At 42.5% G+C, this 127,500-nt stretch overlaps 1 protein-coding gene across 1 annotated transcript; it reads right to left on the bottom strand.

Moving 5' to 3' along the window:
• Positions 1-26,416: 26,416 nt before the first annotated feature.
• Positions 26,417-120,534, bottom strand: LOC117505953 (fibroblast growth factor receptor 1-A-like; the record flags this gene model as incomplete). The annotated part of the gene is made up of 11 exons (XM_034165494.1): positions 26,417-26,837; positions 26,908-27,013; positions 70,777-70,914; positions 71,629-71,699; positions 71,804-71,926; positions 85,198-85,388; positions 92,789-92,899; positions 92,983-93,104; positions 119,790-119,935; positions 120,051-120,241; positions 120,390-120,534. Coding segments are annotated over 11 exons (1,449 nt in total), but the record flags the coding sequence as incomplete, so codon positions are not given.
• Positions 120,535-127,500: the final 6,966 nt, after the last annotated feature.

Genomic DNA, 127,500 nt, shown 5'->3' with positions numbered 1-127,500 from the left:
CTCAGGTGGGGAAGCAACCTGTGATGAACTGCCGCCCTCTCCAGAGGGAGCTGTAGACTCACAGGCACCACCGAGCCTCATGGTCTATACAGGACATGAAGTCATTCACCACAAAAAATAAAACTAATGACCCACAAAGAGGTTTGACAGCTGAGACTTCAATAAAGATAAAATATTTTTGACTTTAAACAGTATTGTTTATACTAGTGAAGCACTGCACAGTGGCATGAAGCTCGCTCATGGTGCACTGAGTCCCAAACAGGAAGTGCCAAATTTTGAGTCCACAGTGAAACAGGAAATGTCAAATGTTGAACACTTCCTGGCATGGGTGGAGCTAGAGTGGAGGCCAGCGTTGCACTGGTCTCCCCTGAAATCTGATTGTACACAGATGATTCACTTGTCACGGCACCACATCTGGTTGAAAAGAGATGCATTTTGAAGTCAGTGACATAAACTGACTGCTAACCCTCTCGTGTACAGTAGTGAACACTGTGTACCACAAAGGTTCTAATCCACCTTAGTAGAAGAAGCAAAATGTTTGACTCACGGACCACAAATTACACCACAGATAGTCATATTGGTGAGTAAATGACTGTATTTTATGCCAGAAATGAGGTCCAGGTTGTTAAAAGCAGCATGTCTCCTTTAATTTGGGTTGCCTTATATATACGTGTTTCTCCAGTGATATTAAACGAGCAGGTAGCTGTTGATTCATGAGATATAACATGAAGACGCTCAGGCTGAAACAAATACAGGCAATTTATTCCTCCTGTGTTCTCTATAAAACCTGTGTAACCTCTTAATTTTGCTCTCTGAAGGACTTATTTTTAAATAACCTCTTAATTTTGCTGTCTGAGTGACACACCAGTGACACAACTCTAGATAAAGAAATCTAAAGTTATCTTCCTTAAACTGAACGTAAATCTCTACAACTTGATATAAAATAATTAAAAATATAAAATACAGCTTCCTGATGAAGTGGTGACAAAGTAGCTGAACTTTCAGGTCTTTTTTGCCAGAAATCAATCAATCAATCAATTTTTTTATATAGCGCCAAATCACAACAAACAGTTGCCCCAAGGCGCTTTATATTGTAAGGCAAGGCCATACAATAATTATGTAAAACCCCAACGGTCAAAACGACCCCCTGTGAGCAAGCACTTGGCTACAGTGGGAAGGAAAAACTCCCTTTTAACAGGAAGAAACCTCCAGCAGAACCAGGCTCAGGGAGGGGCAGTCTTCTGCTGGGACTGGTTGGGGCTGAGGGAGAGAACCAGGAAAAAGACATGCTGTGGAGGGGAGCAGAGATCAATCACTAATGATTAAATGCAGAGTGGTGCATACAGAGCAAAAAGAGAAAGAAACAGTGCATCATGGGAACCCCCCAGCAGTCTAAGTCTATAGCAGCATAACTAAGGGATGGTTCAGGGTCACCTGATCCAGCCCTAACTATAAGCTTTAGCAAAAAGGAAAGTTTTAAGCCTAATCTTAAAAGTAGATGAAAGCCTAGAGTTGATGTTTTGGTGAAAGAAACTTTTGTATTTCTTCATAATTGAAGTACATAAAGTCCAAGACATATTCAGTGACTTGGAAATGTTCAAGTTTCCATCTCCTGACTTGTCTGAAGAAAACTGGCAATAAAACTGATTATTATTTACAGGTTTTATCAAGTTTTAGAGATTTGCTTTCAGTTTGAGTTTGAGGAAGATAATTTTAGAAATTTTTATTCTTCATATTTTTTTGTATTTGAAATGGCATAAACAAATTAAAATGTGTGAAATTCCAAGTGTTCCAATACTTTTGGAGGTCACAGTATCCTAACCTTATGATGAGTGTAAAATGAGTGTGGTATTATTACTGTTTTTTAAAGAATGTTTAATTTTCACTGCACTTTGTGTCAAATCATAGTCATATCGTATATCATATTGATATGACAATATTGAGATATGATAATTTGGCCATACTGTACAGCCCTACTGTCAACTAGCTGAAAACTTCGAATATTAATTTACATCTACATTTAAAAAAATGCTTAAAGTGGCAGGGGGTTAAAAGGGCTGTAACTGGAGGGGGGGGGGGGGGGGGGGGAGTGCCCCAGAAGCTGAAAGACAAAAAACAAAAATGGCGGGGGAGCTAAAAGATTTTAGCCATGCTAATGCTCCCCTGAAGCGTTTACTCAAAATAAATAAATAAATCTGAAGGAATGATATGGTGTGACACTGAAGAGCTTTGGTTGTTCATGTCAGCAACATATTACAAGCAAAGCGCCGCACTGTGGTGTGGAGCTTGCTGATGGTACACCATGTCCCAAACATAAAGTGCCAAATTTTCATATTCATATACAAAGGTCAATTTCAATTTGTATAGGGGTCAAAAGTTAAAGTTGTTCCAATTTTGGTAAAAAGTGGTGCAAATTACTGGTTGAGCTAATAGGACTAATAAATGGAATAGTTTTGACTGTGTTGCGTGCTTGGTTTGCAAAGTAAAGGTTAAACAATATCAGCATCCATTGGATTCTATGACATGTGACATATGCTACCCTGTAACATGATAACTAAGCATGATACATGATGCAAACTATTCCTTTTTAAAACCGTATTCACCCAACTAATAATTTGCATCACTTTTTACCAAAATTGGAGCAACTTTAACTTCTGACCCCTGTACAAATTGAAATTGGCCTTTGTCACTGTTCTTGCTGTTTTTACCCCATAACTCCGGACCATTCATTCACAGATAGTCCAAACTATACCTTTTTGGAATCTTTATGATCAGACAAATAATATGGAATACCTTTCAATATGATTGGAGCATTTTTAAATTTTGACCCCTGTGTAATACTTCAATTGACCCCTTCTTGGCCGCCTATTGAAAGTTCACGTGGGTACCCGGCATTTTTAAAAGAGTAATGTCTAAGGAGTATGTGTGCCAAATTTGGTGCTTGCATCACCATTTGAAGCATTGTTTTCAGTTATCCGCTGCACTATTAAGTCTGAAATTGATCTGGATTGATCAGAAGTTGCTACATTTATTGTTTATTTGAAAACTATTTACAGAACAGCCTCAAAATTGAGATTCAAATCAATGTTTTTGATCACAAAAGTAAGAGAACTATTTACAGAACAAGTATTTTATGAACTTAGAACATGAATGAATGAATAACAGAACAGCCTCAGAATTGAGATTCAATATAGTAGGAAATTATGACCTACTCAGTATGCATGAAAAAGAGTTGTCATATTCAACACAACCTTCTTTTTTATTTTTATGATCAGACTGTGATTTTTTCCCATTATTTATTTTTACTACCGAACGTTCTTGGCATTTTTTTCCACACAAAGTTAAACAATATTGATTAAGGTGTGTGATACAATCGATAGCATACAACAAACTCTTTTCCAGAAATACGATTTTACAGAAGTATGTAGACCTGAGTATTGAAATACAACTGATGGTAACTTATACACACTTCTTCTGCCAGCACTTACGTAACCTATTATTTACATGCCTGGTGAACTTACCTACAGAATCAAACTCAACACCCAGAATCTCCAGATTAATTTGTATCAGTGGTGGGCACAGATAACCAAAAATTAACTTTGATAACAGATAAACAGATAACTGAAAAGTTATCTTTGATAAAGATAAATGATAAACCACCCAAAAATGTATCAGAAGTTACAGATAACCGATAACCGATAAATTCCAGTATTGTCTCTGGTACATTTGCAACTACTAACAAGCTGAATTTGAGTTTTAACGCCACGATCGCTTTTGGAAGCATCAAAAGCAACAACAGACCCAAACAATGAGCCCACACTTATATATTTGAACATCTTGCCCCCTGCTGGAAGCTCTTGTTTACTACACAGCTTCCAGCACAGAAGCACCCTGTGAGCAACCACAAAGCCCAGCTCTCTACCAAACACAACGCTCCGGTCAGGCCGAGGTCTCGGAAAATAAAGTCATGCTGACTTCTGGTTTTGTGTGAATACTGATAGAATAACTCCATTAATGTCAATTCTGTCATTTATACAAAGTTAAAATATAACATATATCTTTTAATGTTGAATAATGCACTAATTCTGAGGTTTTGTAACAAACAGACAGATGGCATTCTGAGTAAAACGCGCCTCTGCTAAACACTGATTGGTTCAGTCATTTATTATGTAAACCAACACGTTAATGTGACACGTGTCATGTGTTGGTGTTTACAGATAAATGTGCTTTTGTAAAATATTCCATTTTTTATTTGTAAAAACAGGCATTCTTATGGAGCCCTGTAAGTGTCATCGCAAAATATTTTGCATGTGGAGAGAATGTGCGCTCATTTAGTTTTATTTTTATTATTAGTTTTATGATGTGCACATTTTATGATGTTGTAAAACGTGCACTCAATATTGTCTTGACACATAAATGTTGGCTTTACACTGTGCGTGTTTTGGCCCTTTTCCAGATGATTTTTCATTTGTGCGAGAAATTTTTAGACCAAGTTTCAGGTTAATTGCGCGTCCTGCATCGTGTAGTGTACATGGAGTAACAAGCTGCGTTTAACATCTTACGACCACCTCCTGATCGCAGATCGTATGGTCGAATGAAAATCAAACCTGTTTCATATTCTGGTCGGTCGTCGTGAGGGTATCCTCCTGCTGAAGAGCTACAAGCATCCAACTGCTCACACTGTGCATGTGCAAACACCGCAGACCTGTCTTGTAATGTTTTTTTGTTGTTTTGTTTTTAAACTTTGATGTCTCCCATCGAGAGTTTTTGTAAATTAAGTTTGAAAAAAGCTTACGTTTTGCTTTTGGAAACACGAGTTCGACATGTGGTTTTTCAATCAATCAATTTTTCAATCAATTTTATTTATATAGTGCAAAATCACAACAAACAGTTGCCCCAAGGCGCTTTATATTGTAAGGCAAGGCCATACAATAATTACGTAATTTTTGAATGTACAATGTGTATGACAACATAAATTGGGCACTCTGAACTTTTACACCGTGCAGTTCTGTGGTACAGTTTGAACTGAAACAGAGTACAGTGATTAAAATATCATACAGTGTCTGCTCAGCTTCAGGACGAATACTGCCATGAACTGCCATGAACACTACTGGCCAGTAAATGGCAGTAGAGGCCTTGAAAACTTGCCAAAACAAAATTCCAGATAATCCGTGTCTGCTACATTTACTGTAGTGTTCAGAATAATAGTAGTGCTATGTGAGTAAAAAGATTAATCCAGGTTTTGAGTATATTTCTTATTGTTACATGGGAAACAAGGTACCAGTAGATTCAGTAGATTCTCACAAATCCAACAAGACCAAGCATTCATGATATGCACACTCTTAAGGCTATGATACTGGGCTATTGGAAAAAAGTAGAAAAGGGGGTGTTCACTATAGCAGTAGCATCTGCTGTTGACGCAACAAACTCAAAACTATTATGTTCAAACTGCTTTTTTAGCTATCCTGTGAATCACTAAACTAATATTTAGTTGTATAACCACAGTTTTCCATGATTTCTTCACATCTGCGAGGCATGGAGTCAACCAACTTGTGGCACCTTTCAGCTGTTATTCCACTCCAAGACTCTTTAACAACATTCCACAATTCATTCACATTTCTTGGTTTTGCTTCAGAAACAGCTTTTTGATGTCACCCCACAAGTTCTCAATTGGATTTAGGTCCGAGGATTGGGCAGGCCACTCCAAAACATTAATTTTGTTGGTTTGGAACCAAGATTTTGCTCGTTTACTAGTGTGCTTGGGGTCATTGTCTTGTTGAAACACCCATTTCAAGGGCATGTCCTCTTCAGCATAAGACAACATGACCTCAAGTATTTTGACAAATCCAAACTGATCCATGATACCTGGTATGCGATATATAGGCCCAACACCATAGTAGGAGAAACATGCCCATATCATGATGCTTGCACCACCATGCTTCACTGTCTTCACTGTGAACTGTGGCTTGAATTCAGCATTTGGGGGTCGTCTGCGGCCCTTGGACCCAAAAAGAACAATTTTACTCTCATCAGTCCACAAAATATTCCTCCATTTCTCTTTATGCCAGTTGATGTGTTCTTTGGCAAATTGGAACCTCTTCTGCACGTCTTTTATTTAACAGAGGGACTTTGCGGGGGATTCTTGCAAATAACTTAGCTTCTCACAGGTGTCTTCTAACTGTCACAGCACTTACAGGTAAATCCAGACTGTCTTTGATCATCCTGGAGCTGATCAATGGGTGAGCCTTTGCCATTCTGGTTATTCTTCTATCCATTTTGATGGTTGTTTTCCGTTTTCTTCCACGCGTCTGTTTTTTTTTTTTTTTTGTCCATTTTAAAGCATTGGAGGTCATTGTAGATGAACAGCCTATAATTTTTTGCACCTGCGTATATGTTTTCCCCTCTCCAATCAACTTTTTAATCAAACTACACTGTTCTTCTGAACAATGTCTTGAATGTCCCATTTTCCTCAGGCTTTCAAAGAGAAAAGCATGTTCAACAGGTGCTGGCTTCTTCCTTAAATAGGGGACACCTGATTCACACCTGTTTGTTCCACAAAATTGATGAAATCACTGAAAAGCCACACTACTATTATTGTGAACACCCCCTTTTGTACTTTTTTTTTACCAATAGCCCAATTTCATAGCCTTAAGAGTGTGCATATCATGAATGCTTGGTCTTGTCAGATTTGTGAGAATCTACTGAATCTACTGGTACCTTGTTTCCCATGTAACACTAAGAAATATACTCAAAACCTGGATTAATCTTTTTAGTCACATAGCACTACTATTATTCTGAACACTACTGTAGGTGTTCAATGATTTTAAATTTTAAAAATGTTTGCTGCTGTACAGCTTTGTTTACTGCGTTATCAGTCTAAAAGTTATCGGACAAAAATTTATCGGAAGGTAATTAGTCCGATAATGGTTTTTAAATTATCTACAAAGATAATCCGATAATGAAAATGTTATCTTCGATAATTATCTGTTATCGAATTATCGGAACTGTGTTACCACTGGTTTGTATGTAGATTTTACTTGACTTTAGATTAAACTTAAGAGGGGTTTTTACTAGACTTTTTCCTACGACACAAACTTGAGTTTTCTTTAAACCAAAATGAAACTGCCAGTTATCAGCATAACTGGTGCAGATATTAATAAGTGACTGGAGACCCGGGGCAGTTGAACTCAGTATTGTTACATCATCAGCATACACACACATAAGACTCTAACACCAGTATTTGTATTTTACAAACTGATTAGCAGATCATTAATAAAGATATTAAAAAGTGAGGGGGATAATGAGCTTCCCTGCTTCATACCCTTAATAACATGGAAGGAAGGGCTGAGATTCCATGCACAGCTATTTTTATACCAATTGTGTAGAAATAACCAATACCTATGTGGGATTTTATCATACAATTTAAACAGGAGCCCATGATGCCAAACTGAGTCAAAACACTTCTCTGCATCTAATGAACATATATAAACAGGTGAACCACAATTATTGAAATATGCTGTGGAATCGTTAATAAGAGATACAGACAGATTTGTACTTAAACCTTCTCTAAAACCAAACTGAAAGTCTGAGGGCACAAAGTCCGGCATGAGTAACATTTTGGCAATTTTTGATAGAACAGAGCTCAAAGTAATAGGTCTATAATGTTCTGACAGACTGGGATTGAGCGTAGGGTTTTTTAAAACAGGAACTCAGGTACTACACCATATGATAACATCACAGAAAATAAATTAGCGAACTGGTTACAAAAAGGTTTGGATAAAGCATTGAATAGATGTCCAGCTGTAATTCCGTGGAGCCCCGGGGCTGCCCCTTTATTTAGCTTCAGGATTAGAGTTTTCATATCATCACCTGTGATGCTACAATGTCTAGACTTATCAGAACTATGAAGTTCAGCTGTTCCTTAACAAAATACTCGGCTGAGTCAGTATGAGGTGTTTTATTAATACTGGGAGACATTATACCTTTATAGTAACAAAATCCTCACATCGAAGTGAGGACTGGTCAAAGCATATGTCTAGGAAATAAATTTATGGCTGGATAGAAAGCTGAAAGGTTGACGTTTTTCATACCAATGTCAATATTGGCCCTGCATTTTTTCAGTCCCCATCTTTTAATTTCATTGTACCTTGTGTATAATGACAATAAAAAGCATTCTATTCTATTCTATAAAGTCGCTGCACCTGTTTCACACTCTTGGTCTGGTGCCAAAACTCAATCATTTTTGTTCACTGTAGTATGGTTAATCTTTGCATTTTCCTGAGTCTTTAAGGATCAAACCGAGTGTTTTAAATGTTGTATATTTTTTTGGGACACCCTATATATATATATATATATATATATATATATATATATATATAGCATATATAGCAAGCACTTGGCGACAGTGGGAAGGAAAAACTCCCTTTTAACAGGAAGAAACCTCCAGCAGAACCAGGCTCAGGGAGGGGCAGTCTTCTGCTGGGACTGGTTGGGGCTGAGGGGAGAGAATCAGGAAAAAGACATGCTGTGGAGGGGAGCAGAGATCAATCACTAATGATTAAATGCAGAGTGGTGCATACAGAGCAAAAAGAGAAAGAAACACTCAGTGCATCATGGGAACCCCCCAGCAGTCTAAGTCTATAGCAGCATAACTAAGGGATGGTTCAGGGTCACCTGATCCAGCCCTAACTATAAGCTTTAGCAAAAAGGAAAGTTTTAAGCCTAATCTTAAAAGTAGAGAGGGTGTCTGTCTCCCTGATCTGAATTGGGAGCTGGTTCCACAGGAGAGGAGCCTGAAAGCTGAAGGTTCTGCCTCCCATTCTACTCTTACAAACCCTAGGAACTACAAGTAAGCCTGCAGTCTGAGAGCGAAATGCTCTATTGGGGTGATATGGTACTAAGAGGTCCCTAAGATAAGATGGGACCTGATTATTCAAAACCTTATAAGTAAGAAGAAGAATTTTACATTCTATTCTAGAATTAACAGGGAGCCAATGAAGAGAGGCCAATATGGGTGAGATATGCTCTCTCCTTCTAGTCCCCGTCAGTACTCTAGCTGCAGCATTTTGAATTAACTGAAGGCTTCTCAGGGAACTTTTAGGACAACCTGATAATAATGAATTACAATAGTCCAGCCTAGAGGAAATAAATGCATGAATTAGTTTTTCAGCATCACTCTGAGACAAGACCTTTCTAATTTTAGAGATATTGCGCAAATGCAAAAAAGCAGTCCTACATATTTGTTTAATATGCGCTTTGAATGACATATCCTGATCAAAAATGACTCCAAGATTTCTCATAGTATTAATAGAGGTCAGGGTAATGCCATCCAGAGTTAGGATCTGGTTAGACACCATGTTTCTAAGATTTGTGGGGCCAAGTACAATAGCTTCAGTTTTATCTGAATTTAAAAGCAGGAAATTAGAGGTCATCCATGTCTTTTTGTCTGTAAGACAATCCTGCAGTTTAACTAATTGGTGTGTGTCCTCTGGCTTCATGGATAGATAAAGCTGGGTATCATCTGCGTAACAATGAAAATTTAAGCAATGCTTTTTAATAATACTGCCTAAGGGAAGCATGTATAAAGTGAATAAAATTGGTCCTAGCACAGAACCTTGTGGAACTCCATAATTAACCTTAGTCTGTGAAGAAGACATTTACATGAACAAATTGTAATCTATTAGATAAATATGATTCAAACCACCGCAGCGCAGTGCCTTTAATACATATGGCATGCTCTAATCTCTGTAATAAAGTTTTATGGTCAACAGTATCAAAAGCAGCACTGAGGTCTAACAGGACAAGCACAGAGATGAGTCCACTGTCTGAGGCCATAAGAAGATCATTTGTAACCTTCATTAATTGTTGGGAAAGTGTAGTGACATGGACCCACAACAGGGGGCGCAAATGAACGGCCAATAGATGAGCCAAAATATAACAATTTAATGTTGTGAATGTGCACAACGAACATACAGACAATCTCAGAATATCACAACAGTCAATACACAAAGGTGACGTGTGGGCAGGCTCGAGGATAGAAGACGTCTGTCCTGAGGAGAGCCGGAACCACACGATTTCCGCCGCCCCAGAACCTGGTGAATACTGGAGCCGGCAAGTCCCAAATTCCCAGGTGATCACCGTCCCCGACTGTCGGATCTGGTACTGCTGGCGAAGAACAAAGACAGTCAAGTGTGGGTGTGTGTACACCCAGTAACAATAACGGTGGGAATGCCACCTCCACCTCACACTCAGCGCGTTGCAGCGGTCTCAGCTGAAAAGGAGCGCCGTCTTGCACAGCCTCCTCAAAAACGACCGGTTCTCCTGCAAACACTCACAATAAACAGATTTACAAAAGGCTGAGGATATTACCTCCAATGAAGTATGATATCTCGGCAACGAGGTGGAGATGACGTCTGGTCTTTATGGAGTGAGATGATGTTGAGTAGATGGGTGACAGCTGTCAAGAGGTAATGAGCGACAGTTGTCACCCCCGGCTGTGTCCATGGTGGCAGCGCCCTCTCGTGCCTGAAGCCCGCACTTCAGGCAGAGCGCCCACTGGTGGTGGGCCAGCAGTACCTCCTCTTCTGGCGGCCCACACACAACATTAATGCTGTTTCTGTACTATGATGAATTCTAAAACCTGACTGAAACTCTTCAAATAGACCATTCCTCTGCAGATGATCAGTTAGCTGTTTTACAACTACCATTTCAAGAATTTTTGAGAGAAAAGGAAGCTTGGAGATTGGCCTATAATTAGCTAAGATAGCTGGGTCAAGTGATGGCTTTTTAAGTAATGGTTTAATTACTGCCACCTTAAACGCCTGTGGTACGTAGCCAACTAATAAAGATAGATTGATCATATTTAAGATCGAAGCATTAATCAATGGTAGGGCTTCCTTGAGCAGCCTGGTAGGAATGGGGTCTAATAGACATGTTGATGGTTTGGAGGAAGTAACTAATGAAAATAACTCAGAACAATCGGAGAGAAAGAGTCTAACCAAAATACCAGCATTACTAAAAGCAGCCAAAGATAACGATATGTCTTTGGGATGGTTATGAGTAATTTGTTCTCTAATAGTTAAAATGTTATTAGCAAAGAAAGTCATTAAGTCATTAGTAGTTAAAGTTAAAGGAATACTCGGCTCAATAGAGCTCTGACTCTTTGTCAGCCTGGCTACAGTGCTGAAAAGAAACCTGGGGTTGTTCTTATTTTCTTCAATTAGTGATGAGTAGTAAGATGTCCTAGCTTTACGGAGGGCTTTTTTTATAGAGCAACAGACTCTTTTTCCAGGCTAAGTGACGATCTTCTAAATTAGTGAGACGCCATTTCCTCTCCAACTTACGGGTTATCTGCTTTAAGCTGCGAGTTTGAGTTATACCATGGAGCGAGGCACTTCTGATTTAAGGCTCTCTTTTTCAGAGGATGTTGTGCTCAATGAGGATGTAAAACTATTGACGAGATACTCTATCTCACAGAGTTTAGGTAGCTACTCTGCACCGTGTTGGTATATGGCATTGGAGATCATAACAAAGAAGGAATCATATCCTTAAACCTAGTTACAGCGCTTTCCAAAAGACTTCTACTGAAATGAAACTTATTCCCCACTGCTGGGTAGTCCATTAAAGTAAATGTAAATGTTATTAAGAAATGATCAGACAGAAGGGGGTTTTCAGGGAATACTGTTAAGTCTTCAATTTCCATACCATAAGTCAGAACAAGATCTAAAGTATGGTTAAAGTGGTGGGTGGACTCATTTACATTTTGAGCGAAGCCAACTGAGTCTAATAATCGATTAAATGCAATGCTGAGGCTGTCATTCTCAGCATTCAAAGGATTCAAAAGAATTTTATTGTCATATGGACAAAGGAACAGGTTCCCTGCACAATGAAATGTGTTTACTGCATTTAACCCATCCCAATTACCAGTTAGGAGCAGAAGTCACCTTTAGGTGCCCGGGGACCAGCTCCAGATGTATGTCCTGCCTTAGGTCAACAGCAGGGCTGAGCAAATCATGACCGGCCTCATGACAACAGACGAGACACACAAACAACACACATAAGCCGGCCCAGTACATGAACACATATAAAAAGCACACACAAGGTAAAACTTGGGAAAGAAAAACATATGTGGATGTTAAAATCGCCCACTATAATTATCTTATCTGAGCTAAGCACTAAGTCAGACAAAAGGTCTGAAAATTCACAGAGAAACTCACAGTAACGACCAGGAGGACGATAGATAACAACAAATAAAACTGGTTTTTGGGACTTCCAATTTGGATGGACAAGACTAAGAGTCAAGCTTTCAAATGAATTAAAGCTCTGTCTGGGTTTTTATTAATTAATAAGCTGGAGTGGAAGATTGCTGCTAATCCTCCGCCTCGGCCCGTGCTACAAGCATTCTGACAGTTAGTGTGACTCGGGGGTGTTGACTCATTTAAACTAATATATTCATGCTGCTGTAACCAGGTTTCTGTAAGGCAGAATAAATCAATATGTTGATCAATTATTATATCATTTACTAACAGGGACTTAGAAGAGAGAGATCTAATGTTTAATAGACCACATTTAACTGTTTTAGTCTGTGGTGCAGTTGAAGGTGCTATATTATTTTTTCTTTGTGAATTTTTATGCTTAAATAGATTTTTGCTGGTTATTGGTCGTCTGGGAGCAGGCACCGTCTCTACGGGGATGGGGTATTGGGGGGATGGCAGTTGATAAAATAAATAAATAAAATAAAGCCCCAGTGGTGTCATGTAACCCCACTACAAGTCTATCAGTGTACATGGGTATTATATGTGTACTAAAATGCTTATTTTTGTTAAAATATGACAGCAACCCTTCCAAAGGGTCTACCAGAGAGACCAGAGACAATAACACACATGCTAGATTTTTCAAAAACAGTGGCAGACTTAATGGAAATCATTGATTTTAAGGAATTACATTCATATGGTCTTAGCCATGTCTCATTAAGGCACAGGATACCAGTTTTTGAGTCTGTAATTAATATAGTCTATGGACTGCTTGAGCCCACGACCAATTAAAAACTTCACAAGAAATATTAATCTCAGTAGTACCCGTCATATTATTCAGAATTATAATTGCGAGGAGCACAAAAATAAGGGAGGCTAGGCCTGTCCCCGGCATAGTGCCTGTCTTGGGCTTGATGATAAACCTGGCTGTAATGGTCAGGATCAGTTACATAGTGGGACTCATGATTGTACTCAAAACTAAAGCCCCCAGTTTGTGACTTGTCACTGGTACCAGCGTGGCAGCGGTAGGCTGTCAGACCCCTGTGTGGGGCTGGCTGGAGACAGCTGTCAGATGGGCCCCTCTGGTTTTTTGTTACTACCCAGATATTTCCCATTGCTGTTACTCCTCTGGGTGTTGTGTGTTGGGGGGTGTGGCTGGATGTTTTGGTGTTCTTTTCTTTTCTTTGCTCTCCAGGTGGCATGAGGGCTGATTTGTCTGTGAAGAAGGTGCTGGCTGAAGAGTCTTCACCCTCATCAACATCATGGAAAGCACCTGTGATCGGTGCTCACGTGCAACCTGGACGACTTGCAGCTGAAGCAGATAATTGGATGGCGTTCTGCATTTAAGTCATGTGTGATTCAAGCAGAACTGCCGGGAAAACGACCTTGTGACGTTCGTTTGTGAGACGCTGAGGATCGCGCCTGGGTTTGACACATCGAGCCCGTGAAGCAGGGAGGGGTGAGGACACATGCTGTCAGCACACACGAAAGGTAATTAAGTGTTTAGGTACTTGTTGATGGTAACTTGGTGTTTTGTTGCACAGTATACTGGAATTGTGGAGAGAGTTGCGCAGTTTGCTTCTCACTGCTGTGGCGTGAAGGATAGGTGGTCCTCCACTTGTTGTGGGGAGCTGCTCATTTGCATAAAGTAAAAAAAAGGACACTGACCTGAGTGTGTTGCTGGCAGCGTGTGTTTATTGGAAGATATAGTTGTATCTGTTGACTTACCTCACCGTCTCTTTGCTTCACAGAGAATCAGTTTGTCGTGTCCACCTGGGGGGTGTTTGGCGGTGGTAGGAAGTCCAGGAGCGCCGGCTTTAATCCTTGCGGGCGCTGGAGAGCGAGCCGCGGATCACTCCACCAGAGGGACGTTGTTTTTTATGTTTTTACACTTTTTAACACAGGTGTATAATAAATAGTTTTTGTTTGGAACCGCTTTCTGGTTATTTTTAGCGCTGGGTCCTGTCTGACGCAGGTTCGCTCCTCAATCCGCGTCGACACATAACACTGGGGCTCTCTTAGAGTAAAATGGACAGACTCTTAGGTCACTAGGCAGCAGCATGCTGCCAACAGCTACCACACTGTCATACTTGTCTTCAGGGACAGTGACACAAAATGACTTTGCCTCACCACCACTGTTCAGCTGCTTCACACTGGCAGGGGGCACTGCCACCCCTTTAGAGCCGAGGAGGTCACTGACATCCTTTGGGCTACACATGGGGTCCACATTGCCAGTGTAGACTTGCTTGGTGGAGCTGGAGGATTGAGCTGCCTCTGCCTGGTCTGCTTCTGCTGACAGTGACACTGTGGTCTCTGCTGCAAAAAAGGGCTCTCAGAGTCACCACCATCAAGGACTACTGCTGCCAGCACATCCACCTGCTGCCCCTGCTGTCCACTAACCTGTGATGGCTCAATGGATCCAATGTCACCAGCAGGGAGCACTGCCTACCTGCCTACTTTTCTACAGTTGGACCATGCCCAGCTGTTAAACAATTTCTCAGATACTCACTTGCTGAAAGCCATCAAAAGCCGCCTGAATTTTACAAATGGTTTTCAACACGGAGGTGTTTTTCATGTTGCGGCACAGACGGATTTGCCACGTCGTCACGGAAACGACTCAGCAAATTCGTCTGCACGTTCTTTCATTACAAAATCTCCTTTAACAGTGGAATGTCCGGGTAAACTCCTGATGCCAACTTCTTCTGAAACTTCTCTGTTCTCTGACGACAACCTGGGTGAACAGAGCCTTAAATTAGGATGTTTTCAGCTCGAAACAGCCAGACGAACGCCACCTCCGACCGTGCCGATCCACTTTGTGGGCTGTCCTTAAAGCGAAAGAAACTCCACAATCTCTCATCAGCCGTTAAACCTTTCACCGAAAACCTGCTGAATTTCTCGAATAGTGTCCACTCGGATATCCCTCACAGGTCCTGAAAAAATTTTGATAAAGCAATGCGCGCCGTCTCCAGCAGGGTCTCAGACAAAGAGATTCCGACGGGCGGGGTGGAGCACTCCTCACTCAAGGCCTGCCCACAGGCGAATGACGTCACTGACACACGTGAAAAAACTCACGCATGCGCACGAGGGTTCAAGCATGTCTGGTGTAATCGCACGTGATTCAAATCCATATAGTTTTTTTTTTTTAAATAAAACTGCCGGTTAGTTTTATCACAGACCTCGTATATACGCGTACATACATACACGTACTTAAAATATTATTTACAGATGTACAAATATGCAGATGAGTTGTCAGGGGGGTTATGCAAAATGCAATGGGGGGGTTAAATATGCAAGAAAAACTGAAAACTGAAATTCCCTATTTTAAATTCAGTAAACGAATGGCCTGGGGGAAGAAGCTTTTCCTCATCCTCTTGGTATTGGTTCTCGGGCAACGGAACTGATGACCAGATGGCAACTGAGAGAGGAGGGAATGTCCAGGGTGATGGGGCAGGCTGAAGATCTTCTCTGCCCTCCATCTGCATCTTTTTCTGCTGCGTGTGTTGTATGGCTGGGGGGCCTGGCTGCCTTTTTGTTTCTGTCATTTGTTTTTCCTTCCAGGTGGCTTGCATTTGGGACTGAGTGGCTGTGTTGCTGAGGTTATCAGGACCTCACCCTGATCACCTGCGGCTCGTCAGGACTCACAGCTGAGGTGCATCTATATGGATTGGAACATGGTGGCATTTAAAACTGGAGTATACAGTGTGTGTTATGCCCTCTCTTCTCCTCTGACTCCAGCCGTGTGAGCCGTAGTGTCGGCGTTGCTGGAGTGGTGCAGTTAGGTTGTGCTGGGCGTTTCCCAGGTAACCTCTGCACCCGGGAGGGGAGGGGGGGTTTGGGGTATTTTCTTTTTGTTCCCTCTCTTCTCCTCTGGCTCCAGCCGTGTGAGCCGTAGTGTCGGCGTTGCTGGAGTGGTGCAGTGTGGTTATGCTGGGCGTTTCCCAGGTAACCTCTGCACCTGGGGGGGTGGGGGGTGTTTTCCCCCCAGTTTCCGCCCTCAGGGTTTGACTGTGGTGTCCTCTGGGGGGGGGAAAGGGCTGTGGGTCCATCTAGCCATAGACGGCCGGGGCTGGGTCCGTTGGTCGTGAGGGGAGGCGTCTCCTGGGGTTGACGAGTGGTCCTCTGGGAGGCGCTGGGAGTCCCCGTGGGTGACGTTGGACCCCAGAGGGACCTCGGCTGTGGTTATTACTCCTGGAGCTGGCGGGAAGTCCTCTGGGGGGTGTTTTAGCGCTTTTATTTGTAAGCTTAAGTTTGGGGTTTTTCTTTTCTCCTCATCCCGGGGTTTGATAGGACGGTCCCCTGGGGAGGGGGGGGGGTGGTTTGGTTGTTTGTGTTTGTCTTTTTTGTTTTATGACTACTAGACCGCACATGGTTGGATAAAGGCTGACCGCACAGGTTTAAGAACTCCTGGCCACACCTGTGCTAAGTGACTGACTAAAACAAAGGCAAGGATGCAGCCAGAGGAGAGGACATCAACCATTCTGTTGGAAGACGAATGCAGATGCGGTTTCCAGCCATGGTCCCTGGAGGGGGGTGTTTCTCCTGGGTCAGGTTTGTGTGGTCGCCGGGAGGCTTCCCGTGAGGGTGGGGTACTGTTGTATGGCTGGGGGGCCTGGCTGCCTTTTTGTTTCTGTCATTTGTTTTTCCTTCCAGGTGGCTTGCATTTGGGACTGAGTGGCTGTGTTGCTGAGGTTATCAGGACCTCACCCTGATCACCTGCGGCTCGTCAGGACTCACAGCTGAGGTGCATCTATATGGATTGGAACATGGTGGCATTTAAGACTGGAGTATACAGTGTGTATTTGCCAGAGACTCGACCTTGTGACCAGACGGGTGAGATCGTCGTCTCGGGAGCCATCTCATCATCAGTGGATGCAGAGAACGTCCAGGGTTTGATGCACGGTCTGTGAAAGAGGAGGGGGTGAGGTCTCACGCTCGTCAGCACACTTCCTGAGGTACGTTAGATTTTGTGACTAACATTTATACAGTCAGTAAATGTGGTGTCCCTCACACCTTTTTATATTGAGCTGTATGTTAGTCATGTATCGGCTTCCACTGCAGTGGAGTTTTGTGAACTGGATGTTCCATGCCTGCAGGTTGGGAAGCTGATTAGTAATCAAGCCAGGAAGTGTTTGCTGTTTGTACACCTTTAAGTGTTCTCTCTGTGTGTAGAGTGTGGACTCACATAATGGTTCCTTCTTTCACAGACTCGGTTTGTTGCGGCCACCTGGGGGGTGTCGGCGGGGTCCTTGGGTCCGAACAGCTTCTGGCTCCGGACCGTTAGCGCTGCTGGGAGCGCACCACGCCAGACCGCACTTTCTTTTGTTGTTTTTTGTATCACTGTTATGTATTAAATTCAGTTAGCCTTTGTACCGTGCTCTGCTTATTTCATACTGGGTCCTTCAAACGCTGGTCGGTTCTCCGAGCTGCGTCCGACACATAACAGTGTGCGCTTATTATTTTGTGTTAAATATAACAATCTGATTGTAGGAATGACAATCCAGTCCTTCTGTACATGTGGCAACGGGTAGATAATTAAAATGATGATATAAAGAACTGTTCTGGAAGGAAGAATTCACGTTGTGGATCAGTGATCAGGTGGTGAAATAACTGCACATTTGAGTCAATGCGCGCGTTCACACACACTGATTAATTTACTACTCTGATATATTCAATCATCTTTACACTTATATTTATATTTATTCTCCCTTTTGACAGTTTTCTGTTATAAATCAATATATATGTCTTAGTAACGTAATACAGTGATACAGCAGTGACCACAGCACACTTTTTTCTTTTTAAATTGGAGGAAGACGGAGCGCGCAGCGTATCGTCAGACAGTGAGGTTTCTGATGATGACGGAGATGATCCCTCTTTTGTTCTGGATGAGAACCAAAGCAGGTGGTCCATTGATGTGCACACAGATCTCCACAGCTTCTGTTTGCCGTTTCTCCAGGACTCTGCCCTATGAGCTCCGTCCCAGTGCTGAGTCCTGGAACTCAGAGATGCAGACACACACTGCTCCAGCTGTGGCTCCAGGCGCATTTTGTTTAAAGCATCGGGATCGTTAGCTTCGGTTTTCACTCTTGCTTTGCAGACTGTTCGGTGATAAAATCTCTTTCGTCCACCTTTTCTCAACGAATTGTGACTTTTTTTAAAACTTTTTCCCTTCGTTCAGGAATCGTCGTGTGCCGTGTGACTGGGCCATAAGGCGAAGTCCAGCAAGTAGGCAGGAAGTTCAAAAAACACAAAACAATCAAAAACAAGGACTCAGCAGAAGGCTGGAAGCGAAGGCAAAAAAGCACAATGATCTGGTGGAGAGGAAGTGAACAAGACGAGGCTTTATTACAAGGTGTGACAAGCAGGTGATGAAAAACAGATGTGAGTGTGTGGAAGAGCAGAGGGAAATGCCCACAACCAAGCACCCACCAAATGACAGACAAGAGAAGCAGTGACAGAAAACCCCAACCAGAAAATGACAGACAAGGAAGACACCACACAGAACAAAAATAATGAACAATAAAAAACACCCAAGAAACCCAAATCCTGACACAATTAATTACAGTGGTCCCTCGCTATAACGCAGTTCACCTTTCGCGGCCTCGCAGTTTCGCGGATTTTTTTTAGTGCAATTTTGCGTTTTTTTTTTTTTTTTTTACAGCGCATTGTGTTCTGCGTCCTTATCAGGCGGGCCGGTCCCGGCACCCATCGCCATCACCGCGATTGCTCTCACTGCCTCCGATGCGCTTTCTGCGGGCTCGGTAAACGCAACAACGGGCCACTCACACTGCCCTCCTCTCTGCTGTGTGGAGTTGCACCAAATCTGGCAACAGGTCCACAGACTATACACTCGCTGTTTTGATGCGGATGTTGACCGCAGCCGCATAGCTCCATGGCCACCGAGAGAGGACTTGGATTCTTTGCGGGTCCCGCATCCGTACCTCTGGAGGCAGTGAGCAAAGGGAGAGTTCTGCGTGTGTCTGTTAATCTTCTCGCCCAGAACAAAAAAGAGTATTTACACAGGAGAGAAAAGTGAGAAAATGTTAATGCCTGTTTGAGAAAAGTGTACGAGGTCTGTCCGTAAAGTATCGTACCTTTTTATTTTTTTCAAAAACTACATGGATTTCATTCATATGTTTTTACGTCAGACATGCTTGAACCCTCGTTCGCATGCGTGAGTTTTTCCACACCTGTCGGTGACGTCATTCGCCTGTGAGCACGCCTTGTGGAAGGAGTGGTCCCGCCCCCTCATCGGATTTTCATTGTCTGGAAATGGTGGAATGAAAAGGACTTTTTTTCCATCAGAATTTTTTCAGAAGCTGTTAGAGACTGGCACCTGGAAACCATTCGAAAAATTTATCTGGCTTTCAGTGAAAATTTTACGGGCTTCACAGAGAATAAGGACTTTAACTACAGGTTTAAGGACCCCTTTAAAGGACGGTCGGTGCGCCGCGCTGCGAGCTGCGACGATGCGGCACAAACCACTGGATCATTTCTAAGCTGATGGCTCTGTGGATACGAGACCGTCGTGTGCTCTTTCTCTGGTTATCACAAGACCTGGACATCAGCCATTTTCCGGCAGATTTCACTTTTAACAAGAGATTTTGTCATGGAAAGCCGCGCGGAGGCTTCGCGCGTCACGACCGATTCGCTGATGAAGCGAGACAAAGGAACACCTCCGTTTCGGCGTTACTGCCTCCTCATCTCTGGGTGAATACACCCACAGATGTAGGACTGTTGAAAAATATTCCGCCAGTCAAAATTAAGCCACGATCTGATTGGAGACCACGGATTAAACAATATCCGTTAAAACCTGAAGCAGAAAAAGGAATTGAACCGGTTATTGCAAAATTACTGGAAGCAGGAGTCATCAGGGAATGTTTATATGCATCCTGTAACACTCCAATATATCCTGTGAAAAAAGCAGACAATCAGAATTGGCGAATGGTACAAGACCTACGTGCAGTAAATGCTGCAGTAGAAACTAGTGCCCCTCTGGTCCCAGACCCACATACGCTGCTAAATAGATTAAGTCCTGGAAACATGTACTTCTCTGTCATAGACATCAGTAATGCATTTTTCTCAGTACCTGTTCATCCAGACTCTCAATTTTGGTTTGCTTTTACATTCAAAGGGAAAAGATACACATATACAAGACTCCCTCAAGGTTGTGCTGACAGTCCGACCATTTTTACACAAGCAATAAATTGTTGCTTATCTTCATTTACTCCACCAGAAGAGTCACAAATCTTGGTGTATGTAGATGACATTTTGGTGGCAGGAAAGACAAAAGACAGCTGTACAAAAATGTACTATGATGCTTTTGCAACATTTGGCAGAAACAGGAAGTAAAATTAAAAAGCAAAAGTTGCAGTTTGTGCAACCACAAGTGACTTATTTAGGCCACGTCCTATCAGCTGAGGGGAAACGAATACAAGACGATCGAAAGCACGCTATTCTCAAAGCGCCTAAACCATCAACAAAAAAGGAAATGATGACTTTCTTAGGTATCTGTAATTATTGCAGAGCCTGGATTCCATGTTATGCAGAGAAGGTGCAGAAATTGCAGGATTTAATACATTCTATACCAATGGCTATGACTGACAAAATACAGTGGAATAAAGAAGCTGAAGAACAGTTTACAGCTCTTAAACAAGAACTTGTGAGTTCCACAGTATTATCTCTGCCCAATTATGCCAAGCCATTCACTCTCATGGTGGACACAAAACAGGGATTCATGTGTGCAGTCTTGCTACAACAACATGGTAATAAAAATAAACCAGTTGGCTATTATTCCAAACGTTTGGATCCAGTGGCACAGGGCCTACCTCCCTGTGTCCAAGCAGTATGCGGAGTGGCAATGGCAGTGGAAAGTACAGCAGATGTTGTTTTGTTCCACCCACTGACTGTTAAAGTACCACACACAGTCAGTGTGTTACTCCTGCAAACAAAGATGACATTCTTATCGCCTGCTAGACAGATAGCATATACAGCAATGCTATTGTCTCAGCCACATATTACCATTGAAAGATGCAACACCTTGAATCCCGCCACGCTCCTACCTACTGAGACAGACGGTGAACCGCATGATTGTTTGGCAGACACACAGAAACAACAATTACCTCAACCAGACTTAACAGATGAACCATTTACAGATGGACTACATTACTTTGTGGATGGCTCATGTTTCAAAGATCAGAAAGGACAGACATTAACAGGCTATGCTGTTGTTCAATTACCAAATACTGTTATTGAAGCAAAACAGATTGATCATTTTAAATCAGCCCAAGCTGCAGAACTCATTGCATTAACCAGAGCTTGTATCTTGGCTAAAGGACAGAAACTGACAGTCTATACAGATAGTCAATATGCATTTTCAACAATTTGGTTCTTTGCAAAACAATGGCAACAAAGAGGTATGATAACCTCTACAGGGAAACCAGTGACACATGCAGGCTTACTCACAAATTTGCTAGAAGCAGTGACATTACCATCACACCTGGTATTATGTAAATTCGCAGCCCACACCAGAGGTACAGATTTTGTCTCCAGAGGAAACTGTCTCGCAGACAAAATAGCGAAAGAAGCAGCAGCTGGTCGATATGGCACTTCTTCTATTTACACAGCTCAGACAGACAATGAACCATTAATAGATTCTGACCTTTTATTGGATATGCAAAAGCAGGCACCAGCGCAGGAACGACATTTGTGGTTGAAAAATGGGGCAACCCCAAACCCCAAAGGACTTTATTGTGTACATAACAAACCCATCCTACCCAAAAGCTTATTCAAAGCAGCCGCAATTGCGACGCATGGGTTAACGCATGTGTCAACAGGGGGGATGGTATATATGGTAGACCAATACATTACTACCTATGGATTTAATTTATATTCAAAAATTTTTTGTAAAGCCTGTGTTACCTGACTGAAAAAGCTAGACGGCCACAGCTAGAGGAACGAGTCCGCACATGGGTGCTCGAACAATGTGCAGATATCATCATAATATTATCATCTGAACTTTCATGTTAAGTTAACATACCTGTATGTCCATGCGACTTATACTCCAGTGTGACTTATCTATGGTTTATTTTTCTTTATAATGGATAAAGTGGCTGGTGCGACTTATACTCCGGTGCAACTTATAGTCCGGAAAATACGGTAGTTCATGCTTATATTATCATTTATTTCCTTTTATGACTACGTGTACTTTTCCTCTTTGTGAGAAGAGGAGGTTTTAAAAAGGAAGACTTGTTGTCTGCATTTTTCATGATTGAGCAAACTATTTTTCATTTTGCCTTATCCTGCTTTTAACGAGCCACAAGGCTCATGTCGCAGGAATGGAAGGTTTCAGCTGCCACCTTGCCTTACTATCTCCCTCATGGAGACATGACTCATGTGTAACCTCTCCCTGACTGTCCTTGTTTGTTTTTTCTCATGTTGGTGAACTAAATAAAAAGCCGAGCCAGAGGAGGGGATTTTAGGAGAGCTTTGGAGCTGAGCACTTACAAGCTGCTACTGCCCGCTCTTGGCCCTCCTCCTCTGCGCAGAGCATAAAATATATTTGTCTCTCTCTGACTGGTTTCTTTACAGTGTCTGTGCCTCTCATTTCTTTAAAACAGGGTGCAAACCCAACAAAGATGTAATATTTTTACTGAAGGGCTTATTTGCTCTAAAGGTGTGTGATTTGATAAAACAGGCTTCATGCTCTACGCTGGACTTCTAAACTGTCATCTCATATCCAACATTTGGCACAAAAACGAGTAAACTGATCATCCAACAGTTGCAGACCACAGAGCAAACACACCGCCAGACACAAATACAGCAAACAAGACATAAATCTGTTCGCAAAACAATATACAAAATTATTAGAGAAAAAAATTAATGTAAGATAATAATTAAAAAGAACTTTAATACGAGTTTTACGCACGCAAAGATTTTCATCCATCTCCAGACAAACACACTGTTTGTCCTTTCATTTAACAGGCCGATTCCACAGGGCAATGTTCTACTGCCAATGTCCCCATAATCCAAAAAAGGTACAAAAATAGGATGAAACAGCTAAACCACCGCCCCCCCCACCAGCAGCTGCAGGCTTGCCTCCTCTAGCCTTGCACCCTCAGCTAGACAAAATGATCACCAGGGCTGCGTCAGCTTAAAATTTTTACCCCAGTGGAGCGCGATCAAACACGCTTCAAGCCGTAGTCCCTACCAATCCCCTGTTTAAAGAAGTTTGAAGATGATTGAATTTGTTAAGACTATGAATACATGGAAGTTACTGTGCACTATCAACAATTTCAAAAATTGGGATCACGTTTCAACATTTCAAAAATTTGATTGATTTTAAATCTGATGTAAATGATATCCGTACCAGTTTTTATCAAGACTGAAAAAGATGGATCAAGAAGTCACTATGCTGCTTCAAATGTGCCCTGATCTGCTATTTGGGATTAAACGGGAAGGAACAGTGCTCTGTGGAATAGCCCCATAGAGGTCTGACACACTGACGGACTGCAGACACGTAGGAGTAACGTGTTAGTCGGAAAGATATGAGTGGACGTCAGGTGGAGAGCTTCCCTGGTGGTTCCATGTTTGTTTACTATTTTGTCCTTCACTTAGTTTGTACTTCTACGACAATTACGTGTTCACATCCTGTGGCTGTCCGATGCTTGGCCAAAGCTTTGATGAAGGGTGTGAATTCAGCACCTGGGGAGAGAGGACAGTCCCAACACAGCAACATGCAGAGCGGCGGCTGTGTGCGTTTTTATCTGGACATCAGAGCGCACCAGCTAGACTCTCTTGGCCAGAAAGTCCCGCAGAGAAAGAAAGTTGTTTGCTGTCATCACCATTGCAGCTGCACTGAAGACAGCCCCAGTTAGAGGACACGGTCAGTGCACAAATGTAGTGAGGAAGTATCGTTATCTTTGGCTGCTTTCAGTGATGCCGGTATTTGGTTAGACTCTTTCTCTCCGATTGTTCTGTCTGAGTTATTCTCATTAGTTACTTCATCCAAACCATCAACATGTTTATTAGACCCCATTCCTACCAGGCTACTCAAGGAAGCCCTACCATTATTTAATGCTTCGATCTTAAATATGATCAATCTATCTTTGTTAGTTGGCTATGTACCACAAGCTTTTAAGGTGGCAGTAATTAAACCATTACTTAAAAAGCCATCACTTGACCCAGCTATCTTAGCTAATTATAGGCCAATCTCCAACCTTCCTTTTCTCTCAAAAATTCTTGAAAGGGTAGTTGTAAAACAGCTAACTGATCATCTGCAGAGGAATGGTCTATTTGAAGAGTTTCAGTCAGGTTTTAGAATTCATCATAGTACAGAAACAGCATTAGTGAAGGTTACAAATGATCTTCTTATGGCCTCGGACAGTGGACTCATCTCTGTGCTTGTTCTGTTAGACCTCAGTGCTGCTTTTGATACTGTTGACCATAAAATTTTATTACAGAGATTAGAGCATGCCATAGGTATTAAAGGCACTGCGCTGCGGTGGTTTGAATCATATTTGTCTAATAGATTACAATTTGTTCATGTAAATGGGGAATCTTCCTCACAGACTAAAGTTAATTATGGAGTTCCACAAGGTTCTGTGCTAGGACCAATTTTATTCACTTTATACATGCTTCCCTTAGGCAGTATTATTAGACGGTATTGCTTAAATTTTCATTGTTACGCAGATGATACCCAGCTTTATCTATCCATGAAGCCAGAGGACACACACCAATTAGCTAAACTGCAGGATTGTCTTACAGACATAAAGACATGGATGACCTCTAATTTCCTGCTTTTAAACTCAGATAAAACTGAAGTTATTGTACTTGGCCCCACAAATCTTAGAAACATGGTGTCTAACCAGATCCTTACTCTGGATGGCATTACCCTGACCTCTAGTAATACTGTGAGAAATCTTGGAGTCATTTTTGATCAGGATATGTCATTCAAAGCGCATATTAAACAAATATGTAGGACTGCTTTTTTGCATTTACGCAATATCTCTAAAATCAGAAAGGTCTTGTCTCAGAGTGATGCTGAAAAACTAATTCATGCATTTATTTCCTCTAGGCTGGACTATTGTAATTCATTATTATCAGGTTGTCCTAAAAGTTCCCTAAAAAGCCTTCAGTTAATTCAAAATGCTGCAGCTAGAGTACTGACGGGGACTAGAAGGAGAGAGCATATCTCACCTATATTGGCCTCTCTTCATTGGCTTCCTGTTAATTCTAGAATAGAATTTAAAATTCTTCTTCTTACTTATAAGGTTTTGAATAATCAGGTCCCATCTTATCTTAGGGACCTCGTAGTACCATATCACCCCAATAGAGCGCTTCGCTCTCAGACTGCAGGCTTACTTGTAGTTCCTAGGGTTTGTAAGAGTAGAATGGGAGGCAGAGCCTTCAGCTTTCAGGCTCCTCTCCTGTGGAACCAGCTCCCAATTCAGATCAGGGAGACAGACACCCTCTCTACTTTTAAGATTAGGCTTAAAACTTTCCTTTTTGCTAAAGCTTATAGTTAGGGCTGGATCAGGTGACCCTGAACCATCCCTTAGTTATGCTGCTATAGACGTAGACTGCTGGGGGGTTCCCATGATGCACTGTTTCTTTCTCTTTTTGCTCTGTATGCACCACTCTGCATTTAATCATTAGTGATCGATCTCTGCTCCCCTCCACAGCATGTCTTTTTCCTGGTTCTCTCCCTCAGCCCCAACCAGTCCCAGCAGAAGACTGCCCCTCCCTGAGCCTGGTTCTGCTGGAGGTTTCTTCCTGTTAAAAGGGAGTTTTTCCTTCCCACTGTAGCCAAGTGCTTGCTCACAGGGGGTCGTTTTGACCGTTGGGGTTTTACATAATTATTGTATGGCCTTGCCTTACAATATAAAGCGCCTTGGGGCAACTGTTTGTTGTGATTTGGCGCTATATAAAAAAATTGATTGATTGATTGATTGATTGAAGTATGATGTGATGATCCCAGAGCAAGCTGGATTTACAACGGTAAATTCCGCTCAAATCTGGCTCCCCCAGCACACAGACGCATCTTGAAACAGGGAAAATAGTTCTGCTGAATGCAGCCCGTTGTGTCGTCAGTGGAAATGTGACATCATCAGAGCCTCCAAGCCACTGGAGACTAATGGGTTAAGTGATATTTACCACCGGACAAATAATTTCAACCTGATTCTAATCAGTTTACTCAATCTGTCAGCGTGACAAGATCTTCAGAGTGAGCCTCAGAAATCCAGTCTGACCTTCTGCATAATCACTTACAATATTTACACAGAAACATCACAGACAAAAAGCACAGAGAGAAAATAAAACAGACACCAACGTCTGGGAGTCCTCTCAGGGGTTGGACTCAGACTTCAGACGACGTGTTTGTGAGTTGCTGAGGTCTCACTGAGGGTTCAGAGTCTGGTCCAGGACAACCGTTTGTCCACGGTCCTCTGAAGACTGCTGCTGCCCGACACTGTGCAGCAAACAGGATTAACACGATCCAGAAGGGACGGCCCCATGATGGTCTGAGGGGCTGTAGGGATCGGAGGTGACTAGAGAGTACTGGATCAGAGGGACAGCCAAGTCCAAGTACTCCTGGAGCCACAGAAATAGTTTAGTGTGAATAACGTATTTGTCTGTGTTGGAATGAAGAACAGCGCCTTACCTGGTTAGCCATGAGGGAAAGTGTGCGGTCCAAGTCCTCCACCAGCTGACTGAAGGTAGGTCTGCGAGACGCGACGGCGTGCCAGCACTCTCTCATCATCAGGTACCTGATAGCATCAACACACACGTTAGAAGACATTTTACAGGACGTCTGAGATGCTCATGCAGCATAAGACGTGCAGAGTCACTGTGATTTTACAGAAACATTTTCAGCTCATTTAAATTGTAAACATTTGGAAGAGAATCTGTCCCTGAAGACCGTGACCCCAGCAGACCTGTGCTGAACGCTGCCCTCACCAGCGCCTCCACAGGCTGAGTTTGAGAGTAACGGGCATTCGGGAAAGTTTGACAGCAGAAGTTCAAGGAGGTAAAGTCTTCATTTTTCTGAACGACTTTCAGTGAGGAGGAGCCATCCTGCACCTGGTAATTTAATTCTCACCTCTCAGCAAACCCAAAGCCTCCACAGGCAACAATACTGAGTTACAACCATCAGAGAGCAATTTGCCTTTCCTCCTTCCAGGGCTCAGGATTCAGGTTTTTCCAGATCTTTTTGCATTCTGTTTGTAGAAGGTGAAGATCAGACTCGAGGACTCTGATCATGGCTTTGAAGATCCACCTGCTGCTTCAGACTTTTCTAAGGACATAACCCAAACCTGCTGGCACAGCAGGAGGTTGGGACCACATGTCAGTCTGCGACAAAGACACTAGTTTGTTCCACTGAATGCAAACATCTGTAGTTTGTGATGTTGTGAGTGCTGTCAATCAATTGTATTAGAATACCTCCAGGTACACTGTTAAAATCAGTCTACTTGTTTTGTATTAAAATACCTCCAGGTACACAGGCGCCAGTAGATGGCAGTGTTCTATGCATTTTGACCCCAGTTGCATCACACGGTTGTCAACCTGAATCACAACAGACTTTTTTTTTTTTTTTTACAAATGACATTTTACAAAAGCACATTTATTTGTAAACACTAACACACACATTACATTTACTTGTGTCAGTTTTTACAAAGAATTAATTAGTCAACCAATCAGTATGAGCAGATGCTCAGTTTACCCATAATCCCTTTGGGCATCTGTTAAAATCTTCAGAATTAGTGCATTATTTTGAAATTAACAGATATGTGTTATATTTTCACTTTGTAGATTTTAAGAGTTTACATTAATGTAGTTATTCTATCCGGATTAATTTGATTTATAAATCAAAACCATAACTCAAATCTGCTTTCATTTTCAAAATGTCTGTCTCACGGCTGGACCACTGTATGCTGTCAGGCATTTGTTTTGTTTTTTTGTGGCAGCCTAGCAGCCAGGCTCCTTTTGCTGGGTTAGAGTTGAGGTCAGCTACTTCACTGCTGCAAAATACATAGCAGACAGGAGCTAACAGGGTTTATAAATGTTTTTCACCATTATGATGTAAGAAAAAGTTAGCGGTCTAAAAGTTATCAGAACTAAATTTATTGGAAGCTAATTGGTTCTCTGATGGTTTTTGAAATTAGCTGAACAGTGAACCCACTAATAAAGAAGTTATCTTCGCTAATTAGTGGTTAGTGGAAGTGTGCCCACCACTGGTGCTTTACTAATCCTTCATCCAAGCAATATTCTTTTTCTTCCGCCAGTCCATCATCAATTTCTTAGTTATTATGGTATTATGAGTGGGACTGGAACCCAGGTCAACATATTGGCAGACCAGCTCCTTATCTACTGCAGCACCTAGTCTACAGATAAATATAATCATCATGTTAACGGCCAGTTTTACAACCCCAATTCCAATGAAGTTGGGACACTGTGTGAAATGTAAATAAAAACAGAATACAATGATTTGCAAATCCTCTTCAAACTATAGTAGAGAAGCTTGAATCTTCGACTGGACTGGGTTGCTTGACGTGAGGATGTTTCGCTTCAAATTGCAGAAGCTTCCTCACTGCTTCCCCTAAGCCTCCCCTAAGGACATGATCCCTAGTTACACTACATAGGTGAGACGAAGCAACCTTTACACAAAAGGCTATACCAGCACCGCAGAGAGGGCGCCAGTGGACCTCAGTCTGCAGTTCATCTCCACCTTAAAGACACTAACCACACGTTTGAGGACAAGGAAGTTAAAATATTAGCCAGAGAGAAGAAATGGTTTGCGAGAGGGGTAAAGGAGGCATTCTTTGTGAAACGTTTGAAACCCAGCCTTAACCGGGCAGGGGGTCTGAGACACGCTTTATCCCCTGTTACAATGGGGTACTCAGGTCAAAGCAGTTTCAGTCTTTTGTTCATGGTAATGAGTCATTCATGTCATCAGCAGAGTCATCAAGGGAGCCACAGCTGCCCTGTCATTAGGATGGTGCTAACTAGAGCACAATAGGTTCTAATTAGAGCCATTGTTTAGTCACTAGCCTCAGCAGTCTGCCTCTCGGTAGGAGGGGTCTGGTTAGGTTTAAAACTCCAGCTTTTGTGACGTCGGATCATTCTTCTCGACAAGAGTCAAGACAGAAGTCAGGCCACCAGAGCAAGAATTTTAGCTGAGGAAGCTTCTGCGATTTTGAAGCGAAACGTCCTCGCATCAAGCAACCCAGTCCAGTCAAAGATTCAAGCTTCTCTACCTGGACAACTGAGAGCCTACACAGAAATATTGTGACCAACTGTGGGCATGAGACCCTGGCACTGGTACGTAAGCTGGAAAAGACTGCTAAAAAGATAGCTAATTTTAGAAACCACTTAAGATTTAACCTGAGATGCAAACAAAACAATGTTATTCCCAAATGCATGAAGCAAAAAGCACTAGAAGCAGGTCACACAGCAGAAAAGATCCAGCACAGTTACCTTAGGAGGATTTTGGGTCTTAGAATTAGAAGGCTTCATTTTAAAATATTAGACCTCCAAAAAAATCTTGATAGTCTACACAAAATGTTAGAAACTTTAGTGGGGGAAGAGGCCCTTAATAAGATCACAAAGTTCATAGTTAAAATTCAAATGGCTGAGCATTTAAAAAGTAAGAAGCGGCAAATCAGGAAGTTTCAAAACCTTTTAGTGCAGAAAAGGCGTACTTTCAGTGGGAGTATTTTTAAAGATACACCCAGACAAATTAGTGACAACAGGGAAAATGGGTAAAGAATCTCTCCAACAGGTTTCTTACACAGACAGAAAAGGATGTGCTCGCTAAAGGACTAAATTTCTCAGTGGCCCCTAAACATATACCGACAGTAGATTACGTCACTGCAGTAGAGTCAGTCATTAAACATAACAGTTTGTCAGAGTCAGAAGCTGGGGACCTCCGACTAAGAGTCACAGCAGTGCTGAACAGTGCAAAGCCTCCTCCGTCCAACATCACAGGAGAAGAACGGAAAGCTCTGTCAGCACTGCAAAAGGACCAAAGCATCCTCATCCTGCCAGCGGATCAAGGCAGATGCACGGTAGTCCTGAACACATCGGACTACGAGGCCAAGATCAACAACTTGCTCAGTGACTCCAATACATACGAACGTCTGAAGAGAGACCCCACGAGCAGCTATAAGAAGAAAATCATTAGCTACCTCCAAAACCTGGAGAAAGAGGGACTCATCGACAGGCAGACATACTACAGACTGTACCCTGGGGACGCCACTCTGTGCATCTATGGACTGCCCAAAATCCACAAACAGGACGTGCCACTCATATTGTATGTAGCACAGATTCCATCACGTACAATTTGGCCAAGCACCTCAAGTGGATTTTGGCTCCTCTAGTTGGTAACTCAGACCACCATGTGGAGAACACACCAGATTTTGTAAACAAGATCAAGGACTTGCAGCTGGAGGCAGATGAAACAATCGTGTCATTTGATGTGACTTCGTTGCTCACCTGCATCCCCACCGCTGAGGCCTTCTCAGTGGTGAGGCAGAGACTGGAGGATGTGTCTCTACTTGAAAGGACCAAACTCACACCAGACCACATCTGCCAACTCTTGGAGATCTGTCTCAACACCACGTATTTCCTGTTTAGGGGGAATTACTACAGGCAGATTCATGGTTGTGCGATGGGGTCTCCGGTATCCCCCACTGTGACCAATCTGTACATGGAGCGAGTGGAGAAGACAGCCTTGACATCTTTCACGGGCATCTCTCCCAGTCACTGGTTCAGATATGTTGATGACACATGGGTTAAAATCAAGCAACAGGAGGTTGAGGAGTTTACAGAGCACATCAACTCGGTGGACTCCAATATCAAGTTCACATGTGAGGATGCCAGAAACAACCATTTAGCCTTCTTGGACTGTGATGTTACGATTGGAGAGAACAGGCAGCTCCAGACAGGGGTTTACAGAAAACCAACTCACACTGACCAATATCTGCTCTTTGGCTCAAACCACCCCCTTGAACACAAGCTCAGTGTTATCAGGACGATTCAACACAGAGCCCTACAGGTGCCCACAACTGCAGAGGGAAGGGTTAAAGAACAACAACTTGTCCAGAAAGCCCTCACAGTATGTGGGTACCCACGATGGTCCCTGGACAACGTGCAGAAGTCCCAGAGAACAAAGAGACCAGATAGACAGAAGACGGAGACAAGAAGAAGAGGAGTGTCTCTCCCTTATTTAGCAGGAGTAGGGGAAAAACTACACAGGATCTTCAGACAGCACAAAATCCAAGTTTACTTTAAACCGGTTAACACCTTGAGACAGAAATTAGTTCACCCTAAGGACATGATCCCTAGTTACAAACAGAGCAATGTAGTGTATTCTATCAGATGTCAGGAAAACTGTAACGAACACTACATAGGTGAGACGAAGCAACCTTTACACAAAAGGCTATACCAGCACTGCAGAGAGAGCACCAGTGGACCTCAGTCTGCAGTTCATCTCCACCTTAAAGACACTAAGCACACGTTTGAGGACAAGGAAGTTAAAATATTAGCCAGAGAGAAGAAATGCTTTGAGAGAGGGGTCAAGGAGGCATTCTTTGTGAAACGTTTGAAACCCAGACCGAGCTCCTCACCCTATCTCTAAGGGAGCGCCCAGCCACCCTGCGGAGGAAACTCATCTCGGCCGCTTGTACTCACGATCTCGTTCTTTCGGTGATGAGCCAAATCTCATGACCATAGGTGAGGATCGGAACGTAGATCGATCGGTAAATCGAGAGCTTTGCCCCCCTACTCAGCTCTCTCTTCACCACGACGGTCCGATACAGCGACCGCATCACTGCAGATGCTGCATCGATCCATCTATCGATCTCATGCTCCATCCGTCCCTCACTCGTGAACAAGACCCCGAGATAGTTAAACTCCTCCATTTGAGGCAAGGACACTCCACCGACCTGAAGAGGGCAAAGCACCTTTTTCCGGTCGAGAACCATAGCCTCGGACTTAGAGGTGCTGATTTTCATCCCGGACGCTTCACACTCGGCTGCAAACCACCCCAGTGCACGCTGAAGGTCCTGATTTGACAAAGCCAACAGAACCATATCATCCGCAAACAGCAGAGACGAGATTCTGTGGTTCCCAAACCAGACCCCCTCTACACCCTGGCTGCGCCTAGAAATTCTGTCCATAAAAATAATGAACAGAACTGGTGACAAAGGGCAGCCCTGGTGGAGGCCAACATGCACTGGAACCAGGTTTGACTTACTACCGGCAATGCGAACCAAGCTCCTGCTGCGGTCGTACAGGGACCGGATAGCCCTTAGCAAAGGACCCCGGACCCCGTACTCCCGGAGCACTCCCCACAGGGTGCCCCGAGGGTCACGGTCGAATGCCTTCTCCAGATCCACAAAACACATGGACTGGTTGGGCGAACTCCCATGAACCCTCGAGCACCCGATGGAGCATGTAGAGCTGGTCCAGTGTGCCGCGACCAGGACGAAAACCACACTGCTCCTCCTGAATCCAAGGTTCGACCATCGGTCGAATTCTCCTCTCCAGTACTCTGGAATACACCTTACCAGGGAGACTGAGGAGTGTGATCCCCCTATAGTTGGAACACACCCTCTGGTCCCCCTTCTTAAACAGAGGGACCACCACCCCAGTCTGCCAATCCAGAGGCACTGTCCCCGATCGCCATGCGATGCTGCAGAGGTGTGTCAGCCAAGACAGTCCCACAACATCCAGAGACTTAAGGTACTCAGGACGGATTTCATCCACCCCAGGAGCCTTGCCACCAAGGAGCTTTCTAACCACCTTGGTGACTTCGGCCTGGGTAATGGATGAGTCTGCCTCTGAGTCCCCAGTCTCTGCTTCCTCTTCGGAAGACGTGACGATGGGACTGAGGAGATACTCGAAGTACTCCTTCCACCGCCCGACAACATCCCCAGTCAGGGTCAACAGCTCCCCACCCGCACCATAAACAGTGCTGGTGGAGAGCTGCTTCCGCCTCCTGAGGCGTCGGACGGTTTGCCAGAATCTCTTCGAGGCCGACCGATAGTCCTCCTCCATGGCCTCCCCGAACTGCTTCCAGACCCGAGTTTTTGCCTCTGCGACCGCACGGGCTGCGGCACACTTGGCCTGCTGGTACCTGCCAGCTGCCTCTGGGGTCCCACCTACCAACAAAGATAAGTAGGACTCGTTCTTCAGCTTGACGGCATCCCTTACTTCCGGTGTCCACCACCGGGTTCGGGGATTGCCGCCGCGACAGGCACCAGAGACCTTGCGACCACACCTCCATTGTCGGCAGCATCGACAATGGAGGCGGAGAACATGGTCCACTCGGACTCCATGTCTCCAACCTCCCCCGGGATCTGGGAGAAGCTCTCCCTGAGGTGGGAGTTGAAGAACTCACTGACAGAGGGTTCCGCCAGTCGTTCCCAGCAGACCCTCACGATACATTTGGGCCTGCCAGGTCTGACTGGCTTCCTCCCTTCCCAGCGGATCCAACTCACCACCAGGTGGTGATCGGTCGACAGTTCAGCTCCTCTCTTCACTCGAGTGTCCAAGACACGTGGCCGAAGGTCAGATGGTACGACTACAAAGTCGATCATCGTCCTCCGGCTCAGGGTGTCCTGGTGCCACGTGCACTTATGGACACCTTTGTGCTCGAACATGGTGTTCGTGATGGACAAACTGTGACTAGCACAGAAGTCCAACAACTGAACACCACTCGGGTTCAGATCAGGGAGGCCATGCTTCCCGATCACCCCCCTCCAGGTCTCACTGTCGCTGCCCACATGGGCATTGAAATGCCCCAGGAGAACAACGGAGCCCCAGTCGGAGCACTATCTTGTACCCCTCCCAGGGACTCCAAGAAGGTCGGGTACGCTGCACTGCTGCTGGGCCCGTAGGCTGAGACAACAGTGAGAGACCTGTCCCTGATCCAAAGGCGTAGGGACGCGATCCTCTCATTCACCAGAGTGAACTCTAACACATGGCGACTGAGCTGGGGAGCAATAAGCAATGCAACCCCAGCTCTCCGCCTCTCCCCGTGGGCAACGCCAGAAAAGTGGAGCGTCCACCCCCTCTCCAGGAGTTGGGTACCAGAGCCCAAGCTGTGTGTGGAGGTGAGCCCAACTGTCTCTATTCGGTATCTCTCAACCTCCCGCACAAGCTCAGGCTCCTTCTCCCCCAGCGAGGTGACATTCCACGTCCCAACAGCCAGGGGCTGTGAGCGCGGACTGGGCCGCCGGGCCACCCGCCCTCGACCGCCACCCAATCCTCTCTGCACCCGACCCCCATGGCCCCCTCTGCAGGTGGTGAACCCACAGGAGGGCGGGCCCACATCGCTCTTTCGGGCTGAGCCCGGCCGGGCCCCATGGGCTAATCTCGGACATCTCAGTCCTTGATTTTTTACTGGTCATGGGAGCTTCTGAACTGCCCTTCGTCTGACCTGTCACCTAGGACATGTTTGCCTTGGGAGACCCTACAAGGGGCACAAAGCCCCCGACAACATAGCTCCTAGGATCATCCGGGTACGCAAACTCCCCCACCATGATAAAGTGGCAGCTAGAGGGGGAGACATGAAAAATAAATAAAATAAAATCCCAAACATGGTCATCATCTTTATCAAAAGCAGTAAATCACAGTATTAGAAGTCACAGTTTCGGGGGCTGGGTCTTTGCTGACTTAATCAGGTTTGGGCTTGGGTAACCCAATTAAAAGAAAAAAAAGTGTTAAATCAGCTAAGAAAACTTAATTGTGCTGTGGCGATGCTCCAGAAAACACACCTTTCAGAAAAAGAACATATAAAGTTGAGAAGAGAGTGGGTCGACCAGCAATACAGCTCATCATATCAAAGCGGGAGGAAAAGGGGTGTCGCAATACTTTTCAACAAGTCCATATATTTTTGTCATGAGAAAACCTTCAGTGACAAGGAGGGGAGATATGTAATGGTGAATGGCTGTGTGGGGGGCATAAAAATTACACTACTTAATCTGTATGCTCCAAATGAGGATTGCCCAAGAATAATTCCCTCCGCTTTATCTGGATGCAGATAAAGTGGAGGGAATTATTCTTATAGGGGGTGATTTTAATTGCATTTTGCAAGCGTCTATAGACTGACTACCTGCTGATTTTGGTCCAAAGTCCAGAAAATCTCACACACTTTGCGCACTGAAGGATGAGTTGGGTTTGGTAGATGTGTGGCGCCTTCTGCATCCCAGGGAAAAAGATTTTCTTTTTTCTCACAGGTTCATGGCAGCCACTCAAGGTTAGATATGTTTCTGATGTTAGGAGCGGACTTCCACAGAGCAACCCAATGTGATATAGAAGCAATTACCATCTCAGATCATGTTCCAGTCTCCTTAAAAATAAGGATGAGTTCAAATAATATTTTTAAATACTGGAGAGCAAATGTATCTATTCTAAATAATGAAATGGTTTTACAGACAATTAAAAAAGGGTTAATAGACTATATTCAATTTAATGATAATGGTACGGTCTCTCCATCTGTGTTATGGGAGAGGGCTAAAAGTGTTCTAAGGGGAAATATAATTTCAATCTCATCTAAAATAAAAAGAGAGAGGCTTGCAGAACAGTTAAAATTGGAAAGTAAAATTAAAAACTTAGAGGTAATATACCAAAGAACACACAACAATGACACACTATGTTAAAATAAAATAGACAGAAATTAAACGATTTACTAACATATAAAGTAGAGGGACAGCTCCGATTCACAAACCAAAAATTCTATGAGTTTGGTAACAGGGCCAGTCGGTTGTTGGCATTTCAGCTGCGAAAATCGCAGTCAAGAAGAGCAGTTCATAAAGTTAAATGCCCAAAGTCTGGGGATATAATGTTTCAGCCCAAGGATGTGGCAAATGCGTTTGCCATGTACTATCAAGAACTGGACAAGGAAGAAAGCTGTCAAAATAAACGGGATAAAGTTGAGACCTTCCTAAATTCAATAAATCTTAACAAACTGACCGAGGAGGAGGCTGCAATAACAGGTTCAATTACAAGAGAAGAAATTAAAAATTCTATTCTAAAACTTAACAATAAATCCCCAGGGGTATACGGTTTTCCAGGAGAGTATTACAAAGTACTGGTCCAAGAGCTTGTCCCACTTTTGGATAAAGTGGATAACTATGCACTTTCAGAGGGTGATCCTCCTCAGTCATGGTCTGAAGCTATTATAAGCGTCATCCACAAAGATGGTAAAGACCCGACTCTGTGTACATCTTATCGACCCATCAGCCTCCTGTGCATGGACCTTAAAATACTTACTGCCATTATCGCAAACAGAATACAAAAGTATATTAGGAAGCTTGTAAAACCTGATCAAACTGGCTTTATCGCCCAGAGACATGGAACTGATAATGTTCAAAGAGCTTTAAACCTCCAAATAGTTGCACAGAAAAGAAACACCCCATCAGTGCCTTCTCAACTTGGATGCTGAGAAGGCATTTGATCGGGTAGACTGGGACTTTCTACAGCAGACACTAAGATACATGGACTTCAATGAGGTGTTCATAAAATGGGTCCAGACTTTTTATAAGAATCCAAGGTCACGAGTGAGGGTCAATGGTCATTGCTCTGATTTTTTTTCATTGGGACGCGGCACTAGGCAGGGCGAAATTCTTTCTCCCTCTTTATTTGCTCTGTATATAGAACCATTAGCTGAACTTATAAGATCCAACCCTTCCATACAGGGAATAAGAGATGAATCCAATGTACAACATAAACTGTCGCTTTTTGCAGATGACATTTTGTAATTCCTGGAGAATCCTATCATTTCTGTTCCTGCTCTGCTCCATAGTCTTGAAGAGTATAGTTTGGTATCAGGTTATAAAATCAACACTAACAAGTTGGAAGCTTTAATAATGTCAGGGGATTGGCCATCACAATTGAATAATCTGGTTTCATTCAGACACTCCAAACAAGGGTTCAGATACTTAGGAGTAATTCTCACATCTAAGACCACACAGTTATCCTCATCTAACTATGATAAATTGCTGAAAGAAATTAAGATGGACTTAAACAGATGGGATGTACTACCGCTCTCTCTCCTGGGGAGAAATGAATGAATATTCTTCTTAGACTATTATTTCTGTTCCAAAACATCCCTGTTTTAATCCCACAATCCACTTTTAAATTACTGAATAAATTAATTTGGCAGAACAAAAGACCACGAGTACATCTTAAAATTTTAATGACTCCTAAGGAAAATGGAGGATTAAATCTGCCTAACTTCAGACTGTATTATTGGGCGGCCCAAATTAAAGCTATGGTGGCATGGATCATTAGTGATCCAGAGAAGCAATGGGTCTCTATGGAAGAATATTCTGTACCAGGATTTACCCTAGCACAACTTCAATTTCTCAGCATGCAGGCAATGAAAAAAATTAAAATTACAAATATTTTGGTCAAACATACCTTAACAATTTGGAATAGGATTCAAAAGCAGTTAAAGGGAAAGGTTGTCCTCTCACGAGCTATGCCCATTAGTGGAAATATTGAGTTTTTTCCTTCCTTATTAGATAGTGGTTTTCGTGGGTGGGCCAAGAGGGGACTCATCACACTGAATCAGTTAATTGATGGAAATGTTATGAAAGGTTTCGCACAACTAAAAGCTAAATTTGAGTTACCAACAAGCGATTTTTATAGGTATTTACAACTAAGAAGTTACATCACAAAACATACAGACTGGGAACATATTAGAAGAGAATCTACAAACAGAAAAGCATTTTATCAATTTGGTTGAAAATGCAGGGGTAAAGAAAAAACAAATTTCATTAATGTACCAAAAATTGTTGATTGATATGGCAGACAACACACAACACATAAAACAGCAATGGGAAATGGAGCTGAATGTCATTTTAGAGGATGCTGTTTGGAGGGATGTTTCCTCTGGTTGCCATAGGGGAGTGGGCAGTCAAAGTTGGAAGGAGTTTGATTGGAAGATGAAATTTAGATTTTCCAGAACACCACTGAAGTCCTTCCACTTCAAAGTAAAGGTCAATGACAAGTGCTGGAGAAATTGTGGATTTGTGGGTGACCAAACTCACATCTTCTGGGACTGTCCCCACATACAGAACTACTGGAAAACTATTAAAAGCAATGTGGAGAATTTAATGAAAGAGAACATCTGCATAAATGCAGTCCATTTACCATTTAGCATCTCTCTGGACCCTATTATTTTCTTATTGGATGTTTTTCCAGACAACTTTTCTCAGGATCAAAAACTTCTGCTTCACCTTCTTTTGATGACTGCAAGAAAAATGATCATAATTTATTGGTTCAAACCGGAATCTTCCACATTTGAACTATGGACTCAAAAAATCAAACATATGTATATGATGGAGCAGTTGACAGCTCAACTTCATTTAAAGGCTCCGTTCTTCGATAGAAGATGGGGGCCGATTATGGACTTTCTTAAATAGGGCATAAGCCTACACCTTTGATTTCGATTTTTAATTGTATGTATTTTTGTGATGCCCAGTCTCAGGACAATGTTATTGTTGTTGTCTTTGAAATGACAATAAAGTTAAAAAAAAAAGTCATAGTTTATCTCTATATTTGTATAAACTGCCACAGGAACGCCTCACTCGTGTTGCGTTCGTAAACATTACACAAAACAAATGCACGAAAAATAAATAAAAAAATTTAAACAAATCCCAAACACAGTCATCAACAAAAACAATAAATTACAGAATTAACAGTCGCAGTTTATCGCTGTATTATACAAGGGCTGTCAATATAGGTCCTTTTTATTTTTTTCAAAAACTATATGGATTTCATTCATATGTTTTTACGTCAGACATGCTTGAACCCTCGTGCGCATGCGTGAGTTTTCGCCTGTGAGCACTCCTTGTGGGAGGAGTCGTCCAGCCCCTCGTCGGAATTCCTTTGTCTGAGAAGTTGCTGAGAGACTGGCGCTTTGTTTGATCAAAATTTTTTCTAAACCTGTGAGACACATCGAAGTGGACACGGTTCGAAAAATTAAGCTGGTTTTCAGTGAAAATTTTAACAGCTGATGAGAGATTTTGAGGTGATACTGTCGCTTTAAGGACTTCCCACGGTGTGAGACGTCGTGCAGCGCTCCCAGGCGCCGTCGTCAGCCTGTTTCAAGCTGAAAACCTCCACATTTCAGGCTCTATTGATCCAGGACGTCATGAGAGAACAGAGAAGTTTCAGAAGAAGTCGGTTTCAGCATTTTATCCGGATATTCCACTGTTAAAGGAGATTTTTTTTAATGAAAGACGTGCGGTCGGGACGCAGCCGACGCGGTGCGACGGCACAGGAAAAACACCTCCGTGTTGATAATCATTTGTAAAATCCAGGCGGCTTTTGATGGCTTTCAGTGGAGTGAGTATATGACAAATTGTTTAACAGCAGGACATGTTCCAACTTGTCCTTAAGGTTTCCAACGTTTTGGGAAAGTGTAGTGACACGGACCCACAACAGGGGGCGCAAATGAACGGTCAATAGATGAGCCAAAAAGTAACAATTTAATGTTGTGAATGTGCACAACGAACATACAGACAATCACAGAATATCATAACAGTCAATACACAGAGGTGACGTGTGGGCAGGCTCAAGGATAGAAGACGTCTGTCCTGAGAAGAGCCAGAACCACACGATTTCCGCCGCCCCAGAACCTGGTGAATACTGGAGCCGCCAAGTCCCGAATTCCCAGGTGATCACCGTCCCCGACTGTCGGATCTGGTACTGCTGGCGAAGAACAAAGACAGTCAAGTGTGGGTGTGTGTACACCCAGTAACAACAACGGTGGGAATGCCACCTCCACCTCTCATTCAATATGTTGCAGCGGTCTCAGCTGAAAAGGAGCGCCGTCTTGCACAGCCTCCTCACAAACGACCGGTTCTCCTGCAAATTCTCACAATAACAGAGTTACAAATCTCACAAAAAGGCTGAGAGTATTACCTCCTATGAAGTATGATATCTCGGCAACGAGGTGGAGATGACGTCTGGTCTTTATGGAGTGAGATGATGAGTAGATGGGTGACAGCTGTCAAGAGGTAATGAGCGACGGCTGTCACCCCCGGCTGTGTCCATGGCGGCGGCGCCCTCTCGTGCCTGAAGCCCGCACTTCAGGCAGGGCGCCCTCTGGTGGTGGGCCAGCAGTACCTCCTCTTCTGGCGGCCCACACAACACAACAGGTGTTTTTCCTGTGGGGGAGCGTTGTGGCGGCTGCGAGCCGACGCTGCAATCCGTCCGCACGTCTTTCATTAAAAAAAACCTCCTTTAGCAGTGGAATATCCGGATAAAATGCTGAAACCGACTTCTTCTGAAACTTCTCTGTTCTCTCACGACGTCCTGGATCAATAGAGCCTGAAATGTGGAGGTTTTCAGCTTGAAACAGGCCGACGACGGCGCCTGAGAGCGCTGAGCGACATCTCGCTCCGTGGGAAGTCCTTAAAGTGACAGTATCACCTCAAAATCTCTCATCAGCCGTTAAAATTTTCACAGAAAACCATCTTAATTTTTCGAACCGTGTCCACTTCGATGTGTCTCACAGGTTTAGAAAACATTTTGATCAAACAAAGCGCCAGTCTCTCAGCAACTTCTCAGACAAAGGAATTCCGACGAGGGGCTGGACGACTCCTCCCACAAGGAGTGCTCACAGGCGAAAACTCACGCATGCGCACGAGGGTTCAAGCATGTCTGACGTAAAAACATATGAATGAAATCCATAGTTTTTGAAAAAAATAAAAAGGACCTATACTTTATTGACAGACCTCGTATTAATAAATCATGAATGGCTCACCCATATTTGCATTCACAAACACAACAAATGCACAAAAAAAAAAAAACCTGACTTGAACTGTTTTGGGCCACAGTGTAACTTATTTTGGTGCTTTAATCTGTTATGTTGATTCAAAAACATTTTTTCTCTTTTTTTTTCCTCCATTATCCTGCACCATAGAAGAAGAGGAGCCCTCTTTTATGCTGTTAAACAGCAGCCGACATCATTATTGGTGCATTGCTGCCACCTTCAGCATCAGTCCATTATAGCAGTACTGTCCGTTACAGCACCAGTGTCATGCGATTGACTGGAACTCAGTCCGCGATCGACTGGTTGGGTACGCCAGCACTCAGTGGCGTCATTCTGCACACGCTCATCACGACACCAAAGTGTCTGGGGGGGCACCCAAAAAAAAATAAAGCTCCTGGATCAGCATAATCAGAGAAGTGGATAAAAATGCACGCCTGTCTCCGTTGTCTCCTGTGAATGAAACAGAGAAGCAGCAGAGGTTGTTTTTAATTTATTTATTTTTACCTGGACTCGATCTGTCTGATTTAAGCCGCTTTCACACTGGTGCAAACGAAGAGCCGCGTATTGCGGCGTTGTGTTTCATTTAATTACACCTGAAATGCGCGCGTACTCAGCCTTTTTCCATGTTCGTTGTGTTTGTAGATTTGCTTGCAGCTGCGTGTGTTTGCTTTTTAATGTGCACACAGTCTCATGTAGCTCTTGCCGCTATTTAAAACCAATTCAACTCTTTTTCAGTTCCCTCATGCCGGCTGTGCAGAACACTTCACTGCACTTGGAAAAGAGTGGACTGTACAGAATCATGAGGTTTTTACAGTTGCATTGCTGCCACGTATGTAGTCATACCTGCTTGCGCTCTGTTCTCTACTGCACGGTGTGGTGCACGTCAGAAACAGTCATTTAATTTTTTTTTTTTTTTGGTGGATCATTTTCATTGTGTACAGATGCTGCTGAGTCTAAAGGCTGCTGTGAATGAAGCACTGTGACTTTAAACTTTTAAAGTGGCAGAGGGCAACAAAGAGAGAGAGAGAGAGCGACAGAGAGAGAGCAACAGTTCCTGGATTTATGAGAGTACACACACGTCCATCAGCACATCTATCAGTTAGATCAGCTGTTCTGAGCACACAGAGGCGCTGTGGCTGTGTGATCCTGTTCTCCCGCTGATTCACGCACTTTTGGATGTGTACAGGAGCGCGGTGTTGCACAGACGTGCATGCAGTAATGCTGTGCTGCGCACACCTGCTTAAAACTGTGTATTTTCTCTACGCCGAAAAAATTAAACATGTTTAATTTCTTCCGTCCTACACGCATAGCCTTCAACATAGGGAGCAAAAACTCAGCGTAGAGCTGTTCAACTCAGCATACACTGGACCGTTCTTCTCAGAACTGAAGAAGACTGAACAGGAAGCCACTCTTCTGCCTGCCTCACTCTTTGTCCTGTTTTCTCAGGTCAGTGATATTTTAAATGCACAAAACACCTTATTAACAATTTGGGGACAAATATTCACTGGTCTGCCCAAGTTAAAGTTGTTTTCATTGTAAGATGTATTTCAGGTAATGTGAGTTGTGAGTGATAGCCGAGTGCAAGCTTAAAAGTGTAGTAGCATAACATAACATAAATTACCTCGTGCTACAGAGTTATTTTATGGCTCTTGTACATTGGATTATTTTCTTATTAAGAAGCAAACCCAACCAGTATGTTTCCAAGTGGTCATTCCATGTAAATGCTGTTCATTAAAACAAAAATTAGAATTAAATAAAAACTAGGACTGCAAGCAGTCATGGATGGGCCCTTGTGTCCCCACACCACCGCCTCCCCGGGCCAGCACAATTTCTGTTCAGGGGCCCACTCTCATTACACATGTGAAGTTTCAAGTCAATCAGACAAAGCATGATGGAGTTATCATGACTTGATGATCCATGGCAAAGGGTCAAAATGGCGGCCCCCATAGCGGCCACACCCTTTGATATCGAGAAAAGCTTTTGATAATGTTTGATCAGTATCATCTCTGGATGCTCTGAAAGAAATATGAAGTGCACTGGACAAAATCCCTAGGAGGAGTTGGTTCATATACAATGTGTGGAAATCACGCCAAAATGACACAAAAATTCAAAATGGCCGACTTCCTGTTTAGAGTAGACCAATGGTGCAAGAGACATTTTGGACCAATTTTCATCCCCCTACTCCAAAAAAAACCCCTATGGGGAGGGGTTTTTGAAAGTTGCAAGGGTGCACTATACAGGCATTTTGCCCCACCCATGGGTGACGCCCCTATGAATTGTAAGAGGTTGTCATTCTGTGTATCAATTTTCATGATGATATGACGAAATTAAAGTCATCAAAAAGAAGAACGGAATTTCATGGCAAAGGATCAATATTCGGCACGCCCCCACACGGATGCCATTACTCGTAGCTTCACGGCGATCATCACCTATATTCACCAACTTGTTCTGCATGTTTTAGAAGTGGAATGAAGTTGATGGGGTTAACTATGTGACATCAGTACCTGTTAAAGTAAAAACAGGACATTTCCCGTTATCACCGGGGGCACTATGAGTTAGGTGGGAAGTTAATATATGTGGATGTTCAGGACGGAGCTCTCATGTTCAGCAAGTTTGAAGGATCTATGATTAAGTATGTGGGCGTGACAGCCGTTCGAACTGACACGGCGTGCTCCAAAACACACAAAGTTTGGCGAACTGTAGCAGCCACACCTTTTGACCTACAGAAATTTGTTTAATAACTTTTGATCAGCATGGGGTCATGATAATGTGTACCAAATTTGAAGATGATTGGACGAAATCCCTAGGATGAGTTTGTTCAAATTTAAGTAGTGGAAATGGCCCAAATTACCTCAAAATCTAAATTTAAAATCAAAATGGCTGACTTACTGTCGACATTTCATCATGACTTTAAGAGACTTTTGTGCGTCCCAGCATGGTAAATACAGTTGTATAGAAACGTTTGGGCACCCCTGATAACGTTCATGATTTTCCTTTATAAATCATTGGTTGTCTGGATCAGAAATTTCAGTTAAATATATAATATACGTAGCAGACAAACACACTGCTATTTGAGAAGTGAAATGGAGTTTATAGGCTTTACAGAAAGTGTGCAATAATTATTTAAACAAAAATTAGGCAGGTGCATGAATTTGGGCACCCTTGTCATTTTATTGATTTGAATACATTTAGCACTAATTATTGGAACACAAAATTGGTTTGGTAAGCTCATTGACCCTTGACTTCTTTATACAAGTGAATCCAATCATGAGAAAGGGTATTTAAGGTGGCCATTTGCAAATGCTTCCCCTCTTTGCATCTCTTCTAATGAGTGGCAACATGGGAGCCTCTAAACAACTCTCAAATGACCCGAAAACAAAGATTGTTCAACAGGGGAAGGATACAAAAAGCTACCTCAGAGACTTCAGCTGTCAGTTTCCACTGTGAGGAACATAGTGAGGAAATGGAAGAAAGCAGGCACAGTACTAGTTAAGGTCCGAAGTGGCAAGCCAAGAAAAATCTCAGAAAAGCTGAAGTGAAGGATGGTGACAACAGTTATAGTCAACCCACAGACCTGCTCCAAAGACCTACAACATGATCTTGCTGCAGATAGTGTCTCTGTGCATTGTTCAACTATACAACGCACTTTGCACAAAGAGATGATGTATATGCGCTTTTCTACTACAAAGCTCCAGCACTACTCGGCTCTACTCTACTCAGCTCTACTCTGTTTGGTTCTAAGCGCGTCCTTTTCTACTGCAAATAGTACCTCTTCAATGTGGGCGGGGTCAGCAGAGCAAACTGTGGTGACGTTGTTTTATACGCAACATAAACATAAACAATGGCGGATTCCGTGTGTTTACTGCTCTGTAAGTTTTTAAGAGAAAGTTGTTGGCGGCGAGACAAAACACGCTTGAGAAGTACAGAAGACTTTGGGAATTCATACAACAATATGAAGATGAAGACGAGAAGATACAAGCTGCTAGAGATGAAGAGGCAAATCATGACGGTAAGCTAATTGGTAGCTTCCTAAGTAGCTCGTAAATAAGTAATAACTGCAGGCTGTCACTATTAACTATTAAAATTGTGTCTGTCAAAATAAAGTGTTTAGATTAATTACAGCACCTATCAGGCCTTCAGTCACACTTTGCTCCGTTTTGTTTTGACGTCAGTAACTTGGTCTGTAAATAAAGACGTGTTTCTGAGAGCAATAAACGTGTTAATGTCAATACTTTTTTTTTTACCAAAGTAACTTGCTTTGATAAGTTATTGTTAAATCTCAAATGTGGGAGTTTGTGCGTTTACCGACGTTCACGCACAAAATGTTAATTCGGTTTTAATGACCGTTAATTAACGTCGTCACTGAAGTCGAACATTATAAACTTTTGTTTTTCATCCAGATTTTAATGTTCAATGGACAAATTTAAAATATGAAATCTAATAAGATAATTATTAAAGGCGTCATATTGTGCAGAAAGAATCAGCCTCCAAACTCCCACAATTCTGTTTTTTTATAGCCATTCTTTATAATACAGCCTTTTATTGTCATTGTACACATAAATACAATGAAATTTGTCTGCATTTAACTCATCGAAATTACACTTACAGTTCTCCCAATTTAAGATCAATTTACAGCTTGTTTAATACCTGCTTGATATGTAACAGAAATAACCCTGATCCTTTTTTACCTGATTATTAAATGCCCCAAACACACACAGATCTGAGTATTTAAAAAAAAAACCCTGCAATTAAATGATTCATTTAGATTAATTAATCACAAACCCTGTAATCACTTACATTATTTTTTAATAACCTGACAGCACTAATTAAAGTATGTATGCTGTGTGAGTTTCAGATGGTTTTCTCAGAATCACCGCTGCAGAGGTTCATGCCACAGAATGGGACACTTTCTCATCATCATGTTATACACCAGTTATGTTTCACTGTGAATTTTGAATAAATTTGTACTTTTTGCTAAAATGTCTCCACTTTTGTGTAACATCAGTTTGATTTGTAAAAGTTACCAAAGTTTACTGATTTAAAGGCTAACAGTTTGAAAAACTGTTAAAGCAAAATCCAGTAGTAAAATAAGTTTTACATTTAATGGGGTCATAAATGTAAACTGAAGTAAACAGACAGTAAAACTGGTTGTTCAGAATTCCTTGATGTAATGGTGCCTTCACTGAAGTGACTAAACCTTTTTGTTTATGTTACATACCATTTGGTAAAATCTCAGTTTGTGATTATTGCAGCATCTGTGTAAAGATTCAGCCAGGTGTAGTGTACAGTGTCTTCTGGAGCGGCAAAAACCCAAATTAAAAATTCTTAGAAATGAACCAAAATGTTTTTTACTCTTGACTCAGAATGAAATGACAAATTATGATACAGTCACATGAGTCAAATTGTTTACTGCAACAAAAAAGAGCAAATACAAAAAAAAAAAAAAGCAACACAAACTATACAAAAGTTTCATGTGTCTGTAGTCTGGGTTGGGGGCGCAGGTCACATGCCCCGGTCACGCATCGCGTGCACAAGGTCACCCAGCACACCAAGATACGCCTGATTAAATGCAGCTTCCACCACCGTTGCTTCCTCAAGGATCAGTCGGATGTGTCGATCACAATGAACCCAGTTCAGCTTCAGCCTCAACGTCACTCAGGATGGACAGATTCCCCTCCTGGAACAGGCTCCCTTTTTCTCTTGCCTGGACAATAATGAAGGTAGAAATGGGAAAAGCAAGTTTAAAAAAAAAAAAAAACCTTCAGTCTCTGTATGATCATTCCCCAGAGTTTCAGTTATCTTGGTCACTTTGCATAAAAATTATGTTCTTTCAAAATTATCCTCCAACAAATCAGACCATTTGGAGCATCTTTTTGAAAGAACATAACTTTTATGCAAAGCGACCAAGATAACTGAAACTTTGGGAAGTTTGCGGTGCCGCATGGCTCAAAGCAACGCCGTGATGAAGCATCATGGGACATGTTCTGGCATGTCCAGGCACATCCACAATTTCTCGGATAATCACTCGATGGAAAACCACCGACAGCTGTCTGAACGCCATCTCAAAGCCGTCCTGTGAGACCAAAACGGAGGTGGTTTTGTCTCGTTCCAGTAGCGAATCCATCGTGACACGCGAAGCTTCCGCTCGGCTTTCCATGACAAAACCTCGTTAAAAGTGAAATCTGCCGGAAAATGGTTGATGTCCAGCTCTTGTGATAACCAGAGAAATGGCACACGATGGTCACGGATCCAGACAGCCATCTGTTTAGAAATGAAATGGTCGTTCAGCCTGTCGATGGCGGCTTCGGAGCGCGGCGCGCCCCACAGCCGCTGGGGGCCGTCCTTAAAGCGACAGTAACACTCCTTATTCTCTACCAAGCCCGTAACATTTTCACCGAAAGCCAGATAAATTTTTCTAATGGTTTCCAGCTGCCAGTCTCTAACAGTTTCTGAAAAAAATTCTGATGGAAAAAAAGGCCAAATCATTCTGCCATTTCCTGACAATGAAAATCCGACGAGTGGGCTGGACCACTCCTCACTCAAAGCCTGCTCACAGGTGAATGACGCAACCGACAGGAGTGGAAAAACTCACGCGTGCGCACGAGGGTTCAAGCTTGTCTGACGCAATCACACGTGATTCAAATCCATATGGTTTTTGAAAAAAAATAAAAAGGTCGGATACTTTTCTAATAGACCTCGTATATGGTATGTGGGAAAGTTACATGATGTGAGACACAGACAGTTATTCTTACCTGTGGTGACACATTGCTGTGTAGTGCTGGACGTTGATACAGATGTTGAAGCTGGTGTTCAAACCCCCCTCGCTTATGGAACTGGATTCTTCAACAAAAACACAAAATGGCGACGTCAAAAAAAAAAAAAAAAACACACATCACAGTAATGGCACTAAATGAGTCAAATGTAAACGTTTGTTGTCTTGCTGACTTTAGGTGTTTTTCTGTCAGAAGTTAATACTTTAAAGCAGAGCACGGAGTTAGCTAGCTCACTAGTTAGCAATCAGCTAGCTCACTGTGTCCACGTACATGGGACAACAATGTTACTTTAACACAAGTTTAGATTCAAAATCTTTGTTTGTTAAAGTGTGCTTCCCAGCAATGGGATAAGTAATGTGAAGCGGTGCTTTCAAGTAGACGACACACAAAGTCACAAAAACACTTACCATCCGTTGCTTCTAACAAAGCCGAGTCGCGGTCATCCTGCCTCCGGGTGCTTGACCGTCGGTGTACGTAAACAGCGTTCCTGTGGTCGAACCGTTTCCAGCCCTTATGGTCCGACCTACTCCGGTCGTTGTGATCCTGTAATCACTTTTAAGCTTTTTCAGCTGCTCTCTGCGTTGCTGTAATGTCCGTTGAGCCAGGCGCGGCCAAAGACTGGGAAAGTTTCTCATTTCGGATCGCTTCATCCACCTCTCTGTATTCGCTCCTCCGCCACCAAACACAAACGTCCGTAAATCATCCACAGACCACAGTGTGGTTTTGTGCGAGTAAAAAAAAAACTCCCCAAGAAAGGAAAGAAAAGGACGGTCGCTGTAACACTGCTGTGACTATTTAAAAATGGCGGGTTTTGATCGTCTCGAACGGCGCTCATGACTCGTCCAGTGACGACATTCTCTGACCAATCAGTGGCCGGCACCCTGTTGACGTCACATTTTAGTATTGGCTCGGCTCGCTTGGAACCGCTTCTGAGCAGGTACTAAAAAAAGCACCCGGTACCAGGTACTAACCCTAGTGGAAAAGCAAAAAAAACGAGTAGAGTCGAGCCAAGTAGTGCAGAGTAGTGCTACTTTTGTGAAGTAGAAAAGCGCCTTATGATGCTGTAATGCAGAGGAAGCCTTTTCTGTGTACACGCCACAAAGAGAGTTGCTTTAGGTATGCTAAAGCACATTTGGACAAGCCAGCTTAATTTTGGAATAAGGTGCTGTGGACTGATGAAACTAAAATTGAGTAATGTGGACATTAAAAAGGGGCGGTATGTATGGCTGAAAAAGAACACAGCATTCAAAGAAAAACGCTTGCTCCCTACAGTAAAATTTGGAGGTGGTTTCATCATGTTGTGGGGCTGTGCGGCCAGTGTAGGTCCTAGGTTCCACAACATATTTCACAATTCCACAACATAAAACCCTGACAAGCAGACTGAGGAACAGCTTTCTCCCCAGAGCTGTAACCTCCCCCCCCTCACTCTCATACTCACCAGCTTCAGCAACAGACTGAGCCACAGACTGTTGCTCCTTCTGGATTTTAAACAGCCATGGGCAGTGCAGTTATTACAATGACAAAGTCTCTCTTATCTCTTATCTTACGAGTTTTCCGGGTTTTGGAGCTATTAATTATCTCTGTTTTCAAATTCTTGGCCACCTTAAAGGAGACCTGCATTGAAAAAAATGCAGTCAGATTTTTTGAACAAAAAATGACTTACATTTACACATGAGATCCTTCTGAATGTAGTAAAGTAAATCTGCAAGCCCAGATCTGTCATTCAACGGAGAAATCTTCATTTGAAAATGACAAATTTACAGCTAACATTTAGCCCTCTACAAACTGTCCCTCTCATGGACGCTGCCGAGACGTCATGGACAAGACCCCCTCCCAGCATGCATTGCGCACGCCAACTGTAATTTGTGGATTTACGTCAGTTTGCATCTGCACCTTTTTCTTGTCTTATACGGAAGGATCTACTTTTTTTAAAACTTCATATTGTCTTGCGGCACGTTTGGTGAGTACACATTTCTTTTATTTGTGCTTGAAAATTATTTTGGGGGACTTTTTCATACGCCCGTTTGATTGAGTGGTGTCGCAATGAAAATCTACTGTCTTTCGCCTCCGGTACCATCGCGGGATATGGAGGCGAGACCCGCAAAGAATCCCAGTCATTAAAACTATATAAACCTCTCTCAGCGTCCATGGAGCAATGGGGCTCCGATTGCCGAGACGTGCGGTGCTGTGGATTTTGCCGCAAGAAGTCTGTCCTTGCAGCAACAGGTGTACCGGCCGCTTCGCATTAAAACAGCGAGCGTAGCGGAGACAGAGAGCGGGAGAGGAAGAACGGTGCCCGCTGTCGATGTCATTGCTGATCTGAGCACACAGATCTGTATCTCACATTCATTGCAGCTTACTTTTGGATGTTGAAACCAGGACGTGTATAAGTAACATTACTAACAGATAAAATCAATTTCAATGCGGGATCGGACTGAAGGCGGGAGCGCGTCGTCTTGTCCCTGACGTCATGGAAATGATACGGCTGTACAAACTGTTTTCACAGAGGGCTAAATTTTAGCTGCAAATTTGTCATTTTTAAATGAAGATTTCTCCGCTGAATTACAAATTTGGGCTTACAGATTTACTTTGCATTCACAAGGGTCTTATAAATACATATCAGCTATTTCTTTCTGAAATCTGACCACATTTATTTCAATGCAGGTCTACTTTAAAATACTTACAAATGTGTTTTTACTTCAAGATTAATTTCTGATTACTGTACATTTTGAAGTTAAAAACTTTTCTTAGATTAGAAAACTATTTTTACACAAATGAAATAGCATAAAAGTAATGCTTACATAGTAATGGTAGATTCATTCATTCATCCAGTAAATGTTTAAATTTCTGATGTGGGACAAGAAATATATTTCTTAAAATATAAAGAAATATGAAATATATTCCGTTTTCTTTGATTACTTGGTAGTTAAAAAAAATCTAAGTTATTTAAACTTGAGACTTTTCTTGTAGTTACGGCAGTAACAGTTAGAAACTGTATAGCTTTATTTGGTAAAAATAAAAATATCTTGAGCACTCAGCACTGCCTGATTCAACATCAGCTGCAGCTAAAAAAGCTAATTTAGCTGATAAACTTCAGCAGAGCACTAACATCACGTACTATTTTCACTCACTCACCTCAGACAAATTTTTGTCCGTTGCTCAAACTCAATCTTGTGGTTTTGATTTGCAGACAGAATTAAATTCTCACCTGAATGCTAATGGCATTAGCATTTTTAGCAGATGGGAGCTTCACCCGTTATGGATGGATAGATGAGATTTATTGTCATTGTCATTACAAGTGCAACAACAACGAGATTATGTTCAGACTCAAAATTCCACAGACAAGATACAGCAATTAATCCACAATTATTACTTGTTTACCGTAATAATGGCACACATCAGAATTAAGACAACACATATACATTTGACATTCTTTATTTGCAATAAACTTGAAACAGTCCATTTGCCAAATTGAGGCGATGTGAGTGTGTGGTAGCTGCAGCAACATGTAGTCGCGCCGCCGCCAGCTTGGGGGGAACAGGGACCTGCCGCAGCTAAAACTGCACAGCCCCCCAGAAGGGGAAAGGAGTGGCGTGAGCAGGGGCTGGGATGGGGTGGTGGATGGGGACAGGACGGGGGTCGGGGGCATGCTTTCAGTCTCTATGTGTGAGTCACTTTCTGTCCGTGTGTACTGGAACTTAGAGAAGATATGGAGGCAGCCAAATGTTCACCAAGGCTGTAGAAATTCTTCTGGAGGAAAACAACGGGGCGTTTTGTCCTTCAGAGGCTGATAAGCCTGCCGTGTTTGTGGCTGAGCAGTGAAAAACACTTTTACAGCTTCACATGATCAACAAGATCTAATTATGAATATTCCCTGGTCTCTGACATCTTCCTTTGCAAGGTGTGCATTGCTCTGAGATGTTATCCATTTTGTGTCTGAGTTCAAGGGTTAACGCAGTCTGAGAATGCATCGCCTTGCCCAACTCATTAATCATGACTATCAGGTGAGGGGTTGTGGTTCTGGTGGCAGTCGTCTTGCCAATTTTCCGGTAGGTCAGGGCAGCACATAAACCAAGTAGTACCAGCCCTCCTACAGTAAAACCAAATATAAATAAATCCTCAACATCCTCCACAGAGAGTGGCACAAAGCATGCGACACACCATGTCTCCCAGGTGTCGAGAACATAGCCTGCAGGGTAGGTTTCATCTGGGCACGCAGGGTCCCCCAGCCCTGAACCTCTTGTAGAAAAAATGGTGTCAATAGCGTTCAGAGACCAGCTGATCAATTCAATGGTTAATACAATATAGTTTGAAGAATTCACAGTCGGGTGAAGTTGGGACTTTGAAGGTTGGAGCAGAGATAGAGGAGAGAGGAGGAGATGCGACAGCCCTCGCCGGAGTCCCAAGCTGTATGTTATCTCCACTTAATGCATGATTACTGGAGAGAAAAAAAAATGCAGCTCATAACTTTTAATGTCCACAATAAAGTAAACTGTGGAGAACCAACAAAATAACCCTTGTTCTTCATTTGAAATTATTGGCGGCTTGCAAACCAACATGGTGCATTACTGCCATCAACTGTTTGGGTGTACAACTGAAATGAACTGAATGTCAGGGGCTCAGCACTCTCCTAGACTCGACACTCCCCCTGCCTTCACTGCGCATGGCGGAACGTTAGCAGTGCCATGGTGGAATGCTAGCAGTGATGAACAGATTATCTCCTTTCTCCTTAAAAATGGCACGTTTCTGCTTAAACTGCCTCCGTTTGATCGCTTTGGGTGGAGAGAGTCAGACAGAGAGAGTGTGAGATGTGCTGCTGTTGGACTGTGATCGTTCTGTCGTCCTTTATGTGGAAATGATTGTTGTACAAAAGCTTCAGATATCTGTCACTGAGATAGAGATGACTGGAGTACAGTTTGAAGCAGAAACGAAGTGATCATTGGTGAATCACTGTTGACGCTCCGAATTGACACATGCGCAGTGACAGTGCAGTGAAGGCAGGGGGACTGGAACCATTCACCACGTAGGTAAAACTACGTGGTGAACGGTTACAGTTGGAATGGTTCCAGTTTTCCGGTAATTTCCAGAGAACTTTCATCAGTGTTGGACATTTCATTTGACAAAGTCTTTACAGACACATGAAACACCTGCAGAATTTCTACTTTTCACATCTGCTTCCAACATTAGTGGGTGAATTTGTTGAAAGAAGGTTCTGCTCTGCCCCAAATATCTGGATCTCTAAAAAATACAGTCATCACTTATCAGGTGTAATGAGTCGGACAACAAAAGAGCACCGAGCGAAGGAAAATAAAGAAGCGTGGAAATAAGACACTTTCAGTTGTTTATTTTTTATTGTTACAAGGAAAACTGTGTTTTCAATACATTTTCAATATATGTTACAAAAAAACACTTTCTGTGTTCTGTACATGTCACATTTTCCACCATAAGTGTAAGAAATAAACACGATTATTCCAGAGGAGGAATCAGCCACTAAACACTGAACTGTGTTATTTGTATAATCGTGTCTGTGTGACTCACTTCTTGAATCCAGGTTTTTTCTTTTTGGAAAACTGTCTCTGTGCAGTCAGTTACACATGTTTTGTTAGCAACGTGCTCTTTAAAAGCTTTTGGCGCTGTTTCTTTGATTGTTTCATGAGGTAACCACACTTCATGTGTTCACACATAATGTCTACCCACAGTGCCACTGTGCTGCTGAGCTGAGCTTGTGATATTTTAATCGCTGGGCCAAATCAGCCGTGACTAATGTTTGTCTCAGTTTCATCAAAGTCATTAGAATTTTTGATGGTGACGTGTTTGAAACTCTGTGAGTGGAATCCCTGCATACAGACGGGAGTCTACATCACTCTCTGAGATACAGTCAGCTACAGGGTGTGGGGGTCCTGGTGGTGCTGGTGGATGCATCTCACACGTGATGGTGGGCCCTTTTCAACAGGTGTGACCCTCCATCCTTTTGTCTGACAGCATGACTTCGTTACTGCAAACAACCTCCTCACCCTGATCCATCTGATCTTGTTCATCTGAGGGCAGAAATGCAGGACATGATTATTAAGAAGTGATGCATTATGGGTTTTCAGAACAACACTCTTCTTACACCATCAACCTTCCATCAAGCCCACGACTTCCCCCTGGTAACAGCATCACCTCTGTGCCCAGAAACCAAGAGAAAACCTGGTGCATCCAGTTGTTAAGATCTGACGTAACGCATCATGTGATAAATCTGTTTCCGGGTCCAAAGACCTGCAAGTTTACAGTTAAAGTTACGTCTGTATGATCCTTTTAGTTTATGTTTACAGTGTGTGCAAAGCTCCGCCCCTCTCTTCTCCGCCTCCGTTAACCTCATTCGTCTGTTTCTAAGGTAAGAACACTTAATAAAACTTTTTTCTTTTACTTTAGATATTTTATTATGCACAGGTAAAATATACATGTCTGTTTGTTAATTTTGTTTTCATAATTTAGAGTGATTTGGGGATGTTTTACAAGGCTGGAACAGATTAAAATTATTTTAGTTATTTTCAATGGGGGAAATTCGTTTGAAATATGAGCAGACTGTCTTACAAGCTTGGTCACAGAACAAATTCAACTCACAAATCAAGGTTCCACTGTACTACTAAAATGTAATTTTTTATGCTTTTATCACGTTAATAAGAGACTGCATCCATGAGACCCTGAAAACTTGCTAAAACAATTATTACCAACGATCTGTGTCTGCTACGTTTAATCTGTGTGGAATTTAATAAACGCAAACTGAATTTCAGACATCTTATATATATTACTGTGGAACAAAGAGGACAAACAGTGTTGTAAAGGACAACAAACAGGACGTTAAAGTGCAAACTTCACTTTCCCCCCTGAACAAAATGAACAGGAAGCTCCCATTGAAAATAACGTTGAAACGACCTGAGCTTCTGGCATTTTTACCTAAAACAAACGCAGTAACGTCGTCTATACATCCAGGAGAGTTTTAGGCACAATATACAAAGAGTTTTATGTTGCAATGTTAATGCTGTTGTCCGTGTGCAGCAGTTTAAGTGCAGCCTGATCAGAGCTCTCAATGTTAATGACAGCGCGCCTTTTTTGTTTGGACCCGGAAGTTGAAAATCACATGATGCGTTACATCACACTTAACTGGATAATAACAGCTCCAATATTAAAGTCAGATTAGGATTAAAATACTGCCTCGTTGAACGTTTTCTTCTGTCTGTACTGAAATTACGGCATTTCTAGGTTCATACAGAGCAGCAGTCCAAACACACGTTACAGTTTAACTGTTCAGAAAATGATAATACATGTTGTTACTAATGATTATTACAACAGACACATGAAATCATACCTGTTGTTCTCGTGACACTGCTGTCCGTCCTCGTTATCTTCTCCGCTGGTCTGATATATTCCAGCCACAAAGTAGGACGTCCCTCTGTGGGTTTTTTGTCAACAAAGTGACAACGTTTTCGGTGGTCTTTACAAGTGGAGTTTTTTCAGCCACATCCTTCTGTGCTCCTCATCTCTTGGTCTGCGGTGGAAACTCTCTCAGTCCGGCTGCATGTTCAAAACATCGCTGTTGTAGCCGCAGATTTAACTTCGTCTGGTTGTTAGTACAAAAGCGATCAGGGCAACATGTTCCCGAGCCGTGCAAGATCACAGGAGCTGATCATCGTTAAGAAAAAAAAGCAAACTTTAAAATAAACCAGTCCGGGAAATGAAATCCGCAAGAACACAATGGCTCACTGCTACATCCGATGTCTCACAGGAAGTTGCACCCATAATCAGTTCTACAGCAGCTCTCAGGAATAAGGTGGATCGGATTGAATAAGCAGGCTATGCTTTTAGCAGAAGCTAAAAGTCGATCATGTCAACTGTGGCTGTGAGTGCTGAGTTTAAATTGTCCATGAGACTGTCCACTGAATGGTCATTTTCCCAAACTGAGGCTGAGATATCAGGATGTGTGGCTCCAAGTTCAACTGTAGTTGATTGATTGATAAGAAATTAATGACACTACCAACACATAAGTGTCATATAAGTGTCAAACAGTTACCAAATATTTACCTGGTACAATAAACACAAAATTCACCACAGTGTCACTCATTACAAGTTAAACAGCAGGCTATCAGTAGTTTAGGAATGTGACTACTTCACCGGGATGAATCCCAACTCTTTACGACAAACGAAGCAGGTCTGTTAGCGTACAAAAGGTGTGTCCCTCCCTTACACGGGCCTGACGGCTGAAAGTCTCCTCCGAAAGACTAGGCAACTGGAACAAAATACCTTGCCCAAAGGTATAACTGTTGTGAATGGGACTCAAACAGGTACCAACTTAAAATCTAATAAAAAGATTAATCTCTTTAAGAAAACTTATAATGCGTGAATGTGAAACATCTCTAAACAATGTCTTAAGATCAGGAACCTCATAGAAATTCACCCAAATGTGAGCAAAATCAACACAGTCAAGCAGGACATGTTTCACTGTAAGCACGCAGTTACACAGTAAACAATAAGGCGGGGCGCCCGCTGCAAGGAAATATGCATGTGTCAAGTGTGAATGACCTATACGAGCGAAGGTCAACACAATGTCTTCCCGTCGCTTAGCTAGCAGTAGAAGATTAAGTGATTCAATGATCGGGTGATGTTGATGAAGTTTATTTTTGGGATAGAGATCCCATAACGTTTGCCATATGTTTCTAAAATAATTGTTAATCTTCGGCTTTAGATCTGTGTAGGGTATGTGTATTTCTGTAACATCCATAGCAAGAGCTTCTTTTGCTAACTTGTCAGCTTTTTCATTCCCCTTAATGCCTGTATGACTAGGAATCCAGGCAAATATTACTTGCTTACCTAATGTACTGATGTTATACAAAGTTCCCAAAAGCTGAACAATAAACGGATGTTTAAAGGTTTTGCCCTGCAAAGCCGACAAACTAGACAGAGAGTCTGCATAAATAACAAAACGTCTGTGTACAGTGTTCTCTATAACACCTAAAGCCATTTTCAGGGCGAACAACTCGGCTGTATAAATAGAAGAACTATCTGGTAATCTAATTTGCCATTGAAGAGGGCCACTTGCATAAGCTGCACCTACTTTATTCTGGTCATTCGACCCATCTGTATAGATCTCACAATAATGTCTGTATTTATACCTAATTTCTCTAAATTTGTTCAAAAAGATTAAATCATTGGTACAACTCTTTTTAAACGGCCTTAATGATAAATCAATTACTGGGTCAACGAGCATCCAAGGTGGAATATTAGGAATGCGGAAAGAATCTATATTAGTAGCACTGAGTATGTGCAATAGAGCTTCTTTAGTACGTAAACCAAAAGGTTTAATAGCTGACGGCTTACAAGTATAGAAATGAGAAAATCGTGGCATAAAGGTACCACCATACTTTGGATTGTGGCAGTTATTTTTTAGCTTATTATTCATAGTGTAGAGATAACGTTTCATATCTTAAATGTAATGGTAATTCATTTGCCTCCACATAAAGGGACTGCATAGAAGAAGTACGAAATGCTCCTAGACAAAGTCAGAGACCTTGATTCTGAATTGGTGCCAACTTTTCAAGTTAAGACTTACGGGCAGAGCTATAAACTGCACAACCATAATCCAGTTTAGATCTAACTATAGAGGCGGAGGAGTACAATGCAATCAGCAGCCCAATCCATTTTTGACACAACCTTTAGCAGGGCTAAGGCTTTAAGGCATTTTCGCCTCATGTAATCAATATGTGCCTTAAAAGTAAGTTCATTATCAAAGATTAGGCCAAGATATTTTGTATGTTGAACTATAGGAATGATAGCGTCATTTAGTTTAACTTCTGGATCAGGGTGCACTGATCGTTTAGTACAAAAATGAACACACGCAGTCTTGGTTTTAGAGAAGTGAAAACAATTCTCATTAGCCCAACCTTCAATTCTATGTAAACAATTCTGCAGCACCATTCCCATAAATAACATTTTCTGACAAACAAGAAATACCAAAGTCATCTACAAACGAAGATCTATCAAACCCGGGATTTTTTTTTTCAAGATGGCGCTGCCGATGCAGCTGCCTGTTATTTCAGCTCTGCCCCCTCTTTTCCTACTTTCGCTATTTTTAATACTTTTTAATGGTGCTTATTTGTCTTTATTTGCAGTGAGTGGTACCCTGTGCAAGTATGCACATGGGAAACCCACTTTTGTTACTCTTGTGATTAGTTTTATGCTGCTTTCGGAACTATTTGAGACAGTGCAGGGAAATCCCTTTGTTTCCAGCTCCAGACGTTCCATTGTTTATAGCCGGGATCAGCTGCTTGGACTAAGAGACTCTATGTACAGTGGGCAGGGCCCCCGCTATGCTGAGCACCTGGACATACCTGCAGACATACGGAAGAGGCGGAGAGGCTGCAGGGGCAGACGGACGAAGCGGAGAAGGACTTATATTCCGTCTGCGGTCATGGGGAATGTAAGATCTCTCCACAACAAGACCGAGGAGTTAGCAGTGCTAACCCGTTTCCAGAGGCTGTATAAGGGCTGCAGTCTCATGTGCTTCATGGAGACGTGGTTGGATGAACATGTACCGGACTCGGTCATTAACATGGACGGCTTCACACTCATCTGCGCGGACAGGAAGTTGGCGCAGAGTGGAAAAAAAAGAGGTGGGGGGCTTGCCATTTATGTGAGAGAGATGGTGCAGCGCAGCTCATGTTCACGTGAAAGATCAGATCTGCTCCTCGGACGTGGAGCTACTCGCGGTGAGCATGAGGCCGTACTTTCTCCCACAGGAGTTTGGAAGTGTGATTATGCTCTGTGCGTATATTCCTCCCTCTGCAGATGCCGCCGCTGCCTGTGAGCAGATCCATAGTACAGTCACGCAGCTGCAGATACAACACCCACGCGTGCTCTACCCCATCACCGGAGACTTTAATCATGCCTCCCTCTCCGCCATCCTCCCCACGTTCACCCAGTACATCATGTGTAAAACCAGGGACAATAGAATACTGGACCTTTTTTACGCTAATGTGGAGGACGCTTACACCTCCACCCCTCTCGGATCACAATCTCGTCTACCTGCTCCCCAATACACACCCAGGGTGAGAAGACAGCCAGTGCAGAAAAGGTCAGTAAAACTCTGGACTGAAGAGGCCACTGAGAGGCTGAGGGACTGTTTCAGAACCACAGACTGGAGCATGTTTCAAAACTGCTGAAGACATCAATGGCCTGACCCAGTGTGTCACTGACTACATGAACTTCTGTGTGGAGAGCACTGTGCCCACCCAGAGGGTACAGTGCTCTCCCAACAACCACCCCTGGGTGACCCCCGAGGTGAAGGTCCTGAGGAACCACAAGAAGAGGGCTTTCAACTCGGGAGACAGAGAGGAGCAGCGTAGAGTCCAACAGGAGCTCCAGTGGAAGATCCGTGCAGCCAAGAAGGTGTATGGAGGGAAGATGGAGGAACAGCTGGCCCAGAACAACGTCAGGGATGTGTGGAGATGCCTCAAGACCGCCTCCGGATTTGGGCAGGGTGCCAGCAGGACTGCAGGTGGAGATTCTACGTTTGGAGAACAGCTACTTTAACTGTTTTGGCTCCTCCACACTTGCCCCCCTACCTGCTCGCGGCTCTCCACACGTCTCCAGCAGCCAGCCCTCCAGTCCCTCTGACCTCGTACCTTCTTCCCCCCGGTCACCTCCACTGCACCCCGGACTTTGTCCCTCCTCCCCCAGGACTGTATTCAGCACCAGCCCACCTAAGCTCACACCTCTGCCCCCCCCCCCACTGTAACTCCGACTGAGGTGAGAGGCCAGCTCCTGCGGCTGAATCAGAGGAAAGCAGCAGGATCTGATGGGATCTCCTTGAGGCTGCTGAGGACCTGTGCAGATGAGTTCTGTGAGGCCATCAGCCACATCTTCAACAAGAGCTTCAGCCTGGGGATGGTCCCCACCCTGTGGAAGACCTTCTGTGTGGTCCCGGTTCCCAAAACACTGCACGCCAAGGAACCGGCCCACTACAGACCAGTTGCCCTGACCTCCCACCTCATGAAGACCATGGAATGGCTCATCCTGTCTCACCTCCGCACCGTGGTGAGCGACATCCTGGACCCACTGCAGTTCGCCTACAGGCCCAACATCGGGGTAGATGATGCTGTCATCTACCTGCTGCAGTGAGTGCTCACCCACCTGGAGACCGGCGGGAGCGCTGTGAGAATTATGTTCTTTGATTTCTCCAGCGCTTTCAACACCATCAGACTGGTGCTGCTGCGGGGGAAGCTGGAGGACGCAGGTGTGGATGGACATCTCGCCACCTGGACCATCGACTACCTCACTGACCGCCCGCAGTATGTGCAGATGGGCGGCTGTCAGTCTGAGGTGGTAAGGTGCAGTACCGGGGCCACCCAGGGCACTGTCCTCTCGCCTTTCCTCTTCACCCTCTACACCTCGGACTTCACCTACAACATGGACAGCTGCCACCTCCAGAAGTTCTCTGATGACTCCGCCATTGTGGGTTGCGTGTCTGAGGGGAACGAGCTGGAGTACCGGTCGGTCATCACAGACTTCATGGGCTGGTGTGAGCGCAACCACTTGTGTCTCAGCACCAGTAAGACGAAGGAGATGGTGATCGACTTCAGGAGGAAACCACCACCTCACCCACCGGTAAACATCCAGGGCGAGAACATAGAGACTGTGGACAGTTTCAAATACCTGGGTGTTCACCTCAACAACAAACTGGACTGGACTCACAACACTGATGCCCTGTACAAGAAAGAACAGAGTCGCCTCCACCTCCTGAGGAGACTGAGATCCTTTGGAGTAAGCAGGCCTCTGCTTAAGACCTTCTATGTCTCTGTTGTAGCCTCTGCTCTCCTCTATGCTGTCGTCTGTAGGATTAATCTCATCTATTAGTGGATTAGTCTCATCTGCTCTGCGGGAAAGAAAGACGAGACAAGACTGAATAAGCTGGTCAGGAAGTCCAGCTCTGTCCTGGGCTGTCCTCTGGAGTCTCTGGAGGAGGTGGCTGAGAGGAGGGTGTTAGCAAACTTCAAATCCATCATGGACAACTCCTCTCACCCTCTGCACTGGACTGTAGTGGAGCTGAACAGCTCGTTCAGTGACAGACTGAGGCACCCTCAGTGCAAGAAGGAACAATACCGCAGGTCGTTCCTCCCTGCTGCTGTGAGACTGTACAATAACACTGTGAAATAACCACATGCAATAATATGTCCACAAATCACATGCAATATTAATGTCCACAAATCATGTGCAATAACAACTTGTTTACAAATCCCAGCACTAATGTCATCACATCTAAACTCCATTTCACATATAGTAAATAAGATGATCCTATCTCTTTCAATCCCAATCATGTTTACGAGGTCTGTTAGAAAACTATCCGACTTTTTTATTTTTTGCAAAAACCATATGGATTTGAATCACGTGTGATTGCATCAGCCAAGCTTGAACCTTCGTGCGCATGTGTGAGTTTTTTCACGCCTGTCAGTTGCGTCATTCGCCTGTGAGCAGGCTTTGAGTGAGCAGTGGTCCACCCCTCTCTTCGGATTTTTATTGTGAATAAAATGTCTGAACGATTTGGAGCTTTGCTGCATCAAATTTTTCAGAAACTGTGAGAGACCTCCAGGTGGACACCATTCGGAAAATTCAGATGGCTTTCAGGGACGATTTTATGAGGATTACACAGATTAAGGAGTGCTCCAGCTGGTTTAAAGACCGCCCACAGCGTCTGAGAGCGCGGCACACTCCGAGCGCCGATTGACAGGCTGAAACAACCAGATCATTTCCAAAGTGAAGGCTTTGTTGATCCGGGACGTCGTCTGACTTCCACAGAAATGGCAGAAGACGTGGACATCAGTACTTTTTCGGCACATTCCACTGTTACAGGAGATTTTGTCATGGAAAGAGAAGCTTCAGGATGCGCCACGGAGCTGCTCATGGTGCGGACAAAAGCACCTCCGTGTTGGTCTCACGAGCAAAGAACGAGAGGCGAGAAAGTGAACAAAGTCAACAATCGGGCAGTGAGTGGTGGAACTGTGAGGGTTTTAAAGAGGAACAAACTAATCAGGTTGATGTGAAGCAGGTGTGTGGAAGGTTCTGGAAAGAGGCGTGGTTAAGTAAACAAAGAAGAGAGAAGAAAGGCAAGAGCGTGCAGGACGGCAAAACAAAAGCAGTGCAAAGCAAGATAAGTAGGTGACAGAACAACTAACTGAACGTGATGTGTTCTAGACAAACAATAATGTGTGAGCAAAACAAAAAGGGGCAGAACTAAGAAATACTGTGACTAGTCTAAAGAGGACAAACAGACAAATGACTAACTAGAAAATAAATGATAAGCAAACAAAACCAGAGGTTATAGAAAAGCACAATAAATAGCAAACAGAACTTAACCTGATAAGAAACACTACAAGATAAATAACCAAAACCTGAGACTAAAGCATAAAATAATAAATGTGATAAACAGAACAAAACTAAGACTAAAACAACTAAAGGGACCAAGAGTGAAAGCAAAACAATAAGCAGTAAAGTAAAACTAGAAATGTGGTAAGCAAATGATACACAGAGACTAAATCAAACAAAACCAATTAGAACCAAAGCATGACCATGAAAACTGGACGTGACAAAACACAGAAGGCTCAGAGCATAGAAGATGAACAGGGTCGAGAACAATACCAGCAGGGCCTAAAGGGCCAGATCATGACACACACGCTGTTGATGAACATTTTCCTCTACTTGCACCCATCTTGTGTGTTTTTTAAGAGCTGACATAACATGTGAATTTCTCCTCTGTGAGATCAATAAAGTTTATCTTTTCTTATCTTACCACGTCAACAATGCCATTTATCTTCAATAAGAACAGAGTAACGGAAAGGATGCTGCCTTGCTGAACACCCATTTCGTGAGTATGTAAATCTGAAAAAGTTGACCCGAGGCGAACTCGAGACACACGATTGGAAAGAAAATTTTGAATGAAAATGGGCAACATGCCCCTCAACCCAAGATTGTGAAGGTCTCTCATAATACCATACTTCATGTAGTATCATAAGCCTTTACAAGATCAAAGAAAAGCAAGACCACATGATGACCACGAATAATAAATACCATCACGAATGAAAGATTCAAGGTGAATGAGGTGATCAATCGTGCTTCGATTTTGACGAAAACCACTTTGGAATTTGGATATCAATCCATTCTTCTCCAAGAACCAAACCAGTCTGGCATTAATCATTTGTTCCATGGTTTTACAAAGACAACTGGTTAAAGAAATAGGATGATAATTTGTTGGGTTAGTTGCATCCTTTCCAGGTTTCGCAATAGAAACAATGGTGGCTTCACACCACACATCTGGAAAATCACCAGTTCTCCAGATTTTATTTAAAACATCTAATAAAATGAAGAGAGATGCTTCTGGCAGGTGTTTCAAAAATTGATAATGGATCTCATCTAGACCAACTGCTGTATCATGGCATTTACTGAGAGAAGTTTTCAATTCAGTAATAGTAAATGGAATATTATAATCTTCTGCATTGTTTGATAAAAAGATAAGTGCCAAGCTCTCAGCTTGGTTTTTGTAAACCTGAAATGTAGGAGAGTAGTGATCGGAAGATGAATTATGTCCAAATTCCTCAGCCAATAAATTCACAATGTCCTGTCTTGCTGTCAGGGGCGTAGCACCAAATTCTGGGCCCTAGGTACTAGCCATATTGAAGACACCCCCCCAAACTGTTATGTTCTTTTTTATTAACACAAACACCAAATTTCTAATGCATAGTGAAACCAGGTCTAAATCATGTATACCTTAGATCACACCTGGGGGTGAGAACCCTTTTTAAAGTAGACCTGCAATGAAATAAATGTGGTCAGATCTCAGAAAGAAATAGCTGATATGTATTTATAAGACCCTTATGAATGCAGTAAAGTGAATCTGTAAGCCCAAATTTGTAATTCAGCGGAGAAATCTTTGTTTAAAAATGACAAATTTGCAGCTAAAATTTGGCCCTCAGCAAAAACTGTTTGTACATCCGGGTCATTGCAGTGACGTCCGGCAGAAGACGGAGCGTTCCCGCCTTCAGTCCGATCCTGCATTGAAATTGATTTTATCTGTTAATAATGTTACTGTTATACACATCCTGGTTTCAGCATCCAAAAGTAAGCTGCAATGAATGTGAGATACAGCTCTGCATGCTCAGATCAGCGGCGAGCAACATCGACAGCAGGCGCCGTTCTTCCCCGATGCCTCGCTCTCTGCCTCCACTGCGCTTACCAAGTCTGCGTGCTTGGTAAACACTGAAGTGAGCCACTCACACCGCCCGTGTCTGCTGTGCAGCCGCATCACCTCTCTGTCTACTGAATGGAGGTGCAGCCAACATGGCAAAAGTCCAGAGACTACGCTTGCTGTTTTGATGCGGAGCGGCCGGTGACACCTGTTGCTGCAAGGACAGACTTTCTGCAGTGCCGCACGTCACGGTAATCAGAGCCGCAGAGCTCCATGGCTGCTGAGATAGGTTTATATCTTTTTAATGACTTGGATTCTTTGCGGGTCCCGCCGTCGTAACCTGCGATGGTAACACCGGAGGCGAAAGACAGTAGCTTTTCAATGCGACACCACTCAGTCAAACAGGTATATGAAAAAGTCCCCCAAAATAATTTTCAAGCACAAATAAAAGAAATGTGTACTCACCAAACGTGCCGCAAGACAATATGAAGTTTTAAAAAAAAGTAGATCCTTCCGTATAAGACAAGAAAAAGGTGCAGATGCAAACTGACGTAAATCCACAAATTACAATTGGCGCAATGCATGCTGGGATAGGGTCTTTTCCCTGACGTCTCGGCAGCGTCCCGGATGGTACGACAGTTTTGAGGAGGGCTAAATTTTAGCTGTAAATTTGTCATTTTTAAATGAAGATTTCTCCAGTGAATGACAGATCTGGGCTTGCAGATTTACTTTACTACATTCAGAAGGATCTTATGTGTAAATATAAGTCATTTTTTGGTCCAAAGATCTGACTGCATTTATTTCAATGCAGGTCTACTTTAAAGTTGGGGGAGCAATATTGAGTTGGGGGGTCTGGGGGACCAAATTGCACCATTTTTCTAGAAAATGGTGCAATTGCACCCAGACCCCCCAACTCAATATTGCTAGCTTTCAAGCTCACCTCTCTTTTTAAAGAATTTGGTTAGCAGCTGCTTTCCCTCATTTAGTTTTCTTTCCGTCCTTTTTTCTCTTCTTTTTTGAAATCCGGACTTTGATTTTTTAGGAAAGACATTTTATTTCAGCCTAAACACTAGGGCTGCAACTAACAATTATTTTACTAATCAGTTCATCGGTCGATTATTTTTTCAATTTAATCGTTTTTTTGTTTTGTTTTGTTTTTTTTTACTTACATGTGAGGTTTGCCATTATTTCTTTGAGTTATTATTAAAAGGCCTTTATCACGCAACATCAACGTTTGACCTTATAATAAAGTTATGATGTTAAATTCTCGTCAAAAACATACCTGGAGTAGTGTTTTGTTTTATTTTGCACATACATACACTCAACAAAAATGTAAACGCAACACTTTTGGTTTTGCTCCCATTTCGTATGAGATGAACTCAAAGATCTAAAACTTTTTCCACATACACAATATCACCATTTCCCTCAAATATTGTTCACAAACCAGTCTAAATCTGTGATAATGAGCATTTCTCCTTTGCTGAGATAATCCATCCCACCTCACAGGTGTGCCATATCAAGATGCTGATTAGACACCATGATTAGTGCACAGGTGTGCCTTAGACTGTCCACAATAAAAGGCCACTCTGAAAGGTGCAGTTTTATCACACAGCACAATGCCACAGATGTCGCAAGATTTGAGGGAGCGTGCAATTGGCATGCTGACAGCAGGAATGTTAACCAGAGCTGTTGCTCGTGTATTGAATGTTCATTTCTCTACCATAAGCCGTCTCCAAAGGCGCTTCAGAGAAGTTGGCAGTACATCCAACCAGCCTCACAACCGCAGACCGTGTGTAACCACACCAGCCCAGGACCTCCACATCCAGCATGTTCACCTCCAAGATCGTCTGAGACCAGCCACTCGGATAGCTGCTGAAACAATCGGTTTGTATAACCAAAGAATTTCTGCACAAACTGTCAGAAACCGTCTCAGGGAAGCTCATCTGCATGCTCGTCGTCCTCATTGGGGTCTCGACCTGACTCCAGTTCGTCGTCGTAACTGACTTGAGTGGGCAAATGCTCACATTCGCTGGCGTTTGGCATGTTGGAGAGGTGTTCTCTTCACGGATGAATCCCGGTTCACACTGTCCAGGGCAGATGGCAGACAGCGTGTGTGGCGTCGTGTGGGTGAGCGGTTTTCTGATGTCAATGTTGTGGATCGAGTGGCCCATGGTGGCGGTGGGGTTATAGTATGGGCAGGCGTCTGTTATGGACGAAGAACACAGGTGCATTTTATTGATGGCATTTTGAATGCACAGAGATACCGTGATGAGATCCTGAGGCCCATTGTTGTGCCATACATCCAAGAACATCACCTCATGTTGCAGCAGGATAATGCACGGCCCCATGTTGCAATGATCTGTACACAATTCTTGGAAGCTGAAAATGTCCCAGTTCTTGCATGGCCGGCATACTCACCGGACATGTCACCCATTGAGCATGTTTGGGATGCTCTGGATACGACAGCGTGTACCAGTTCCTGCCAATATTCAGCAACTTCGCACAGCCATTGAAGAGGAGTGGACCAACATTCCACAGGCCACAATTGACAACCTGATCAACTCTATGCGAAGGAGATGTGTTGCACTGCATGAGGCAAATGGTGGTCACACCAGATACTGACTGGTATCCCCCCAATAAAACAAAACTGCACCTTTCAGAGTGGCCTTTTATTGTGGGCAGTCTAAGGCACACCTGTGCACTAATCATGGTGTCTAATCAGCATCTTGGTATGGCACACCTGTGAGGTGGGATGGATTATCTCAGCAAAGGAGAAGTGCTCACTATCACAGATTTAGACTGGTTTGTGAACAATATTTGAGGGAAATGGTGATATTGTGTATGTGGAAAAAGTTTTAGATCTGTGAGTTCATCTCAACAAAATGGGAGCAAAACCAAAAGTGTTGCGTTTATATTTTTGTTGAGTGTACATCACCGACACACCATAAAGAGATTTCTATCAGGTTTAGATGCCTACAGCAACTATCTCAACCACTGACAACATATTACAGCAAGAGACCACAAAAGCATTTTAAAGGCCTGATGAAAGTGTAATATGTTATATTTAATTAGATATTTTCATGAAAAAAAGACACATATGTGCAGTTTACTGCATTTTATTTTTTTCTTGTGTAAAAACACAGCTTAGATGTGGTCTGATCGAAACAAATTGTCATTAAACTTAAAAAAACAGGGATGAAGTGGAGGTTTAAGAGTCACTAGGTGTTCACAGGAAACACTTATTTCTATATTTATGTTCATTGTTAGTTGGTTTAATCTTTTCTGTTTTGTTTTATCAGATTCTTGTTGTCCATTTCTCTAAAACTGTATTGTGGCATTATTACTTATTATTACTATTATTGTTGTTGAGCAGGGGTGGTGGCCAAGTGGTTAATGTGCTTGGTTTCAGTTCAGAAGGTTCCGGGTTCAAATCCCACCCCTGCCACATTGCTCCATGTAATGTGGAGTTGCGTCAGGAAGGGCATCCGGCGTAAAACCTGTGCCAATTCAACATGCAGATCTACCTTGGATTTGCTGTGGCGACCCCGAGTGCAAACAAGGGAGCAGCTGAAAGGACTTACTATTACTATTATTGTTGTTGTTGCTATTATTATTTATATATAAATAAAAATAAATGAAAAAAATATTACAATTTGTAATACATTTGACTCTTTTACGACAACAAACGCTGAGCCATTAATTATTATACAGAAAAATGTGCTGACAGCTGCAACAGCTTAATGCTAACTTCAACATTGAAAACGCCATAGACATGCTAACGCGTTAGCATCGGTCCCGTTTTTAAGTTATAAAATACATCTGTCAACTGTTTCAGAAGACCATAACAGGTCAGATTAACAAAAAAAGGTAAATATTACTCACAGACATATGCCCTTTTGGGTTTTAGTGGGGAAAAATTAAGATAAAGCAAAAAAAAAAAAAAAAAAAAACCTGAATCAACAAATCGATTAGTTGTTTCAGCACTACTAAACACCTCCTCTTTCTGTCAGATCCCGTTTGGGATGTGTGTGTATGAGTGTGTGTGTGTGTCTGTGGGGGTGGGTGGGTGGGGGGTGTCGCCTGTGCGCCTGGACTAAACCATTGTACAACTGTGCAGGGGTGGAAGGGCCCTCAGAGATCTTTTAATATTACTGTTAGAGCAGAAGTATGTTTTGCAACATTTATACATTCATTCTAATTACGAATTGTATGGACATTAATAACATGCAACACAAAAATGTATTTAATGCCAGTTTTTTGTGCCCCCCCATGCTCTGGACCCTTTACCCCCCCCCCCCCCCCCCCCCAGTTCAACGCCCCTGCTTGCTGTACATTTAACACCATCTGCTTTATTTAAATATGCTACAGAAGAGCATACGTGTTTTCCGCTTATTTTTCTTAACCATCTTCAACTGTAGTTGAAGAGTTGATGTGTCGCCGTGACAAATAAGTTTCTCGTTCCAGTGAACGACACAGGCAACAAGTCTGTAAACTTAATGAGTGACCAGAGACCACCGATGCAAGAGGCACAATGTCAATATTTTTGACAGCGATACCACGAACGAGGAACAAATCCAGGGTATTTGCACTTATGTGTGTCAAACCCTCAATGCATTGCTGGAATCTTAATACATCTAAAATGTCCATAAATGATTTGCAGAGGGACTCAGAAGGCTAATTTATATGAATGTTGAAGTCACCAACAATGGCATAAACTCACCAAATTCATCTAAGAAATCAGAATGTGGGCCTGGGGGCCTACATACCGTGACACAATAACATGGTTGATTTTTATTCTTCTGACCTTGGCTGTACGTCGTATTCTGGGCAGAGCAGAGAGTCCAGTGTTCAAACTAATAATATTTTAGACCCCAAACAGCCAGATTCATGAATTAGAGAAACACTTCCACCTTGCTTCGTATCATGACTAAATCCCATCTCACCAGAGCTCATAAACCAAAGCAAACCGGCTCTCCGGTCACACTTGTATGATCGCCTTTATTTTTGTTTGCATGAAGGCGAGGTACCACAGGACATGCGCAATGCTGCTAAGACAGTAGTGTGACAGGGGTGACTGTAATAACTACCATGGGATCTCACTCTTCAGTATCATTGGTAAGGTGTTGGGTTGTTCTTGCTAGACTACAGGTGTTAGTGGACTGCTTGTATCCTGAGTAACAATGTGGTTTTAGATCAGGGAGATCGACCATCGAGTGATTTTCTCTGTGCGGCAGCTCCAGGAGAAATGTTGAGAACGGTGCCAGCCCATCTATCTTGCCTTTGTTGACCTCACATAAGCATTTGATCTCAACAGCCGCAGCGGGCTATTCGAAAGACTCCAGAAGACTGGCTGTCTGGTATCATCAAGTCCTTCCACACAGACAGGCAGCACACAGGCAGCTTTCATGGGGACACATCAGAACCCTTCAACATCCCCAGTGGAGTAAAGCAAGGCTGTGTGCTTGCCCCCAGCCCTCTTCAGAATATTCTTCTCCCTACTTCTAACCTATGTCTTCCAGCCTTCTTCCGACAGTGTCTATGTCCACACTCGCCATGATAGCAAGCTCTTCAACCTGGCCCGTTTATGTGCTAAAACCAAAATGACTTGCATGCTCATCAGAGATCTGCTGTTTGCCCATGACGCTGCACTTGCAAGTCACACTTCAGATGGTCTCCAGCGTCTCATGGACCACTTCTCATATGCATGCAGAGAGTCTGCCCTCACTATCAGTATGAAGAAGACTGAGGTCATGGCCCAGGATGCACCAACCCCCAGTGATCTTGATAGATAACTCCCCAGCAGCTGCTGTTGAAACCTTCAAATTCTTAGGCTCCACCACATCCAACAATCAGTTATTGGAAGCAGATATCAATGCCCATATTGGCAAGGCAGCAATGGACATGTCAAAACTGAGAGAGAGTGTGTGAAAACAAGAACTTGAGGCTGCACACAAAGATGCTTTATGACAATGAGACATGGTCAACCTCTGCCAGACAGGAGGCTTGGCTCAACACCTACCATATGAGATGCATCTGCAAGATTCTGGGCGTCACATGGCAGGACAAAATCACAAACACAGAGGTCCTAAAGCAGAGCAAAGATGACATCCATCTTTGCCATGCCCAACGAGTGATACCTACACTGTCTTGGACACGTGTCGAATGAACAAAGGTGACCTTCCAAAGGACCTGCTGTATGTTCAGTTTGAACATGCCACACGCCCCACCGGCCATCCACATCTTCGATACAAGGACACTTGCAGAAGGGACTTTCAGGCTGCACACATTGATGCTGACACATGGGAGTTTACAGCATCAGATTGCTCCTCGTGGAGACGAGCTGTGAGGGCTGGCATTCAAACGGCTGAGAGATCGCTACAGCAAGCAAAGTGTTTGAAGCACAAGATGTCAACAACAAGTGATACAACAGGCTCCATCTGTGATGAATGCTCCAGAGACTGTCACTCAAGGATTGGCTAACATAGTCACCACATATGTTGCTCCAGGCGCAATCCATCGTCGTCAGGGACAGACGAGGCCAGTGAATTTACTATTATTAGGTGGATAAGGGAATACCTTAAGTTTGTGAAGCAGCTTCGGATAACTTGTGATTTGGCGATATATAAATAAACTGAATTAGTCACTATTATTGGTGACGAACCGATGAGACAAACTGGAACTTGGCCCCGTCCTTCCAACCACTTTGATGGGAGCTGTACGACAGCATGTGTCCACTTGGGGAAAGAGTGTACTCACAGCTCCTGTGTGCATGCAGAAGGCTTTTCCATGCGATGTCCCTCCTTTAGCAGCTTGAAGAGTTCCTCCACAGGGATCCCAGGGTACGGAGACCCACCGAGGGTGAAGATTTCCCACAGCAAGACTCCAAATGACCACCTGGAGAAGTGATTCAAACAACAAATGAAACAGCTCGTTTAAAGATAATACAGAATACTGCAGTACTATTTGAAGATTACATTAGAGATAGATTATATAGAACTTTATTGATCCCTTGGGAAAACTCCCTCAGGGAAATTGAGTTTCCAGTAACATTGTATTGCAGTACACAGGGTAAGATGCACACAGAGTATCAAAATGAATGTAAAAAAGAAAAACAGTTTGCAAATATAAATATAAATACACAATAGAAATACCAGACATACTGATCAATACTGGTTTACTGGCTAAGAAACATTAAAAGAATGTATATATATATATATAGAGAGAGAGAGAGAGAGAGAGAGAGAGAGAGAGAGAGAGAGAGAGAGAGAGAGAGAGAGAGAGAGAGAGTATGTAAAGAGAGAGATTTTTTTTTTCATAATTTCCTCAATAAACAGCCAAAAAATGTATGAAGGTACACTGTCTCCTGTTCAATCAGTGATAAACTGAGGAGCCCTTAAATCAATGCTTGAGCCCCACCCACAACATTTGTGATTGGACAGATCAATCTGCGATGCAACCATGAATGTTGATGAGAAGTTCAGATTTTAGTTATGTGGAGAGAAACCTGCACCCTTGAGGAGAGGACTGCAAAGAAAAAAAAAACACTATACAGCGAAGTGAAGCATCCCTGAAGATATCAGCAGAAGAAAGATGTTTAGTGCTACTCACACATCACTTTGATGTGTATAGATGCGGTCAAATAAAGCTTCAGGGGCCATCCACTTCACAGGCAAGCGACCCTGAAAAAGGTTGAAAGGTCAAACATGGAAACATCCTAACAACTTAAATTTCTACTGATATTCTAGAAGACAAAATGTTATATTGGGCCCTTTCATCAAGTTACATTTGTCATCTTTTTGTAATAGTCGATGTGGTGGATGTCTCGAGCCAGACCGAAGTCAGCGATCTTCATCACGTGATCATCTGCTACCAGAACATTCCTGGCTGCGAGGTCCCTGTGAATACACTGCAGAAAGGACAGGATCAGATTTAGATTCTGATTCTATTGAAGAGGCAACAACACAACATAAAGCTGGGCTCTGACATCCAACATGCAACTGTGTTCCTTTGCGGCGGTGGGGAGGAGTGTGTGTGTGTTTAAATAATCAAATTCATAAGTGAGTGTATTCTATGCTAAAGTAGTGGTATAGAACACAGTGAGCAAGTGGGAACACTCTTAGCATGTTTAAAAAAATTTGTGAAATGGGATGCATTGTGGTCCACAAAAAGTGAATAATCAGCTGTAATTTGTGTAGATACAGGTCATATGCATCATTTACTTTGAATGTGGACTTGGTTGCTCAGTTATTTTGATTCCAGGCTACAATTAAAGGCTAAAATTTAAATACAGTGCAGATTGTTTTCTGTTTTGGAGCCAGCAGTGAGCAATTCCATTGCAGCGGCATGTAAACTGACAACCATGTCTATATCTACAGTAGTGTTCAGAAAAATAGTAGTGCTATGTGACTAAAAAGATTAATCCAGGTTTTGAGTATATTTCTTATTGTTACATGGGAAACAAGGTACCAGTAGATTCAGTAGATTCTCACAAATCCAACAAGACCAAGCATTCATGATATGCACACTATTAAGGCTATGAAATTGGGCTATTAGTAAAAAAAAGTAGAAAATGAGGTGTTCACAATAATAATAGTGTGGCATTCAGTCAGTGAGTTCATCAAATTTGTGGAACAAACAGGTGTGAATCGGGTGTCCCCAATGTAAGGATCAATCAATCAATTCAATCAATTTTATTTATATAGCGCCAAATCACAACAAACAGTTGCCCCAAGGTGCTTTATATTGTAAGGCAAGGCCATACAATAATTACGTAAAAACCCCAACGGTCAAAACGACCCCCTGTGAGCAAGCACTTGGCGACAGTGGGAAGGAAAAATTCCCTTTTAACAGGAAGAAACCTCAAGCAGAACCAGGCTCAGGGAGGGGCAGTCTTCTGCTGGGACTGGATGGGGCTGAGGGAGAGAACCAGGAAAAAGACATGCTGTGGAGGGGAGCAGAGATCAATCACTAATGATTAAATGCAGAGTGGTGCATACAGAGCAAAAAGAGAAAGAAACAGTGCATCATGGGAACCCCCCAGCAGTCTAAGTCTATAGCAGCATAACTAAGGGATGGTTCAGGGTCACCTGATCCAGCCCTAACTATAAGCTTTAGCAAAAAGGAAAGTTTTAAGCCTAATCTTAAAAGTAGAGAGGGTGTCTGTCTCCCTGATCTGAATTGGGAGCTGGTTCCAGAGGAGAGGAGCCTGAAAGCTGAAGGCTCTGCCTCCCATTCTACTCTTACAAACCCTAGGAACTACAAGTAAGCCTGCAGTCTGAGAGCGAAGCGCTCTATTGGGGTGATATGGTACTATGAGGTCCCTAAGATAAGATGGGACCTGATTATTCAAACCCTTATAAGTAAGAAGAAGAATTTTAAATTCTATTCTAGAATTAACAGGAAGCCAATGAAGAGAGGCCAATATGCTCTCTCCTTCTAGTCCCTGTCAGTACTCTAGCTGCAACATTTTGAATTAACTGAAGGCTTTTCAGGGAACTTTTAGGACAACCTGATAATAATGAATTACAACAGTCCAGCCTAGAGGAAATAAATGCATGAATTAGTTTTTCAGCATCACTCTGAGACAAGACCTTTCTAATTTTAGAGATATTGCGCAAATGCAAAAAAGCAGTCCTACATATTTGTTTAATATGTGCATTGAATGACATATCCTGATCAAAAATGACTCCAAGATTTCTCACAGTATTACTAGAGGTCAGGGTAATGCCATCCAGAGTAAGGATCTGGTTAGACACCATGTTTCTAAGATTTGTGGGGCCAAGTACAATAACTTCAGTTTTATCTGAGTTTAAAAGCAGGAAATTAGAGGTCATCCATGTCTTTATCAATCAATCAATTTTCAATCAATTTTTTTTATATAGCGCCAAATCACAACAAACAGTTGCCCCAAGGCGCTTTATATTGTAAGGCAAGGCCATACAATAATTATGTAAAACCCCAACGGTCAAAATGACCCCCTGTGAGCAAGCACTTGGCTACAGTGGGAAGGAAAAACTCCCTTTTAACAGGAAGAAACCTCCAGCAGAACCAGGCTCAGGGAGGGGCAGTCTTCTGCTGGGACTGGTTGGGGCTGAGGGAGAGAACCAGGAAAAAGACATGCTGTGGAGGGGAGCAGAGATCGATCACTAATGATTAAATGCAGAGTGGTGCATACAGAGCAAAAAGAGAAAGAAACAGTGCATCATGGGAACCCCCCAGCAGTCTACGTCTATAGCAGCATAACTAAGGGATGGTTCAGGGTCACCTGATCCAGCCCTAACTATAAGCTTTAGCAAAAAGGAAAGTTTTAAGCCTAATCTTAAAAGTAGAGAGGGTGTCTGTCTCCCTGATCTGAATTGGGAGCTGGTTCCACAGGAGAGGAGCCTGAAAGCTGAAGGCTCTGCCTCCCATTCTACTCTTACAAACCCTAGGAACTACAAGTAAGCCTGCAGTCTGAGAGCGAAGCGCTCTATTGGGGTGATATGGTACTACGAGGTCCCTAAGATAAGATGGGACCTGATTATTCAAAACCTTATAAGTAAGAAGAAGAATTTTAAATTCTATTCTAGAATTAACAGGAAGCCAATGAAGAGAGGCCAATATAGGTGAGATATGCTCTCTCCTTCTAGTCCCCGTCAGTACTCTAGCTGCAGCATTTTGAATTAACTGAAGGCTTTTTAGGGAACTTTTAGGACAACCTGATAATAATGAATTACAATAGTCCAGCCTAGAGGAAATAAATGCATGAATTAGTTTTTCAGCATCACTCTGAGACAAGACCTTTCTGATTTTAGAGATATTGCGTAAATGCAAAAAAGCAGTCCTACATATTTGTTTAATATGCGCTTTGAATGACATATCCTGATCAAAAATGACTCCAAGATTTCTCACAGTATTACTAGAGGTCAGGGTAATGCCTGTAAGACAATCCTGCAGTTTAGCTAATTAGTGTGTGTCCTCTGGCTTCATGGATAGATAAAGCTGGGTATCATCTGCGTAACAATGAAAATTTAAGCAATGCCGTCTAATAATACTGCCTAAGGGAAGCATGTATAAAGTGAATAAAATTGGTCCTAGCACAGAACCTTGTGGAACTCCATAATTAACCTTAGTCTGTGAAGAAGATTCCCCATTTACATGAACAAATTGTAATCTATTAGATAAATATGATTCAAACCACCGCAGCGCAGTGCCTTTAATACCTATAGCATGCTCTAATCTCTGTAATAAAAGTTTATGGACAACAGTATCAAAAGCAGCACTGAGGTCTAATAGAACAAGCACAGAGATGAGTCCACTGTCTGAGGCCATAAGAAGATCATTTGTAACCTTCACTAATGCTGTTTCTGTACTATGATGAATTCTAAAACCTGACTGAAACTCTTCAAATAGACCATTCCTCTGCAGATGATCAGTTAGCTGTTTTACAACTACCCTTTCAAGAATTTCTGAGAGAAAAGGAAGGTTGGAGATTGGCCTATAATTAGCTAAGATAGCTGGATCAAGTGATGGCTTTTTAAGTAATGGTTTAATTACTGCCACCTTAAAAGCCTGTGGTACATAGCCAACTAACAAAGATAGATTGATCATATTTAAGATCGAAGCATTAAATAATGGTAGGGCTTCCTTGAGCAGCCTGGTAGGAATGGGGTCTAATAGACATGTTGATGGTTTGGATGAAGTAACTAATGAAAATAACTCAGACAGAACAATCGGAGAGAAAGAGTCTAACCAAATACCGGCATCACTGAAAGCAGCCAAAGATAACGATACGTCTTTGGGATGGTTATGAGTAATTTTTTCTCTAATAGTTAAAATTTTATTAGCAAAGAAAGTCATGAAGTCATTACTAGTTAAAGTTAAAGGAATACTCGGCTCAATAGAGCTCTGACTCTTTGTCAGCCTGGCTACAGTACTGAAAAGAAACCTGGGGTTGTTCTTATTTTCTTCAATTAGTGATGAGTAGTAAGATGTCCTAGCTTTACGGAGGGCTTTTTTATAGAGCAACAGACTCTTTTTCCAGGCTAAGTGAAGATCTTCTAAATTAGTGAGACGCCATTTCCTCTCCAACTTACGGGTTATCTGCTTTAAGCTGCGAGTTTGTGAGTTATACCACGGAGTCAGGCACTTCTGATTTAAAGCTCTCTTTTTCAGAGGAGCTACAGCATCCAAAGTTGTCTTCATTGAGGATGTAATACTACTGACGAGATACTCTATCTCACTTACAGAGTTTAGGTAGCTACTCTGCACTGTGTTGGTATATGGCATTAGAGAACATAAAGAAGGAATCATATCCTTAAACCTAGTTACAGCGCTTTCTGAAAGACTTCTAGTGTAATGAAACTTATTCCCCACTGCTGGGTAGTCCATCAGAGTAAATGTAAATGTTATTAAGAAATGATCAGACAGAAGGGAGTTTTCAGGGAATACTGTTAAGTCTTCAATTTCCATACCATAATTCAGAACAAGATCTAAGATATGATTAAAGTGGTGGGTGGACTCATTTACATTTTGAGCAAAGCCAATTGAGTCTAATAATAGATTAAATGCAGTGTTGAGGCTGTCATTCTCAGCATCTGTGTGGATGTTAAAATCGCCCACTATAATTATCTTATCTGAGCTAAGCACTAAGTCAGACAAAAGGTCTGAAAATTCACAGAGAAACTCACAGTAACGACCAGGTGGACGATAGATAATAACAAATAAAACTGGTTTTTGGGACTTCCAATTTGGATGGACAAGACTAAGAGTCAATCTTTCAAATGAATTAAAGCTCTGTCTGGGTTTTTGATTAATTAATAAGCTGGAATGGAAGATTGCTGCTAATCCTCCGCCTCGGCCCATGCTATGAGCGTTCTGGCAGTTAGTGTGACTCGGGGGTGTTGACTCATTTAAACTAACATATTCATCCTGCTGTAACCAGGTTTCTGTAAAGCAGAATAAATCAATATGTTGATCAATTATTATATCATTTACTAACAGGGACTTAGAAGAGAGAGACCTAATGTTTAATAGACCACATTTAACTGTTTTAGTCTGTGGTGCAGATGAAGGTGCTATATTATTTTTTCTTTTTGAATTTTTATGCTTAAATAGATTTTTGCTGGTTATTGGTGGTCTGGGAGCAGGCACCGTCTCTACGGGGATGGGGTAATGAGGGGATGGCAGGGGGAGAGAAGCTGCAGAGAGGTGTGTAAGACTACAACTCTGCTTCCTGGTCCCAACCCTGGATAGTCACGGTTCGGAGGATTTAAGAAAATTGGCCAGATTTCTAGAAATGAGAGCTGCTCCATCCAAAGGACGCCGTCTCTCCTAACAAGACCAGGTTTTCCCCAGAAGCTTTGCCAATTATTTATGAAGCCCACCTCATTTTTTGGACACCACTCAGACAGCCAGCAATTCAAGGAGAACATGCGGCTAAACATGTCACTCCCGGTCCGATTGGGGAGGGGCCCAGAGAAAACTACAGAGTCCGACATTGTTTTTACAAAGTTACACACCGATTCAATGTTAATTTTAGTGACCTCCGATTGGTGTAACCGGGTGTCATTACTGCCGACGTGAATTACAATCTTATCATATTTACGCTTAGCCTTAGCCAGCAGTTTCAAATTTCCTTCAATGTCGCCTGCTCTGGCCCCCGGAAGACAACTGACTATGGTTGCTGGTGTCGCTAACTTCACATTTCTCAAAACAGAGTCGCCAATAACCAGAGTTTGATCCTCGGCGGGTGTGTCGTCGAGTGGGGAAAAATGGTTAGAAATGTGAACGGGTTGGCGGTGTACACAGGGCTTCTGTTTAGAACTACGCGTCCTCCTCACAGTCACCCAGTCGGCCTGCTTTCCCGGCTGCTCGGGATCTGCCAGAGGGAAACTAACGGCGGCTAAGCTACCTTGGTCCGCACCAACTATAGGGGCCTGGCTAGCTGTAGAATTTTCCACAGTGCGGAGCCGAGTCTCCAATTCGCCCAGCCTGGCCTCCAAAGCTACGAATAAGCTACACTTATTACAAGTACCGTTACTGCTAAAGGAGGCCGAGGAATAACTAAACATTTCACACCCAGAGCAGAAAAGTGCGGGAGAGACAGGAGAAGCCGCCGCCATGCTAAACCGGCTAAGAGCTAGTAGCTGCGCTAAGCTAGCGGATTCCTAAAAACACACAAAGTGAATAATGTGTAAATAATTTAGAGGTGATTCAGCAGAGGGAGTGCTTTAGTTAAGGCACGTGAAGATTACACTGTGAAACAAATCGTTATCTAGTTAACTAGATCAATCTAACTGCGCAGATTAAACAGCTAACATACAGCAAAACACTGCTGTGCTCCGGAACAGGAAGTGATACAATACCGCAGTGAGAGCCAACCACCAAAGGATGAAGCCAGCACCTGTTGAACATGCTTTTCTCTTTGAAAGCCTGAGGAAAATGAGACGTTCAAGACGTTGTTCAGAAGAACAGCATAGTTTGATTAAAAAGTTGATTGGAGAGGGGAAAACTTATACGCAGGTGCAAAAAATTATAGGCTGTTTATCTACAATGATCTCCAATGCTTTAAAAAGGACAAAAAAAAAAAAAACAGACACGTGGAAGAAAACAGAAAACAACCATCAAAATGGATAGAAGAATAACCAGAATGGCAAAGGCTCACCCATTTATCAGCTTCAGGATGATCAAAGACAGTCTGGAGTTACCTGTATGTGCTGTGACAGTTAGAAGACGCCTGTGTGAAGCTAATTTATTTGCAAGAATCCCCCGCAAAGTCCCTCTGTTAAATAAAAGACATGTGCAGAAGAGGTTACAATTTGCCAAAGAGCACATCAACTGGCCTAAAGAGAAATGCTGAAGAGGCCATGCCCTTGAAATGGGTGTTTCAACAAGACAATGACCCCAAGCACACTAGTAAACCAGCAAAATCTTGGTTCCAAACCAACAAAATTAATGTCTCGCAGATGTGAAGAAATCATGAAAAACTGTGGTTATACAACTAAATACTAGTTTAGTGATTCACAGGATTGCTAAAAAAGCAGTTTTAACATAATAGTTTTGAGTTTGTAGCATCAACAGCAGATGCTACTATTATTGTGAACACCCCCTTTTCTACTTTTTTTTACTAATAGCCCAATTTCATAGCCTTAAGAGTGTGCATATCATGAATGCTTGGTCTTGTTGGATTTGTGAGAATCTACTGAATCTACTGGTACCTTGTTTCCCATGTAACAATAACAAAATATACTCAAATCCTGGATTAATCTCTTTAGTCACATAGCACTACTATTATTCTGAACACTACTGTATGTCCTTGTATTGATTACAGAGTACTAAATGATATGACATTAAAAAAGATACACCCTCTTGTTACTTGCATCAGCTTTTAAACCACTACAGGGGGCTAAAGTATTTATTAAGTTGGATTTAAGTCTCCGGAATGTGATGCAGCTCTTCAGGAATTAAAGAAGCACATTGGCCTAGGTGCCAGTCCTCCAGGCTGCCATAATGCAGCCGGCTTCTGTGCGTAAGAGCGCTGTGGAGCTGGTGTAGGTGGCAGACAAAATGTGATCCATGTGGGCTCTGTAGGCAACTGAAAGCCCGATGGTGATGAGTGGTGAAGCATGGTCGGAATCGGCGCTGAAGGCTGCCGAAGCGCCGGTGCAGATGACTCTGGAGGCGCGACTGCAGCATCGGATAATGTTACAGATTTTGGCATGTCAGAGCAGGAATCGTAGATGTCTGATTTGAACAGATAATCCATGGGGTCCTCAATGAATGGAGGTAGCCGACCTTCCCTGAACAGTGTTTTAACACTTTAGAGCCTGAGCCTGCGCAGATTTGCGCAGGGAAAGGTACCCCCTCTACTCCAAGAGCCCATCATTGTGGCATAATGGTTCATTAACGAGCCATTCACTAGCACAAACATATGTTAATGCAGCATGCAGTCCCCAATCTGCATAGACAAACAGGCTGTGTGGCATCGTCAATGACGCACGGCGCAACTGGGAGCAACCGGGAGCACCCCCGGTGTGAAAGGGGCTTATGACAACGCCACGTGGAAGCAACTCAGTGCCAAGACGATGCAACTCGGCGCCACAACAGCGCGAGGGCGCAAAGGAGGAAGCAAGTCGGGCGCCGAAAAATTAAACCTGTTTAATTTTTTTGGCGTCCTGTGCTCAGCGCAGAAAGGAAGTGGTTCCAGCGCAAGTCGGGGCAAAGAGGCGTAATTCGGGGCAAAGAGGTGTTACCCTGCGTGACTCGGAGCCAATTTATGATTCCTGCAGTGTTCCGTTGTTCCCGCAGTATAAATCACACAGGATTGTTGTTATACCGTGTACTTAATGCAGTAAAAACTACATGCTGAAGAAAAAAAAAAAGCAGAATGATTGCCAGAAATATCCAGTAAAAAGTCCGGACATCTCTAGTCCACTCATGGACGTTCGTTCACGCACGCACATGTGAACAATTAAAAGAAAAAAAAAGTGTGGCTCCAGTGTGGTTCCTTGTTCTCTGCTCAAACTCTCACATCACAGTTAAAAAAGGGACAAAAAAGGACATAAGACCTGAGACAGGACATGTTATCAAATAGAAATCCAGACATCTCCACATTCGCTTGAAGGTTCGTTCGCGTGCTCGCACGCATCTCGCGGTCAAAGGAGGAAAGAAGAAAAAAAACTGTCTGCAGGCAGTTAGTTCCTTTCTCTCCTCAAACTCTCTTATCACAGTTAAAAAAGGACATAAGTCCAGGACATGTCAACATCAAGCTGAACTCCAGACATCTCCACATTTGCTTTAAAGGACGGTTCGTGCACGCGCATCTCGCGGTCAAAGAAGGAAAGAACATACAGCAAAAACAGCTCACTACTTCCAAGGGCAGCGATGTGTGTACTGTGTTCAGAAAACAGACTGGATGAGAGGCAGAAGATGAGGCTATTTAAAGTTTATAGTGAGGGGGAGCACCTGGCAGCAAAACTCGCAGCGCAACGAGACGTCATCGGGCGCAAGCCGACACAGTAATTAACCGGCAATTAACTCCAAACAGCACGGTTTTTCGGCGTTGTCATGGCGCAATAGGGAGCAACTGGGAGCAGCCCCGGTGTGAAAGGGGGTTAACTGATGTATGTGAACGTATGTGTGACATTTTGACTATAAAAGCAGACACTGAACAGAAGGCACAGAAAAGCAAGGACGTAAGCATAAACTCTAAGGTATTTACATTTTGCTTTTATATTGTAGTATTGTCTGTGTTCACGTCCTTCTGTTTATGGTTTTATTTATATATGCTTCTCAATGCAAAACAGTTCTTCCCTTTTGGGCAATAGAGGTTTCATCTTATCTCATGTTATCTTTAGGCAGGACCTTGTGAGACAGCGAGAGATGGAACTGTTTGGGTTGAGCGACAAATTGAGGACTTCAGCACCGTTCAGCCAACGCAGACAACCCAGCAATCAGTCAGCAATGCAGGACCGACGGAAATCGCAAGACGCAAAGTGACTAGTCGCTTGCAAAGCTTCCTTTGTCTATTTGACATCAGTATGCTGAGGACAATCACAGACTGCACAGTACACAAAGCCCGCAAAACAAACCCTGACTGGAGCACAAGTGTCTACGAGCTGATGGCATTCATCGCTGTTTTATTCTTCAGAGGAGCGATGGGCAGAACCGGTGCCATGTGTGACTGCTGGTCAAAATGCTTCAGCATTCTGGAAATCATGTCCACAATGTCCCGAGACTGATATGAAGAGTTGATGTGCTATTTACGCTTCAATATCAAGGACACCCATTTGGAACGCATGCAGACAGACAAATTTGCTGCCATTTCAGACATTTGGGGGCGCTTTGTTCAGAACTGTGTGCTGTCGTACAACCCAGGGCAACACATAACAGTTAATGAACAGTTATTTCCAACAAAGGTCTGATGTCCTTTTCTGCAATACACTGCATCCAAACCGGACAAGTTTGGAATAAAGTTTTGGATTGCAGAAGACTTGGACACTAAGTACATGTGCAATGCCATTCCTTACTTAGGGAAAGACCCCAGCCGTGCCATATGACAGCGACTTGCAGACAATGTTGTGACAAGGTTTATGGAAGCAGAACTGTCACTATGGACAATTTTTTCACATCATTGTCTCTGGCGAACAGGCTTCTACAACGCAACACAACTCTGCTTGGCACAATAAACAAAATTCAACAGGAAGTTCCAGAGCAGGTAAAAGACACCAGAGAACGTGAGGAGTTTTCAACACAGGTGTTCACTTCTGGCAGTGCCCTGCTAACAGCTTATGCAGCTAAAAAGAGGAAACATGTGAGTCCTCTCAGCACGCTGCATAAGAAAGTGGAGCTTGAAGAAGATCTGTGGCGTAAACCAAATGTAATCATAGACTACAACCATTTGAAATGTGGTGTTAATGTGCTGGATCAAAAACTGCGTGCTTACACAGGGCGCACAGGAATACGGAGATGGCCTATAGCTGTCTTCTACAACATCCTGGACATTGCTGCTGCTAATGCACATGTACTGTACAAGGCATGTACATGATCAAAGGAGTCGAGGCGAAGGTTCCAGCATAAACTGGCAACTGAACTGAGAAATAGACACATGCAGGAACACGTACTGGAAAGAGAGAGAGGAGGCACTACGTGAAATGAGAAGAGTTTCTGAAGGGAAAACAACAACATGCCCAGTGCATCAGTTGCAACAGAAATCGCAGTACAGACAAATGTGCCATTTGCCACAAGTACACCTGTTGGAAATGCAGGAAAGGATCTCCATTTGTGTGTAAAAATTGCTAAAAAACTAAACAAACAAACAAAAAAACAGAACACTGTACATAGGAACTCACAATTTGTTGACTGTGCTCAGAAATTGTTTATCAATGCGATTTCTCTTGAATATTTTTATGTGTGAAATAAATGTTTTTTTCACTGAAGTCCTTTGTTTGGTCTATCCTTCAAATTAGGCCAAGGATGCCCAACCCTGGTCCTCAAGACCTGTTTTCCTACATGTCTCCCTCTTTCAACACAGTCTGAGTGGGGCAAGGGAGCAGGTACTGATCTAATTTGCAACACAAAGGAACCAGTCAATAGGGTGATCACCATATTATATATATATATATATATATATATATATATATATATATATATATATACAGTGAGGAAAATAAGTATTTGAACACACTGCGATTTTGCAAGTTCTTCCACTTAGAAATCATGGAGGGGTCTGAAATTTTCATCTTAGGTGCATGTCCACTGTGAGAGACATAATCTAAAAAAAAAAAAAAAAAAAAAATCCAGAAATCACAATGTATGATTTTTAAATAATTTATATGTATGTTACTGCTGCAAATAAGTATTTGACCCCCTACCAACCAGCAAGAATTCTGTCTCTCACAGACCTGTTAATTTTTCTTTAAGAAGCCCTCTTATTCTGCACTCTTTACCTGTATTAATTGCACCTGTTTGAACTTGTTACCTGTATAAAAGACACCTGTTCACACACTTAATCAATCACACTCCAACCTGTCCACCATAGCCAAGACCAAAGAGCTGTCTAAGGACACCAGGGACAAAACTGTAGACCTGCACAAGGCTGGGATGGACTACAGGACAACAGGAAAGCAGCTTGGAAGAATACAACAACTGTTATGATTATTTATTAGAAAGTGGAAGAAACACAAGATGACTGTCAATCTCCCTCGGTCTGGGATTCCATGTAAGATCTCACTTTGTGGGGTAAGGATGATTCTGAGAAAGCTCAGAACTACACAGGAGGACCTGGTCAATGACCTGAAGAGAGCTGGCACCACAGTCACAAAGATTCTATTAGTAACACATGATGCTGTCATGGTTTAAAATCCTGCAGGGCAGCAAGGTCCCCCTGCTCAAGCCAGCACATATCCAGGCCCGTTTGAAGTTCACCAGTGACCATCTGGATGATCCAGAGGAGGCATGGGAGAAGGTCAGATGAGACCAGAATAGAGCTTTTTGAATCAACTCCACTTACCATGTTTAGAGGATGAGAACAACCCCAAGAAAACCATCCCAACCGTGAAGCATGGGGGTGGAAACATCATACTCTGGGGGTGCTCTTCTGCAAAGGGGACAGGACGACTGCACCGTATTGAAGGGAGGATGGATGGGGTCATGTATTGTGAGATTTTGGCAAACAACCTCCTTCCCTCAGTAAGAGCATTGAAGATGGGTCATGGCTGGGTCTTCCAGCATGACAATGACCCCAAACACACAGCCAGGGCAACTAAGGAGGGGCTCCGTAAGAAGCATTTCAAGGTCCTGGAGTGGCCTGGCCAGTCTCCAGACCTGAACTCAATAGAAAATCTTTGGAGGGAGCTGAAACTCCAAACCTGAAAGATTTGGAGAAGATCTGTATGGAGGAGTGGACCAAAATCTCTGCTGCAGTGTGTGAAAACCTGGTGAAAAACTACAGGAAACGTTTGACTTCTGTAATTGCAAACAAAGGCTACTGTACCAAATATTAACATTGATTTTCACAGGTGTTCAAATACTTATTTGCAGCAGTAACATACAAATAAATTATTAAAAAAAAAAAAAAATCATACATTGTGATTTCCAGATTATGTCTCTCACAGTGGACATGAACCTAAGATGAAAATTTCAGACCCCTCCATGATTTCTAAGTGGGAGAACTTGCAAAATCGCAGGGTGCTCACTATAGATACATATATATATATATATATATATATATATATATATATATATATATATATATATAAATGATAGTGACACCAACAAAAATGGGGGTGTGTACGAACGAGACAGATGAGGAAAGACTGGTGAGGGACAAGAGTGTTCAGTGACAAAAAAAGGTGTAATGTAGACACTGCCCAAAACCAACAACACAACATACCAAAACACAGATAGCAGAACCAAAAGTCAAATAAAACATCCACACAAAAAGAACAAAGGAAAAAAATGAAAAATGATCATCAAGACAACAACGGCTGAAACAGAAACTAGAAAGTAACTCAACACATGGCTAACGTATGACAAACAGAAAATAAAACCAGTGAATAAAGTAAAACAACAACTAAACAAAGGTTGGGGCAAGACAGTGGATCAAAGAATGGGGAAATAACCATAACAGGATGGGGCAGAAGAATGACACAGAGGTGATCGGTGTTCACATTGTTCCACCTGTAAAAGTACACTGACCTTATTTGTAGCCAGATATGCCATTCCTCTCGCAACCTGATAGGCAGCAGACACAAGGTCCATGATCTCCATGCTGCCCAGGGAAGCCTGCCTGGAGCCACTCCAGTACTCCAGTCCAGGCGGTCTACGGGCTCGGAGGTAGTCCCTCAAATTTCCCTGTGATGCATATTCCACAACCACGTACAGAGGACCTGCAGGGACACAGAGGGAATGCTTGGACAAATCATCTGTCCACTTACCATGCATCAGGAAAGTATTCACAGCACTTCACTTTTTCCCCATTTTATGTTACAGCATTATTCCAAAATGGATTAAATTATTTTTTTCTCCTCAAAATTCCACCCACAATAACCCATAAAGTGAAAAGCTTTTATTAAAAAAAAAAACAAAACAAAAACTCACATGTACGTAAGTATTCACAGGCTTTGTTCAATACTTTGTTGATGCACTTTTGGCAGCAGTTCCAGCCTCAAGTCTTCTTGAATATGATGTCACAAGCTCGGTGCACCTATCTTTGGGCAATTTGGTCCATTCCTCTTCGCAACACTTCTCAGGCTCCAACAGGTTGGATGTGGAGCGTCTGTGCACAGACATTTTCAGATCTTTCCAGAGATGTTCAGTCAGATTCATGTCTGGGCTCTGGCTGGACCACTCAAGGACATTCACAGAGTTGTCCTGAAGCCACTCCTTTGATATCTTGGCTGTGTGCTAAGGGTCAAAGATGAACTGTCACCCCAGTCTGAGGTCAAGAGCGCTCTGGAGCAGGTTTTCATCCAGGATGTCTCTGTACATTGCTGCATTCATCTTTCCCTCAATCCTGACTAGTCTCCCAGTTCCTGCTACTGAAAAACATCCCATAGCATGATGCTGCCACGACCATGCTTCACTGTAGGGATGGTGCCTGGTTTCCTCCAAACATGACACCAAAGAGTTCAATCTTTGTCTCATCAGACCAGAGAATTTTGTTTCTCCTAGTTAGAGTCCTTCAGGTGCCTTTTGTCAAACTCCAGGTTTGCAGACACTGTAGCTGGTATTTTGGTCCATTCCTGCATGCAAGTCTCCTCTAGAGCAGTGATGTTTTCGGGCTGCTGGGCAACACGGACTTTCAACTCCCTCAACAAATTTTCTATGGGGTTGAGGTCTGGAGACTGGCTTGGCCACTCCAGAACCTTGAAATACTTTTTACGGAGTTACTCAGTTGTTGCCTGAGCGGTGTGTTTGGGATCATGACATGCTGGAAGACCCAGCCACATTGCTTCTTCAATGCTCTCACTGAAGGAAGGAGGTTTTGGCTTAAAATCTCACGATACATGGACACGTTCATTCTTCCGTTAACACAGATCAGTCGTCTTGTCCCATTTCCAGAAAAACAGCCCCAAAGTGTGATGTTTCCACCCCAATGCTTCACAGTAGATATGGTGTTCTTGGAATGCAACTCAGCATTCTTCTTCCTCCAAACACAACGAGTTGAGTTTTTACAAAAATGTTCTATTTTGGTTTCATCTGACCACATGATATTCTCCCAATCCTCTTCTGGATCATCCATATGCTCTCTGGCAAACTTCAGATGGACTTGGACATGTACTGGCTTACGCAGGGGGACACGCCTGGCACTGCAGGATTTGAGTCCCTCTCTGCGTAGTGTGTAGCCTTTGTTACTTTGGTCCCAGCTCTCTGCAGGTCATTCATCAGGTCCCTCCATGTACTTCTGGGATTTTTGTTAACTGTTCTTATGATCATTTTGACCCCACACAGGATGAAATCTTGTGTGGAGCCCCAGATCAAGGGAGATTATCAATGGTCTTGTATGTCTTCGATTTTCTTACAATTGCAGTTTGAACTGTTGAAATAACTGTTCAACAGTTGATTTATTCACGCCAACCTGCTTGACTACTGTAGATTCACTCTTCCCAGCCTGGTGCACATCTACAATTTTCTTCCTGGTGTACTCTGACAGTTATTTTGTCTTGGCAATGGTTGAGTTTGGAGTCTGACTGAGGCTGTGGACAGGTGTCTTTTATACAGATAATGAGTTCCAACAGATGCCATTAATACAGGTAACAGGTGGAGGACAGAAGAGCTTCTTAAAGAAGTTGTTACAGGTCTGTGAGAGCCAGAAATCTTGTTTATTTGTGGGTGACCAAATACTTATTTTCCACCATAATTTACAAATAAATTCTTTAAAAATCCTACAATGTGATTTTCTGGATTTTTTTTCCCCTCATTTTGTCTCTCATAGTTGAAGTGTACCTATGTTGAAAATTACAGACCTGTCTCATCTTTCTAAGTAGGAGAACTTGCATCAGGGATTGACTAAATACTTTTTTGCCCCACTGTAAATACACAATATAAATACCAGACATACTGATCAATACTGATTGACTGACTCCTACTGTTCCTCTCCTTCCCATCCTCTGTCTTCCTGTTCCTCCTCCTCCCCCTGAGTGACGAGTTGTAAAGTCTGATGGACAAAAGGAGTTTTTCAGTCTGTTGGTCCTGCACTTGGGAAGGAGCAGTCTGTGGCTGAAGAGGCTCCTCTGGTTGCTGATGACAGTGTGCAGAGGCTGACTGGCATCGTACAGAATGTCCAGCAGTTTGTTCAGTGTTCTCTTCTCTGCCACCATCACCAGAGAGTCCAACTTCATGCCAACCACAGAGTTGACCTGATCACCTGATCAGTTTGTCCATCCTGGATGTGTTCTTCTTGGATGTGCTGCCCCTCCAGCACAACACGGTGTAAAAAAGGACGCTGGCTACTAAGGACTGGTAGAACATCCACAGGAGTTTCTTGCAGATGTTAAATGACCGCAGACTCCTCAGAAAGTACAGCCTGCTCTGTCCCTTCCTGTACAGGTGGGTTGGTGTCCTGGTGAAAGTGTCCTGGTAGATCCAAACTTCTTCCATTTATGGATGATGGAGGCCAATGTGCTCACTGGGACTTTCAAAGCAGCAGAAATGTTTCTGTACTCTTCCTCAGATTTGTGCCTTGAGACAATCTTATCTCAGAGGTCGACAGACAATTCTTTTGAACTGTGGGACCTTATATGTAGACAGGTGTGTCTTTCCAAATCATGTCCAATCAACTGAATTAACCCCAGGTGGACTCCAATTAAGCTGTAGAAACATCTCAAGGATGATCAGATGATCAGAGCTCAATTTTGAGCTTCAGGGCAAAGGCTGTGAATACATACAGTAGTGTTCAGAATAATAGTAGTGCTATGTGACTAAAAAGATTAATCCAGGTTTTGAGTATATTTCTTATTGTTACATGGGAAACAAGGTACCAGTAGATTCAGTAGATTCTCACAAATCCAACAAGACCAAGCATTCATGATATGCACACTCTTAAGGCTATGAAATTGGACTATTAGTAAAAAAGTAGAAAAGGGGGTGTTCACAATAATAGTAGTGTGGCATTCAGTCAGTGAGTTCGTCAATTTTGTGGAACAAACAGGTGTGAATCAGGTGTCCCCTATTTAAGGATGAAGCGAGCACCTGTTGAACATGCTTTTCTCTTTGAAAGCCTGAGGAAAATGGGACATTCAAGACATTGTTCAGAAGAACAGCATAGTTTGATTAAAAAGTTGATTGGAGAGGGGAAAACCTATATGCAGGTGCAAAAAATTATAGGCTGTTTATCTACAATGATCTCCAATGCTTTAAAATGGACAAAAAAAACAGAGACGCGTGGAAGAAAACGGAAAACAACCATCAAAATGGATAGAAGAATAACCAGAATGGCAAAGGCTCACCCATTGATCAGCTCCAGGATGATCAAAGACAGTCTGGAGTTACCTGTAAGTGCTGTGACAGTTAGAAGACGCCTGTGTGAAGCTAAGTTATTTGCAAGAATATATCGCATACCAGGTATCATGGATCAGTTTGGATATGTCAAAATACTTGAAGAGGTCATGTTGCCTTATGCTGAAGAGGACATGCCCTTGAAATGGGTGTTTCAACAAGATAATGGGCCTCATGTATCAATGTTGCGCACTTGTGGCGTAAATTTACGGCATAAACTTGAAATACACCAAAGCTGCCGTGACATGTATCAAGCAGTGCCCACCTGCCCATTTCTGGTGTACGCCTGACGTGATCTTGATAAATGCAGCGGGTGGAAATGACCGTAATTATAATAAACACGCCCATAAATATTCAGACTCCGCTTCAGACATGGAAGCCAGGAAGACGGCAAAGAAAAAGAACTTCACCAATCACGATGCGTGCCAATAGAGCGCCGAAAGTGGCCGTTGTATCAATTGTTTTGTAGTATATAATCAATAAAGTGTTACAGTGGTCCCTCGTTTATCGCGGGAGTTACGTTCTAAAAAATAGCCCTTAATATGCGAAACTGCGACGTAGTCAGCGTTATTTTTTACAATTATTATAGACGTTTCAAAGCTGCAAAACCCCTGTAAACCCACATTATACACTTTCACAATCAGGCATGAACATTTTCTCACTTTTCTCTCGTGTGTAAACACTCTCAAAGTTCAAATCTTAGTAGGAAAATAAAACCAAACTGTTTTCAGCCCCAAACATTTGTTTGAGAAATAAAAATAGAACGTTTTCCTATAAATAATTATGATGGCATTTAGAACTAACAAATTTAATTATAACGATCAACGAACGAGGTTGGACACATAAGAAATTATTAATAGTGACTGACCAGTATTCCACAGATCAGGCCTCTGCGTCCTGGCGCCGCGCCTTTTCCACTCGCACCTCGCAGCAGCAGGTGCTGTTTCCGTGTGAGAAACACAGTCATGAGTAGGCCTAGTTGTTGGCGCTCTTTCTTCGTCTGGGCGAGAGGATTCTTATAAACAGACACGCAGAACACAGAACACTGTAAAAAAATTAATAGCATGCAAAATTGGAGTAAATACTCCGCGGGACTGCGAGGCCGCGTTATAGCGAGGGACCACTGTATTCTCTTTTCACATGTCAATAATTCTTGACATGTGGATATTTGCTCGCTTAATTAATAAGACACGCCTAATTTGTCAGATTTCTTTTTTTAAAATGTACCTCTTTATTTATTGTATTGTGACAAACGAATGGAGACGACAAAACTTGATTGCAGCACGGGCGAATTAAGGGAATGACATCAGTACAGTTGCCACGGATCGTGCTCCATAACAATCCCGCAACAGCAGGATTTGTATTGATTATTATGTAGTATATACAGGAAAGTGTTATTTATGTAACATATGCATTGATTTGTATAATAGCACTGTTTATCATGTTGATCAGTTTCATTTTTATGTGGATTCCAGCGCTGGTTCATTTTGGTGTATAATTTACACCACCTCTCGACCTGGTGTATATTTTCAGCACAGCGTACGCCAACGACCACATTGATAAATGCCAAGTAGTGCAGCCGTTTTGGCGTACACCCCATATACGCTCCCGTACGCAACATTGATACATGAGGCCCAATGACCCAAAGCACACTAGTAAACCAGCAAAATCTTGGTTCCAAACCAACAAAATTAATCTTCAGCTTCAACTGCAAGGCGCGCATCTGCTCCAAGATGTCATCCAATTTACATCTGAGTTCAAGAGTCAATGCAGTCTGAGAATGCACTGCCTTGCCAACCTCGTTAATCATGACGGACAAGCGAACGCCCATGGTTCTTGATGCTGCCGTCTTGCCAATTTTCCGGGCAGCACACAAGCCAAAAAGTACCAGCCCTGCTACCATGAAACCAAAAATTAATAAATCCTCGACATCCTCAACGGAGAAAGGTGCCAAGCACGCCACACGCCAGGAACTCCAGGAGTCAAGGACATAGCCCACAGGATACGTTCCATCTGGGCAGGTAGGATCCCCCGGTCCTGACCTTCTTGTAGAAAAAATGGTGTCAATAGCGTTCAGAGACCAGCTGATCAATTCCATGGTTAATCCAATAGTAGTTCAATAGATTCAGAATCCAATATAGTTTTGAGGAATTCACAGTCTGATAAAGTAGGGACTTGAAGGTTAAAAGCAGAGAGATAAGGGAGAGTCGAGGAGATGCGACCGCCCCCGTCGGAGTCCCAAGCAAACTAGATTTATTGTGTCAGTACTGATGTGCCAAACTGAGCAAACTTTTTGTTTTGCAGCACAGGGACTTAGTGGTTAGCACTGTTTCCTCGCAGAAGAACAATGTTAGCTTTCACACTGATGTCAAACAGATTTTGTAGAATTTTTGTACAAAGAAGTTGAAGTTTTTTAATTCGATGTGAAAAAATAGTACACTCAAATATCATGTTTAACTTAGATTATTGTGATTTCCCCAACAAAACAAAAATAGAGACAAAAAAAAAATGAAAGAATGTCAATGTTTGGTTTCTTAAAAGAAATTAAGCTAAATAAATAAATAATATTATTAATTAATTAAAAATTAAATATATAAATAAAAAAACATAAACCTTTTCAGTGTACTTTGGAGTACAAGTCACTCTGGAATGAACATCATACTCTTTTCTTTATTATCAACTTCTTAATTTGGGATTTTTGTACATTATTGTAGTGTACTTTGTTTTTTAAAGGGGAAAGTGCCATATAAATTGTCATAATTGTTAATAATGCATATGCGATTTTTTGGTATGTAAATCATACTGGAGTTTTGAGGCATCCCAAACTATTAAAACAAAAAAATATATATCTTTTACACCAGAAAATATGAGAACTAAAAAACAACTTTAAATTATATGACATCTAAATAGATCCATGTCATCTGATTGGTGGATTTTGTCACGACACTCATTTATCTGACTGAATGGATAATGCTACTGGTGTACATTTTTGACACAATCAGTGCATTTTTCCTCCCATTTTTCACTATTGCACGTGTCCACGATGAGATTGACAAATAAATTCAACAAGATTGAATGACTGTTTGCTTCTGGTAAAAATGCTTGTAATGATTGGAGGACGCTAAATCCAGCAGCCGCAGTGTTCACGGGGACATGTTCTGTGGCTGCTGAAGCGCCGTGTGATGAAGGATTGGATTTTTTTTCTGGACTGAAGAAAGCAGACGTGCGCTCTGCACACACTCAGCTGGTACTGCAAAATCTGTGTAAATATTCTTACACTGCACTCATTAAACTCCGTATTTGTATATTGATATTTGGAGCCCAGTGCACGATTACACAATAGCACCAATTATAAACAAACCTATTAAAAACACGCTTCCTATAAAATAACATAAGGATTTTATTTCAGTCTTTGGTCGTAGTGATATGTGGAAGCACTTTTTCATAGTCCTGCATCCAACTTAAGCATGTACGTGAGCACCATCAGTACGAGTGGGCGGAAGACATGTCCGCACCTCGCGCGTACGGGAGACACGTCCGCACCTCGCCCGTACGCGCGAGACACGTCCGCACGTCGCCCGTACGCGCGAGACACGTCCGCACCTCGCCCGTACGCGCGAGACACGTCCGCACGTCGCCCGTACGCGCGAGACACGTCCGCACCTCGCCCGTACGCACGAGACACGTCCGCACCTCGCGCGTACGAGAGACACGTCCGCACCTCGCGCGTACGCACGAGACACGTCCGCACCTCGCGCGTACGAGAGACACGTCCGCACCTCGCGCGTACCATCTTGTGTGCAGGCTCCCAGCAGGTTGATGATGTTCTTGTGTTTGCCGATCATCTTCATCATTTCCATCTCGGAGATCAGGTCAGACAGGTCCTTCTCTGTAGCGTCAGCTGCATGTTACACAAATTTCAGATCAAGTCAGCTGAGGCGGTTATCGTGTGTCCAGGTGTTTCATGTCAGGTGTGACTCTAACCTTTCAGCATCTTAACAGCCACCTTGGTCAGACTGCTGGGTTTGCTTCTGTCAATCCCCACAGCCTCAGCCAGCACCACCTGACCAAAACAGCCTTCACCCAGAGGTTTCCCCAACGTCAGCCTGACGGAGGAACACAGAGCAGCGAGAAGATTAGTGGTTCAAACCGGAAAAATATCAAGCTCATGCCGAGCAGCTTTGCAGCTTTCCTGCAGAAATCAGCAGATCTGCACATAAAGCTGTTCAGGTTTGTGTGGTCACACTTATCACAGCTGTTACACACTCCAGGAAGCTCAACATCTGCAGGCTGCTTATCCACACCCCACATGCTTAGACTGCAAAATATCAGGAACTTTCAGCCTCAAAGAATCTCTCTATTTTCACCCTTTCTCAGCATTAGTTGACAAAAGAATAAATAATACTTATTCGCCAAAGTTATAGCAAATAATTCAACACACATTTGGTGGAATGAGCCTCTCTCAAGCAAACCCAAGCTGTTCAGAATGCTGGTATCCATTAGAGCACACCTGGGCATTTTATGCCCGCGGGTCGTATCCGGCCCTTTGGCTGACTCAGACCAACCAAGAAAATATTTACTATTCTATCAATTAGTGTTGTGGGTGACCTTCATCCAACTCACAAGCCGTTTGTGGCTGCGTGTACGTGTCCTCCAGAGTACAGCAGAGCCTGGAACGTTGTAGATCATTCGTCCACCTTTACCAGATGATTTGTGGCTTTTTGACTTCTCCTTCGTTCTGCTGTCGTCGTGTCACCGGGTCTTTATGACTGAACTAAAACCGCATTTTGATGCAGTTTAATAAGTAAATCCAGGTCCACATCTCCACCTCAGACAGTCAGTCTGACTTTGATACTCTTGTTAAAGATCAACAGAGACTAGATTTCTCTCACAGAATCAGAAAAAAAGAACTGAAAAACATAAAAATGTAAAATACAAATGTAGTCACGCACAGATATGAACTGGGACACTTTCCTCTTTTTTTCCTGCACAGTTCAGTGACAGTGATATTGTGACTCGTCTTTAATATCTGGTTTATGATCACAGGTGATGTGACGTCTTTAGAAAGTTAACCTCTTTTTTGTTGCCTAATCAGAACATCTAGTTTTCAAAACAATGTTATTTACTGCTTTTTATATAGGAATTAGCAGACTTGAGTTTAGCCTTTTGGTCCGGCCCTCCACAATATTATCAGTTTCTCATTTGGCCCTTTGCAAAAAATAATTGCTCACCCCTGTATTAATGTACGTATTTAGAGGAAACCCCTCATTGTTATGTCATGAAAGCAAGGCTGAGGTCACAAACTTTTGTTTATATTGTATTGCCAAAGGGAATTCCCCAGAAACCACATGGATCTGACAAACAACAACAAAGCAGATACCGTTTTCACTTTTGGGCTTCAAAGGAAGAAAAGAAAAGAGAAACAACACAGGAGGGGTTGATTTTCTTGTCAAACAGATTATACTGTGGGAAGGTTTTTTGATTTTTCTTCCTTAACAGAAATTTTCCTGCTGTATGCCACCGAAGTGACTTGACTTTTTTCTTTTGGAAAACTTAGACCAGCAGCATGGTGCTACCCTTTAGTATAAACAAACAAAAAATAAACATAAGTTATTGAAAACGTATGTAGATTAATGGCATGGTATATTCACTATGAATAATCCAGTCACCCCCCATGGAGTGGCTGTGACTGATGAACTATTAGTTAATAATTATGATTTCCTTTAAAGAGCAATGCCACAAAAATATAAAATATAAATCCGATTTTACAAACTGCCCCCCCCCCCCATAATCTAGATTATTAAGAGCAATGCCACAAAAATATAAATCCGATTTTACAAACTGCCCCCCCCCCCCATAATCTAGATTATTAAGAGCAATGCCACAAAAATATAAATCCGATTTTACAAACTGCCCCCCCCCCCATAATCTAGATTATTAAGAGCAATGCCACAAAAATATAAATCCGATTTTACAAACTGCCCCCCCCCCCCCCCATAATCTAGATTATTTTTCTACCAATTCCAAAGTTTCACTACATTTTTATGTATTTTGCAACCAATGTATTACTATTAAAGGACATCTCCCATGTTTTTTAACATCCCAGTTAGCAAGACAACATAAAAGTACTCATGACTAAGTCTCTCTGTGCACATGCGCTAATAATTAGTGAACGCTGATGGATTTTATTGTTACTTATTGCTTTCAGTCTGTGTTAGCAGGTGCATTTTCAGAAAACATTTTACTGCATTTCTTGGTGTGTGATGTACATTTTAGAATGAGCAGAAACATCCCGATGACAGAGTGAAACGAACCGAACTGAGGGGAGAGAATCAAGAAAAAGACATGCTGTGGAAGAGAGCAGAGATCAATCACTAATGATTAAATGCAGAGTGGTGCATACAGAGCAAAAAGAGAAAGAAACACTCAGTGCATCATGGGAACCCCCCAGCAGTCTAAGTCTATAGCAGCATAACTAAGGGATGGTTCAGGGTCACCTGATCCAGCCCTAACTATAAGCTTTAGCAAAAAGGAAAGTTTTAAGCCTAATCTTAAAAGTAGAGAGGGTGTCTGTCTCCCTGATCTGAATTGGGAGCTGGTTCCACAGGAGAGGAGCCTGAAAGCTGAAGGCTCTGCCTCCCATTCTACTCTTACAAACCCTAGGAACTACAAGTAAGCCTGCAGTCTGAGAGCGAAGCGCTCTATTGGGGTGATATGGTACTATGAGGTCCCTAAGATAAGATGGGACCTGATTATTCAAAACCTTATAAGTAAGAAGAATTTTAAATTCTATTCTGGAATTAACAGGGAGCCAATGAAGAGAGGCCAATATGGGTGAGATATGCTCTCTCCTTCTAGTCCCTGTCAGTACTCTAGCTGCAGCATTTTGAATTAACTGAAGGCTTTTCAGGGAACTTTTTGGACAACCTGATAATAATGAATTACAGTAGTCCAGCCAAGAGGAAATAAATGCATGAATTAGTTTTTCAGCATCACTCTGAGACAAGACCTTTCTAATTTTAGAGATATTGCGCAAATGCAAAAAAGCAGTCCTACATATTTGCTTAATATGCGCATTGAAGGACATATCCTGATCAAAAATGACTCCAAGATTTCTCAAAGTATTACTGGAGGTCAGGGTAATGCCATCCAGAGTAAGGATCTGGTTAGACACCATGTTTCTAAGATTTGTGGGGCCAAGTACAATAACTTCAGTTTTATCTGAGTTTAAAATCAGGAAATTAGAGGTCATCCATGTCTTTATGTCTGTAAGACAATCCTGCAGTTTAGCTAATTGGTGTGTGTCCTCTGGCTTCATGGATAGATAAAGCTGGGTATCATCTGCGTAACAATGAAAATTTAAGCAATGCTTTCTAATGATACTGCCTAAGGGAAGCATGTATAAAGAGAATAAAATCGGTCCTAGCACAGAACCATGTGGAATTCCATAATTAACCTTATTCCATGAAGAAGACTCCCCATTTACATGAACAAATTGTAATCTATTAGATAAATATGATTCAAACCACTGCAGCGCAGTGCCTTTAATACCTATGGCATGTCCAATAACAAAGCATCTGAGTTTTTATTCAAAAGTGATGGCTCAGATTTACAGACAGGAGACGACACACTTCACCCCGAGTCTGTCAGATTTTGGAAACTAAATGGTGACGCTGCTGTTTTACTGCCGCTGTATACGTGGACGTGGGACATCGCCATGGCGCAGTTTTTCACAGGTTGCCTGGACCTGCAGATGTCTTCTTTACATTGGGAAAAAGTCAGAATACATTATTTTCAGAAGATAATGAACCTGATTGCCTGGCTGAGCTCCAGTCTGACAAAAACTCCTGATCTGATTGTCTGGTGGAGTCGCAGACGGCCACTGCTGGTGCCAGATGCTTCATAAAACTTCATTTTCTCCACGGCATCACTGAGTGGGGAGCCATTAAAGTTGTTTTTTTTTTTTGTTTTTTTTTGGAAAACGTATAATTCGACAGTTTCCACTTGAGTTTTTGCGCCGTCAGCAGCTGATTGGCCCGTCATACTAATCTCTCTACAAATGACTGCAGAAGGTGTGTGCTGTGCAGCATGAGTGCACACTGCACTGCAAAGCAAGGAGGTACTCCCCGCGTATCAGCTGCAGAACACTGCATATTCACTTCCTGTACAGCGTGCCACTGTGTTACGGCTTACTTTCACACCTGTTTTTAACAGTTATACAAGTATACAACATTTATAAGCGTTTGTTCTGATTTTAAAAGGGTGCGTTTCTGACTAATGGCATGCAGGCACACTAAACCTTCTCATGGCTGCTGCTTTTACTGTGACGGCATCAAAATGAACAGTTTTCACTTAAAAATGAGCCCTCAGAACACGACATCACATTTATGTAAACATTGGAATTAATCTGTGCCTAGCGTAGCTGTTTGTTGCAAATGCTGTATACTTTGAAACTGGTCACGGAAGTGATGGTTACTAACAGCATGAATCTTAAGTGTTATGATTTCGGTGCAACATGTCCTTTAAAAGAAAAATTACTTCATTTTAGACCTTCAAAATGACAAGGAAACATATGTTAATGGGAAACTCAAAGAAAAGTTTGCAGAGTGGCTAAAAGTGTGAACAGCTTGAAATGTTAACAGCTAAAGAACAGGAAGAAGAGCTGGTAAAGCAAAGGGGCATAATAAAAAAAAGTCAAAACTGGTGGAAAAAATAGGAGCTCCTGCAGGATAAAAGAGAAAGGGCATCCAAACTGAGGAAAACTGAAGTTTAATTCAAGAAGTGCCAGACAAAGAGCTGCTGAAAGACAATAGAACAAAAAATATTGTATATAAAGAAGCTTTTAATATGATCCTATTAGTTCTCTTTTTCTATTTAATACTTCTATCTAGTAACTCAGCCATGGCGGGTGTGCAGCCAGTACATTCTGACTGCCAGTCCAAAGCCTGGATAAATGAGGAGGGTCGAAGAAGGCAGGGCGTTAACCGTAGAGTGTGTTAAATCTCAGCCACATGGGTTGTGCAGCCAGTACACTGACTGCTGTGTAACAGTTTATCCTAGGATATCTTACCCCCCACCCTGGATAGCTCCCCCCAGCAATATCTTGCCAAAATGTTTGTCAGTATGTATGTTAGTTTTTTGTTTTGTTTTGTCTGTAATCATTGCATTTTTCACCTTTAAGTCACTCTGTAGCACACAGTTTACATCACAGACTCTTGCAACTTTACACATAGCAGCCCTAGTAAGGTACCTTTCAGTACACAAAAGGATCAAGTTCAAGGTCACAGGATGGTCAAACACTAAATTCAACTAAACAACTTTCCTGGTCACCTATAGCAGCCCCAGTAAGATACCTTTCAGTTAGAGCTGAAATGATTAGTTGAGTAACTCGAATAATTCGATTACAAAAAATGTTCAAGGCAAATTCTGTGCCTCAAAGGTTCATTTAACATTGTAGTACATATGCCAGGCCTGTGTGGCGCTGTAACGTCCCCAGAAAAACAAAACAAAACAAAAACAGAAGACTAGGGCCTGCCCATAAACCGTGTAAACGCTAAACAAATTAGCGGCTAAAGCTACCGCTTTCCAACGTGACACACAGAGTGAAATAAAGCCTTTTAAGAGAAAGAGGGTCCACGCCGATCATCTGAAACAGACTGAATGTGGATTTAAAGTGAAGCAGTATGTTTGTCTATTAGTCACAGCTCCGTCCCCGGCTACACTGACAGTTTCTGAAAGATCCTCTCAGCAAAAGTCCACTCTTTCTTCAGTGTTTTGCTCAGACTCGCACTGAGTGTTTCACTTTTTAATTTTCACTTTTTTTGGGCAACACACAACACTTCGCAAACACTGTAACTTAAATAAAATAATAATAATAATAATAAAAACTGACTGCGAGGCTTGCATGTTCAACCTCCAGCTGAAACGCAGAGAAAGAGGGATTTAAAAAAAATAAATAACGCAGGGACCCAGTACACCAACCTTAAACAAACAAAAAAAGGTTAATTTTTACAAGTTAGGGCAAAAACAAAACAGAACCCACATCCCATCGCCATTTCAGCAAAATGTCAAGATTTTGGCACAGCTATTTTGTATTTGTGTCCAAATTAATCTTTTTGCATGGGAGAGCTCAAGTTGTGCAGATTTTTGCTTTGATATTTGTCTTTTTTTGATCCATCACACTTTATTTTTTTTATTTACACATCTTGGATAGGGATGGGTATTGATAAGATTTTTATCGATATCAATACCATTATCAATTCCGCTTATCGATCCGATTCCTTATCGATTCCCTTATCGATACCTCTTGTGAATTTTCTGTGTACTAAAAGTATGTTTTACAGGTTTTCTATGTCAATAACATTTTATTGAGTCTGAAAGTAAATTAATATGAAATTGGTTACTGGATCCTTAAACTCTGGACATAATAAAGTCTATATGGTGGATCCTTGATCTCTGGACATAAATAGAAAAACTAAATCTGTTAGTTTTTGTCAAAAGCATTTCCTTTCAGACATTACTGGCATGAATGTCTTTCCATACCTCTGAACTGAGCTCTTGCAGCTGACTGTGCTTCAGGTCAACATCAGTTTAATTTATAAAGAATGCAGGACGTCTCATTTTTGGAAGAAAAAAATGTTTTGGTCGATTGTAGTTTATTGTCTGTATTACAGTGTTTGGAAAGAGGTGTCATTTTATTTAAAGTGGCAATTCATTTTGAAGTTATTAATTCAGAGCGGACTCTGTCTCGGCAGAGAGCTGCTCAGCCTTTGGAGGTGAGCAGCTGGTCAACGGAATGGAGGACAATTCTCGTTTCTTGACTGCAACAAGACAAGAGTCCCAGTTAGTGACTTTAATCCACACAAAAGTGACTCACAGATGACATATTTTAATCACTTGGAGAGGGGTTAAGAAGCAGACTTGCCACTTCTGAAGAGTTGCTGCTGTTGTTGCTATTATTAGTATTAATATATAAATAAACATTTTTTTTTAAATATTACAATTTTTAATACATTTTAGGACAACAAATGCTGAGCCATTAATTATTATATAGAAAACAAATGCACACAAACGTGCTAAGATGCGAGCAGTGGGGAAAAATTAAGATAAAGCAAAATAAAACAAAGAAACAACGAGCCAATGGATTGAAGCACTGCTTCATTGGTTCACGGTTCAAAGTGGAGTCGCGCTGCAGATTATCATTTTCTCAACAAACACCTTCAAAAACAACAGCCGCTCTGAAGGAAAGATAAGGGAACAGTTAAGCAAAAAGACTATTGACATCGGTGGATCGAATAATTTATTAACAATACCCGAAAAGAAACGGTTCTCAATACCCAACTCTAATCTTGGATGTGCGTGTCTCTTCTGATTCACTAAGATTTTGGCGCAGAGACATTGCGCCATTGCTTAGGGAGAGCCATGGACTATTGATGTTGTTTAAAAACGCAAAAGTACTTTTTATCCGATTACTCGATTAATTGTCAGAACTAAAATACTAAATTACTAAAATAATCGATAGCTGCAGCCCTACTTTCAGTTCAGAATAGGAAATGTTATCGTTCACCTTCAATTAAACTGCTTCATCTGGGACCATAAAACATCCATGAAATATAGAGATTAAAGGTTGCTCTATGCTGATTGGGCCATATCAAGGTTTGGGGTAATCAGTACTGCCCTGTAGGAATGTTGCCTGTCGGGGGGGGGGGGGGGGGGGGGGGATATACTGTTACACCGGCCCCAAACCCAAATAAATGAGGAGGGTTGTGTCAGGAAGGGTGTCCAGTGTAGAATGAGATGTAAAGAACAAATCAAATTTCCATACTGGATCGGTCAAAGCCAGAGTTAACAATGACCACCATTGCCCAACAGGGTGCTTGTGCAAATAGGCGAAGAAGAAGGAGGAGGAGAATGTGTCAAAATAGATAAGACAGATAGACAGTCTTTATTGTCATTGTTACTTTTTACAAAGTCACAACGAAATTGAAAGTGCTTCGGCTCGTGAGTTAAGAGCAATAAATAGTTTAAGAACATATAAAAGAATGAAACATATTACACTGGCTATGAACAGGAATAAAACATCTAAAAGAATAAAACATATACTGCACTGTTTATGGACAGAAATGGTACGGTCACAGGTTGCACTGGGTGAAAAAGACTACCAGATATATTGCATACTGAACATACTATTTCACCTTGAAGAATTAAGTGCCATGATTGCCTTTGGATAGAAACTATTTTTTAGACAGTTTGTTCTGGTTTGTAATATTCTGTATCTCCTGCCTGATGGCAAAATGTTTGTTTTTCCTGTGTTGACTGTTACTGTGTTCTGTCCCGTCTGCGTCCGTCATCCTTGCTGGTTGTCTTGGTGTTCTGTCCCCTGTCTGCGCCCGTCATCCTTGCTGGTTGTCTTGCTGTTCTATCATCTGTCTGCATCCATCATCCTTGCTGTTTGTCTTGGTGTTCTGTCCCCTGTCTGCGTCCGTCATCCTTGCTGGTTGTCTTGCTGTTCTATCATCTGTCTGCATCCATCATCCTTGCTGTTTGTCTTGGTGGTCTGTCGCCTGTCTGCGTCCGTCATCCTTGCTGGTTGTCTTGGTGTTCTGTCCCCTGTCTGCGCCCGTCATCCTTGCTGGTTGTCTTGGTGTTCTGTCCCCTGTCTGCGCCCGTCATCCTTGCTGGTTGTCTTGCTGTTCTGTCATCTGTCTGCATCCATCATCCTTGCTGTTTGTCTTGGTGGTCTGTCGCCTGTCTGCGCCCGTCATCCTTGCTTGTTGTCATGGTGTTCTGTTGCCTGTCTGCGTCCGTCATCCTTGCTGGTTGTCATGGTGTTCTGTCGCTTGTCTGCATCCGTAATCCTTGTTGGTTGTCTTGGTGTTCTGTCTCCTGTCTGTGTCTGTCATCCTTGCTGGTTGTCTTGGTGTTCTGTCCCGTCTGCATCCTTCATCCTTCCTGGCTGTCTTGGTGTTCTGTCCCGTCTGCATCCTTCATTCTTCCTGGCTGTCTTGGTATTCTGTCCCGTCTGCATGCTTCATCCTTCCTGGCTGTCTTGGTGTTCTGTCCCGTCTGCATGCTTCATCCTTCCTGGCTATCTTGGTGTTCTGTCTTCTGTCTGTGTCTGTCATCCTTGCTGGTTGTCTTGGTGTTCTGTCCCGTCTGCATCCTTCATCCTTGTTGGCTTTCTTTTTTGTTAGCAGATTAGCTTTTCAGCTAACTTCAAAAACCATTAGCGGACCAATTCACTTCCACTAAATTTAGTTCCGCTGATTTCATCCGCTGACTTTTTTACATAGTTAGTAATGGTGAACAACACTTGTAAACCCTAAAATCATACATGTTGGTTCCTGTCTGCTATGTATTTTGCAGCAGTCAGGCAGCTGAGAGGAGCTGATATCAACTCTAACCCAGCAGAAGGGACCAGGCTACCAGGTTGTTACAAAAAGAAAAGAACAAAAGTCATTTACATTTACAGCATACAGTGGTCCAGAAGTGAGGCCGAAGGAAAGCAGGTTTTATGGTTTTGATTTATAAACCAAATTAATCTGGATGGGTGAAAATGCATATAATACTGCCATCTACTGGATAGCAGTGTGAATGGCGCCCAGTTATATCACACAGTTGTTGCTGAATCACAAGTTGTGATTCACAACTTAAACAGAATTGTCAGTTTTGCAAATGCATGTTTTTACAAATGAGAAAAATGACATTTTACAAATAGACATTATTATTATTCAGTTTTCCCATAATGTCTTTTGCCATCTGTCTGTGTTAATGTTCAAAACTTCAGAATGAGTGCATTACTTTAAAATTAAAAGATACAGCTGTATGCAAAGGTTTGTGCACCCCTGATGATTTCCATGATTTTCCTTTATAAATCATTTGTTGTTTGGATCAGCAATTTCAGTTAAATATATCATACAGCAAATGAACACACTGATATTTGACAAGTGGAATGAAGTTTCTAGTATTTACATAAAGTGTGCAATAATTATTTTAACAAAATTAGGCAGGTGCATACATTTGGGCACCCCAACAGATAAAATACATCAATATTTAGTAGATCCTCGTTTTGCAGAAATAACAGCCTCTAAATGCTTCCTATAGCTTCCAATGAGAGTCTGGATTCTGGTTGAAGGTATTTTGGACCATTCTTCTTTACAAAACATCTCAGGTTTGTTGGTTTCTGAGCATGGACAGCCCGCTTAAAATCACACCACAGATTTTCAATCATATTCAGGTCTGGGGACTGAGATGGCCATTCCAGAATGCTGTACTTGTTCCTCTGCACGAATGCCTTAGTAGATTTTGAGCAGTGTTTAGGGTTGTCTTGTTGAAAGAGCCAGCCCTGGCACAACTTCAACTTTGTCACTGATTCTTGAACATTGTTCTCATGAATCTGCTGATATTGACTGGAATGAAAGTGACCCTCAACTTTAACAAGATTCCCAGTACCTGCACTGGCCACACAGCCCCACAGCATGATGGAACCACCTCCAAATTTTACTGTAGGTAGCAAGTGTTTTTCTTGGAATGCTGTGTTCTTTTTCTGCCATGCATACTGCCCCTTGTTATGTCCAAATAACTCAATTTTAGTTTCATCAGTCCACAGCACCTTATTTCAAAATGAAGCTGGCTTGTCCAAATGTGCTTTAGCATAGCTCAAGCGACTGTTTGTGGCGTGTATGCAGAAAAGGCTTCCTCTGCATTACAGCATCATACAGCATCTCTCTGTGCAAAGTGCACTGTATAAATAAACTATGCACAGAGACACTATCAGCAGCAAGATCATGTTGTAGGTCTTTGGAGGAGGTCTGTGGGTTGACTATGACTGTTCTCATCATCCTTCGCCTCAGCTTATCTGAGATTTTTCTTGGCCTGCCTCTTTGGGCCTTAACTAGTACTGTCCCTGAGGTCTTCAATTTTCTCACTATGTTCCTCACAGTGGAAACTGACAGCTGAAATCTCTTGAGATAGCTTTTTGTATCCTTCCCCTAAACCATGATGTTGAACAATCTTTGTTTTCATTTGAGAGTTGTTTAGAGGCTCCCATGTTGCCACTCATTAGAAGAGATGCAAAGAGGAGAAACATTTGCAAATGACCACCTTAAATACCCTTTCTCATGACTGGATTCACCTGTGAAAGGAGGTTATTTCAGCTTGGGACTCCGACAAGGGTGGTCGCATCTCCTCCACTCTTCCTTATCTCTGTTCTCTGCCTTTAACCTTCAAGTCCCTACTTCACCAGACTGTGAATTCCTCAAATTATATTGGATTCAGGATCTATTGGACTACTATTGGATTAACCATGGAATTGATCAGCTGGTCTCTGAACGCTATTGACACCATTTTTTCCTACAAGAAGGTCAGGACCGGGGGATCCTACCTGCCCAGATGGAACGTATCCTACGGGCTATGTTCTCGACTCCTGGGGGTCTTGGCGTGTTGCATGCTTGGTGCCTTTCTCCGTTGAGGACGTCGAGGATTTATTCATTTTTGGTCTCATGGTAGCAGGGCTGGTACTTTTTGGCTTATGTGTTGCCCTGATCTACCGGAAAATTGGCAAGATGGCGGCATGAAGAACCACGGCCCCTCACTTGTCCGTCATGATTAAAGAGCTTGGCAAGGCAGTGCATTCTCAGACTGCGCTGACTCTTGAACTCAGACGCAAATTGGATGACACCTTGGAGCTGATGCGTTTAAGCTGCGGCAGGTCCCCATTCCCCCCAAGCTAGCGGCGGCACGACTCCAGCTGCAGCAGCCTTCACCCACTTTACCTCAATTCGAATGACGGACTACTTCAAGTTTAGTGCACATAAACAATGTCAAATGTATATGTGTTGTCTTTAATTTTGATGTGTGCCATTATTACAGTAAACAAGTAATAATTGTGGATTAATTGCTGTATCTTGTCTGAGGTAATTGGAGTGTAAACGTAATTGCCCTTTTTTGGGATCAATAAAGTTGAAGTCTGAAGGATCAGTGAGCTTACCAAACCAATTTTGTGTTCCAATAATTAGTGCTAAATGTATTCAAATCAATAAAATGACAAGGGTGCCCAAATTTATGCAACTGCCTAATTTTGTTTAAATAATTATTGCACACTTTCTGTAAATATTAGAAACTTCATTTCATTTCTCAAATATCAGTGTGCTTGTCTGTTATATGATATATTTAACTGAAATTTCTGATCCAGATAACCAATGATTTATAAAAGAAAATCATGAAAATTATCAGGGGTGCCCAAAGTTTTGCATACAAAAGTATAGATTTTATTTTCACTTTGTACAAATGACAGAGTTGACATTAATATAGTTCAACTATCTGGATTAATTTGGTTTATAAATCAAAACCATAAGTTAAGCCTGCTTTCCTTTTGTGGACTTCGGCCTCACGGCTGGACAGCTGTATGCTGTGAATGTAAATGACTCTTCCTTACAGCAGTGGGCAGGGAGGACAAAGACAGAAGCACTGACTCATTGGTTGTGTTGCGTTTGTGATCGTCTTTGATTCTAATCAGAAGCATTGGCAGTGCTTAAACTCAAAATGGCTTATCAGTAGCTGAGAGTGTACCGGAGACAATACTGAAAGTTAGCGGTTAGCAGTAGCTTTTTTCATGGTTTATCACACTCTTTTTCCTCAATAAATACAATAATAAACACATTATACAGCATACAAATCTATTCTAAATAGCCTCTAAGGAGAGAGAGAGACAAAGCATAAAAAGAATGCAAAACCTGAACATAAAAGGTACATAAAAGGGTGGTGGGGGGCGGGGTGTAGTCTTGATTCTGGGGAGTCTGGGGGATCTCCCCCAGAACATTTTTAAAAGCGCAAATCAAATTTTGTATATTCTGGTGAATTTTAATGGGTATGAAGCCCTCTGAAACAAATAAAAGTCACTTCAATCTGTCAAGTAAAAACACAGTATTGATTATGAGGGGTCTGGGGGTTCTCCCCCAGAAATTTTTTAAAAGAGCAAATTCAATTTTGTATATTTTAGTAAATTTTACTGGGTTTGAAGCCCTCTGAAACAAAGAAAACTCACTTTAAACTGTCAAGTAAGAACACATTATTGATTGGGGGGTGGGGGGTGGGGGTCTGGGAGATCTCCCCCAGAACATTTTTAAAAGAGTAAGTCAAATTTTGTCTTCTGTAGTATTTTGATCGGTTCCATTTCGGTAAATGCGTCAAATGGGTGCTGTGTCGCTCTCTGTACAGTCAATAAAATACAAAATTAGGGCCTAAAACAATTGATAACATTGTTCTGCTGTGCACAAAGTAACACTGTCACCCATTTTGAAAACACATACGCACTGAGAAACTCAAAACTGGCTTATTGACATTTAATCGGTAAAATGCTCTCACTCGTAAAACAAACTAAGGTTATCAGTTAAGATTATTTTAGTAATCGATTAATTGGTTGATTATTTTTTTCAACTAATTTTTTTTGTTTGTTTGTTTTTTTACTTACATGTGAGTTTTGCCATTATTTCTTCAAGTGAGTTATTAAAAGGCCTTTATCACACAACATCAACATTTGACCTTGTAACAAAGTTATGTTATATTCTCGTCAAAAACATACCTGGAGTAATTTTTTTACATCACAGACACACCAAAAAGAGATTTCCATCAGGTTTCATCTGATTATGAGCATTTTTAGATGCCTACAGCAACTATCTCAACCACTGACAACATATTACAGCAAGTGTCCACAAAAGTATTTTAAAGGCCTGACTAAAGTGTAATATGTTATATTAAATAAGATATTTTCATGAAAAAAGACACAAATGTGCAGTTTACTGCATTTTATTTTTTTTCTTGTGTAAAAACACAGCTTAGATGTGGTTTGACCGAAACAAATTGTCATTAAACTTAAATAAAACAGGGATGAAGTGGAGGTTTAAGAGTCACTAGGTGTTTACAGGAAAGTTATTTATTTCTATATTAATTTATTTATTTATGTGAATTGTTAGTTGGTTTTATCTTTTGTGTTGTTTCTTTTTGTCTGTTTCTCTAAAATTGTATTGTAGCATTATTAGTTATTACTATTGTTGTTGTTGCTATTATTATTAATATATAAATAAAAATAACTAAATAAAATATTACAATGTGTAATACATTTGACTCTTTTACAGCTTAACGCTAACTCTAACATTGAAAACGCCATAGACATGCTAACACTTTAGCATCGGTCCCGTTTTTAAGTTATAAAATACATCAACTGTTTCAGGCGACTATAACAGGTAGGTAAAGGTAACTATTACTCACAGATATATGCTCTTTAGGGTTTTAGTGGGGAAAAATTAAGATAATGTGAAATAAAACAAAGAACCGAAGCAGCAGATCAAAGCATTGCTTCATTGCGTCATTGGTTCAAAGCAACGCCACGCCCTGCTCTACTTGGGGAAGGTCTGCCAATGTTCCCACAAAGACAGGGAGGAGAAGAACCGTGGCTCATGGCAAGCAGTAAACAAGAGTGGAGAGGAGTGAAAATTCACACAGTCCCTTTCTCCGCGGTGCTGTGCCATACATGCTGACACTGCTGCTGCTCTGATTAGTGCAGAATGGGATGTTGCTTTGACAATGAGAGTATCATATTTTGGCCCCAAAACATGCATAACACCACGTGCGCGGGCATATGTGTGGATAAATTTTCCAAATGACGGAAATCCGTTGTGGTGACGGAGAACTTTAACCCATTTCGCTGTGCCCACCACTGCCCATATGTGCCTTTGTTACTGGTAGTTTTGATTGTTTCCTCAACTCCTCCCCGAGTTCCTGCCACTGTATTAATTCCCTAGTCTTTTCCCCTTTGTTTAATCCAGTTTGTTTGTTCCCTCCCTCTGCCTGTGTTTTGGTGTTGTGTTTGGTTTTGTACTCCTGTTGTACCCTATGGACTCTTTGTTGGGGTTTACTCACATGTTTAAAAAAAAAAAATCACTTTCGTAAACACCCTACCTCCCGTTTTAGTTACCATATGCATTCTTGGGTTCATTCAGACACTGCTAACGCAACATCCAGAGACAGTGGGAGAATAGGAAAACTAGAAGAGTGGAAGTGAGAGTCGAGACTTTGAATGTTGGCAATATGACTGGTAAAGGCAGAGAGCTGGCTGATGAGATGGAGAGGACAAAGGCAGACATTGTGTGTGCAAGAGACCAAGTTGAAAAAAGTTAGAGTAGGAGCACAGGTGATGGGTTCAAGTTGTATCATGGTGAGGACAGGAAGAGAAATGGTTTTGGGGTCATTTTAAAGGAAGAGTATGTTAAAAGTGTGTTGGAGGTTAAGCAAGTGTCTGACAGGGTGATGAGTGTGAAGTTGGAAATTGAAGGGGTGATGATGAATATCATCAGTGCATATGCCCCACAGGGAGGTTGTGAGACAAAGCAGAAAGACGATTTCTGGATTGAGTTATATGAGGTGGTGGAGAGTGAACCTAAGCATGAAAGAGTGGTGAGAGGAGCGGACTTCAATGGTCATGTTGGAGAAGGGAACAGAGGTGATGAGGAAGTAATAGGTAGATATGGTATCAAGGACAGGAATGTGGACGGACAGACAGATGGTAGTTTATTTTGCCAAAAGGACAGAACTGGCTGTGATGAACACCTACTTTAAGAAAAAGGAGGAGTACAGGGTGACAGAGTGGAGGAAGGTGCACACAGGTGGACTACATTCTGTGTAGGAGATGCAACCTAAAAAAGAAATTAGAAACTCTAAGGTGGTGGCAGGAGAGAGTGTCACTAGACAGCATAGGATGGTGGAGAGTGAGAACTCAAAGGATCAGATGGTGGAAACTGAAGGAGGAAGACTTGTGTGAAAATTCAGTGAGCAGGTGAGAGAGGCAATGGATGGAGGGGAAGCAATTTTCGACAATTGGAAAACTACTGCAGATATGGTGAGAGAAAATTAGGAAGTTACAGGGTGAGACATCTGGACAGTGAAAGGAAGACAAGGAGAATTGATGGTGGAATGAAGAGGTTCAGGAAAGCATAAGGAGAAAGAGGTTGGTGAAAAATAATTGGGATAGTCAGAGAGATGAAGAACGTTAGACAGCAGTACAAGTATAAGGTGAAAAGAGAAGTAGCAAAGTAGCTGTTAATAAATACCTTAGAAATATTATTGATTCCAAACGCTTGAACCTATGGTACTATTTTCACATTCCTGCTAAGGTTACATCAAGTCAGGTTTTACTGGAGCAATGACAGTCAGCATTGCTGCAGGTCAACATATTTGTGTTAAAATCCTTTTGATCTGCACAGAAAAGTACATCTTCTAAAAAAAGCTAGCGTCTTGTTATCCTGAAAGACGTATCAGCAAGCAGGCTTACCAGTCAACCACCAACCCAAGGTCTTGGTTTTTAGGTCTTTGAAGTTTGACCCAGTTAGCCTCAAGACCTAAGCATAACATGACATTTTTTGATCACATAAGCACACACATGGGAGGACCACTTCTTCATCATGAGTGATGTCAATGGATGTCTATAAAAACCTTACTGTAAACTATGTTGGGGGTCTTTTTTGGTTGGAGCTCCCATGAGCTCTGTCTGTGAGAGAACCAGGTCTGATCATCTTCACATGAAACAAATAGTCTTTTCTTTTTTGGAATAACTGAGTCTCACTGATCCAGGACAGACCCAAAGAACCAGCGCTTAACATACCAATTGGCCAGACAAAGGAACAGAGCTGGAAAGGATGTGCAACAGGTTACCACAAACAATTTAAGTGTGAATGACTGGGATGCTCGTAGAATAATGATGATGCATTTGAGATTAAAGTTTGGAACTCTAGATCTCATGTGCATATAAATATTTTCATGCAGATGTGCATGTTTTTCTCACCAAGCAAGAACATTTCACTTAACTATTAAAACAGCATACAAACACAAGAAGGTTTCAATATCTTTTCATACTTACATCTGAAAGTGAAGTAAATGATAAACATCATAATAATGATTACAATTAAGTATAATATTAATTATAATAGATTTTACATAGTACATAGTAAAGATTCCAATCTGTGATTGTTATTTTCAAACAGCAAAAAGGTGGAGTTAAACCTGATCACACTGAAATTTGTGACTCATCTTCAACCGCTTATCCGGGAAGCCAAGATTGGGTCACAGGGGCAACAGCTTCATCGGGGGACCCCAGACTTCCCTTTCTCTGGCCACATTGACCACCTCTGACTGGGGGATCCCGAGGCGTTCCCAGGCCAGTGTGGAGAAATAATCTCTCCACCTAGTTCTGGGTCTTCCCCGGGGTCTCCTCCCACATGGACGTGCCTGGAACACCTCCGTAGGGAGGCACCCAGGGGGCATCCTTAGTAAATGTCCGAACCACCTCAGCTGGCTCCTTTCAACATGAAGGAGCAGCGGCTCTAGTCCAAGCTCCCCACAGATGACCGAGATTCTCGCCCTGTCTCTAAGGCACCAGCCACCCTACTGAGGAAGCCCATTTCGGCCACTTGTACCTGCGAGCTAGTTCTTTCGGTCATGACCCAACCCTCATGACCATTGGTGAGAGGAGGAATGAAGAATGACCAACAGATCGAAATCTTCACCTTTTGGCTCAGCTCCCTTTTCATCACAACAGTACGGTAGAGTGAACGCAACACCGCCCCTGCTGCACTGATTCTCTGGCCAATCTCATGTTCCATTGTCCCCTCACTCATGAACAAGACCCAGAGGTACTTTAACTCCTGCACTTGGGACAAGACCTCATTCCCTACCCAGAGTAGGCAATCCATTGGTTTCCTTCTGAGAACCATGGCCTCAGATTTAGAGGTGCTGATCCTCATCCCAGCTGCTTCACTCTCGGCTGCAAACTGATCCAGTGAGTGTTGGACGTCACAGGCTGATGAAGCCAACAGGACCACATCATCTGCAAAAAGCAGTAAGGAGACCCTGAGCCCACCAAACCGGAAACCTCCTCCCCCCGACTACACCTTGATAACCTGTCCATGAATATCACAAACAGGATTGGTGACAAGGCGCAGCCCTGGCAGAGGCCAATGCTCACCGGAAATGAGTCCGACTTACTGGCAAGCACCTGAAATTTCACCTGTTCGGGTACTTAGTGAAAATTTGCGACTAGTCTAGAAATACAAGTGGCTTTAGTTGTTCTTCTGGTTACATTTACATCTTCACATATAACACTATAATTATGGGAATGTGAAAGGAATTAACATAGCAAGATTTATGGTTTTTCAGCAAGTCATATGTAACTTTTCATTTTTTTGTATACTGACGCAAATGTTTTGTTTTAAACATCAAAAGATGAATAATTTGTGGTTAAAGATGTTACTGGACATGAAAATGCTAGTTTGTGTATCACATTTGATTGAATCATTGCTCTACAGTACATTTAGAAGATAAAAAAATGACGTTTTCTTTAAATTTTTACCCCTACCCCGGAAGTGCCGCAATTGATGTGGTTTGATGCAGTTTAGCTTTTTGCCTTGAAAATATGAATGGTGACTGTTTATTTCTTGGTAACATCGCTAGGCCTTTCATTTAGAACCTAAAGATTGTGAAAATCAAAGTGGCAATGGATCCTGAAGGGAGGTGCATGGTAACCCCTTTCTGGCTCCCTGACTAATCCTCCATAGAGAATCTAGGAGGGATTTTCTATGGGGGCAATCAAGTACAGCAGCACCATGGTCACAAAACCAGTTACTAGTAGTTTTGGCACTGAGGGCAGGTGCCACGTCCTGCTGGAAAAGGAAATCATCATCTCCATAAAACCTGTCAGCAGATAGAAGCATGAAGTGATCTGAAACCTCCTGATATTTATTTATTTATTTATTTATTTGGAACCCCATTAGCTTCCACAAAGTGGTTGCTAGTCTTTCTGGGGTTCAAAAACTTAAAATCACAATACAACTACATTTAAACAATTAATAATGCATACAATTAACAGATTCAATTCTTAATCTTGATTCTTAAAGTTTGACCACATTACACACACTCACTGGCTTCCTGTCCCACTGAGATCAGATTTTAAGATTCTGCTACTAGTCTATAAAACTGTTCACAGACTGGCACCTCCCTACTTAGCTGACCTAATTAAACCCTACGTACCGGCCCAGGCTTTGCGTTCTACTACTTTGTGTCCCTAAGGTGAATAAGAAGTCTGCGGGTCACTGAGCTATTTCTTATCATGCCTCTGTTCTGTGGAATGATCTCCCTGCATCAATAAAACAGTCAGATTCTGTGGAGACTTTCAACTCCAGACTTAAGACACACTTATTTTCCCTTTTGTATGGTTAGCATACTGGCATAGTATAGTACTATGGTTTTTACTCTTTTAATTCATTTTATTAGTAAACGGAGCGTGCCACAGCCTCAACTTTACCTAAATTCTGGGTCTTTTAGTGAAGCTTAGGGCTAGTGACCGGCGATCACCTTAGTATTGCCTGTTTTTCTTGTTGAGTAATGCTGACAAATTATTCTGTATTTCTGGTCTTTCTGATGCCTGATTCAGTTTTTTTCTCTCTGTTTAAGGTGCAGCTCCATCCAGAGATCGGAGGTTGTCAAGGATTTTATGTAGTTCATGCTCTTATTATCATTTATTTTCTTTAGTTTATGCTTATATTATTATTATTTATTTTCTTATAGTTTATGCTTATTATTTTTCCTCTTTGTGAGAAGAGGAGGTTTTAGAAAGAAAGACTTGTCTCCATTCTTCATGATTGAGCAAACTATTTTTTCATTTTGCATAAGTGCCTTATCCTGCTTTGAGGAGCCACAAGGCTCATGTTGCAGGAATGGAAGGTTTCAGCCGTTACCTTGCTTTGCTATCACCCTCTTGCAGACATGACTCATGTGTAACCTCTCCCGACTGTCCTTGTTTGTTTTTTCTCATGTTGATGAACTAAATAAAAGGCTGGGCCAGAGGAGGAGATTTTAGGAGAGCTTTGCTTGTTCTCCTCCTCTGCGCAGAGCAAAAAATATATATATATATTTGTCTCTCTCTGACTGGTTTCTTTTCAGTGTCTGTGCCTCTCATTTCTTTAAAAACAGGGTGCAAACCCAACAGTTTTTTCTTGGCACCCAACGTGGGGCGTCGACAGATCTTCGCGAGCGAACGGAGGAAGACACGCCGCAGACTGTGCACGGCCGATTCCACTAGAGGGATCGAAGGAAAGTCCTGAGGAGTGAATTCTCCGTCGGGCCGGTGACTATAGACGTCCACCTCCACTTGCTGCAGTAGATTGACGACGCCTCCGAACCAAATGAGGAGCGCAACAAATTAACGTAAGTAATTACTGCCTGCCTGTGAGGAAAATATGTTGAGGAGGGGTTCGAGTCCCCATCCAGAATAAAGTGCGGGGGAGGGAGTTAGAGTCTCCGGTCCTGCCGGCACAGGAGGCGGAGGGGTTCGAGTCCCCATCCGGCTGAGAAATACAGGAGGAGTAAGAATAAATTTCAGGAGCAGTTAGAGAGACGTGAATTAAATGATTATTTCAAAAGTGAAACTAAGTGTGTTTGTGGTATGAATGAGAGAAAATTCTCTTTTTGTTGTTTTGTTGTAAGGATTTTGTTGTGTTATTTATGTCTTGATATAAAATGATTTATTTTTTTTATTTTTTTTAAGATGAGGGCTTGTCTGTAATTGCAATCATTGATGAAATCTGTAATTTATTTTGCATATGTGTGAGAGTTGGAGCGATTGTGGGAGTGTGTGTGTGTGTGTGTGACAGTATCGGACTGTATGTGTGGTATTGTTTGACTGAATATTCCATAGTAATAATAAAAGAATGAGACTGTGAGTGACTGAAGCACGGACAGCTTGATATCCCATTTTATCAGGGGATAAAAGTGGAGCCGTTGTCTGCAAAGTAGGTCATTTTAAGTCCATACGCACCACACTCACATATTCCCGACGAGTCTGCAAAGAGGGGGATTCCAAGGAAGGTCTGCCCCACGGGGTAGAAGCTTGACCTGAACTTTGCAGAGTGAAGGGGAATAGGTGACCAACATGGGAAACACATGCACAGAAAATAAGCCCCTATTTCAGGGCGACGAAAAATACATGCACAAACGCAATCCGGAAAATCTGAAGTACATAACCAAATGGAAAAAGAAATATGGCTTCTCAGGTAAATTGGTTATGCCAGATTGTGAAGGTTTGGTGTTAAAACTTACAGCAGCAGCAGCAAATAAAAAGGTAACAGGAAAGCAAGAAAAGAAGGAGAAATAGAGTGTGCAAGAGTATGGCTCAGTGAAGCACAGATGAGAGTAGAGGCCATAAAGAGGAAGAAAGACCTGTGGTGACTCTTAAGGTAAATGGACAGGACATGGATTTTCTCTGTGACACAGGAGCATGTAGGACAGTGATAACAGACAGACCTCCCGGAACTAAATTTGCAAAAGAAGTCGTTTGGGTAAAATCTGCAAATGGACAGGTGAATTCAGAGAAAATATTGAAGTTTGTCAATTTTGAAGATCCTGAAACGAACCAAACTGCTTGTGTCTCTGTGGTTTATTCGCCCCATTGTCCAGTAAATTTACTGGGACGAGATTTGACGACTGCCTTATCTATAGGAGTCACACCAACAGTAGGTGGTGTGAGAGCTGTGAGGCAGCCCGCTACTGTATATACAAATTTGGCCCAGGCCTGACAGTACTCTTTGGATCTGTCGGAGTTGAGACAAACTGAATAATTATTGGAGGAAGGTCTGATGACCTGTGAAAACAGAGAACATGTAGTAATGATGTCACCAAAAGGTCTACACATAACTATGCTATTCACTCCATGAAAGGATGAAAGGTATGGAGCAGGATTTCTGAAAATTCCATCAGAATTACAGACAGTAGCACACCTATACACAGACAGAAAAACCACCTCTGTGTGTAGTGTAGTGCTGACCCAAAGTGCAGACAAATGGTACAGAGGAAAACCTGAGGCTGTGCCGCATATTTCACTGACAAGGGCAGACACTCAGTCCTGGAAGGACCTTGGAGGAATTGCTAAAATAGCTGAGGAAGCGACTGTTTGGCACGAAGCAGATGCAGTGTCTGTGTGGGATTTCAGTCCATCCACAGGCTTGTATCGGAAATACATGTTTGTAAGTGCTTGGACGACACCGGTGATACACGAAGTAGATCTGGACGATTGAAATTTAACATCTGTGTTGTTGACACAGGAAGATGAGACTTTATTGGCCAAACTGCCTCCTCATCTCTGGGTGAATACACCCACAGATGTAGGACTGTTGGAAAATATTCCGCCAGTCAAAATTAAGCCACGATCTGATTGGAGACCACGGATCAAACAATATCCGTTAAAACCTGAAGCAAAAAAGGGAACTGAACCGGTTATTGCAGAATTATTGGAAGCAGGAGTCATCAGGGAATGTTTATATGCATCCTGTAACACTCCAATATATCCTGTGAAAAAAGCAGACAATCAGAATTGGCGAATGGTACAAGACCTACGTGCAGTAAATGCTGCAGTAGAAACTAGTGCCCCTCTGGTCCCAGACCCACATACGCTGCTAAATAGATTAAGTCCTGGAAACATGTACTTCTCTGTCATAGACATCAGTAATGCATTTTTCTCAGTACCTGTTCATCCAGACTCTCAATTTTGGTTTGCTTTTACATTCAAAGGGAAAAGATACACATATACAAGACTCCCTCAAGGTTTTGCTGACAGTCCGACCATTTTTACACAAGCAATAAATTGTTGCTTATCTTCATTTACTCCACCAGAAGAGTCACAAATCTTGGTGTATGTAGATGACATTTTGGTGGCAGGAAAGACAAAAGACAGCTGTACAAAAATGTACTATGATGCTTTTGCAACATTTGGCAGAAACAGGAAGTAAAATTAAAAAGCAAAAGTTGCAGTTTGTGCAACCACAAGTGACTTATTTAGGCCACGTCCTATCAGCTGAGGGGAAACGAATACAAGACGATCGAAAGCACGCTATTCTCAAAGCACCTAAACCGTCAACAAAAAAGGAAATGATGACTTTCTTAGGTATCTGTAATTATTGCAGAGCCTGGATTCCATGTTATGCAGAGAAGGTGCAGAAATTGCAGGATTTAATACATTCTATACCAATGGCTATGACTGACAAAATACAGTGGAATAAAGAAGCTGAAGAACAGTTTACAGCTCTTAAACAAGAACTTGTGAGTTCCACAGTATTATCTCTGCCCAATTATGCCAAGCCATTCACTCTCATGGTGGACACAAAACAGGGATTCATGTGTGCAGTCTTGCTACAACAACATGGTAATAAAAATAAACCAGTTGGCTATTATTCCAAACGTTTGGATACATTCTTATCGCCTGCTAGACAGATAGCATATACAGCAATGCTACTGTCTCAGCCACATATTACCATTGAAAGATGCAACACCTTGAATCCCGCCACGCTCCTACCTACTGAGACAGACGGTGAACCGCATGATTGTTTGGCAGACACACAGAAACAACAATTACCTCGACCAGACTTAACAGACGAACCATTTACAGATAGACTACATTACTTTGTGGATAGCTCATGTTTCAAAGATCAGAAAGGACAGACATTAACAGGCTATGCTGTTGTTCAATTACCAAATACTGTTATTGAAGCAAAACAGATTGATCATTTTAAATCAGCCCAAGCTGCAGAACTCATTGCATTAACCAGAGCTTGTATCTTGGCTAAAGGACAGAAACTGACAGTCTATGCAGATAGTCAATATGCATTTTCAATAATTTGGTTCTTTGCAAAACAATTGCAACAAAGAGGTATGATAACCTCTACAGGGAAACCAGTGACACATGCAGGCTTACTCACAAATTTGCTAGAAGCAGTGACATTACCATCACACCTGGCATTATGTAAATGCACAGCCCAGACCAGAGGTACAGATTTTGTCTCCAGAGGAAACTGCCTGGCAGACAAAATAGCGAAAGAGCAGCAGCTGGTCGATATGGCACTTCTTCTATTTACACAGTTCAGATAGACAATGAACCATTAATAGATTCTGACCTTTTATTGGATATGCAAAAACAGGCACCAGCGCAGGAATGACATTTGTGGTTGAAAAATGGGGCAACCCCAAACCCCAAAGGACTTTATTGTGTACATAACAAACCCATCCTACCCAAAAGCAATTGCGACGCATGGATTAACGCATGTGTCGACAGGGGGGATGGTATATATGGTAGATCAATACTTTACTACCTATGGATTTAATTTATACTCAAAAAATTTTTGTAAAGCCTGTGTTACCTGATTGAAACACAACCCACAGGGAAATATAAGACCCCGGAGAGGGCAATTCCCAAAACCACAGTATCCTTTTCAAATTGTTCAAATGGACTTTATTGAACTAAATCGATGTGGACCTTATCAATACTGTTTAGTATTAATTGATGCCTTTTCAAAATGGGTAGAAATCGCTCCATCACACATTTATTTTCTTTAGTTTATGCTTATATTATTATTATTTATTTTCTTATAGTTTATGCTTATTATTTTTCCTCTTTGTGAGAAGAGGAGGTTTTAGAAAGAAAGACTTGTTGTCTGCATTTTTCATGATTGAGCAAACTATTTTTCATTTTGCATAAGTGCCTTATCCTGCTTTGACGAGCCACAAGGCTCATGTTGCAGGAATGGAAGGTTTCAGCCGTTACCTTGCTTTGCTATCACCCTCTTGCAGACATGACTCATGTGTAACCTCTCCCGACTGTCCTTGTTTGTTTTTTTCTCATGTTGATGAACTAAATAAAAGGCTGGGCCAGAGGAGGAGATTTTAGGAGAGCTTTGCTTGTTCTCCTCCTCTGCACAGAGCAAAAAATATATATATATTTGTCTCTCTCTGACTGGTTTCTTTTCAGTGTCGGTGCCTCTCATTTCTTTAAAAACAGGGTGCAAACCCAACAGAGGTGTATTTGTGCTGGAGACCCTCCTGTCCTGTGCACCGGCAACATTTCATGTATTTTCGTTTTGTGAATTGTTCTGTAATTTGTGTCTGTATCATGGCCCAAGCAGAGGGTCACCCCTTTGAGTCTGGTCTGCTTGAGGTTTCTTCCTCAGAGGGAGTTTTTCCTTACCAGTGTTACTCTGGGGGTTAGTAAGGTTACTTGTGTGAAGGGCCTTGAGGCAACTCTGTTGTGATCTGGCGCTATATAAATGAAAATAAATTGAAACTGAAAAAGCTGATTCTTCACACAACATTAAACTCAGTCCAAAGTCTGTGCTTTTTTTTTGGTTCATTCATACAGTTTTGTTTTAAAATCTTTTTAAAATAATATCTACAGCCTGGAGGCATACGGTTCCACCCTCCTGAGGATCTAAATAACACTGTTCTCCTCATACAGTTGGACTTTGAGAAAGGTAAGACTAAATGACCAAAGCTAACCTGCCAAGCAATATGTTGATGACAATAACCACTGTACACCAATTTGTCTACAAAGAAAGTTGGATACTCTTTGAATATGGCAGTGTGCATATGACAAAGTATCTTCATATTTAACTTATCCTGTACCTTTAGCCACCCTAAGGGGGTGTGCATCTCATTCAGCCATGTTCTATGAGAACAACCAAGGGCTACCCTGGCAGCTCTATTCTGTTCAAGCTGCAATTTTTTCAGGTGCCCCTGTACTCCAGGTGTGACAAAACCAGGGACTGGACCACTGTTTTCATGACCAAGAGTGGACAGCATGGTGCACACCTTCGAGCCAAAGTGACACCTCTGCCCATCCTGGATACAATATGCTTAATCTGATCAGACCATGAGAGCTGATTATCTAACTTAACACCCAAGAGTCTTACACACTTGCTCTATCGCAGTTGTATCGATAGTCAAATTTAAGTCACAAGGTCTATTTAGGATATATTTAGTACGGATAACAATGCATTTGGTTTTAGAAATATTTAAAACTAATTTATTCTCCTTAACCCTATTAATAATGACATTGAGTTGAGTTTGTAAGTTTTGGCCAAGATTAGTGATTGAATGAGATGCAGAGAACAAAGTTCCATCATCCACAGCCATAACATCATTAGGCAAATCATTTACAAAAACTGAGAATAAAAGTGGACCCAAACAGCTACCCTGCGGAATACCACATGATAAATGTTTGTGATTAGAAAAGCTCCATTAAAAAAATACTTGCTGAGTTCTGTCAGTAAGGTAACTTCTTATCAGTGAGAGAGACATAGATGAGAGCCCATAACATTTTAGCTTTAACAAGAGGATTTCATGGTCAATTACATCAAACACAGCTGTAAAGTCTAGAAGTACAGCACCCACTAGTTTTCTATCATCCATGTCTGATAGCCACTGATTCACCATGTGCACTAATGCAGTACTAGCTGAATGACCAGGTCTGTAGGCATGTTGCGAATTTGTATATAGATTGTCACAAAGCATTGTAACATTTAATCAAACAGTAACTAACAATATCTTGATATCCAGGTTTCATATCCTCAATGATTCCCTGGGTGAATTGTAAACTTGTTTTTAGATGGCTGGGTTGACAGTGGATGTGATAAAACACAGTGGACCATCACCAGGAGAAGACATGATACCACAAATACCCGTGTAACATCACGGAGCCAAGCTTCTCCCCTCTACATACAAGCTTTTTCTCCCCTCTCTCTCTCGCTCTCTCCCTGCGCTCAACTTACGCAGCCATTGCCAATCTGAATTCTGATTTGGATGTAAATCCATCAATAACGGAAGACTAGCATCATGGTTTAGTGCTTATTATTAAATGTCATTTACCATGAGTTTGATCACGGTCAAGCAGTAAATGTGCCACAACAGTTAGCTGAATGTCATACCTGTCCCGAGGCAGCTCCCAGAGAGGATCACAGGGGAGTTCACATTCTGACACACCTGCCAAGGCCACGGTGGCGCCACTAGACCCGCAGGACTTACGCACCAAACACGTCCCTGACTGAAGGCAGGATGAGGACTCAACCAAAACCTGTGACCCCACAAGACAAGATATTTAAATGCTGCCCCCCCCCCCCTTTCTTATTTCTAATGTGATCTTGTGCATAAACAGAACCAAGGGAACAATCCAGAAACAGAAACACTACCTGTCTTTTCAGTGGAGTGCTCTTAGTTAGTGTTTGAACAGCCACTGGGCTGCTGAAGTCTGTCTTTTTTGGGGCACAGCAGAGTCTGCAGATGGCCGCTGAGGCAGTGAGGATGACAACGATGAAAAATCCAAGGCAGTAGATAAAGATTTCCCAGTATGTTTGAGAAGGTACCGGAGACGGGGGCAGATCTAGAACAAGGACACACAGCAAGTGTTACTCAACAACTGATGATGGCAAAGTCTTCGTGGTTATGAGATGTTTGATCGTTCTATCAGGATGAAATGCAGCATTTTTGAAAAACTTGGTGTTCTGCCATGTTGGAGTATCTTAACATACCGTCAACAACAGTCAGCCATGCAGAATGGTGCGACACGCCAATGGAATTCCCAGCCAGACAAGTGTACTCTCCAGCATCATCTAGACTAACATTCTTCAGCGTCAGAGTCTCCATGTCCGTGTTTGTGGTGTTAAAACCTGCACTCTGACAAATGGGGAAGCAGGAAGCAAAATGAAAGGAGAGCAGGAGACGTGTGTGCCGTTACACGTTCACGTGCAAATATAAAAACTCTACTTTTGCTAAATCAATGCTTCACGTGACCTTATAATAGTAGGCCTGTCCCCATTCCTATGAATTAGATTAACAGGAAATCTTCACAAATGTAAATGTTAATATACCCATATCAGCTTGTTCCTACATGATAATGATACATTACATTTCTTCATTTAATGTCTTGTTTCCCCAAGAACAAAATCTATGTCAATCATGTAAATTTTGAAAGTCACTAATGACTCTGGAAGGCTTTGGAAGAACAAAAAGGTCCATGAACAAACAAGATGTTTGAAGTCTATCTTTTATTTAGAAAACAATAAAGTTAATCTGAGCTGCTGTGAGAAAGTTCTGTCTCATATAAATTAAAGTCACCACAGATTTAATAAAAATAATAATAATTATTGGAGGAGAAGAAGAACAACAACAGTGATCAACAGGTGTGTCACATCTCAATAAAATATACCAGCTTATCTTTCCTCATTCAAATGGAACACATGAGAACACAGGTAGGTGTGTGTGTGTGTGTGTGTGTGTGTGTGTGTGTGTGTGTGTGTGTGTGTGTGTGTGTGTGTGTGTGTGTGTGTGTGTGTGTGTGTGTCTGCCCTGGCTATGTCTGCCTTTCAGGGGCACCAACTTAGGCTAACATTAACCATTACACATTGGCAAACAACAATTGTAGCCACAACTCAGAGTTGTTAACTAAGTCATCCAGGTTCAGGGATTTTGCACGTCTTGCCTTGACACTTAGAACACCCAAATTGCTCAATCTGCTGTTAACCCATTGTGGATCTCAAATATGTCTTTATAAGTTTCAGTGCAGAAAAATGTCTCACATGAAGCTGTGTGACAGTAATTTTATACAGCTTGAATAGCTCATGAAAAAATTTGCGACACGGCTCAAGGAATTTTGTCATATCCAGATATCCAGATTTTCAAGGCCTGCTTGGATGTTTCTGTCCAGTATCCTCCTGAAGTGATGTCGCTCATGTGACTGATCAGCTGTGTTGAAGTCAGAAACGGCTGCAAATGGCATCAGTGCTTCCTCATCACAGGATGTGTTACTTTTGGGGCTCAGGGCTTCAATACTGAACATTACTGCACAGTTTGGCTTTGAAAACCTTCTCTCAATCTCACTCAGCATCACATCAACGGTTTGGTAAAAAAAAGCTCACTTCTGAAAGTGTCCTTTTTCTCAGAACACTCACCAAGAGCAGATGTGTGTATGATCAAGACTTTGACTGAGCAGTGTTTTTCTTTTCATGGCCTCTATGTCTATGTCAGTGACATCAGTGACAATCCTCCACGGCTCATCAAAGTATGCTTTAGGGGAGGTGATGGGCTAGTGGTTAAGGTGTTGGGCTTGAATCCAGAAGATCATGGGTTGAAATCCCTGCCTGACTGGAAAATCACTAAAGGCCCTTGGGCAAGGTCTTTAATCCCCTATTGCTCCCGGTGTGTAGTGAGCACCTTGTATGGCAGCACCCTGACATCGGGGTGAATGTGAGGCATAACTGTAAAGCGCTTTGAGCGTCTGATGCAGATGGAAAAGCGCTATATAAATGCAGTCCATTTACCATTTTACACTTCATTTCTGAAGATGTGATGATTATGCACAAGTGCCTCAACTAAATCCACAGCTGGACCTAAATCTAGGTTTTGGCACCAGAGTGCTTCTGACAGGCTTTTAACTTCACCAAAAAGCTTGATGATTATGATCAGGAGTACAACAAACTGTACATCTAACAATACCAGCAGGCTTTGTGCCTCCACTGACCGGTCACCAGTTTCATTTACCCCTCGCTCACACTGCCTCCGGTGTTACCGTTGCGGGGTACGGATAAAAAGATACAAACCTCTCTCAGTGGCCACGGAGCTCTGCTGCTGCGGTTCCCAAGACCTTATGGCGCTGCAGATTTTTCTGCTAGAAGTCTATCCTTGCGGGCTGCTGGAACGCTCCGCATCAAAACAGCGAGCGTAGTCTCTGGACCTGCTGCCGGAGGTGGCTGGAGCTCCGCACAGCAGACAGGGGAGCAGTGTGAGCGGCCCGCTGCAGCACCCGCAGACTCGAAAAACGCATCGGAGGCAGTAAGAGCGAGGGGTTAGCACTAACTCCTCAAGGAGACAGATGATGGCTGGGAGCCTATCCAGAATAGTTTGACATGCCTTCTGTCCACAGGCGTCACTTAACTTTTATACGAGGTCTGTTAGAAAAGTATCCGACCTTTTTACTTTTTTCAAAAACCATATGGATTTGAATCACCTGTGATTGCATCAGCCAAGTTTGAACCTTCGTGAGCATGCGTGAATAAATGTCTGAACAATTTGGAGCTTTGCTGCATCAATTTTTTCCAGAAACTGTGAGAGACCTCCAGGTGGACACCATTCGGAAAATTCAGATGGCTTGCAGGGATGATTTTATGGGGATCACACAGATTAAGGAGTGCTCCAGCCGGTTTAAAGACCGCCCACAGCATCTGAGAGAGCGCCACGCTCTGAGTGCCGATCGACAGGCTGAAACAACCAGATCATTTCCAACGTGAAGGCTTTGTTGATGCAGGACGTCGTCTGACTTACACAAAAATGGCAGGAGACATGGACATCAGTACTTTTTCAGCACATTCCACTGTTACAGGAGATTTTTTTCATGGAAAGAGAAGTGGAGGGATGCGCCACGGAGCAGTTCATGGCGCGGAACAAAACCACCTCCATGTTGGTCTCACAGGACGGCTTTGAGATGGCTTTCAGACGGCTGTCGGTGGTTTTTCAGTCGTGTGACTATCCGAGAAATTGTGGATGAGCCTGGACATGCCAGAACATGTCCTGTGAGGCTTCATCATGGCATTCCTCCGCTCCTCTTTCCATGACAAAAACTCCTGTAACAGTAGAATGTGCTGTTCATTTCCAAACTGGACGCTGTGTTTTATCCGGGATGTCGTCTGACTAGCACAGGAATTGCGGAAGACGTGGACATCAGCACTTTTTCGGCACATTGAGACAGACGTGCGGAGGAATTCGTTCAGACATGTATTCGCAATATAAAAATCCGACGAGAGGGGTGGACCACTGCTCACACAAAGCCTGCTCACAGGCAAATGACGCAACCGACAGGCGTGAAAAAAACTCACGCATGCGCACGAAGGTTTAAGCTTGGCTGATGCAATCACACGTGATTCAAATCCATATGGTTTTTGAAAAAAATAAAAAGGTCGGATACTTTTCTAACAGACCTCGTAGTTCCTTTGTTGGTTTTCCTTTATACAATTGTTCTTGCACAACCAGTCATTTTGGATGAACATATGAACTTGACATGAATTTGTACAACTTCTAAGTAAACAGTAGAGAAATTTTCAACCTCAGGGATGATTTTCAGTGTCCACAAGCACCAAATTTAAACAGTGGGAATTACAATGCACATACGTAGAAGGCTCTGTTTTCCAATTCTTTCAGGCGAGCCTGAACACCAGTGTTTTCCCCCCACATAACAGACGCCCCATCATATGCCTGTCCAACTAGATTTTCTTTGCAATCCAGGCCATGGTGTTCAAGTATACTTATTATTCTCTTGGTCAAAGCAGCAGCATCAAGTTTTTGTAAAGCATCAAAGTGCAAAAAGCTCTCCTTCACCTCATCACGATAATAGTACCTGAGTACAAAAGACATCTGTTCTGTCTTTCCAACATCTCTGGACTCATCTACTAAAAGTGCAAAGACCTCACTCTGACATCATTTATAATGCTGGAGCGCACCGTTTCTGCTAACACATCCAAAACTTCATTTTGGATCTGATGTGAAGTATATTTGGAATTACGCAGCCCATTTAATTTTTTTTTCTCAACAACTGTCATGCTGTGCAATGAGTTCTAAAATAGCTAGAAAGTTTCCTTGGTTATCATCACTTTCAGTCTCCCTGTGGCCTCTTTGTGATATATTCTGACTGGCATTTAACAATACCACTTCAGCAACACATTTAAATGTAACCTATGATCGGCTTGGGACTCCGGCACGGACGGTCACATTCCTCCTCTCTCCTCTCCTTTCTGCTCTCTATCTCTGCTCTGACATTCAAGTCCCAGCTTCACCAGACTGTGAATTCTTCAAATCAAATTTGGATTAACCATGGAATTGATCAGATGGTCTCAACGTTATTGACACCATTTTTTTTTCGACAAGGAATCAGGGTTGGGGGACCCTACGTGCCCTGATAGAATCTACCCAGCGGGCTATGCTCTCGACGCCTGAGAGAGACAGGGTGTGACATGCTTGGCTCCACTCTCTGTGAAAGACATTGAGGATTCATTCCTATTTGCTTTTAGGGTGGGAGGTTTGGCGCTGATTGGTTTGTGCGCTGCCCTGACCCACAGTAATATTAGTAAGACGGCTGCTTCCAGAATCTTGTCCCCTCATCAGTCCATCATGATTAAGGAGTTGGGCAATACTGTGTAATCTCAGACTGCGTGAACTCTTGAACTCAAATGCAAAAGGGGTACAATCTCGGAGCAAATCGCTGCATTGCAAAAGAATGTACTGAGGACCGGAGAATATTCTTCACAAATTTGGACTCTTGACGGTCAGAGGTGCAGTAAACGGAATTCTGTATCTCTCTGCCTAACATCAACATGGCAGCCTTATCGGTGTTGTGTGGGCAGCCCAAGAGGAGGTACTGCTGGCCCACCACCAGATGGCGCCCTGCCATGCTGGCACCTTTGGGCCTCTGGAGGGCGCACTGGCCCTTTTTTTGGTACTCCTGGAGGCGCACCTGGAGGCTGTCATCAGCTGTTGTTCATCATAATCATCACACACACCATAAAAGCCTAGGAAGGACACCACAACTCTGCCGAGTTAGCAGCTTACCTTACAGGTAAACCTACTCAGCCGTTTTGTGCCGTTCGCACATCCATTGTAACTGAAGTCTTTGCAGTTGTGACTTAGACTTTCAGCTTGTAGCCGAGATTGTGGAAGCTGGAGTAGTTGGCGTCTCCACTCCTCACTTCTTACTTTCTAAGTATAACAACTGACACTGCACGTACTCCAGTTTTCCTCTGCACTCTGGGAGTATCGGGATTTATTCCTTCAAGAGGAACTGTGAGTTGCTGACTGTTTGCTGGGTGTACACACACCCACCTAATCTGTTTTTGCTCCTGCCAGCAGTACCAGTCCGACAGCCTCGAGCAGTGGCCACCTGGGGGTACCAGGACGGCGGCTCTGGTGTGTTGCAGGCCTACGGCTGGTGGTGGAACTTCATGGGTTCCAGCTCTTCTCTGGATAGGCATCTCCTACCCTTGGGCCTGCCCACGTGTCACCATTTATTATTAATTGGACTCTGCATATTTTGGACTCTGTTTGCACCTTTGCATAATAAACTGTTATTTATTGGTATTCCTATTGACCGCTCATTTACGCCCCCTAATGTGGATCTGTGCATTCACTTTCTCAACAATCGGCTCCTGAAGGCCAAATTCCCTGCTCTTCACCCAGAAGGCTCTACAGCCTTGGTGAAGGAATTTGGCTCCCCCATCTCATCTATCCCCCCCTCCAGCATGCTGTTGCCTAGCAACGTCACACTTTACACACACACAGACAAAAATTGAGAGGAATTTAACTCATCTGCAAATTACACGTCTCACCCCTCCATCCATATACCCCCCCCCCCCCCCACGTTTCTCTCCACTCCCCTCACCTGGTGTCGTCCCTGCCACCTCAAAGGCAGCAGGGTTTTTACTGCTGCAGCCTTCAACCCCCAAGCTGGGCGGCGCGGGCCCCTCCTGCTGCAGTCTTCACCCACTTTGCCTCAATTCGGATGACGGACTGCTTCAAGTTTAGAGCACATAAACAATGTCAAATGTATATGTATTGTCTTTAATTTTGATGTGTGCCATTATTATGGTAAACAAGTAATAATTGTGGATTAATTGCTGTATCTTGTCTGAGGTAATTTGAGTGTAAATGTAATTTCCCTTTTAGGTATCAATATAGTTGTCTGAAGAAGTCTGGACTTCAGCACTACAAAATATACAACACCAGGAACAGAACTGAAACCGTCCATCAATAACTTTATGTCTGAGGACTAAAAGCCTTTTTTGAAAATGTGAGGGCAGATTGTTTTTGATGAAAAGAAGCTTTCAAAGTTTTATTTGCCATTTGTAGAGCACAACAAAATTGTACACATACCTAGGAATTGTATTGTCACCCTTAGAGTCAAAAGAACATCTTAAAAATAAAATCTTAAAACATCTTAGAGAAAATAAAACAACAACGCTTGTTTCCAGTACATTTATAGTCTATAGATTGGCCATCAGCCTTACAGCTGCTGGAAAGAAGCTATTGTAGAAACGTGTTTTGTGTGTGATAATGCTGTCTGCTCTAATGTGTCTGTGGTGCCGCATGGCACAAAGCAACGCCGTGATGAAGCCTCACGGGACATGTTCTGGCAGGTTTTGTCTCGCTCCAGTAGCGAATCCATCGTGATGCGCGAAGCCTCCGCTCGGCTTTCCATGACAAAATCTCTTGTTAAAAGTGAAATCTGCCGGAAAATGGTTGATGTCCAGCTCTTGTGATAACCAGAGAAATGGCACACGATGGTCACGGATCCAGGCAGCCATCCATTTAGAAATGAAATGGTCGTTCAGCCTGTCGATGGCGGCTTCGGAGCGCGGCGTGCCCCACAGCCGCTGGGTGCCATCCTTAAAGCGACAGTAACACTCCTTATTCTCTACCAAGCCCGTAACATTTTCACCAAAAGCCAGATAAATTTTTCTAATGCCAGTCTCTAACAGTTTCTGAAAAAAGTCTGATGGAAAAAAAGCCCAAATCATTCCGCCATTTCCTGGCAATGAAACAACGATGAGGGGGCTGGACCACTCCTCACTCAAAGCCTGTTCACAGGCGAATGACGCAACC

This window comes from Thalassophryne amazonica, unplaced genomic scaffold (assembly GCF_902500255.1).
Source record: "Thalassophryne amazonica unplaced genomic scaffold, fThaAma1.1, whole genome shotgun sequence".
Classification (NCBI taxonomy): Eukaryota; Metazoa; Chordata; class Actinopteri; order Batrachoidiformes; family Batrachoididae; genus Thalassophryne; species Thalassophryne amazonica.
This window is presented reverse-complemented; position numbering and strand designations above follow the sequence as displayed.